A 123,013-nucleotide genomic window follows, 5' to 3' on the forward strand; every position below is an offset into this window, starting at 1 on the left:
CCAGCAACAACAAAAAAGCGATGAAACCATGTTTGCCAACACTTGTTAACGTGCCACGTGCCGTACCCCAGACATCTTCTTCATTCGCATCGATTCAATAAAAAGACCCACAAAAAGCTGCCCTTCTCGGTTTTTGGCTACCGAATAATTTATCTCGAAACCAACCATCCGTCGTCCGTCTGTGTACAAATTCCTTCTGGCTAACTTCTGGTTTTTCTGCACTTCCTTTCGGGGCCCAGTAAGGTGTGGTGGCCGGTGTCCAACTGCCTGCTAACCAGTGTTCAGCAAAACGTCGGTTTTCCCTGTGGCGCTTGCACCTTTTGTTTTTCATACCGTACAAAAACCGAGGCGTATAATTGTGTCCAGCCTACAAAAACCAAAGCTGACCGGGCAGGCGATGTACGCAAATATAAACCAAAAAAAAATCGAGCTCCCTGTGCAGCATACGGTCAGCAGACAAATGCAAATTAGAGCCTCGCGGGAGCCAAATTTTCGCTTGTCTGCACTCGCATCTGCCCCGGCTTTTTTCGTTGTTGTTTCTGAGCCCTTGTGCCCATTGGAAAGGGCACGCGAGCCCGATTTGTGGCATGCAAATTTTGTGCACACGGTTTCAATCGACCGGGTTTTCCTTTTAGGTTGGAGTTTGGCTTTACACAGCGTAAGATTATTTACCGTGCATCCTTAAAGATTAAATACAGCCGAATTTATGGTTTCGGGGCAAACCGGTAATAGTGGTGCAGCTAAAAACACGCCCAACATCAACAGCAAAATGCTACCTCGTTCCAAAGGTGCGATAATAAGATGTTATCAAGCAGTGGAAATTATCGGAAGCTCCTTACAGAACCACAAGGAAATAACAAGAGAAATGTGGTTATTTCTTTCGAGCAGTACATTATATAGAGAGATAGAATATAAGAGGGAAAATCGTTTGATCAGAACAATAAAACTTGAACTAAAAAACTCTCAACCTTTTCTCACCGCTCATTGAAGTCTTTCTCACAACACGCTCGTCATCGCTATTGTTCTTACCGGTACAGCAAAAAAAATGGCAAATAAGTTCCCGACCATTATATTTGTTAGCCTCCCCGCCCCAAACCCGAAACATTGCTCAACGCCATTGAACCGTAAAAGCAGGAAGAGGAAGCTTCTTAGGCTGCCCTTTTTACGGATTACCGAGAGTTGAACCACCATTGTTGTTCCTGGCGAAGAATAATTGCAAGCAGCCGAGGCACGTCCGGGTAATTACATAGTTGCACTTTCCACACACACACACACACCCGTCAGTGTGTCACCGTCGAGTTACAGACACGAAGGAAAAGAGCAATTACATGGTGAGACCAGCCGCACCATTCACGGCAAAAGCAGTCACTTATTTCCTGCTCCGTTGCTGAAATGTTTCCCCGTTTTTTTTTTTTTGCTTTCTGTCCCAGCCACAATAGCACAAACGGTTGAATGACATCCCTTTCGCTATTTCGAGTGTCGTGTCAGCCTTTTTATTTTTCTCCCTCGATTGAAGTTTGCATATTTGCGTTGAAATCGGATAAGAGAGTTCCTTCGTTCAAGTTGGATTAGGAATGGGTTTCATTTGCAGTGTGGAAAGTTTTATGCAACGGTAAAGTTTGGTGGCAGCAAAAAAAGTCCTTCTCTCTTTACAGCACAATTATCGCGTCTCTTTAGCGAAGGATTACTGGGAGCCCATAAAGCACTATTACCGCTGCTCATTTCGAAGGATCGTTTCCACTTAGCCATTAAAAATAAATATGAGTGAAAGGGTTTTCTTCATTGGTCATACATTTCACTTCTTTAATTTTCATTTAATAATAAACTGAAACTGCTTTATTTAAATTTGATAAAAAAATATCAACAATTTACAGTGCGTAACATTGCTATATGTTCACTGTTCTGTTTCAAATCAATCTGATAAAAACTGGATATAAAAACAATTATTCCTCGACTCTTACCCAACCTCCTTATTCTACTGTTTGCCTTCAAGTAGTCAACTTGTGTTATATTCATCATTTCTTTTATTCCCTACAGTGACAATGACTTCAATTCAAACAAAATGCATCACACCTTCTTATCAACGGCAACGGCACCCACGGGCAATCGATGAAAGGTGCACCGGTGCAGCTCACACATACAGCCACCAACTGGAAAGCGCAGGCCACTAAATGCACCGCCATAAATTTTCACCCCTTCCCTGCGATGCGCTTCTTTACCCCGGCAAAAGGGCAACGTATCGATTAGAAATGTGAATTGTTTTCGACACCATTTGAAAGGAAAGGCGATGCGTCTTGCTTTGTTGCTTTCATACCATATGCCTCTGTGACTTAGTGGCATCCGTTTCATATGGACTCTTTGGATTTTTCCACTTTACACTTTACAAAACGATCGATTTTGAAAGGCCGCGACCCAAGCGCAAGCATCGATTTGTACGACAGATGTAGAAATTAATCGGTATCGCTGATGATAAACGCAACCCTGGTACGCCCTCACCAAACGGCCAACATCCACTGGACAACGGTAAGGCGTTCGATGCTCAGGGTGCGATGTGAACATTTCACATGACGGTGGTCACAGCCCCTTTCTAAGCATAGCACCGGGTGCATCTCGCATCACTTCAAAGCGAACCACAGTTACATGGAATCAACACCTTCTTAACACCTTAACTGTGGCCTTTAGCAAACATCGTTTAACATCAAAAGAACCATTTCGAGGGAACTCGATCCCTCGTCGCGCCGGTCGGGACGGTAAGTCTAGTTCAGTTTCTAAACCGTGCCGGTGTACAGCTTCTGATTTCCAGGAACATGAACTACATTAAACGTTTCGGTTTCGTCGACCTAATGGTCCATGACGCATGGTGCTGGTGAGCACGCCGAAACGATGGTGACAAATGTTAACAGATTGTTTTACGACCCAGCCCCGGTCTCAACCAGCCTTCTCAACACTAACGAGCGAACGGTGCAATATTAACCTGACAGACAACTAATTCCTCACACGATTCGGTACCATCGCGCGCAAATGATGTTTGTCTCTATTTGCGTTACGCCGTGGGGGATCCCAGATTTCTGTTGGTTTAAAATTTACGCAAATCTTTCCAGGGAAAAACGTGTCGGAAAACTGCATTTCATCTTCTGGGGGTTGATAAGAGATAACTTTTGTTGTTGTTGTTGTTTCCCCACCCATAAACAGACGGTTTGATGACGGTTTCTTCCACCCCTTTTCCGAGACGAAATTTCATGATAATTGCATGCCACGATGTAAAACGTTCAGCTTCTTTTATGGCGAGAGATGGCCACTGGCAATTCTCCCACAATTAAAGCGCCATCAGTGGCACTGGCCCGCAAACCAATGGAACACTTTCACAGGAGCGGTTCCACTCACTTGTGGACACGCGAAATTCGGGATTCCAATTGCGAGTCCGCAAAAGCTCGAGCCATTCGCGTGATCACCATCGTTTACTGCCAAACTGTTCGCCCGGAACCATTAGGCGTATTAATCCAGCCACAGCTCCACACCACAAACTGGAACAATTAATCGTTAACGCCCCAGTCTCTGTCGTGTGACATTTGACTTCCCATTTGGCGGAGCAACTAAATCAAACGCTTGATGTGCTTCAAACGCTCCTAACTAGACACATCGGAAGGCACGTGGCTATAATGTGATACCATTTCTCGACCACAGACGAAACAGTGCCCCCGGGGGGCGTGGGATCTTAAACCCCCGAAAGGCGCCCGCACCTAGAACAACGATCCACCGATCCGCAGCAAAAACCGTGTTGACTCGCGTAGATCGCGTGACAACGCCAAACCATTAGGGACGATAATTGTTATAATAAAACTGCTATTTAACACTCATAATGACAAGCATGAAACCCGACAACACTCTCGTCCCAACTTTGGTCGCTCTTTTTAAAAAGGTCTCCCCACAAACGTGTCGGGACGATGATGATGGTGGTGACGATAGTGCCACGCATGGGTTTTGGTGCAGGAAAATGAGCTTTAATTATGGGCATGACCACCACCAATGCATGCGTTCCGGTGCGGTCAATTCAACTCTTTCATTGCGGCCGTTTTGTGTTACGGCAAATGTCCGTTTTCCCTTCTATATTAGTGCGCGTTGATGGAGGTGGAGGTGCAACAAACAGCCAACCCCCTTTTTCCTGGCGGGTGGTCTAGAAAAGGGTGTTAAAAACGCCACACAACCACACACGAACAATTTATTCTTGTGACACATCAACTTTTTTCTCATTAATCTGTTCAATGCTGATGTTTCTCTTCGTGGTTTAGTTAGAACTTCAACATATCTGTTCATTATGTGTACTGTATTAAAGAGTAAATTGGGTTCATATTGATAAATAAATGCTTAAAAGCTACAACTTCATAACAAAAGCTTAATTGTTTCATTAAACCCATCAACATCGTCCGAAAGCTCATCAAATTTTCCTGTTTCAACACCCAATTAGCATAATTTACAACACTTTGATCTCCGTACACTACAACCAGATACCGCGATCGATCAAATCAACGGAACGTCTCGCAGGAAGTAAATCATAAAATCCAGACTAACTTCAAATTGAACCACACGCGAAATGCCGCCGAAATCAAACGCTGCTGGTGGATTAATTGAAAACAACGCCGTCCGAAAACAACGCTCCAACATGATCGAAAACAAATTGAGGGAAATTAAGGGAAGGAAATGGAAAACCCATAACATCCATATAACATCAATAAAATAGAGCAAAATGCGCCCCGGCCAAGCAGCCGGGCAAAGGGTGGGAATCAATTTTATGGTAGCTCATTAAAAGCAAACCAAAGCCGCACAAAACCCCGCCGGTTCCGCCGGGCACACTTGATATGCAACGGGAAGTGTTTTTATTACTGCAAAAGCGTCTACCGAGAGCACAATGTACGAGCGCTGATGATCGGTAGTTTATCAAATCATCGCGATCACCCTTGCTGGCGGGGGTAACTGCCCTGCTTTGATACGGTCGAAAACCGCTACCCTCGAGCGTCCAATCGTTCCGGTGCCAATCTGGTTCGTGGTCCGATTGATGAATTCATTAGGCGCCGCTGACACAAATGGGTCTCATCATCTTCGGGCGCTTTTTTTGCTTTTTCGTTTTGCTAAAACCGATCAGGCAGAATTTGATTTAGTGGTATCCCCCTCATTTCGACACGGACTGGACGAAACTCGAACTGCTGCTGGCCGGGTCTCGATCTAGACATCGACATCATCATGACGAGATTGATCGAGATCTGTCCGTCAATAAATTTATCTCAACATGCAACGGTCCGTACCCTCGAGATCACGGTAGCAGATCGCGTGTAAGGACATGCGATCGGTTCACATCCTGAGCAAAGCTCTCAATCTGAAAGTTTTTTGCGAGGAATAAAAGCGCTCAAAAGCATCAAAAAACGGTTAATGCGATTACCGGCGTTGTTTCGTTCCTTCCCCGATGATGAACCCTCACGGATCATTTCAGATCCCATCGGCATCGATAGGTCTAATTTTTTCCCCCTACTTCGAGTTCGGACATTCGGGGAAATCTCAGCGATCACCCGAACTACATGGAAGAGGTTGGCCAGGGAGAAATTAAGATCAAATCACCACTCATAAGCTGTAATTAATTGCTCATTAGAAAACCTTCGCCTGGTAGCTGCGGTTTACCCTTAGCGCCCTTTACATGTGCATCTTCGTGGCTAAAGCTACCCTCTCTCGCACCGCTTTCCAACCCATCTTCTCCATTTAATTTCATTCGCAAGATTTTCCCTCCATGTTCCGGACACCCGGGTAGCCACGGTTAGGGAGGGAACGCCATTCCCTGTGCGAGCGAATGATACGTTCGCGTCCGTACGTTCGGTGATGATGGTATTTAGGAAAACACATCATTTCACAGCACCGAATTTTAACGACTCTCCACGAACAGCCTCTAACGATGCGATCATTTGAAAGGCGGATTGTAGCAGTTAAGAAGCGTTTAGCTTTCGGTTCTTATGCCATAACGTACCACTTTCTGGGAGTTTGGACGCATTTGGCCGAAAATGAAAAGAAATTATCCCGCTGGCGCCCAAAAAAATGGTGAACGGATACTGGATTCTAACACGGTGATTCTCACTGAATCATTGCATCGAAAAGAACGACATCAAAATTTTTTGATCATACTTAATTACCAACAAATTTTGTTTTTTTTAAGCTTTGTATGTATTTCTAATCTTTAATAAAAGTTACCTCAAATTTAATCCTTTCAAACTCTTCAATTTGATCTTTATTTCCCACACAAAATTGCAGCTACATACTTCTTTATGTTAAACACATTTTCATCGAACAACGTAAACAATGAAGTAGAAGATAATTCGATGAAGGAATTATTTTCAATAAAGCGTATTAATATAATAAACACGTTTAGCGTGTTTCACCATTTACCGCCATTGAATACACAAGCAAGGACGAAGGAAAATGATGATGATGATGATGGTGATGCTGAACAGGACGAAGCACACTGGCAAATCTTCGATCAAGCAACGATCAAGAGCTGAAAGAAAAAAATCTCACTGCCCACTTTGGATCGCACAGGAGCGGATAATCTTGGGAATGGTCGGGAACGATACGGGACCCGGACTTTGGTTCGCTTGATGGTGTCCTCCCGCACCGACCGATCAGGAATTCGTAATGGGCGTACGTGGGTTGTACACGAGTTCGCTCTTCAGCCAGTCGCAGTCACCGTAACCTTTAATTAGTGTTAATTTTTTGGGTCATTTTTAGAATTTGGAAATTATAAACAAAAGACGAAGAAGGAAAACCTCACACACAACGGTAGAGATTTGTGCGGGAACTTAGGGAAACCAACCCCTATTCAAGGTGTGGGATTTGGTTTTTTGGGGGCCGAGGAGAGTTAGAAATCATGCATCTACCTTTCCCATATCGTCAATGTCTTTTTTTTCATCTTTTCGTTTGTGTGTGTCTTTGGCAGGAAATCTCGAAAAAACTTCGGAACGGTCATTTTTCATCGTGGACTTCTTCTTCGACGCGAAGTCGCGAAGACCCATTATTGGCCGGCTGGTGCGACCTCGTCCAACGCGCGATTGCTTCGGCAGAGGTCGAATTCCTTGGCATCGCGAGCCCTGTCCTCTACCGGGATTCCTCCCATACCCGCTCCTTCTTCCAAAGAACCAAAGAGGGCGTCAGCAGTTGCCTATAAGCCACCGAGAACCGAGGCGTAATCATGCAGAAGCTGCACTGGGGGTTGGTTTTTTTTCCTCGTTTCGGAACCGACAGAACCTGCAGTACCGGCCACAGGTCCGGAGGCTTTGTTTTTATCTTTCGCCCCGATAATAATACGTTGCGCGATTGCGCTCTCCGCTCTGATTGACTTCTTCGCTACTCTGGGAGTCGACGGCGTCCAACCGAAGTCCAATATGGAAATCATATTCATCGACTGCATCCTTACCGGTTCGCTACACCTACCATGCCCTCCTTCCCCTCCCGCCGTCCACTACATTAGCGTGGGAATTTATGCTGTTCCTTGCCGTTTCTTACGTACGCTACGAGTGGCCGCTCAGGCCGTTTGTTTGCCTGATGAAAGGTGACCGCAAATATGCCTTACACCGGTATGTGCCATGGTTAGTGTGTTCGGATAATGTTATTGGATTTTCGGTGGGAATGTTTTTTTTTTTTTGCTCTACTGCTGCTCGTTTCACGGTAATGTGACCCCACCCATTACATGTCGGACAACCGCTCATAATGGCGGCCCTCTGGAATGTGGCTGAAATGATTGACTGATTCCGTCCATCGGGAGTGTTGAATTGCTGCGCATGAAACTATAAATGGCGTAATTGCGCCACAGTATATGTGACATTAGAGTTTTTCTCTAATAGGTTATCAAAATTTAGATAACCATTTAAAAAAATACAAGATTTTTAAGATATTGCTGATTTTACAAAAAAAAACATCTTCCTTCTTCTTTGCACGCCTTTTTGGCATTGATCGTAACTTTTATTTCACCTCGATCCCAAAACCCATAATTAAAACTAATCAAAATCGCTCGAGGCCTTCTGACGCCGGGAATGGCCGAGTCCGTCCCACTGTGTCTGCCATATCATAATTCATTAAACTTCTGTTGCTGATCATCCTTTATCAAAATAGCCCGTAGCCTGCCTACACACAATCGTTCCCAACTATTCCAGAGCAAACACGCCCTAGTTTTCAATATAATTTGTAGAGCAAAAAAAATAGTTAAAAACTTAAAAAAAATCCCCAATTTAGACTGTTTTTGGATCAGAAAAAAAAACAATGAAGCCCCAAAAACAGTAACAGATTGTGCTAATTTTAATGCAATAGATTAGCAGATACAAAGAAACAACGCCACCCCTTTCAGCACTGGAGTTAACATTTTTCCATCTGTTTCCAAGCAATGGCGAACCCCACGAAATTCAAAACTGACCGCCACTGACACACTGGAAAAGGGTTTTCTCAATGTCAGAAAGTTAATTAAAAAAGCTAAACCACATTTCCTAGGAAATTCCTCCGCAAAAAGGAAGATTGCTCCTCACCCCCGGAAAGATGAATCCATTTGGTCTCGAATCAGCTGGCCCCGTGTTGGTTGTAGGTAAACTTTCACGGAATCAAAAACCATCCGAATTTTGTGGTGCAACAGTATCAGAATGCGATTTTTTTTAACACTCCCAAAATCCTGTGTATCGATTTCACGCTTGTGTGCTGTAAAAACGGTTACTACGTTTTTCTTCTGCGAAATTCTGCACAAAACTTTCCCACCGTAACTAATCACGTAATTAAGGCAAATTGGAATGGTCGGTACCGGTCGGGTTTCGATTTGTACGGAATGGGGCAACGAAATGGGTCTTCTCACAACCGCTTCTTTGCCCAATGGCCGACAGCAATTGAGGGGCTAATTTTCAACCCGTGCCACATTTGGGCATTTGGGTTTGGTCATTTGCTGTTGGCTCACGATTCCCCGTACGATACGGTATTGTTTGAGCGCACACACCTGACAGGATAATCTGCTGATGATGAGAGACTGACTGGAGACGAAAACAAAAATCGTTTGTGATTGTGCGAAAGTGTTTGTGGGTCGTTTGCTTTTTCTTGGGGTTTTTATTGTTTTGTTTTGCCTGTTCAAATCGTCCCGCGATCGTGGGATATGTTGATACAATCGAATTAAATCGGTACTTGAATACGATTTGGACAGGAATTAAATCGTTTTCGAATGGAACTTATCGCAAAATGCAATCCTCGATTATTATCCTTACGATCAATTTACTTCGAAGTAAAAAAACTCCTCCAGTTAGAAGAGAAACTATTTTTAACTTAAATCCATCACACTTCGAATCTACACACAAAATACCATAAAACACACCCATGAAAAGTCGGCTGCTAAATGAACTATTTCATGCTAAACAATGTTAAATCCTCTCGTCCAAAGCTCGTAAACTGCGAGCAATTTTCGTATCGCATAATCACAGCCGATGCTCGGTTGCAAATTATCATTAATTGGCAGGCTAGTCGACCGGGGAGCCGAATTTGCAAAATGCATCAACCGAATCTGAATCATAGTTATCATGTCAGAAAGAAATTCCCGCTTTTGCGGTGAAAGATCGCGTTAAACGCGTGCACATACGCATACCGGAGCGCAGCCAGAAAGTGGATAATAAATTTAATTAGCTAGAATTTAGAACCCAATGAAACGATCAGTCTCGCTTGATCTTGCACCTTTTTTGCACTCCTCGAAAGGCATACCTTCGAACGTTACTTCGATGGATTTGGAATCAAGATCCGTTCACCTGTATACATATCAAACACTTCCTTCCTGCCGGGTCTTTCACATCCCGCCACGAGGATGCCCACCCATCCCGGGAGGGGGAAACTTGATTGATAGCGTCTAGCATCGGAATCAACCCCGTAAGCTCAATCTCGCCACAAAACAGCCAACTTGCAAAAGATTGAAGCATTTCAAATCGTCTCCCCGAAATCCATCGTACCGGACATGCCCCGCTCCAAAAATGCTTGCTCTCTTTAATTCGATCTGTTCCGCTTGAAATTGGTCAGACATTTTCATCCAAAGTTTCTCGGCGATTGTTGCTGCGCATTCAGTGCAATTTCTGGGAAATCAATCAGACAACGTACGGTGTGTATTGGGTTGATCGTTTCATGGCAAACGTTTCCCAAATACTGGCCAATTGTGATTAATGTGATTGAAGTGTCCGTGAGTCGGGAACTCTGGAACTTTGAGGCGAAAATAAATCAGATGCAATCCAGACCAGGGCACAATTAACAGGTGCTTTTTGGGTGAGATACTTTGGACAAGATCGACCATAACGTTTTCCAATAAAATAAGGCCTGTTTTATCTAACACAAACTACAACTATACCTCAGTAGCAATGTTGATGAATGATATTGTAATCTCATACAAAAAGAGGTTCCAGAAGAGCAAAGTAAGGAATCCGGAACCGCGCAACCTTCGAACTGATCAAATCGATCGAACCTTTTTCACTTTTCGATTCGGTTTGGTACGATCGAAATAATTGCAATCACAGCGTACAGCCCGTTTCGTCCCTGGTAGTCGCATCATAATTATAGGCTTCCGATGAGGCATCTTCGTAGGCAAACCTCCGTAACTACCTGTTTTTCGTTAAAAATGCCATTCGGTTCCACAAGCGAAACACTGCTTTCCGTTCCGATCTCACTTCCGCTACTTCAGTTCCCACCGGGCACCGGATTTAGATGGGAAATTATTAAAATCAATATCGCCAGATTGAGGTCTCTGTCACCGGCGTAATAAGCACCTCACATTTATCCGGTGACCCGGTTTGCGCCAGGGTAGGAAGTATCTAAACCCAACTCGACTCACAAAACAAAAAAAGCAACCAGATGATGAACGGTGACTGTCAGCAGGGTTTTTGGGCTAATCATGTGCACCGAACATGTAATTAAAATTTTAAACCGATGCCATTCGAGTGGTCCGATTTGGTGCAGGTAGCCTGAGAACGGAACAAAGAATGGAAGCTACAGAGGATGGAAATGTTTCGCTAACCGTTGGGAAACCGTTCATTTGGCTTTAATAAGGGAACTGAATAGAAAACGGATTTTTAAAGTAATTATTTAACTTCGCTTTTACGGATATAAATAATTCCATTTTGGTATGTTTTAGATTTTTGTTTATTTTTTTTAAATATTTTTTTACAACTCATGTTTACCCACTCGCTCTCAGCAATTGATTCCAATAATTGAATATAATTAATGCTACAAGACAAATATTTACTCACAATTCAATTCGCAAATCCGGTATTGTTTTAATGGTGTACAAAACCACTTCCAACCACGTCGGTTCATCGCGTTCTGCAGGCGATAGTGTGATTGCAAGGGGTCAACGCAATCAGCTGACAAGGATGCAGCTTGAACGCAAAACACCTCAAAATCACACCAAATTGCTTACGCCATTTTCGAGGTTTTATGGTGCGAGAGCTAGTAAAGTGTCCACGGTTCACTTCTATCACACTTCGGGTGCGCATTGCAACAACACCACGAAAAAGAAGAGCAGAATGCCGCGAAGGTTATCATCGGCGAGAGCTGGTAATCGCTAACCGCGACAGTCCACTACCAGTCCACGCGTTTTCCTCCCGTTTTTGATGGCAGTATGGAGCTCTACTGCGCCGGCTACTGTCCGTCGAGGTTCTGTCAACAATTTTACGCCCCTCCGCCCGTAACAACCCTTAACCGATGGTGTACTTTGCTTGCTCTGTGGGGTGTTGAAGCACACATCAAGTCGGGCCCGGAACGTCGGTCGCATTCAATCGGTACGCTTATCAGCTGTCGACACCATTCAGCGGTCGTTCGCGATACAACGGATTGCCCGAATCTGCCATAACAATCTGCCACGGTTCCAGGGTCGGATTTGGTTTATGCTTCCACGAGCCACCGTCTCATGGTGACCTCACGCAAACGTACAGGAAGCGGTTTGGTCGGTCGGCCCCGGGTGCAGTAATTAACAATTTCGCACCCGGCTCTGTCAAACAAAGGGGGCCAGCTATTCGCATCAACTCATCCGTTGCATTATTTACACATGGTTGCATGGTTGCCCTTTTTCCGCTACGCTAAGCAACATTGACAGCTAGCACACATGCAAAACGTTTGACACCACCCCACCAAGGACATGTGTGCTTTTGGTTTTAGGGGCGAAAGCTTTCATGCGTTGAAAGCTTTCCGGTGTTACGGCAATTGAAAAAAAAATGTTTGATGAAGGTCTTTTCTGTCGTCCGTCCGACATCTGGTTCATTTAAAATGAGAATGTTAAACCAAAATTATTTTATAATCGTTCGGTTTTGTGTCCGATACCGGAAAAAAGTATTAGAAAAAAGCTATCTTAATCAAAGAATCAATTAAATATTTCTCAAGGATAGAAAGCATTTACACAATGGTTTATAGTTTTGCGAATTTGTTGAAACATTATCGCTAATATTTTGTTGTTTATTATTTGGATCGGTCTCGGCAATAATTTACGTATCTTAAACACCTAGTTCGTGCTCTAGTGCTACAATGATACAACTATACAGAATAGTAACATAATATACATCAATTGTACTAACTATCTATCGATTAAATGGTCTGTCCCACTGCCCATTTCACTGTCCACATCCCAGACAGTGTTCTTCCTTGCATGAGTTTGGGACATTAATTATCGCTTCTCGCTGTTCTATTCGTTTTACTGTTGGCGTCCTACATGTCGACACCGGGCACCTTAATCGACACCATCACCCGTGGGATGGTGTCCTCTGCTCAGCTTGAGATCAGTAAAAATACTTATCCGGTTTAACGCAACCGTTCGACCCACCACGATCCATTCTTATCGATTGTTTTAGCTATTCTTGAGCCGTACCGTGCGATTTCTGCCAAACCTTCAGGGGACTCGGGTCACACTTTGGTACCTGTGACTGATCAATAAATTTTACACGAAGAAAGAAAAGGGACACCAGCACGCTACGGTGGTAAAAGTGCTGACCTGCCGCTACACTAGCCTAGCGTACTATTATTACCCCTCACTCTTCTGGCTCTAGGGTCTCTTCTAACTCCTACAGGACTTAGGGCAATAATTAGTAAGTAATAAAAACAAATATCAGTCTTTGTAAACATTATCCCAGATTGCCGGCAAACTTGGGTATAAACGCAAATCGTGCGCCATTCGGCGAAGGGACGCGTAATGTCGATCTCGATCGTAAAATAATAGATACCATTTCCCAATGTATGCCCTATCTGTTCCGTTTGGTCTGTGCTGCTATAACCTGTTAAATTGCTCTAACTGTTGCATACACGCCTTGGAATTGAAATTGAATCGGAATGGATTGGAGTAACAACAGCAACAAAAAAAAAGGTTCCTTTAAGCTCTTTCTCTCGCCTTCTCTCTTTTTCCGTCTGTGTACCTTCTTTATCGTGCCCTTTCCCTATCGATCATCATCATAATTCTCGTCTCTTTGGTTATGTGCCCGATTCAGCTTTCCAGTTTTTTCTTCGCCTCCCTTTCGCCTATGTGTCGCTGTCGAGCGCAATTATCGCGCCCTGTTCTTTGGGCGCGCACACAGACTACCCTTTTCAGGCGTACACTGAGGACTGCCACACTGTTGGGATCTTCCGTCTTGTTTGGCTTAACTATGGCGGTATGAGACGATTAATGCGTTAATATCCTACAAATCTGGCTGTTTCGAGAACAGCTTGGAAACCTCTCTCACAATAAAAAAAAACCCTAAACATAACCTTAAAAAACTTTGTGCACCCGGACTACGACGGTAAGGAACATCAACATCTCTCTGTCTCTCTCTCTTTCTTCTCTTTAGCCTCTGTTTGCTTTCCTTTCTCTCGCTCTCCCTCTCTCTCTCTCTCTATCGCTGCATGATCTCGTCGATCGAGAAACCGAGCGATCGCTTTGGGGTCACCGTCGTCGGTCCTGCTGACGTAGTCATCGTGGTGACAGTTGTTGTTTGGTTACGCCTGGGTGTATGCAAAGTCGTGCCGGTACTACTCGCATGCTCTAGTAGCAGCATCCGTCTCACATCGACACCGATCCCTTCACCGTCTCCTTCCAGATCGAGGTGTTCCTCCTCCTCACCTTCCATCTCGCCCTCCTCCACATCTTCCTCCTCTTCGATCTCTTCCTCCTCGTCGTCAAAGTCTTCGTCCACGATGATGTCCTTCTCCTCGGTAGTTGAGGAGGATGACTTTTGGGACAGATCCAATGCTGGACCATTCAACAAGGGTTCGATTGAACCGCCCAGCGAATGGCCGGTCCCAACACTCTGCGGTGTGCTGTGGCTTTGCATGTGCGTCTTCAGGTTTGCCCGCTGATTAAACGTTCGATTGCAGATCGTGCACTTGTGTGGTGCTTCCTCCAGATGTGTCACCTTATGTACGGCGAGAGTGCGCGATTGGCAGAAACCTTTACCACAGTCAGAACACTTGAAGGGTTTCTCCTTCGAGTGGATGTACCGATGATCGCGCAGATGATCCTGCCGCCGGAATGCTTTGCCGCAAATATCACACGAGTAGGGCCGTTCGTCCGTGTGCGTGCGCTCGTGAATTAGCAGGTTGTACGATTTGGTGAACTGGCGATTGCAGTACTTGCAGATGAACTGTTTCTTCGGTCGCGAACTACCACCACCACCACTGCCGGGTCCACCGTGATGATGATGGCCGGGAAGCTTCAAACCGGGCCGACCGCCCGCCAACATCGGGTAGGGATGGTGCGCATGGTGCCCGACGGTGGGTCCGTGCGGGTGGGCATGGGCATGCGGATGCATACGCTGCTGGTACAGGGCGGCATTGCGAATCCAGTGCTGCATAAGCGCAGCATGCGGATGAGCATAGGCACCGGGCAGGGTGGCGGCAGCGGCGGCCGCTGCGGCTGCTGCCGCTGGATGATAACCGGTTTGCTGCAGATGTTGCTGCCACAGACGCTGCTGTTGTTGATGATGTTGTTGCTGTTGCTGTTGTTGCTGTTGCTGCTGCTGCTGTTGTTGGTACAGGAATGCGGCCTCGATCGGGTTTGTCGACGGTGCAGCACTCACGATCGTCTGCGCGGTTGGCTGGGGCACGAAAGCGCCACCCAACAGTTCCTGACCGACGGTTGGGGTGTGTTGCTGCTGTTGTAGAAACTGTTGTTGCTGCTGTTGACGCATGGCGGTCGTCCGCGAACGTTCCATCTCGTACTGATAGGGATGGTAATGGTTCAACGGAATGTGCCGCGGTTGGTGACCCGACGAATGCTGGTGATGCAGATGGTGGTGCGACGTTGGCGACGTCGTGATGATCGTTTGCGATGCGTTCAGCCCACCAATACTGTCCTCCGTGGGTGTGTGTGGTGGTGTCAGTATCGGGGACACGGTGCCGGCACGCGGCTCCTGCTTAATGTTGGCGAGTGTGAATTCCGACGAAAAGTCTAATCGAAAAACGAAAATAAAAATCCAACAAAAACGAAACATTACAAAACAATGTCGTACGGTGTGTGTGTGTGTGTGTTTCGATTTTCTTATCGCTTGCCGCTGACGGCCGAATCAGAACGGGTTTGAATCGAAACCCGGAATTTAAACTTCGCTTTGTTATGAATGATTTTATGCGTTTAAGGTGAGCCACTTGAACGGGCAAAACCACTTCACGCAACGTACCTGGTGACGAACGGGCGTGCAGTTCCTCGATGCTTATCTCACTGCACGACGACAACGAAGACGACGCTGACGATGCTGCTGATGATGGGACCGATTTCACAGACATTTTACACGACGGTGGGCACGGCTGTGTGCGCTATTACTGGTCGCTGGTAAACTAACCGCTTCGGTCTTAATTCTTCACGAGTCAATGCGACCTTCTTTACACTGTGCACTGTGCGGGTCACATTCAGTGCGATTTCGTTTCAATGTTTTTTCCCCGACTGATGTTCAATGTTTTTTTTTGCTGTTCAAATAACTTCACATCAACTGTTCACTGTGACACCAAGTACCAAGTCTTTTCTATTCACCCAACAAACACACACACACGATTTGGTTTAAATAGCTGTGCACTGTTGACTGCACACAGAGGCACGGAAGCACTGTGTTCACTGTTCCGCTGCTATCGCTTAACTGAACTACTGATCTGGCAACCGTACGGTGGTTATCCTTTTTGATCCCCGTAAGGCAAGTCCTGTCCGTTATCCTTCTTTGTTGTACTGATCCTTCTCGCTTATCTCCCTCTCGTTCTACTCTTCTTCTTTATTTACTTCCTCACTCACACACACGCACACGCACACATACAGTAGGCTAGTACGGGAGCAGGTAGAATGTCACGTCAGGAGCTTCCCTACACACGCACACCCACGCACACACACACACGGTACGCTGAACATGCGGAGAGACAACAACAGCGGGAAAAAAAACACTCCCGGCCCGGCGTGGAGCTAGATGTTTAGACAACAAGTTTTCGGTACAAAATGAATTTGCTACTAAACAACCCGATGGACGAAACTTCCATCAAACCCTCGCTTGCGGTGAGCTGAGCGACAGAGAAAGAGAAAGAGCGAGCGTGTGTGTGGAGAATTGAGAGGATTGCAGTGCTTCTCTCTTACTTCCTTAGCACGCACAGCACAAACAAACCGCCCGTCCCACTCTCGCTCTCGGGGTGGTGAGATAAAACACCCGCCTACTTCTACCGCACGCTGGAAAAACGAAACGCAATGCTCCGATTGGTCGCGTCTCGCGTGTGCGCACTTCTATAGCCGGCCATATTTTGCTGTTTGTGTAAGCGAGACTATCACCTCGGTTTGCTGTCTCGCTTTATCCCTTTGGTTAGTCGTTTCGAAACCTTTTTTTCCACCCTTAATAATAGGGACTAGGGCTAAGTAATATGGGGTGTTTTTCACCCTCTAGCACTGTCCCAATGCTTCTTCTCCCTTCCGCTTCGGCAGGGATAACGTTTCAACAAAAAAGTTCTCCGTGCTCGGTACTGCTCCTGCGTGCTTCTGCTGCTGATGCTGCCGTTGCTGCCGATGTTTGCCTTCCGTTCTCCCGTTTTCCCCATTCCGCTTCCTGCCCGTACCGTTCCTTTTGCTCGATTGTCCTTGCACACACATACACATGGACACATACGCGTCTCCCTGGGCCACAGGGAGGAAAACCTGATGCCCATTGTTCTTCCGCTTGTTGACAGTAACATTTGCCAATTGTTTGCCTTTCGTGTGGCTCATGTTATGTTTCATCTTCGTCCAAAAACCCACCTTCCACCATCGCCAATCGTAAGGATGCTGGGTTTTATTGAATTCCCTTCTACCCCCCCAATTGCTTCCCTCCTTCCGCAATTGCTTCCCTTTTCAGCCCGGACCCTGTTCAACTTTCCGAGCACCACACGTCACGCTGCAATTGCAATCACCATAAAATGACACAAAACTTCATACTTGGTTCGGCTTCATTGCCCCGAAGGAATGCTGGAACACTGTCATCGGGTTTGTCAACATAATTAGTATCCCTCTCGTGCCATGGCATGTAGACGTGCGTGACGTTGGCGATGGTGCAGCAACAGCAGCAGCAGCAGCAATATGCGCACAATAGTTGTGCCAGAGGATTGGATCGACCTCCGCAAACCGATGGTGACATTCCCTTTTTTGCTCCCTGGCCATTAATTAATAAAGCTATAAAAACTCGCAAACGACAAAAAGGCTACGATGACTAAAACGACAACGACGACGACGACGAGAGCAAACTGCTGCTTCCACTGAAGGCTTCTTCGGCTGCTGCTGCTTCTATTTCGAACATATAGCGCTCTTTATGTTCGACCGGGCCCTATAAAAGCTGGATACCATATAGACGGTTCACGGGCGTACGCATATTTGGGCCGAACTTTTACGACCCACCCACAAAACCGTTGGTGCTGAAAGCGACCGTTTTTGTTTTCTTTTTGGCAGGATCGTATCCTTTTCATTCACCGCACGGTCGCGAAGGATACTGGGCTGGTGCTTCTGAATATGATGCTATGATGGAGGCCTTGTACTATGGGTGACTTAAGGTGACTTAAAAACCAACAGAATCAAGGGAAGATTTTATTACTTTTAGTCCATGTTTTATAGCAAAAAAGTTCATTTTTAACACTATGAAAACCAGTGTTTTAATTGCGTTTTTATTAAAGATTATTGGTTAAAAGTTTTTTAATATTCCTGAAACAGCTCGTATTTATTTCTCAAAATATTGATGTTGCAAAGGGCGAATCAGAATTTTCCAAAAAGCTGCAAAACAATTCACTTCAAATTTTCCTCACATACTATTCACACAGTTACCAAATGTATACCGAAAGCTTTTATTTTTAATTCATTCCCCTTTGTTTTCTATACAAAATACTGACAAAATTTCACCCAAAAAGATAATTTTGAACACCGCGATAACCGCGAGATTTAAGTATCTTCTTTCAACATTCAAAACCAAGCAAAAGTTACAGAATGTATTCAGTACATATTACAAAAAAAATCATATTACAACACCACAGAACAACATCAACGAAACATATCAAACGAATGTCATCATATGACTTTTTATACTTGCTTCCTGTACAAACTAATAGAACATGCCCAATGATATCATCACTCACAAGTCGCGCAACATTACTCGCTCGCTTCGGATGGTGGTCCCCGCCGAAAGATTGCGGCTTCGATGAAACACGATGAAGGCGGTGCAGCGTTTCATGTCACAAATGCCGACAAACGGCGTTATCAGTTGCGAACCGAATAAGGTAGTCGTAATAGGGATTAATTTGGTCACCTTTCCGCCATCATTCGGTTACGGTCTTATCGCAAACTCCGCAACTTCTTCACCCTATTAGCAGCCATTAACCGAAAATCACGCCTGGGTGGCTTGTTACTGCGCCGCAACAGTGTCTACTCGGTTAGAGGACAGCCCACAACAATGAGAAAAAAAACGCGAAAAAGTCAACCTGGATGGGAATTCCACACACTCACTGTTGAGGTGCATCTGTTTAAACAAAACTTCACCCACTAAGTCTAAGCATAACAGCATCAACCACAATGGTCAATACTTTCACTATTGCCTTGGGTTCGTTCGGATTACGGAAGGCGCTCAGCGAAAAGGTAAAAATCCTTTGCACGTGAGGCGTCAAATGGCCTGGTAAAATTGGAAAGCTGGGCTTTTGGTGTATACCCAATGTTCCGGGCAATGGCCACTTGAATGGTGACTCTAGTGAGTAAATCCTTGCCGTAAGGAGCTACTAAGCTATCACCATTTCTTCTTTCCATTGCTGAACATCAGACAGACTGTGTTGCTTGACCAAAGCAGCTTCAAAACACCTTCAGCTACGATCCGCACTGTTGTCGTTCATCATTATGGTAATGGTATTTCCCAGTGTCTTTCGTCCCACACAGCACCAGAAAAGCGTTCACCGTGACAAAATAGGTGTTTTGCTACCTTACACATCCAACCACACAGATGAGACAGGGAGTTTCCACGGTGGAGTGATTGTTTATGTTTTGCTTTCAACCAACACAGCGCCCACGTTCGCTGGACGTCCCAGCGTTGATCCGATCCTGACTTTACCAGACATTATGGTGTTTTTGAGTGGAATCTCCCAACGCAAAGATAAATAAAAGCTCATCTGTGCAACAATTTTGAAAGAATGTTTGGCTTGTTTTGGCCTGTCAATGTGAATGAATCCGATAAGTTGAAAATGTTTCCAAAATGTTATAACAAAAATTAAATGCAACTTCTTATAACAAACTCAAATGAAAATAGTTATACTACGTATTCCTTTTGGACTTTTTTCTGCAAAAACCCTGAATTCTTTATAGTATAAAACAATGTATTTTGAAGCCTTTTTTAACTCTTCCTATCGCTGGATTGCTACTAGTTAGCCAAACCATATACCATTGAACTAAATAGGTAATAGTCTAATGGAGCAATATCCGGAATAAGCAACGAATATCCGGAGTAAGGTGAGACAGACTTCCTAAGATCCGTGCGCAATTTTGGTGACAAAACCATTTAGTGATGTTATTACCCATTTCCAACAACTCATAATAGATTACAACTTTCTGGTCCCACCGTATGTCCCAAAAATCCTTCTAGGCATGAATTTTCTCTCAAAATGACATAATTGGGAGACGGTGTCCCCATAATTCTTATCACTTCAACGCTCAATATCCCTTAACTTCAATATATTTATATCCTGCAAATATCAGCTAGTTTAATCAATTTTAAAACAGTTCCAGATTAATTCATTTTATTTACATCCAATAGCCATTGCGTCGAAGTGCGTCCCTTCAAATCATGATTAAATAATCATATAAGTCGTGTTGCATCGTCCGATTCTCGACACATTTGCACCAGCAATACAAATCCGTGCTTCCAATGCAGAAAACACAACCTACAGACGATCCTTTAGATTACAGGAAGCTTCAACGTATAATGCTATGATGCCATAAAATTTAGCCGGATATCGTGACTGTACGCGCCAGATCGGACTGATTCCGTTTTGTGAAGGCAACGTTCGGAAGTGAACGTGACTTTAAGCAAGTTATAGAATCGAAGCAAAATCCGATGGCACAATTTAGAAGCCAGAAGTGCAAAGGAATAAAGGGAGGTGAAAGGATATCAATTAAATCATGTCTCTAGCCTCTAGCCCAGATGGACAGTGCAATTGATCAGATCGGAAACGTCGAGTCCGTAGAGCCTACAGTTTCGTACAAAATGTTAGCTACAGTTGAACTACTTATAGAAAATCAAACCAATTTTTTTTTAATTTTATATAATAAATTTTAATAGACCTTACTACATATTATGTTATCTATTCTAAAATAAATATCATTCAAAATAATCCAATCTCTAATAAATATTGCACTGCACTGTATCACCTGGTGGAAGGATCTCATTAGCAAGCAATCAAAATTATGCCTCACCCACTCATCGAACCAATTCCAAAACCAGTACCAAGCGACAAGCGCATTTTGCCTAATTTAATTTCCCGCTTCAATCTGAAACCATTCGGCTAAACTAATCATTGCCTAAGCACGATCAACAAACTAATCGCCAGCTCCACCAGCAAGTTCCTCCTCCCCGGGAGATCATTTTCATCCCAACATTAGCGTTCGACACAGAACCACAGAACCGTAATTAGTTATCCCATTTTAGGCTTCAAAATCAACTTCCTCCTCACACAGCGAGGAATTTGTTCCCTAGCCCACCGCCTCGTCATCATCATCAAAGTGCAAGGGGAATAAAGCAAAACCAATTCGGTGCAAAATACCTCCGTTGCATAGACACCCGCCGTAAAACTGAAATTGGTTCGCATTGTCCCGATAATAGATCAACACACCTTACACGATTCTACACACGCCTTGTCCACAGATTTAGACATCATTTGACACCGTAAATGGTCAGACCGGCAAACAAACGGCTGGTTGGAATTAATTTCGATTTGTTAGCATTAGGAATTAGGGTGGGTTTTCAACTGCGTGAAAACATTTGTTTGTCCCTTTTCGATGGTACACACGTACTACATCGTGACTATATTTGACGGTGGTGCAGATTGCAATTAATTGCAAACCAGACAAAGCACAATCCAATGAACACTTTACATTTGTTCAACGCACATAGGTGCTTCAATTTTATCGTTGGAACAATTTTATTGATCAAACTCCCAGTGTACCGGGGCCACCCTTGAACTCTGTAGCCGCTCGATACCGGCAAGAGAGAAAGGCAACCACACCCGGAAAGTGGCTGAAAAATTTCACACCTAATCATCGTGTAAAGTGTCCTGCCCCGACATATGACTTTCCCCGAAGGGGAAAGTTTACGACATTCAAATGAAGCGTACTGGCGCCAGCGATCCTGACTCGTTCTCGTCTGGCACAATGTAGGGATCAAAACTAAAGGATCTCAACCGAAAGTGAACTTAACACCGTGCAAGTACGCAAAGTGTGTATTTTTTTTTGTAAAGTATTTTTCCTTCTTTTTTTATCTCAGCCAAAGTCAACCAAAATAGTGAACAGAAGAACAACAGCAAAAAAATGTTCCTCCAGCACGTTCGAATCGATCAAGTTGCGTGAAGTGATTTATGCGAACATGCACCAGCAGCTAGGCACCGGTGCAGTGTTGCAGGTCGATTTTTCATACGATCCCGTAGCAAATGTAGAACAAAACGATGGGACAAGGATTGCACAAGCGGCGCTTCAGTAAAGCGGAACCCATCTTTTTGTCCGTTTCATCTTTCGGGGTTTCAACCGTATGCAATTTCTGTAAAGGGAAGGTTGTAAGTGTCCTATTTTTTCCACTCGACAACGTATGACTTTCGTTTTATCTTTTTCCTTTTAGGGAAATGAAGAAAAGTCTTGCTGTTTTAAGTATAAAATTTACCGTAAAGAGAACTGTTAAATATTTCTAAAAATTTATATTTTTTCTCATTCAAGCGTAAGAGAACATTATTAAGTTTTCTGTTGTGAGAAATATTTTTCATTATTTTACTTAATTATTTTAAATTCCTCAGTGTGAATCGCCAAATCGATTAATAATGTTTGCCCACTTTCAAGTGGCTGTAACAGCTTCGTACTGGCACATTGTACCATTTCCGTTCACACTGTCCAAAAACACCCAAAAACGCCACTGTCGAAAGATGAACAAGTGCGGCCTGTTGGTAGTAACCGCATCTCGACAGAAAAAAACAAAATTCCAAAACACAACTCTGATGCCTCGGTGTACATGTGGGAATGGAAAAACAACTTTTCCTCTGTTCTTTTCCTGGTACATGCAACCGATCCCGGCTACCGGACCACGCAGGAAGGACCAGCCTCCAGTTACAGGCAGCTCCGATTTCACATCGCACACATCGAATTTTCGGACTATTTGGCATGGTATGGTATCCAGCATAAGAACTGGGTATTTTACTCTGTTTGAAGTCCTATACATCTTCTTCATATTGTACATTCGAATACTTTTGAAGCAGCAAAAAAGCAGCTCTTTTTATACCATTCCCATGCTGGGAAAATCAATAGTTTTCCACGACCTAACCCACTCGATCTTGCGGCAGTGATTCAACGCTTATCTTTACTGTTATTATACTTCATATCGCACTTTCACTGCATGTTTTCAGTTGCAGTCCCACTTGCAGCCCCCCTTTCGCTTTGCTATCATCGCCCTTTTGCTACCGTAATTATTATCATCGTCATCATCCACACACCAGCAGCAGCAGCAGCAGCATCTCGCGGTGACAGTCTATTTTAAGACTGAACCAAACAAAAAAAAATCCCGTCCCGATCGCATTTAATGTTTATCTTCTGTAAAATAGTTCCCCTACGGATGAGAAAATTGCTGATAAATGCCGGCAGCATTCAGCCCAATATAAAAAAAAAACTCTCCTTTATCACAAAAGAGAGTGCTTCTTTACCACTTTCATGCGATAAACTACCAGAACTGCTCGTCTTATGGGTTCTTGTTGTCAACCAAAAAAAACAGAAGCTGGAATATTTCTTTTACGTCGGTTTTGTCAGTTTGGCTGGGAAAAAATCACTCAATCTATTGACTTCCAACTGTTTGGATTGCTTTAAATAATGAGACATGGGAAATTTTCTTCAATCACGCCACAGCCTTGAAGTAGACTGATAAGACTATCGGAGAATATTCCATGGGAAAGAAATTTGTCGTTACGTTAAGGTACCTTGAAAGAATTATTTTGGACTATTCTTTAGCAAAATAATTTTCATAAAAGAAAGTATAAATTACTCAGAAATTTTAAAACAAAAACAAATAGTTAAGGGTTTTTTGCCGCGAATTTAAAAACTTCCTTTTCTTTTCATTTACATAGTAATTTTACTAAAAAAAACTAAAATGAAAATGATTGAAAACAGTCTCAAATTCATCCCTTCTTAATAACATTATCGCGCATCAAACTACCCTCGTTGCGCTAACCCTAAAATGTGGAAAATTTAAACACATGCAACATGATTCAAACGATATCTTCCCGATAAGAAACACCCCTCGAGAAGCATACCTTTCATACCAAAAAAAACACCAGGAAGTGAATGCAACAAGCAAAAGAAAAAACGAGTTCGATTGTAACTGTGAGACTTCTTGCTTTTTCCGCGCCCCTTTTCATCCAGCGTACACGACACTAGCGCTAAACATAACGTTTCCTTCGCCGCAGGAATCCGATAAAGCGATTGATGGAATTGATAATTACAAAATTCAGTAGGAGATAGTAGATAACTAGTGCGGCACAGGCACGCAAAACAACAAGCACAGAAAGTGAAGAAGTTGCACACGGGTTTTTTTTTTGGAAGTCACACACGAGCTGGGGCTGACGGCAACCATCAAACGGCACTATTATGTTCGAGCTACACCGGGCAAAGGCAAAGGAGACATCGTAGCGTCACACCGTCAGCATGTCACCGGTGATGGACCCCCCAATGTGAGTTGTTTTTGGGGGGGGCTGTGAAATGTTTGCTTCATGTTTTAGTTTGTGAGTTTGAGTATTTTTTTTTCGCAGAAAGCAAGGTGACAAAACAACGCCCAAGGCAAGCGTGCACAAGGGTTTGATGTTTTCCAAAGCTAACCCCATGTTTCCCTCCGCCCCACGGGGAAGACTTTGACACTCATGGACTTGGAAACTATTTGCTAGCGACCGAAGACGTGCACAGCTTTTCATCCTGTGGGTAATGGAGTTGCGTTTAGCCGCTGCCGCTGGTTGTTGTTGTTGTCGCTGTTAGCCTACCGTAGCCGTTTGTGATAAAACATAAAAACACCCCCTTTTCCCAACCGACCCTCTAAAAGGGTAAACTTCCTAAATCCTACTTGTTATCAGTGTGTTCACACTAGCCCTCACCCAAAATGGCTGACACCAAACCAAACCGCGTGTCATCGCCGTGTTCGAATGGCGGCAAACTGTCTTTTGTGTGAGGTACAACCCCTCCCCTCACCGACTCCTATCCTTCCGGTGGGTACTCTCCCCCCTCCAAAAACCCCCATCTCTTCCATATCAGTGTCGAATGTAGATATCGAATGCTACGAAAGTAAAGTTGAGGCGCGCGAGTTGTCGGTTACCTACTACCGGTTCCATGTAATGGATAAGTGACGGTTGTTACTTTTTTTAAACATGCTGAACTCATCACAGACAGCAACCCCCCACACACACTCGAAGCCACCCCACAGTTGTGTGGCACACCAATGATAACGTGGGCTTTTAAGGCCACTTTAAACAAAGTGTAGTACGACAAAACACACCGGTGGCCATTTGATTGAGTGGTGAAGAAATTCCGCGAATCGTTCGCTAGTCTCGATTTTACGGATGTTCCTTCACTCGACTCTGACTCAACCACAAAGAAATGAGTTTTGGATTGTTTATAACGTTTTTATTTTTGCTATTCTTGTTTGGCACTAACATAACCAACCATCAGTCTGATTACTGTCTGCTGCTTCAAACGTGTTACGTACGCGCTTCTGTTTTACGGGTGAACTCATCAGTGATTTCGTACGAAAAACTTGTGATACATTTCCCATTACCTAAATGGAAACGACCGCCGCACACTCATCAACCGGTGGCTGATAGTGAGTTCAATATAACTGTTATCAAACTCAATTGATTCACGCCAGCAATGAGCCATCCATATTAACAGTTGCAGTTGATATTAATATTGAATAAGCGATCAAAATTATATATTTTTTCCATAAAATCATTCTTATGCATAACTTCTCTTATCGGTGTTGAAACATTTATCACCAAAAATAAGCATCTTTGTATCATATCTTAATATCTTCGAACTGTATAAAAATTCATGTTTACACACTTGTTATCACAACGCCGGGAAAGGTAAGAAATGTTCAGGTTAACCTTCACCAGTTGGTCGATCGGTTCCCACTACGGTGATTAGTGACGACAACACCGCCAACAACCTGCCGTTAAATTCACCATTAAAAGTCCCTTCGATATCGACAGCGGGTCTGCCAAAGCTAACAGCACTGGAGAGAGCGGAAAAAACAGCAAGGTAACACAGTTCCCAAAATAAAGCAAAAGCCAAAAACAACCCTGCAACTTGTCACCCACGCCCATATCCTGATAGCGCCGGACGGAGGGTTTTTTTTGCTGTATTCTTTCGTCTTTTTGTTTTGTTTCACTGTCGGCAAAACATCAAAGGGAAACGCTTTTCTCCTTTGTATCTTCTGCTTTTTCCCCCTTTTTGGCGGTATGTACTCTGTGATGTTCGGGGACCGAGAAAAAAAAAACAAATCAATAACTTCATAACGGACGATCGCCCGCGTACCGAGGTTTTGCGGAAACTTTACGAGGACAGCGAACAAAGCCACAGCTAACGATCGATTGACACCTTCTCGGCAATAGATTATCGCAGTTTGGGCTGGCCGTTTCGAACAAACGGTGTAAGGTGATTCGCATTTGAACGAAAAAGCGGATCGTTTCGATCGGTTTGGTTTAGCTACGATCTGATAAGGAGGTTTTTTTAGTTCGAGGATCACGCTTTCAGCCTTTTCTTTTCACTGCATCCTCGCGGGCAAAGGTGCAGCTGTGTTTCTGGGTGGGAGCCTTTCCTTCTTGCTGACCACCGTCATGGAAAATTATAATGGCCTGAAGGCCACCACCTGATAATTGAAAGATTTGTTTTCCTTTCGTACGGCCCACTTTTTTCCCGAATTGGAACGACGATAAAAATATGAAAAAGGTCAATCGGAGTTTTGTTTTTTACCCCTTGGAAGAAGAATAAAAATGACAGGTTGATCTCATAAAAAACTTGGTGCTTCTTTGGAGGTTTGTCTTTTTTTGTATGAAGAGTATACAAACTTGAGAAACAATCAAAATTACGTGATACAAACTGTTAGAGAGATGATACAAGCGAGAGAACAAAATATCGTGCGAAACGAAAGGTAAACATTAACCCAACCGCGAAAAAATAACTAACACACGATCACACGGTGTACTTCACCACAGAAACATCTTGCTTATTGATAATGTTTATGAACCTTCCGGTTGGCGGCTTTTCGATCCTTTGATGTTTTGTTTCGCATGTTACGAGTGGGGTTTGAAGTTACCTGTCTAACGCCTTCCAATCAATAAGTTTCGGGCCATTCCTATACATTAAACAAGTCTTGATGACGACACACATTAGTAGTGTTGGGTCAAGAGCGAAAGAGGTACCTCAATCGCTCCGCTCATCTTAATGTGCGCGCTCCCGCACAGCCCACGCGAAAAAGAGGTAGCTCCGTACGGAGCGCTACACGCAGGAGCGATTGTGCGATGCGCTCCCATTTGAAAATTTCCTAAGGCCTTAGTTGTTTTTTGGGAAATTTAGCAAAATTTATAAATTGATTTATTTTAATGCGAATTTGTTGCAATGTGTTTCTTTTCACTCAAATAATGCTTTAAATTGAAAAAATAATAAAAAATCAGAAAAAAATTTAAAAAAATTTTCCACACGAAAATTTCATAAGGCTTACCCTTTGCCATTTTTTTGAGCAAATTAGCAAAATTTAAAAAATTGTTTTATTTTCATGCGAAATTGTTGCAGTAAGTTTCTTTTCACTCAAATAATGCTTGAAATTAAAAAAAGAATAAAAAATAATAAAAAAATGTAAAAAATCTATAAATTTGTCATCCTACTATAGCTCATTTTTGCACCAAGTTTTGCCTATAAGTCGATCGGTATCCAACGGATCGTCAATCTTTATCCTGTGGTCGATAGATGGCACCAATGGCTACATTTTCTTCTTGGACGGCCATTCCCTCAGATGTCTGTGCAAGAAGTTATTCGAGGAACCAAGTTCCATACCCTGTTTGAGAAAATGTAAAATTTTCCTCATTTTTGAGCAATTAAGCAAAATTTTAAAAAATGATTTATTTTCATGCGAATTTGTTGCAATGTGTTTCTTTTCACTCAAATAATGCTTTAAATTAAAAAAAGAATAAAAAACCAGAAAAAAATTTTTTAAAAATTTTCAACTCGAAAATTTCATAAGGCTTACCCCTTACGTTTTTTTTGAGAAATTTTGCAAAAAAAATGAAATTGATTTTTTTTAACGCCAATTGGTTGCACTAGGTTTCTTTTCACGCAAATAATGCTTTAAGTACAAAAAAAATAATAAAAAATTGTAAAAATATTAAAAAATTACAATATAAAAATTTGAAAATTTCACAAGGCTATAGCTAGTGTGCAGCGCTCCGTGTGGTACTACCTCAAGCGCACCGCACACTGAGAGCCAACACTACACATTAGTAACTTCCATTAGTCTTCGCAAAGGGAAGTAGAAGTAGTAGTGGTCGTGTTTCGCATTGTCGAGATTATAGTGTTCAATAATTTTTATACTTTTAATACAAAAGGAACGCTTAACAACCAACAGGAAGAGATATTCATCTTACATAAATTTCAATATAAGACAGTGACATGACCTATCTATCAAACAAGTTCGATCAGGTCAGAATGCAGGTAAACGTGAAAATTATATACATTTTACAACTCAATGTCCTACAGCTCATATTATTCCTTACCTTATGATCTAGATCAGGATAAAGAAATGAAAAAAACTCATGCCAATTATATATGCTTTTACAAATTTTTTATCATGTCCAATAAACAAAAAATACCGTCCACAGAAACCCAATGAGGCGATTGGATGTGAAGCAAATTTTTCAGATTTAGTTTACTCTCGCCCAAAATATAAACAAATTCACTTTATTTGCTTACCATGGCCTTGAATTGTTGTTGACTGCGTGCAAAAATAGTTTACTTTATGACGGTACGTTCTATATTTTTTGTGCCCATAAAAAAATCAAACTCCACAAGCATTTAGGTCACCGCTCTAGATCTACATTTTTGACAGCATTTCGGTTTTTTGTAGATCAGTTGTTGACATCTTTTTTTTGTGCTATGGCAATTCCGTTTCAAATGGTGAGGATAAATATTTAAAAAATGATGACCGTAGAGAATCAACAAATTGTAAACTAATGGCTTTGTTAAGGAAAAATGTAGCAAAGCATGGCCGTACCTGTTAGGCGGAGCGAATCACTTTCACAATTGACTAATGCACTCAATTTTTATAGTTTGATTTTTTTTTTGGTTCGTTCGTTTGCTGGTAGCTGTAAAAAATGACCTCATTTACAGATCTAGTTCTTTGCGTTTTGCACCTTTTTTTGGCAATATTTTTTTTACAGTGTGTTTCAAAGTCCGTTAGATAAATATGTGTTGCGAAGAGGAATGTGTCGTAAAATAAATAATTTAGCTTTGCCTGCAATTTATTTACTATCGAAGAGGAAAAATGGTCAAAAATGTGCAAACATAACAAAAAAAAGAATGCTCTATTGAATCCAGAAAAGAAAATGTTTGTAATTATTATATTCATGTCGTGGTATGTTTGTCTAAAAAAAGCAATAATTTCTTCTTCTCAATATACTAATTTTCATGAATAATGTAAACTTTCTTCTTACAGATCATACTATAGCATTTTTAGTTTTTCCCCTGAAGTTCAAATTTATTCGTTTTGCATTGAAAAGTGTTACCAACTCTTGTTAGTAGATTGGGAGAAATCTTCCAATTCGATACCTCCAAAAAGGTATTACCTTAAGGTCGCTTCAATTGATCACTTCAATGACCAGTTTTATTGAACACATGAGACAATATTTTAGAAAAACAAACATTCCACACCCATCTTTAATGTTCGCCCAATGGAGTAATGTGAAGCTGTGAGCTACCCTTTCATTTACCCGCAAAAGGGTAGATCTTTAAAAGTGGTCAACATTGAACATTCCGAAACGAGACACGCTTCCTCCAAAGGGAGAGTTTCAGTGTACGACCATTAGGTACATTTTACCGTACAGAAGTAGTTAGATTGACCTGCTCGCAGATAAATTACTCTTCTTTTTGTGAGTGACCGACAGAAGGGAGAAATATGAGGGTGGAACTAACCAGAAGTCAGCAAGAGCTTCTGGTTTTTTAAAAAGTCATCAAGAGTATTTTGGATTTGCTATAAAATTTTTTTTATCATTTTTAACGAAGCAAAAGGAAATATATCCACATAAAAATATTCCAAAATAAACAAATAATAACTGCAAAAAACCCTTTTTAGCGGTACATTTCATTTGCAATCCTTTCGTGCCCCGTTAACCCCTTTTACTGGTGGTGAAGGAATAAACGGGGCTTTTTTTCGGTACAGTTTTAATGCAAAGGTTTTTTTTCGAAACAATCTATCCAGAACCGTACAAAGTTATGTTACCCCAAAAAGGACGCTCTAAAATTTCCAATATGCAAAGAATTATTTCCCGCTAAATATACCGCTGGTCTATTCCGTACTGCGAAAACGGGAGGTGTAATATTTTGTCAATATTAGGTAAAACTTTGTACTCCCTCAGATAATTTGCTCTTTCTGTTTTGGTTCCATCCGTGAAGGTATTGGAAACGGTTCCGTACCCATCGGAATGTCATAAAGCGTTCCCGGCAAGATGTCCGCCTGCGCAAACGCACGTCGTACGAACCTGTGGGTGTTTCGATGCACTGCCCATTGCCAAACCGGCGAAAGAAAGGATTCGTGCGAAAAAAAATAAAGGGTAATTACGTTTACGCTACAATCGCCAGCGCTACAGCCTTTTCCATCTGATTGATGCTGGTTGTTGCTATTTTGTCGACACTCGATAATACCATAATAATAAAACGGTACACACGGGCACGAACGGGACCTTCAAACGAAATTTGTCCACAACAAACGGGGTAAATTTCGGAACTTTTGCAACACAGAAAAGCTCCTTCTCACAAGTGAGTGTGTGTGTTTGTATATTATGTGTTTGTACATTTTTTTTATTATACTCTACACCTCGTTTCCATATTCTGTCAACCCTTCGGTATCCTTTGTCGGTTCATTTTTACCCTTCATTTAATCCTTTTTACAGCCGAAAAAGGATTGCCCCACCACCACCCTCGCAAATAATACACGAAATGGTGGAACCCCCGATAGACATTTTTGATTTTATTGGCAAAATATTGTAAATGGTTAACAATAAAGCTGTTTGCATTTGCAATAATGATAAATCCTTTTTCCCACTCCTTTCGTTCCATTGCCGTGATGCTGCGTCAAAAAAAGGGTAACGAAACGAAACGAGGGGTACACACAATTGGGCAAATTGTTTCACCTTTCATCCTACAGGAACGGAACCCTTTTTAGGGAAATTTTTGGAGGAACCGATGGACAATAAATGAAAACTGCATATTTGCTAAATAAGTTTTGCCAAAATCGCACGATCGCCTTTGCCTGGCATGTAATTGAAATGTACATTTTTGTACGGAAAGGGTTTTTGCAATAAATAAATAAGAAAGAAAAAAGATATTCGCAAACACACATTACTGTTATATGTATGGGAATGGAGATGGGTTTAAATAGTAAATAGCTAGAGAAAAGCACTTAAAATACAATTTGTTGAAATATTGCGACTTTCAACCCGTTTTTACCCGTGTAAATGGATATCTTTGGATGATTTATGCATTCAGAATGATTTTACTATATGCTTGAATTGAGTGAATTGATGTGCCATTTTCTTTATTAACATTCAATATTTATCTTTCCTAGTTTTGTATAGTGAAAATCTTAACAATTCGGCCACTTGCAGAATCAGAATTTAAAACAATTTTGTTTTGTAAACGAACCCAGTGAATCATCGTCAAAGTTCTCCAGCAAATCAAACATTTTATAATCCAGTAGCCCCCTTAATGCAACCGAAATTTTGCTTTATTTGCGCTTCAACTCACCACGTTACTAAAAAATAAAAAAAAGTCTCTTTCATACACCAACAGTTCAACAGAAGTAGCTAGGCAAACGCTATCCCTCAATGGGACCGATTGTTGATAAACAAATGCCAGACATTGGACGACATTCGTCAGCAGTTTGACGAAATCGTCAAAATAGTCTTATTTCAAGCTACGCACTTCAATCATTAGACGCTCCGAATATAAGTTGTTTCACATTTTCCCAAAGAGTAAAAACCATTTCAAAGCGACCAGACACAACAACTTCAGCGTTTGAAGCATAAAGTCATAAATTAGTCAGTTTAATGTTTCACTGGATCTGTTTGTACTTTGACAAACTTTTACCCGGCGCCTACAATGAGTTCGAAAAAGAGAGTTTAATTATTCAAAATTACACAAAAGCGTACAAAACGTTATTCAAGTAACTAACACACGTTCAGTTTCATCAATCAACAGGATGTACATTGGGACATATCTTTCTGGCGTCTAATCCACTTGCTGTGCCCTTATATCCTTGAACTTTCTTTCAAACTCTTTCCATACGTTCTTCACACTTGTTCTTCACACGCCCCGGGCAAAGTGGCCACTTCCACAAAAAAAAAACAACCTGCTTGTGATATGATCCTGAAGCTAATCTTCTCCTCTGCACGAATTATCCTTAAAAAGAGAAGATTTTTTTTTTGTCAAAGGAACGTTCTTCAAGTCTAATTCATCTTTCACACTTTCGAGATGTTTTCTCCCGATCGTGTAAGGGGAAAAAAACAAAAAGCCACAACCTTTTCTTGTCTATCCATTTATCAACCTCAGATAGCGCCTTCTGGGAACTTTCGTGTGACCCAATTATTGTCACAAAATGTCACGCGTACTGTCCCAAACTGATGCGAACGGCAGACGAGCGTAAGTTTTTTTTTACTTCAATGTTTTTTTTAAATATTTATTTAGTTTAGTAACAAACAGCCATGCATGCAGCACGGTAGGAAGTGTAAACGATTTTTCGACAAGTGAATTCTAATTGAGCGTGCTTAATTAGAAGGCCGCCGAAAGGAATGCTAAATGAAGCATATTATTTTTCCTAAACACAAATGGTTTTTATCTTCATTTTTTTCGTGGGAATAAGTCCTCAGTATATTTTTTTTATTTATTTTTTTTTATATTTTAATAACTAGAAAAAATGCATTCATATTCCAGCTCGACAAAATGTCCACCTTGCCCTAACCGGTAAGTCACAGCAAAACTGTTAGCTCCCCGGAGGCCGAACAAACAAAACGAAGCAGATAGAGAAAAAAACACGTCACGCGACACCATTGCCCTGGACCTGGTAGTATGATTTATTGTACAGTTGCATGTGCAATGTCACTAAATATTCTGCACCGTGTCATGTACCGGTCAGCGTACGTGCACACGCAAAAAAGCTCCTCGTGTCCTCCTCCACGCGGTGGTGCGTATGGAATTGTCAAAATATTTGCACAAAATACACCCCTAATTTTCCCCCGTGGTGAGCGGATAGAACGCAGGGCACCAAAGTGGTCGATAATGATAATCGGCACGCGATTTCGTGCCGCTTCTATCGTGAGCAAAACCACGGCCACTTGGTAGCCCGCAGGGTGAAATGCCGCCTGTCGGCCGTTGTCCGGTTACGAGGAGCCGACTGCACATTCTATGACCAGTTGCCACCGTACGTTGCACACGGACTCCTGCCTGCCAGCATCTTGCCGCACGGTCACCAACCGCTGTGATTGAATTAATGTTCGATTTAATAAGCCAAAGCACGGCATGCGCTGTCACGGATCACGGATGATGCACCGACGACCCGTCCGATCGGCGAGCGTACTTTTGCACCGTACCGCACCGTTTTCGATTTCGGCGATCGAATTCAATCAAATATGTTGGGGACCATGTTTAACATCGATACCAACCCAACTCTGTCCGCCTCCCCAACATCGGGGACACGGAAAGTGATTCAAATCAGATCTGTACGATCGGTAGTTTCTTCTACGTTTTTTCTCTCAGTTTTGTTTCACTTTTCTCTCTCTCCCTGGCGCACAATCGACGATTCTGCAAGCGCCACATGAAGCGTTGTAAGATGCGCGATAATGGAACACATGTTACTACCGTCATTCGGCTACACAGTGGCCAATTTGTTAATGCAAACCCCTCACCGGTGCGCGATCGGTGTGAAAAATGTACTCAACATACCTACACCAAATTGCACTACCCTTAGGAAATGGTAATGAGCCTTTCGATTTGCTTGAGGTGGGGTGGAAAAAAAAGGAAAGTGAAATAATTACCGTATGAGTGTTTGTGTGTGTGTGTGTGTTTTGCTTTTTTTTTCTTTTGTTCTTTATATTTGTTTTGATGTCACATTGCTGCCGGATCTAATTATTCTTCAATTACTCGTGATACAACATTTGACCGTAGCGATACCGTGCGGCTACTGGAAACGCCGATGATAAATTACTGAGAATTATGATACATCGATAGAGTGAAATAAATTGATTGGAATGTTATAGATTGACCGATTGAAGCTGCCTTTTATCTACCGCCAAATATCATATTCGTTTGAATCATATTTTAATTAAATTTGTGTGAAGAAATCTGATTCCATTTAGGATCTGTTTATTGTAAAACTATTTTTTTTTTCTTTTATTTTCTGACAATTAATTATAACTGTTTTAAGTTACTTAATTTCAATTTCCCATATTAAAAATATAATACAAAAATATTTGTCAATCAATAAAGTCTCAGCATTTTATGTTAAAGATAAAGGAATAGAAGGAAAGCTACTCAACAATGGCTAGCTCCCGTTCCGGAAGAATGCTAGCTTCCAGTTTTTTATTCACCATTCGTCCCATTCGTCCCATCCATTGGCAAAACGCGTGTTACGCGCATGAGTCTGAAAAAATCAATATGGCAGCTATGTCATGATCCACCCACAGGACGGTGTTTACACATAAAACGTCGCCCTTTATTTGGGGCAGCACCAGCACACGGGGGGTCGACTTCCGTCAGCACGTACGCAGAAGCACGCAGTAGAATTACTGATGGATTTTGGAGGGTGGAATAAAAAATTATTCGTTATTCAACGATAAGCAAGAAGAACTATAAAATGAGCGTTATATGTTCCGAGAGAACAAAACTTCTTCCATACAAATCATCTTCATAGCTCGCTAATATACATCAGTTGATCAGAGTTCCAAAGGATAAAAGGAACGTCTAAGCAAATCTTTTGTTCTTTCTCTCTCGTCCAAAGCGTTTCAAAACCTACCAGAGACACAGAGAGACACATTCAATATTGATCGTAAAGTTTTACGAGCCGATTGCCAATAGAAACAGCATCGAGTCTTTCACCAGCAGAGAATGTTCCGCACGTTCATGAATAGTACTTCGCTTCAGCTTTTGCAAAACTCATCCAAAATTAGCCTACATCACCAACCATACCATGACAAACCATCCAAGCAAAACCGTACCGGGGAAAGAACGGAGAAAGAAAGTTGTAATGATATAAACAATTTTACGATCCCCGGATAGTTAAACGTCTTTTACGATCCACCCCGGTGTAAAGATGCAGACGTACGGGCAGAAACAGTCCCAATAGCAATGACTGGGCCAAGGCCGAGCGGCCAACCGTCGAGAATGATTATTAGCATTCGACAGCATTTCCCTGCTAAATGACGTTCACTCTTCGACGTGCCCTCCACAGCCGACACTCCAGGGACGCTTTAGAACGGCAGTCATTATAGGTCGCATTGAGAGGATGCAAAATAGAAATTAAAAGCCCGGTAGGTGGCAGGCAGCCGGCACAATGCCGTTTTACACACGGGACACGGTCACACGTCCTGCGCCGAGGCCGTTCGATGCCGATCGTTCGACTAACCTCCGGATCGAAGAACGTTAGGGTTTGCCGAACCGAACCGAAGACATATTAAGCAGGTTCATTAAATCACAGGTGGAAACTCATTCTCCCACGTCCAGCATGCTTTCGCTGGCCAACGTTTTGTAACACTTCGCACCGGGAATATAACCAAAATAAAGAGAATGGACCCGTACCTTCTTCGGCCCCGGTGGGACGATTAGTGATTGTGGGATTGCACTTCGATTAGTGGATGGTTTTGCCAATCTGCTCAACATGGGCTCCCACCACGGGAGAACATTGTTTTTTTTGGAGGCTAAGGTTCTGATGGATCTTTTGAAGCGGCTTTGTGGCGTGGTTTACCAAAGCGCCGAAACGGAGTTGCAAGCGAAGGTGAGCCTGTAATTACCAGCAAAAGCTTAAGGAAATTAAGGGTTGACATACTGAACTTTTTTGGTGCAAAAGGCAAGTTTCCAAGCTTCTAAATTTTGCACACAGCGGTAAAGAAGAAAAAAAACCTTTTTTCTACATCCACTTCAAACATGCTTTGCTTGACGAGTGTACGCCTATCTGATCCGCGATGACAACAGCCTTGTCAACCGTAAGCCGATAAGTACACACAGGAAGCAAACTGTTTGTGCAAACAATTCTGACAGCTACGATTCTGTAATATTTACCCTAATGCCGGCGGTTTCGTTAGCTTTGAGCTTACCGGCGTGTGCGTTTGACACCTTCCCGGTGTGCTTGTATCGTTCTTCTTCCCCCCAAACAGCCCCTTTCCCACCCCTCACCTCGCCCGGGGTCCCAACTAAGCAGAAGAAGAAAAAAACTAAATTGGGTGCACGGTACACAAAAAAGCCCGCGGTAATCGATAAGCCGATCGCACGTTCAGCTTCTTCGCAAACCAATCAAACCTACCCAATTGCTCCAATGTTTACCGAATGTCTAAAGCACGGAGCATCATAAATTCCATTCTCACCCTTATCGAAAAAAAACGGCAATTGAATGAAGGCAGCGGGATCACAATTGACAGAAGAGCCCCCTCCGATCGGTACGGAACGTAATCGTGGCTTCCCGATCGAACCCCTATTGCGCTATCCATAAATTCTAAGGGCGAATTGCAATATGCTCGTTGGATGCCGGTTTCATACTTGGCCCGTTTTTTTTTTTGGATCACTTTTTGATGTTCCGCAGTATTCCGCCGTGCAGTGGCCATGAATACGGTAGCCTGGTGACAAATATTTCCCCAAACCGGCGTCCCCAGTCCATTGAACCAACCTCATTGCCTCAATGCCTCGGTCTCGTGAGATCGAACATGGTTCGCCGATTGATTAGAGGTGGCGGGTATCTGCGTTCAGCGGTACTTCAGTTTATTTGATTTCCATTATCAAGCAGCCGTGTCCATGTAGGATGTCGAGCGGTACCCAACCCAACTCTCAAATAGTACAACAACGACTATCGATCAATCCGTATACCGTGCCAAGGGGTGTTGTGAGACTTGGGAGAGAGAGAAAAAAAAGAAGCTTAATTTAAGAAGGTACAAGTAGCGAGCCACATGTCCGGCTACTGTTACGACGACCGTGATAAGCTGGGTCGGGCCGTGCGGTGGTTGCAACAGACAGACGGAAGTCAGTCGCTGCTTCAACTGGAGAGGCTGGAATGGTTAAAGCTAGTTGGTTGTAATCCACGCGATTACGAAAAACGATGCTTAACAGAATGATTGCAATTGTGGAACAGATTCGATAAGGAAAATTATCGTTACCATTAATCCTATTAAACTCGATATTGTTTTCCGTGCGATGCGAAACCCCTTTGAAGGACGATCTTATCAACCATGGCCAAAACAAATACCTCAACCGGTAGCCGCATCAAAATGCATCACTTACTGGGGCACACTTGTGTATGGTAAGTGGTCTTGCGTAATGAAGTTGTCTTCGATAAGGTCGTGTTATCTACGTGCGGCTACTATGGTGACTAGCTTTGTCAGACAATACAATAAACCGTTCTATTATATTTATAACCTATCGTAACTTTAACATTGAAATAGAATAACATACTTAACTGTAATAGTGTTCGTAACGATATTTTTGAATTTTCAAATAATTACGAAATGGCGATTTTTAAAGATGAAAAGGCGATTTTTGACGATTTCTCCAGTATTTTGACTACAAAAACTTTAATTATTGAAGTAAATACGCCAATTACTAGAAAATATTGTAAAGAATATTAGAAATTTGATATTAAAAATTTGAAGACTGTACGTTCTACTGTTTCCGAGATATTCGGGATATCGATTTGAGACTAATCTTTGGTCTGTGCCATTTTTATCCTTTAGCTATATTATGTGCAATAAATTGTATCTATTTCCTGGATAGGATACAATTCACCTTGGATGGTTGACATTTCCTTCTCCGAGCCATAAAAGGCTTTCGCGAATATCTTTTCTCGAGTGTACTCGACTGGTATTCATTATACCATCAAACTCACAATAAAAAAAACGTCACAATAATTACCAAGTGAGAGCTCATTTAAAATTTTAACCACATTTGGCACTGTCTGTAAATTCACCCCCAAAAAAACCCCCAGCGCTGTTCTTCCCATCGAGAATAGTGTACCGTTTCGGGTTTGATTTAAAGCTTCATCATAGAAGATTTATTTCATTCATACGTCCCATCCAAAAACCTTACCATTGCCCGAAAAGAGTGAATCGGAAGGAAGTGGAAAGCAGGAAGGGGATCTCTCTGAGCTTTTTTTTTCATATCATGTCTTTTTTATACCACCACCACCAATCTGGCTACGGAAAAAACTCAACCAACCGTACAAACCGGGTGATGAATGGGCATTCCGATCGGATCGGAAAAGATCGATGTGAGGTCCGAACGAGCACTGTCCAAAGTGCACTAACCAGCTCACAATCGTCACCGCAGGTGAAGAAGCAAAGAAGCCCACAAAACAGGCCCCGAAGTTGTTCCAACCCACCTTACCGTTTTCCCCGCGTGGCAAGGCGCACACCCCATACTCGAATCTGGCGAAATATGTTCGTGCGCGCGCGGGATAATCAATATATCAATCAATCAACTAAGCCCTCCCTAAATGGGGCTGATTTATGTCAGGTATCGGACCTCGATCGCGTGTTGTTCCCGAAAACAAAACAAAAAAAAATCCTACACGATTTTTTCGTCTCCTTCCCAGAAGGAGAAGAAGTGAGGAAAGGGGAAGAATGAGCGATCGCGGAAAGATTTGCAAAAATCAAAACACACACACACAAGAAAACAGTGAAGGGAAGCAAAAAGGGGGCGACGGTTTGATGTGGATTTAGATAAATTCAATTACTAAACCATAATCGATTGATCAACGCGCCATGTCGTCGAGCGTATTGAATGGGGAATCAACCAAGACCCACTCGATGTTTATGACGGGTATGGTCGGAAAGGATTCGAACCCAATTGACGAGCGAAACAAGACAGATCCGTACGTCTCGAGATGTCTACTTCTCAGCATAAGCTGCCCCCCTCCCCACCCTTCCTGCGCTATTCTTCCTTCCTGGACATTAGGGCAAAACACACACAAACACCAGTCAATGAGATCATCCGCGGGTGATCGTGTGGAGATTTGGAATAGTGATGAATTAAATTTGAAAAAAACACCCTCCATAAACACACGCAAGTATTCTTTTTCCATTCATAAAACTCTCCTTTCCCATTCAAGCTGCAGGGGTGAAGACTGTTAAGTCCCGAAACTTCTGCCCAAGATAAGCCAGGGGCCCTCCGCACCGGGGCATAGTTGTTGCTAATTCGAATGAGAATGGAAATTTATGTCCCTGTCCGATTGGGGCTGTTGAAAGCCCGCCTGTAGCTTGATATGCCTTCAATCGGGCACGGTCCGAATAACAGTCCTCCAACCCCACCCCCAAAACAGACAATCGACGACAGGCATCGAGTGTGGCATTAGTGTGAGAAAATTGAAAAACGAAATCCATCCGCTTGTTAGTGTGACGCTTGTCCCGTCTGCGTGTTATGTTGAATAAGAGGTTATTTCTTTCTTTTTTTTGTTTAATTCCATTGCCAGTTCCGATGGGTTTTTTTCTCGCGTCGAAGTTCCAATCCAATAGATTTAGATGATCCGATCCGCGCCAATCCGCTCGAATCCGCCCACGCCCGATGTCGAACCGCTCAAAGACGTCCCATTTCCGCCTGAAGAAGATGAAGGATTTATATCCCCGAAACGAAGGATTTATCGCTCATCCGTCCATTCCGTTCATTCTATGGCTAATGAAGAAAATATTTTATTATTTTGTTTAATGTCAAAAGCTTTGATGGACCACCGGAGGATCGTACAGGGATCTTCTTACCCGTACAAGATCATTCCACCGTGACACGTCCCTGAGCACTATCGGTGTAAGGTTACGAGGGGAGAGATTTTGCTCATTTGCGTTACTTACCACCCACGCGCGCCCATTTATTTCCTTCCAAAAACGTTTCAACGAAAGCACGAAAAATTCCGAGGCCTTCGGTATGGCACATCAACACATCGGCTGAGAATGTGCCCCCATGGCGTGCGACCAAAGGACATTCCCCAGCGTGCTTCTGAGTGTGCTCTCACCGAGTGCAAAAGATTGGCCTCGTCCTTGAGGTTAAACCATCATCCGCATCTAGATATAAGAAGTACTTACTCTTTCCCACCGCTAGAATTCATGTTCGGTGAGGACACTCTCCCACACAAGGACGCGTACATATCGTTCGATAACCGTGAAGTCATGGCTTGTGGAAGAGGAAAACCACTCACAAAATGTGCAGAAAACGTGTGTGTATTTTCCAGCCTGGCAAGAAGGGAACTTCACAAAACAACACGTGATCAAATAGGTCCCTGTGAAAGTACCGAGTGAGAGACAGTCAGAAGCGAAAGGCCACACTACGCACGACACGTAAATTGTATGCAGATTGTTTTATGTTTTGATGATTATGATGTTTTCGTATTGAACACCCCAAGCGTGCAATGGATCAGTGCGTACGACGACGGTCGCAACAAGGAGAAGGACCGAACTGGCAAGCCGCTTTACGGTGCGGCAATTTAGGCATCATCGGGCCCAACAGGGCATTCCGTGCCGGCGAAAACACGCACCGGATTAGGTGCCTTGCTCTCGGCGAAAGCAATTAGCTTTAATTATACAAATTTTCTCCGGTCGTGTGACCTATGGCCTTGATGTTTAACTATTGCAGCTTTAAGTTTTTCCCTTCGAAATGGACGGTCGATGGTAAAATTATTAAACCGCTCAATATCCAGCAAAAGGCATAGGATTCTATATTCCATCTCAAATACGCCCGTTACGATCGTAAACTTTTACTAAAAACTACCGAACAGATTCACGCCAATAGGGACAGCTAATGCAATAGAATAAATTCTAGTGAAGAGACAAGACGTCCAATTTCTGTTGACAAAACATAATTAACTGAGTAACAATTCTACTGACTTCTCAACATTCAAAATATGGCGTTTAACGCTAACTCAAGAGAAAAAAAAAACAAAAATGCTGAAGAGAAAAGTTGCTTCAGAACGTTTACGCGGGAGAAGATTAACGCTGTCCGATCTCCCCAAGAAGGCACTGCCGGTCAACTTAACCACATTTGGTCCGGATTTTCCAGGAACTCCCAAAACGATCACGCACCAACGAAAGATTCCGACAAATTAAGACTTTTATTGTGTGTGTCGGTAGTTCCGCCGACCTACAGCGTAGCCTTTCATCAATGTCAGCCTCCGGGAGAGGGTGGGATGATGCAAATTTGATGTTCCGTGTTAAGAAAAAGGTGTTGACGAAACACAATAAAAACCCGTACGACCACCGTCAACGGGTAAAATGGGGAAACGTGAAGACACCCGAGACGCCGGTACCGACGATCGGTAAGTGTCAGTGTTTTGGTTGTGCGGGAATTTATGTTCGTTTTTAGATCCGTTTTTTTTTTGGGGAGGGTTTCGGAAACGACCGAAACTGACCAAGTCCAAGCGGTACACCAATCCCTGGGGAAAGGATTTAGTTTTATGACTACATTAAATTAAAATGTTTCCCTTCCCTGCTCATTTTGTTTCGTTTTCCCCGTTTGCTGGGTCCTGTTTAAGGGTGACCTCTGCCCAATGCGCGTTAAGTACCATTTAGCACGGTTGGTATCTTTATCAACTACCAGCAAACATTCCGAAGATGCCTTCAGCAAGCGAAGCTTCAAAATGCACAAAAGTGTTTGCCACATTAGCACAATGACAAAACTGTCTGTTCGTGTCCAATGTCCCACAAACAGCGGGGAAAAAAAACCAACGATCATCATTGACCAAGGTCACGAAACAGCTTGATCAACTTCAGGATGTTTGTGGCCTCGAAACCGAGCTGACTCAGACAACGCAAAACTTCGGAATAGTTTCTGTGTGGTCTTGACCTTCTTTCTAATGGATGTGTGGAAGCGCGATCAAGACAATTACAAATTCATTGATAAAGATACCAGCGACCGAAACATGTCGATCACTTTTTCTGCCTAATGTTGGAAAATCACTTTCAAATCACTGTTGCAAACAACCGGCCCTGGTTGTCTAATGGTAAGAAATAAAGGACAGTGGACGAATCTCGTTTCACGGACCACTACTCGGACGAAACCCGTCTCGGTAACAGCAGCCCAGCAGTGAAAAAAACACCGTGACGCCATTGTTGTGACAGTTTAGCTATCGCAAACCAGAAGACTTGACCCCTGATAAGGTACGATATCCTGGAACGCATTGCCAACCAATCGTCCCGGTGGTCGTCACACTCTATTCCTGCTGTACGGAACATCCCGCTGATCAGTTCTTGCTGTTCCATCTTACAGGCCTGTCTGTTCGCAATGTGTTATGCCTATTCCGTTTTGTTCACCCCGGTTGGAACGTTTTCCGGGCTTTTTTAGGGTAATTTCGAAGAATCCTAGCGGGAGCTTTCGTAGCCTGGTAGCCTGATCTGTGACGTGTTTTTCGACTACTTATGTGTGCACCCATGCAGTGAGCATCGCCGAGGAAAAAGCAAACCATGCAGACACCGAGCAAATGTCTACGCCTGTGGTCTCCACCGTACCAAATCTCAGATAGGCGACTTCTTATGGTTTACCTCAGCATTGATCGGAAAACGGAGAACTGGCCAGAAAATTACCCAGTGGTTTAGCATTGTTTCAATCTAACTTCCAACGTTTTTTTTTTTTTGTTTTCTACCTAGGGTGTTCTATTATGCCACAAGAATTGCAAATCAGCATCCTTCCTAGAGATCTGTTTTTTTTGGCCAGAGTTAAAACGACAGGTAGATTGTGCGATAGTTCCCACCCGGGCTCAGTTGGACACGTGAACTGTAGCGTTCGGAGAAATCAATTTCTCTCACAATTAGCTTTCCCCATTCGATGCCAAGCAGCGATCTACCTTCCAGAGATGCCAATTACGGGGAGGTGGTTGTGGTTTAAAAGTCCTCTTATTGTCTTAATGAGGTTATGTGGTGTAAATAAGTGAATGATTTCATTCATATTACGTTCGTTCGATCGTTTCTTAGAAGATCTTGCATTTCCATCAGACCTGCTTGGTTCTGACAAGTTCTTCTCCAACAAGTTGTGGTCTGCCATAATTAAAATAAAGTCATATCAATCTTCAAATCAATTGTAGCAAATGTATCTTTTCTATTCTAACCTTCTTTGTTTTTTTTTGTATTCTCTTCTCCTTCAACATCAGCATCAATCAAAAGAGTTAAACAACACATCGAACTCTGTGTACAGCACATATCTCAATATAGGCGTATCGGAATGCCTTTTTCCAGTAGCTCCAATAAAAAAACAGAATTCTAAACATTTATTACTGACCTGCAGCACGAAGAAACACGGGGAACATACGATCCAATATCGGAGGTTTTATGAGACCAATTCACTTGCCAAGTAACTACCAATTAAATCCCAAAAGCCCGACAAACCCCGCAATCCCAAATCGGTCATAGGGAATGCGAAAAGTGCCACCAGAACCGGGTAAAAAGGTGGAATGTTTCATACGGAACAACAACAAAAAATCACACACCGATTGAAATGATGGTGTGATCGCTCGGGAGCTAAACTAAACAACGAAGTCACCGGTTTATGCATTGAAACATACGAACCCGATGGGATAGGATCCATTTCGCATTTCCATCGGTACTGCTCAATTACCCAAAACCTTGATGGTGGATATATGTATATACGTGTGCAACCTATCCCATAAAGCTATTCCACGGCCGATCGGCAAAAGCTCAAATTGTGGCGAAAGGATCCGTGAGGAAATTTTATCGTTTTAGAGTCCAGAAAACTACCGTCGGACCGTCCGACCGTCGGAAAGGAATGTACAAAAAAATCAAAAACATTCATACGATGCACTCCACTCAGTTCATGCAGGCATTTAAAAATGCAGAAGTTCATGCTAGATTCGTGTTTTATTGGCCTGTCGTACGCCAGCTCGTAGTAAACCCCGGTCCCGATTAAGGGTCGTAGGGTCTTCCCGTGGAAAGTCATTATTGTGCCGGAATGGGAAGAATATGCACGGCTAGAAGGTGGAATTCTTCGAACGGCAATAGCATACGATGCTATAAATTGGGTTTTACAATTGTTTACTGTCGAACGGCCAACAATAAACCGTCCTCCTCGCTTCCAATAAAATGCTCCTCGTTCCAGCTCCTAACAGGACGTTGCTTACACTCACTCACGCTTCCTCACATAATTTTAAAGGTATGTTAAAATGCAAATGTCCTCGTGTAAGTTTCCCATTGTCTTAGCTCCACATCCCATTCCCCGGAACAGGAATCCGTATTGGCAGCGCACGCATCTACAGCACACGTTCTCCAAGGAACTCACGCGACATCATTTCCAGGAGGAAGGATCAAACACATCACTTGGTAGCCTTTCTTTGTCATCTCACGGATACCGATCATGGCCACTCCCGTTACAACAGTATTTGCCCTAAAGCAAGCGAGAGAAGAAAAAAAACACACAATCTTAAAACCTTACTCAATTGACTGTCGTCCTGCCCTGATGGTACGCGTACGATATCTGCCGATCTCGGAGGTGTAGTTCCACCCAATGGGATATTACACATTACCTTCAGCAGCAATTCCGGGCGCTTTATAAACGATGCCTATCGTCAGACAACCCGCTTTGAAGTCAACCGTATCCCGCTAAATGAGTTGCAAATTTCCGTAAATCAAAGCACTAGCACCCTCCGGCCATTACCGCTGCTATTGGACTCGGTTCCCCGAGCGCGGTACGGTGCGCGAATGTTGGGAAAATTCTATTACGCCCAATATGCAAATTCAATTGTCCCAAAAAAAACCCACCCAAAACGGAACTGAAATCGGTAACATTATATACTGGTCTTCGCCACCAAAGTTTTTTCCCATATTTACTTTATTAATTTTTTATATTAAAAAAAGTTGTCTGTAGGGACCAAAAAAAGTTATTGGAGAGTTCCTAACACTGCAACGTTAATTTTTTAAATTGCTGTTTATAACTCTGACATTAAAAAAATATGAAAAATCGTAACTGAAAAAAGTTCTACCATTTACAAATCCTTATAAAAGCACAGTACATAACACGCTTATTCTGTTACATGCAAAAAGGGGTAAACAAACGAAAATTTCCCCCGGTTTTTCCCATTATTATGCAAAATCGCTTCCAGCATCAGTTAACTTCTCAATCTTGACGGGATATTTATGGCAATTTATGCTAACTGGCTCGATCACCGTTACGATAAGGTCTTCCCCGTTTCTTGACGGACCAACCAATCGCGTAACGATGGTGATAAAGCTGAAAATTGGCTCGTTGATTATATTGCAGCACGTGGTAAGGAGTTGCCTCGTTTGCCCAAAAAAACAAATGGCTAAATCAATTACTCTTTGCCCTCCGCTAAACCGTCCGGACAGGGAATTAATTTAGAACAATTTGATGTTTTATTACAGTTTTTTAAAGTGTGGTAAAGAAACGCTGAAAAAGGACACTCATCAGGGCTAGAAGTGTATAAATTGCGGATCGAGCAGGTGAAATCACTTCTCATCGTGACCTCGCGAAGGTTGGTGTTTTTTTTCCGGGATCTTAACAAAGGTCAAACAATACGACAAACGAGCGTTCTGGTTTTTTTTTTTGGGAAGGTTGATTAGCAGCTTGTAAAACAAATGCCAGCTAGAATACAACTGCCATGGATGGATACGAATTCCTTCCCAAAAAACCTTCTACCGCATGGTGTGAAAGCAATAAAACACTCACCACGCGCTTACGCCTGTTAATGCGCGTGGGTTTTCACCTTTTGATCCCTCCAAAGGCTCCCATCAGCAGACGCTTTGTTCGGCGCGAAGACATTCCCTGATCGGCAAAGACGTTCTTTGTTGCTCCCGTGTCTACTCTTGACACACTTGATCGGAGTGTCATAAATTTCGCTTCTTTATTCGTGCGTCCAGCGCGCATTCGGGACGAGTTCCGGGAAGATGAGTTCCCGCTGCACCTGAGCCGATCGGGGCAAGGATGTGCGTCCTTAAAGCTGGGCCGACTTGTTCCAAAAACCCCAGCTACACCCAAAAGCCATGTATTTGTTCGGCCAAATATGCCTCTGGAAGCTTTTGTTGTCTTTTCTGGACAGTTGCAGCATCTGTTTCGGTTGCCCGCTGCTGGCCGGGTTTGATCTAATTTTTCTTCACCCTCGCGGTAACCGCGGACATTGCTTTTGTTGTTTGACGAGTCGTAAACCCGGGGGGACTGAAAATTAACCGCCCTACAACAAATTAATTTCCAGCTTTTGTTCATCATCGCCTTTGCTCGTTTCGGGATTATATTTCGTTCCATATTTAACTTGCCTTCATCACCTTCTGGCCATTGTTTTTAGTTTTAGATTTTTATGTTATCCTGAACCACGTTTTGTGAAGAATATTCAATGCTTTAGTTTTAGCGAGAAATTACAATAAAAATTCAAAAACTCTTGTAACCATAAGAAAGAGAGAGAAAGCTTTCCTGAAGCCCTGTTTGTCAATACAAAACTTAAACTATTCTTTCTAACCTCAACAATAGGAACTGTAAAAGGTTCCATAAATTGATTCCAAAACCGTTGTACGATCACTGTCGATCGAAAAGGCGATAAAACAAAATTATTGATCAATAACAACAGTGTAAGTAGCATTCCATTTTCCAAATTGATTGCATTCTGATCATGGTTTGTAACTTTTCTCCCCTATTACACTCTATTATGTCTCACAGGACACCCAAGACTGATACACATCCAGGTGATTTTGGGTGACGTCCTTAGAGTCCAATATGGTACAGGAGTTGTTACCACCTGCGGTGAAACTGGCAGAAACCACACAGGGAGAAAATCAAAATAAATAACAAAACATAATCGAACAAACCCATAGACAACGGGGACCTCTTGCCAGTAGCGTCCGTGCGAGATCATTCCAAGAAAGTGACGATTCTATCGCACTCATCTTGGGTGCAGCATTCTCGCCTTTTTGCAGTCTCTTATAAACCCATCAATCTTAATTACCCTTCCATATCTCCATTCGAGACACTGCGACGTACGAAACACTATTGTCCAACCGAAAGGTCCTTTTGTGGGTCTCTTTCTCTTTAAAGCAAAGCAAGTACAACAATAAAGCTGAGGAGGAAGGAATAGTTGAGGTTTTTGCGTGCAACATCAGACAAAGCACAATGGTCAATACGAAAATGCTTGTAGAAACGATAGAATTAGAAGGAAAATCGTCCTTTTATGTCAAATTTTGCAAAAGTATACCATTCTTAACAAAAACCATTCACTATAGATTGCGTGAAAAGATGTTTATCTCGTATTAATTTGAAGATCGAGTCAGTTTGATAGAGTTTTTTCTTGAACTGTTTGAGTTTTGGGACTTCTGTTTACAATTTCGTTTACAAAGTTCTTTACACACACAAAAAATACTCATTCAAAGTTGCACCCGTATTTAAAGCCGCTGAACTTGCGGTCGTTCCGACCTCGTACCACCTGGAAGCTAGCTTATGTACGTAAAGATCGGATTAAAAGATCGAATTTTACGATCCATAAATGTCCGCAGCTTTTTTGCAGGGTCTTTGTAAAGGCAGTTCGTAAGCAAAAGAGTTCTATTGAAAAAAAGTTTCACTTTCGTGGTTTGAACTAAATTGTATTGTAAATTAATAATTCGCTCAGATGATGAAACATTGAGTTCACATTTGAACATATTAATCATCCACGTGCCATTTCTATTGAGCGTCTTTTCTTTCTCTTTTCCAGGTATATTATCTGGAATTGGCAGGCGTCCAAACTCCAATATTTTATTCCTATTTTTATTGTTTAACGAGAAAAGCTGGCCAGTCTCAGCTGCATGTACACGTGCATCATGAAAACAACCAAACTCTCCTAGCACATGTCCATCTTTGATTCATTTTAAAATGGGTTTCCTCTTGTTTCTCAGATAAAAGATAAAAGGATGCATGTAGCCGTCTGTGGTAATTGAAGGTAATAATCAAAAGCGCATCTGCCCGATCGAGAATCTTCCGCAACAAGGGGTAAAAAAGGAAACGAAGCTCAAAGATCTCGTTTATGGTTGGTGTAATTGTTTCACTTCTAATGTTTACACATTCGTGCCTCGATCATCCCCATTAAGGCCAACAAACAACGGATGGCAAAATCATTACTCAAGTCTTGCCTTCATTTTGCAAAAGATGTCTTCACAAGCGGAAAGAAAAAGGACATTTCTCGGAATGAAGTTATCGTTGCAAATCGCCCAAGAACCGAAAACTGAACCACCACCACCACCAGCGAAGCTCAGCTCGGGCAGGTTGTTGTGTGACGAGACAAACAAACGCAGCACGAGCCCAAACACGTCCTGCAGGATACGAACGCCCACAGCCCACGGGGTACGGCCAGGGGTCATTTCAGCGTTGAGGTGGCGCATAAATTAAACCATCTGTTCCGGAAGGTTCTGTCACCGCAAGGGGCCAACATCTTGTCATCCGTGCTTCATCCGTGGAGCATCTCCGATCTGGGTAATGCAGACACTGAATGAAGGCAAGACAGGGAAGCAAAAGCTTTGATTCGAAGATTGCTTAATCAGCATGGTGCATCCCCTGACGTCCCGCACCTTGGCAGGCATGGGTCAGTGGGTGTACGTGTGTATGTTGCTTGTTCAATAGGGGTACGGGTGTAAAATAACGACCGCAAAACCTCACAAGAATTACGAAGACTGTGACACAGAATATGCGGGTGTCAGCTTAACTGTCTTATGGTCACTAATGAATCTTCCGAGATTGGAATCAAATCAAGACGAATACCCGAAAACTGTGCGAGGATTTTGAGAAAGCGTGCTGTCACGAGCTAGAGGCAGCTGCAGTCCTTAACAAAGAATAGATGCTACAACCACCATTCTTTCTTAAATGGCGTTACTAGGTGGATGGCCTGCCTTACAAGCGCAAGGAGGTGTAAAGGATGTATCCTGGAAGATGTTTATCAAGTAACGGAATAGGTCTGTCAACAAAACTGCGGCTCAGGACCGAACCAGCTCTAGGCAGCCATAACTAGCTTAGTAGACTTATCTCCATACCAGAATAAGTTATAGAACATTAAACCATAGTAAAAAGACTTTTCCCCTTAATTTTCCTCTTACTAACGCTAATCAAATCCTTATTCTATTTTTATGTACCTTTCCGCTCTCTCATGGAGCATCCTTATTCTGGTTAAAACTGCTATTTTGTTTGTCGTTTTGTCAATTCAGACTAGCTTTTACGTTAGGCAGGATAATTAGTTATTAATCTTATATTTGTGTAGCTGTGAGATAGGCGAATTGTAATAAAAGAGTATTTCAATATAAAAATCAATAAACGATACCTAACCAACGGAAACCAACTGAAACTTTTGTTTTTCATCCACCACCCCTGCATTTTCGAAATTTAGATCTGATTCCGGTTGACGTTCGTTTGTTGTTTGTTTTTAACTGCATTTGAAACTAATCTAAAGCGCTCCTGTCATTCGTCCAGTGCGTGAATGAAAACAATACAATCTTCGATCGCTCAGATTTATCATTAGCAGAAAATGCCGCAATAATCGGAAAAAGCTGAAAACGTGCATTATTTTAAACGTCGAAATACATATATAAAAATGCGACAAAACGCTCTGTGTCGTGTTTGTGCTTCCACTGACGCTGCACTTGATCTGGTGGATATTTTCGATGGCTACGAAAACGAAGAGTGTGTTGCTGATATTCTGCTCGAGCTAGCCGGAATAAAGGTACGTACCATCTGTAGCAGCATTTCTCATTGCTAAAGCTAAATATTTTCCCCATCAGGCGACTGTAAATGATGGTTTTCCTCGAAATTGTTGCACACAATGCCATGCCGACCTTACCAGCGCTGTAGCCGTACGGAGGAAGTGTATTGAATCCGAGAAACTTATCCAAGCAACTCTGGACGGCAGTTGTCCGTAAGTATTCAGTTTGGGAGAACGATACATTTGTAAATCCAATTATATGATTGCTTTCGTTTATTTCAGTTTTATGGATGATCAATCAGAAAATGTATCCATGGTATCTTCTAAACAGGAGCAGATTCCTACTTATCATTGCTCCGAGTGTTCCATCGATTTCTTCACCTCGGAAACACTTCAGGAACATTATCATTCAAAGCATGCCAACGTTATTCATGGATGGAAAAGTTTCGGGGTCAGTGAAATTTCCTTATTTGATACGACTGATGAAGAAGAGGATGAAAAAGTAGCTTCCGATTCCGAGACAACGCACGTTAATTCACCAATTCGCTTTCATCGTTGCTGTGGATGCTTATTGACATTTCATACTGATATGGAACTGAAACAACATTCCGATACGGTGCATGCTTCAAACGTTCAGATTGACGAAAGTCATGCATTACAATGTAACGTATGCCGTAAGTTGTTCACAAATGCGATCGCGCTGGAAAATCACCAAAATGTGGAATATTTGCATCGTTTCCAATGTGCAAGGTGCGGAATCCTGTTCGGATTCCAATCGCAACTGGCCAGGCATGAATTTAAGCACATGCGTAGACCAATCACCTGTCACATATGTAATAAGATTTTCTCTCATCCGGAATACATGAATACCCACATGAAAAGGATTCACTTAAATTATAAAGTGCCTAAATCGATACAAAAGCATGTTTGCAATCAATGTGGCAAAACTGTTAGCTCGGCCGCGTACCTGAGAACACACTTGCGGCTACATTCTAACGACGAACCATTCTCCTGCACCCTATGTGGAGCCCGCTTCAAACTGCACACATATTTAAAATGGCACATGGCATTGCACACCGGTGTGCACAAATGCAAGGAGTGTGACGCATCCTACAAAAGTCCATCGGAACTTCAGGATCACATGAATACCCATATCGGAACAAGGGAGTTTAGTTGTGCCGTTTGCGGTAGCAATTTTTATACAAGGAAATCCCTTTTGAAACACATGAGACAGGTACATTCTCACTACCAAAAAAAACGATAATTCAACAAAAAATCTTTATCGGTTATCGTTCAAGATCATGTTAGGTAGGAAAATAAATTTAAAAAATCTTGTAAATTCCATACTATGAAATATTTCATTTGCTCCGAATTACAACGTACAAATAAAAACATTACAACTGGCTGTTTTAGATGCGTTTCAAACGCTTCGAAAAGTTGCTTTGATGTAAACATCAGAAGTAAACATACCCTGACAGCCAAAGCTATACATTTGGTTTGCTATCCGCACGGAAGAAATAACGTTTTGATTCGGTTATTATGAAGCTGCTAAGCGTGTAATAATATCCTAAAAGTGAAACGAAATTCAACTTATCACTTTAACATAATCCTACGTAGATAGACAGCCGTTTAACCATGAATCAAAACATCCGCTGTCGTGTTTGTGCCTCTACTGACGCTGCACTTGATCTGGTGTATATTTTCGATGACTACGAAACCGAGGAGTGCGTTGCTGATATTCTGCTCGAGCTAGCCGGAATAAAGGTAAATACTGAGTATTGCAGCAATGCTAATCCTAATGCTAATGATTTTCTTTCCTTCAGGCAACTGTGGATGATGGTTTTCCACGAAATTGCTGCACACAATGCCATGCCGACCTTACCAGTGCTGTAGCCATGCGGAGGAAATGTATTGAATCCGACAAACTTATCCAAGCAACTCTGGATAGCAGTTGTCCGTAAGCATTGCAAGCTGGGAGAGCTACACTAAAGCGAATACATTCTACTGATGGGTTTCATTTGTTTCAGCTTTTACGATGATCAAACAGATGATGTGTCTATGGCTTCTTCCAAACAGGAACAAACTCCAATGTATCATTGCTCCGAGTGTTCTATCGATTTCTACAATCCACAATCGCTAGAGGAACACTTTCAATCAAAGCATGAAAACGCTATTTATGGCTGGAAAAGTTTCGGGATCACTGAAATTTCCTTATTTGATACTAGCGATGATGAAATGGTAGAAACTGAGGACACAATTCCAAAAAACAAATCCGTGGAAGTATCTCACCGCTGCTGCGGATGTTTACTATTGTTCGATACTATTTTGGAACTGAAACAACACTGCAAAACGGTGCATGAACCGAACGCAGTTGAGGTAAACGAACATAAACCCTACCGATGCGAAATCTGCTATCGCACGTTCACAGCCAAACAGGGGGTAATTGCGCATAAACTGAAAAGGTGTAATATGTCCTACCAATGTACGTTTTGTGGAGTATTATACGGTTCAAGGTTTGAATTGCAGTATCATGAAGATAGGCATAAGAATCATACAATACCTTGCGATGTTTGTGGAAGGAAATTTTATAAGGTAAGCCATCTAAACAGACACAAGGAGAGTCTGCATGTTGCACCGGAACTACAGAAGAAACACATTTGCAATATATGTGGAGCAAGTGTTAGATCAGCTACCTATTTAAAAGTCCACATTCAACTACATTCCGAAGAGCAACCATTTTCGTGCAAGGTATGTGGAGCTCGTTTCAAACTGTACCGATATTTAAAATGGCATATGGTAATCCATAAAGGATTGCACAAGTGTGAGGAGTGCAATGCAGCTTTTAAGAGTCCATCCGAGCTTGAGGATCATATGAACTGCCATATCAAATCAATGGAGTTTAATTGCAATTTGTGTGGTGGTACTTACTATTCGAAGCAAAATCATCGGAAACACATGAGGAAGGTGCATGGCCAGTTCAAAAGAAGAAAGCTTACTATTAAAAGTAAGCCACAAAGAACATGTAACTACGAAACTTTTCGTCGGTAAATCTGTCACGGTAGGTCTCCGCTAACGGGAACGGTCCGCCATCGATCGGTTAGTGCGATCCTCCGAGAGGTCAGCGTACTTACCGACAGCATCACACATTCACGTGAAGCCATGGAAATAGCCGAAAATATTTAAAATAAACGAATAAAAACCTCTTCATCTAATCTATGAGAACGCTTCTTTCAGAACTTGCTTTCAAAATGTACTGCACAACACATATTAAGTCGAGTGTTATTTTTATGTTTCTTTTTGTTTTGTTTTGTTTCTGTTTAATTATCTTATATTTGTTGAATTTTTTTGTATTCATTTTTAAATGTTTGTTTGTTTTTTTGTTTGTATTTTGTATGTTTTTCACTTCACAGAACATTTTTCGTGTTTTACAATTATCTGCTACTGTTTTTTGTATGATTTTCTTTTTGTCGTTTCATTTCTATTAGTAGAGCGCAAGTGGTGCACAAAGATGTCTACTACGGGTGTGTGTCCGACAGGGTATTCCGTTTTGTTTTGCTGTAATGTTTAGTTTGGTACCGCTCCTACATAAAATATACGACCAGACACATATGTTATACTTTGCTTGACTTCTCTTTAACAAACACCTTTTTTTGTTTCTCTCCTGCTTCAAGCGGTTCCAGCTGTCGAACAATCGTCCCGTAGTTTCAGTTGCCATTAGTTTACTCTCTAATGCAACTAAATCAAACATTGTGCATTATTGTTTGGGTGCATGCGTGTGTGTGTGTGATTGATTTTGTTAGATATATAAACAGAAAAAGATGTACAAATAATTTTTTTTGTTGTTGAAAATATCGCAAAGACGATAATTCCGAAACAATTGCATGTTGCGCTGAACAACGCGGTTTTTTTATATCAGAGTTCAATACTTTTCGAAAGTAACATAAAACTACATATGTATTACCAAACATTAGTAAGAGTGCAAAATTAAGCGCATAATTAATTAACAGACAAATCAAATGTACGTGGCGTAGTGCTTGTAATAGAAGAAAAGAAAGGTAAACGCGGTGAATGTATGTAAACGTGTATGTACAGCTATAACTCCATCATCGAATAATATTGCCACAAACTGGCACGGTAATGATGGGATTGTTTAATAAATTAAAAAAAACAAAAGCCTTTCCACCCTCGATCAAACGGTATTGATGATCTGCTTTGTCACTTTCCTGATCTACCACCATACAAGTTTTGTTTTCCACTGTGCAGTAAAAACCTTTTGTGGTATCCACCAAAAACTGGGTACTTTTGGTGTAAGGAGGATCCTTTTGTTTTCTATAGAAACTTAAAATGCTAACTTAACGGTGAGTATTTTTTTACGTTTTTACGCTTTTTACATTGTTTTTTTTTATTGTTTTTGGTATCATGCAGAAGTTTGTTCTTTTTTTTACATTTTATTCTTCGTACTTTATCCAAGATAGATGAAACATTGTTGATCAATCAAATTTTATGATCTCAGGTTTGATGTTTGTTTTTTTTTTGCATCTTTATCATTCATTTTAAGTGTTTTTTTTTGTATGATCTCTTTCCCGTATTTTCGTGAAGCTCCCTCGATCGTTTCGCCTAGATTTGGGTGTGTATGTTAAAGATGTACCGATCTTTAAGAATAAACGATCAACGTATGTAACGGAGCAACGAGCTTATTAAATATAGACACAATCATTAATCTAACATCTTCATGCTGCCGCTGCTACTTCTACGTCTGGTTTTGTAGGGTTTCGCATTCAATCGAGAACTATTTCTGCCTCTGTTCACCTTTACAACGACAAGGCGAACGAACGAGCGATACAAAATCGATAGAAAGTACTACACAGATCCTTAAGGGAATCGTCATAATGGTAAAGTTACTTTGTGAAATTGAACTTGCTTTTGTTGCTGTATTGCTTATTACTGACCTAAAGAAAATCAACGTCCACAACTAGTGCTAGTTGCGCTGGGATATCTCGCTTCCTCCTGTTGCCTTTAACGTTATCCCCTACCCGCAACAGCGTTGCCGACGTTACAGTTCTATGAATATTAACATTGCACGTAGCTTCATTTACGACTGATTTGAACTTTTCCTCCACGTCATTAGTATACGCGCTTTGTCAGAAAACCATCTAAATAAAACATCCTGGCAGAGCAGCAATAAAATGATTTCTCGCAGATTTGGACGTTTTCTGATGTAAAGAACATTTCTAGCAGCAACACATGTATGTATTTTATGCAAAAAAAAGTCATCAAACAATTGCACAGAGTGAAAGCGTAAATTTAACACATGCGCAACCCCCAACACTTTCTCCAAGTGTGCACGTGCCTTCGCACTCTGCTGTGTTGCGTTTAGTTCTACCTACTACTGCCTTAAGAAGAGTTGGTGTAAAAATAAATTAAAGAAAATAAAAACATCAACGGTACACACACGCATTATTTGCAGTTTTAGACATAGTCAAACCCTTACACGCTCATTTCATCAACTACCCATCATCATCTTCGCCACCATCCGCTAACGACAAGGGCATCGCGGCATCCAAGCCATTCCTATTCTTCGATTGACCTCCCAAAAAAAGCTCTTGAATCTACACTGATTCTACGCTTTAGCCCTTGCATCCAACACCTCCTTTGGAGGAGAACGATTTGCCGGTGGTCCGCATCTTCGTTGGCGGATGGTCAACCTCACGGGAGCGCACCGTATCCTTGGCTAGTCATTCGACGGTGATCGGCGTAACCGGGGGGAACTGCATCTCATCGTAGATCGGCACTGTCACCTTTACCGGATACTCAACCGCTTCACGCAGATCATGACACCAGTCGGAGTCTGCTGAAATGAAACGGTGACAGGAAAGGAACGAACGGAAACGCATGGAACCAACAGTTGTGCAAAATAAAATAAAAACGGTATGCGCATAAAAATGTAAAACATAAAACCAAAAGCCGGAACCGGAATCGGTGCGAGGTGGGATTGAAGGCAGATTGATTAGAAATCGGGTAGAAGGTGATATCGGGATCAAACAGGACAGTTAAAGGAACAATTGCAATTGCAGGAAAACAAAGGAGAACCGTGGCCAAAGAACAAATGTGTGTAACAAAATAAAAAAAATAAAACGAATAAAGCAAACGGTTATCATTGGGGACGAAAAGAGAAAAGAAAGAAAGAGATTCACTTTAGAAACGGTTTCATTTGCGAAGGACGGACGGTGGATATAATGAGACTCTCTCTCTCTCTCATCATGGAAGCTAGGTTTATGGCTAGACTAATATACACTAACCTGACATCCGGTCGGCCGGACGTCCCTTCAGAACGCCCGCATATGTGCCCGGCGCGGGCAGCATCGATTTCGTCATGTTCACGTTCAGGCTGTTTGTATTTTCATCGTTTTCATTGCCAACGATATCAACCTCTGCAAAAAAAACACGTCGTCAGGATTCGGAGAAGGAGAAGAACAAGAAGAAGGAAGAAGTTAACATTCCGATTCCAGTCCGTTTCTTACGGTCGTTCGATTGTTGGGAATTGTTGACACTTACCGGTAATGCCGTGCAATGGCGTACGGAGATCATGCGCACGAATGAGCTTACATTCGCCACCCTTCGAATCCTCGAAGCTGTAAATGTACAAGAACCCGTCCTCGCACGCCAGCAGGAGACGCGTCTCCTTCTCCAGCTTCGCCATCACACACTCGTACCGAAGTCCTGCCTCCGCCAGCTGTATCGTGGCGTACGCCCGGTCCTGCGTAAACACATCCGTTACGACGTTCGTCGGCAGGTAGCTGGTGACGGCTTTCGCCAGAAAACCCATACCCCAGCCGCCAGCAGCACCAGCAGCGTTGACCGACGGATCGCTTCCGTTCGATTCGTCGTCGTCGCTCGAGCTGCTGGCGTTGCCGACGCTAGCGGCCGCATCGACGGCAATGCTCTGGCGCCGTTCCGCCTGCTCGATCGCTTTCGGATCGATCCGGAAGATATGTACGGTTTCGGTGTTCGAGCTGGCCACGACAAAGCTCGCACAGGTGCTAAAGTTCAGCGAACCAATGCTGACATGGCGCTTGACGCCGCGCCGAAATTCGTGCACCTTCTGGCCATTCTTCACGCAGAACACCCGAATCACGGTGCCCTTCTCCGAGGCCGTCGCCAGCAGGACGCCATTGTAGGAGAAGTTCAGCGCCGACAGCGGTGAATCGTGCGCCTTCAGCTTCAACCGGCGCAGCTGATTCGCCGCGTCAAAGATCTGCAGCTCGCCGCACTCGGTCGACACCGGGTAGGCAAGGTGCGACAGCAGCGAGAGCGTACACAGACCGCTCGGATTCGGCGCCATGTTCTTGATGGAATGTAGCAGTCTCATATCACGGATGTTGTGAATGTAAATACTGTCCACGAGGCATACCACTAGCCGGGATCGGTTCAGTTTCACCGACAGGATCTCCGACGGGTAGCCATAGTTGCAGATCTCCGCCCCCTTCTTGAAGTGACACACCTAAAATAATGATCAAACTCAATTACATCTTGCCCATCATCAACAGCATCAACTCTCTCGGTGAGGATCATTTAGTATCCTTTTGCTTCAACTTACCTTAAGCTTGTTCGGTTCACTTGCGGTAACAACCGCAACGAGGCTGCTACTAAACAGCCGCTCGGCAATCTTTGTATCCTCGTCATGACTGCAGAATATTTCATCGACACGATCAACGGATGCTAACGAAAACAATCGATATCCCGTCCTGGATACCACGGAGAGCGATCTGTAAAAGTGTAAAGAAAAAAACATGGTTTAGTAAGTCTGTAAACAATCGGGTTGACAGTGAAATTAATGATCTTCTCTGCTGTAGATCATAAACAAACGATCTCAACTGCCTCCTACACGTTTATAGCAAGCCACCATATACACAGTGGAACGACCTGTTGCACAATGGATCTTGAGCGGGGAAAAATAGCTGCTCAACAACCTCCCTTTACGCCGTGTAATGTCAACTCACGTTCGAAACAAAGCAAACAGATGGAATTTTCAGCTTGCACTTGCTGCATTTAACCATAATTGCAATGTCATACCCTCAGAGGCATCAGCTATAAAATTCCCAATTATATAAAACCCCAATCCAACCATATATAGGAAGAGAAAGAGGAATATTAATACAATAAGCTTCAATTTGTAATCATTTTTATAGTTAAAAAAATTATCGCTATTGATGTAAAAGATTGTAACTACGCAATATCACCGCATCGAACAAACTTTGTAACAAACCGTCACCTGCCGTCCCGTTTTGTACGTTAATTTTCTGCTCTTTGTCCCACCAAAAACACGCATGTCCAAAAGCAGAAAATGCATACGAAGCGTGCAACGCAACGGTAAATCATGCAGTGGCGTGTTTTTCAAATTAAACATGACCTGCTTCTTCGCCACTACACATTGCTGCTGCTGCTGTGTTGCAGCCAAGAACAAAGCAGTAATTCACATTCAACTGTCTTACCGCGAAGGGGGTAATTGTAAATAAAGTGCCTAAAAATATGCCTCACATACACGAATCGAAATCACACACGATCGTTTACAAACAAATGCTCAGTGATCTCGTGCGATTTTCAATCAGTGTTGCCATTTTTACTGGCGTTGCCATTCCTGGTGTTTCATCCCCCAAACGTAGCATCCCCACCGGCCAACCAGCACATGATGGATGGCACTTGTGCGTGGAAATAAAACCCCCCCAAAAACCACCCTACAACGAAAGTTTCTTTTCAGTGGTGGAGCTATTTTTAAGCTAACACAGTTCCATCCAACTCACGGAATAATTTTCATCCCACTTTTACTGGTCAACCCCAACCCCGCCCCATTTGAATTGGAGCGCGTGCCGGAACGGGAAGAAGTAACAACACAAACACACATCACATTCCCAGTGCAAGGTCATGACCGCGGGTATGAAGGCGAAAGATCAGCAAAAGATCAGATGATCGCAAAACCTACTGTTCTAATTATAACAGGGCGTTGTGACGCAATTAGAAAAAAACACACAGGTTGGTTATTTTCCACTGGTAAAATGACTCCACCCACACGACGTTGGTTGATACAGAAGCTTGAACAAGAGTTGTTCAATATGCTCTCTTTTTTCGACCGAACAACATATGAAGTTCGTTAGCATCTTCTAACCATTACCTTGGAACTGCTACATCATTAAGAGCCATGACACAATCGGCGACGACTTTTTTTCCATTTTCTACAAGGGAAATAAACACCTAGCGACACCTTGAACCCTTCGGACACGCTGGACCGAACCCTGCAAACACGAAGGGCATTCAAATTCGTCTCGCATCATCGCACCCCATGATTGGAGATCAGTTATGAACAGGTTTTAAGCTGAACCACCGACTCATCCACCAAGGGCTCGGGTTAACTTCGCTTTGTTCTGTGGATACTATCGACGGCGAGTATATTTCCCAGACCCCCCATCAGAGTGAGATATCTACGATACCGAGAGCTTATCGAGTTTGTATCAGCGACAGAAGCAATCGTAAATCAAAACAAATGTTGCCACTAGGTCTAGACGTGTACGAAAATCTTTTTACCATGATAAATGTGCAAAAAACATTACACTTCAAGGAATGACCGAGATCTTCCACGTTGCCTTCACCACTACACAACACCAGTGCATCATCTTCGTAAGCATTCTACTAGCTACTAAGGGGTTTGTTCATTAAAATTCCAATGCGTCACGACGTGTAACTGGTGACCCGAAGCCCTACCATTAGTCAACAATTAGCACTGCTAGCGGAACGTCAACCATTCAGTTCATTACTTTTTACTATCTGCTCGTTTTCCATTTCCGTCTCCGGTGCTACACTTTTCGTTCGGCGCAACTTTCCCCTTTTGCTACGGGTACGCACGCACTTCCATCCAAAGTGATCGCTTCTTCACAACACTTGTCACAACTTATCATACGCGGCGATCGAAAAGCGACGATCGAGACGGGAAAAACAACTCCTAGAGCAAAAGGATGTATCATCAGTTTTATTGATCATCTTATTTGCAACTGCAGCGTTGTATCGCTGTACTCTAGATATAGGATTTTCAAACGTTTCTCCATTTTAATTATCCTTCAGCCAATAGTTCCAGCTACTCACTCGGAACAGAATAATTGACTTAAACCGGCGGTTCACCTGCAGGCTATTCAAGCATTAGTGGAAATGTAGGAAAAGAACTGAACTGGCAAGTGGAAAAACAGCTCCAGCTGACATATGGGACGCTGAAAGAGCTCCATCAGACATCCCATCCTATCAACCCTTTAGCTAATCCGGATCGTCATTCGTCCAATAGTTTAGACCACGGAGTTCCTTTCCCAAAGGCTAGGCGAATCTAACCTGAAACCACCTTTCATTCCAGTCGCGATTAAGTACACCCGGGAGGGATGTGCACCCCGATCATTGCTTGGCATTACACACATTTACATCAATTGCCAGCTCAATTACTGGGGAAATCTAACGGACCCAGCAACAAGATTGAAACGGGTGCAATTCCATCAATTCGTTGCGAAACACACCGACCTGCTAGGGGGACAAACAGACAAACGATCGCATCTGCCTCGTTGGTCCAGCAGTTGCATTGCATTCGAAACATTAGCTAATTGCAAACACTTCTGATCGTTGCTATAATGATTGAAGTCTACTCCTCCCGAACCGGAGGCAGGAACACACAAAAAAATGCTACAGGCAAGTAAAAAATGTTGTAAAACTGCTGTAACTATTAAGATTTTTTTTCGCGGAAACATCTCCCGCATACGATAACGGTGGGAAACGAGCTTGAAATGGCCTTGATCTTTCGTCTACAAGGTGTGTGAGGGAACGAAACAAACAAGTGGAACAATAGCTCCAACTGGTTCATCTGCCGTTCGTAGCTTGAGGCTTTTGTGCACAAATTTTAATTTTAATGCTGCTACTGTAAATATATCTTTTATATGAGGCTGTGCTCAAATTTTGACTTCCATATCCAGAAATCCCAAAAGATCCAAAGAACTATCAAACGCATGAGGTAAGCTTGAGAGAAAAATTGCAAAAGTTGTTTTGTGATCATCGTAAATTATCGTTTTACGACACCTGGTTTGATGCATCATCGTATTAGTACTGGACAACAGCCACACCGTTGCACTCGTATCAAAGCGAAACAAAGAACTCGGAGCATCCAACAAAACCTCCGTTGGGAGGGGTGTAGGACCAGCATCTCATGCAGTTATTGTGTAGCGAACCTGTGTTGCATCATGCTTGGCGATCATCGTCATCATCGACGCTCCCACCCTCGGGTTCTCTCGGGTGCAGTAGTTCCACTCACGCGCCACCCTCCACGTACCGGGTGTGATCTTCTGGGGCGATCAACTAAAAACGATCACTACTAGCCAATCATCATTCCGCCACTGAAACAATCCGATCATCGCCGTGGAGTAGTAGTCGGAGCCCACCTCGAGGAGACTCACACAAGCAGCAAACGTCACAATCTCCTGCCAATCGTCACAACGCGTGCGTGAGGGAAAATGGATGAACGGTTGGAGGGATGTGGCCCTGACCGACCGTGTGCGACCTCGACCTTGGTAGTGAACTTCCCCGTTTTGATTCTACCATGGTCCAACGGAAGAAGCTTCCAAGAACAAAAGACACCTTTACTTGTGTGTCTATTTTTCCCCCCCTGAAAGATGACTAGAGAATGCAAGACGAGTTCTACCCGGGAGGTGCCCGTAGTGCTTCAGAAGTCATTGTGTTGAGTGTGGTGGCCGTCGCTTATGTAGAAGTGCGAGTACTACCGATGCCATGGACATGGACGACATGGAGCCCTTTTGGGGCGAATGGACGTGACCGAAGTGAACCAATGAACAGCGATATCAAACAAGCTCCGTAGATTAGTGCTGTGGGTTTTGAGCACGGCGAAGCACACGAAGGGACACAGAACCTACCAAATCAACAACAACAAATAAATACACGCAACAAAACCACAACCAGCGCTAGAGGGAGCCAGGTACGGCTCGACTTGTCGTCCGTGAAGCGATTTAACCTTGAACAGCCGTGGAGATGGAGTCAGTCAAGAGGGACGGGGACCGGTGGACTGGTGGAGACAAAGCTCGCTGAGCACGGTTGGAAGGTGCGAGAACACCAACGTAAAACCGTGGCCCCCGCGACCTATCCATCATTCTACTTCCTACCGCTTCTCCTACTATTAATCTGGCCAGCTGCTCATTTTCACCATCGATAACACTGAACGCACTTGGGTAGTGACGGATGCGAACTTCTCAAACTTCTTTTTTTCCCCGAAAGAATGATAATAATAGACATTGACGTAAGAAATATTGCAAGTTTAGTACAACAACACACCTTCTAAATTAAATTTGTTTTACCTTTAAAAAAACAGCTCACAGAAAACTGTTCTCCCACCCAGAAAACCCGCTAAGCTAAAGCGCAGCAGGTGGATGCAAAGCCGAGCAATAAAACCGTAACTGCAATTCAAAACAATCGTGGCAGTGTCCTTGACCATCGGGCCAAAAACTGTACGGTGCACAAAAATCTTCCAAACAAAACAAAAAATCCTACCCTGGCGTTCGTTTGGCACACTTTAAAAGCAGTGTGTTTTTCGTTGCTATCGATTTTTAGTTTCAATGTCAATGCCAATAGCCGTGGAACTAAAAGCGCGGCAGGGAACGACATCTTGTAACGTGGGGGTTGCACCCCTTAAATATCAACAAACGAATGAAGGGAAGGGTGGTCCATGGATCAAAGCTGATCGATCGCTGCTGCTTCACATCAAATTGTGTTTGCACACACGAAAAAAGCAGCAAAACCTTATTAAACATTCCGTGATGTACACACTTTCGGAAAATGCCGTCATGCTTGCAAACGGTGACCGTTACAGCGAGCGGTGAGGCATCGAAATTGGCCTCATAAATAGTGATAACACCATCATACCTTGCAGTGTCCTTTGTAAGCTCCAGAAGGCTATAGAGAAGAAAACCGAGGCGGTTTGAAGCTACCAAACGCACATAAAATCATTAACAAACGAACACCTTTAAAACAACTTCCTTCAGAGTTGGTTTGCTAACGTTGCAAGTCGTGTTGTGCGCATCTGCAAGATTTTACATGAAACATTTTAAATTCGCTGTTCAACACATGGACACCACCAACACACACACACGAACTGTGCGCTTTGGTGAAGTGCAGTGCAGACGGTGCAATTAACTTCCCCAATATGGAAAGTAACCATATCCTTGGGATAAAAGGATAACGACATTCTCCAGCTAGAAAGGCATCCGTTCGTTGCAAAAGTGCGCTGTACTATGCATCCATTCTTCGATGGCTGCAACACACAGAACAACCCAGAACCGTTTTCGCCTTGCCAGTGCCAGTGCACCGATTATCGATCTGCCGTTCGGAACGACACAACCGAGAGCACAAATCCAATGGGCCAACATAAATGCATCGATGTGCATTTTTCATTTTGTTTTTTTTCTCACTCTGATTTTTGCTTCTTTGTTTGCAGTTCCATTACCAATTGGTTTGTTTGCATTCCCGTAGGTAAAACTGCATTCGTCATATTCTTTGTTGACGATTCACTTTTTTCTCTCTCTCTCTCTATTTCTTAGTTACTTATGACTTCCGTTCTCGAACTGGTTTTCCTATCTGTAACAGTATTAAGGGTGTAGTACACTTTGCCATGTTTCAATTTATTGTCAAATTTGCCTTAAGTTCATGAGACCCAGAACTTATTTTTAAACGTTTTAATGATTGGTGTTGTTCCACATGATACGTCAACAAAATCCTACATAGAATGACAGAAAATTTATCCTAGATTAAGTAAAAAAATTTCGACATTATTCTAGCTTCAATCATGCTGCCTATATGATTATCATCGATCTTCAGGTTGGAGTCAGGAGTGTGACGCTACAGCTGGTGTAGTGATCAAAGAAGTTTTATTTTAAATTTCAGCCGAAAAACTACAGAATAAATGTGTTTTTCATTTTTGTCTTTTATAAAAAAATATCCCAAAAATTACCTTTCTTTCAGATCGCCATAGTGTACAACCCCCTTAACATCCGTAGCACCGTAGAAATGATTATGCGTTCTGATGTATCTTTAAAAAAATGGTTCGTACGTGACTGGTGTTCGAACGGGCATAAAGTAACTTCGAACAGAGCAGAGAATGCGTCGTGTACGGGTGGTTCCTTTATGATGATCGGTATGTTTGTAATTGTTTGAAGCGCATCGATCATTATATTAGATTTAGCTGTAATCCACCTCCACCCAATTGCATCATGCATCTACAATCACAATCGATAGTAAATGGTTGCTTTCTAAACCTAAACAACAGTCCTGCACATGCACAACTATCACACAAAACAAACCTCACGGGGATGGTATGTCTTTTCGACCTATTTTCTAACCGATACCGCAATCACGATGGACTGTTGTTGTGTATTCTTTTATTTTTCAAACACGAAACCAACCTCCACAGCCCTCTTCATCCAATTCCATCAAGCATTTTTGTGGCCCAAACTTTGTTTTGTTTGTTTCACATTTTTATGTGTGCTCAATCCATTTCCTCGTACCGTAAACATCGAAGAGCGTAACATACATTTACTTTGCCGACAGCTAACAGCTAAAAAAACAACACATCAGCTGATACTTTACAACATCCTGCACTTGCACTTGCACAATGCAATGAGATTTGTCGACGACCCATGGTTCGTCGCTTGATGCACTTCGCTTTTCGCTTCCCGAGCAAGTAAAAAAACACGAAACACAGCGGTGCATTATTATTGTGCATCGCTATCGGTACGTAAGGTTTCTTATCAATATCGCACAGTGGAAGAATCGTTACGGTGGAATTTCATCTACCTGTCATGTTTTGCACTATGATGCATTTATTATCGACCAGAAAGAGTAAATTGATAAACACATTGCTTGCGTTTTTATCAAAAGCATGTCAATTTCTTGGGACAACAGCAGTACAGTCTTCCACTTCCAAGATTTTGAAGCAAAATATTGAAACCTTTGCTTCTTCAACTTCAAGTTCAACGTACTCTGTCACGCATTTGGTGCAACCGAGGTGTGATAAGATAACCGCAGTTTTGTGTTCGCTACAAATGCTTCAGGAAGATTGTGAAACAAAAAAATTGCTTAGGTCATGGTTTTGCCAAACACCAATTGATGCCAATAACCTCCAGGTTTCACGGAGAGAACTCATAAATGATCTACTCTTGGGCAAAGCGTTCAATAACATTCTTACTACTAACTCCCGCAATCCACCGGAATGCGATTACCGTGAAGAACGTGCACTTGAACGTGCAAAATCCGTCAAAACAAGCTGCGATCAGGGAGGTTGGTGTATGTATGTGCTGAGCCATTTGCCTGATAAGCTTCCTGCCTGCCTGTACACTCGCCATGGAATAGTGTCGCATGTTAGTCGCGTGATTAAATACGAGCGATTTTATGCCCTCACGCCATTCACACGCCATCCATTACCATGAAGTTGCTTCCGTTTTGTGTAGCCTAGCTTACTGACTCGTTTGTGCCACCATCATTGTTGCTTATTATCGCTAAACGAAAGGCAACGTACAACACCCACTCTAATTCACCCAACAGAGGGTTGGTAACAGTTTTGAGGCCCTTCGTTTATATTGGAATATGCTTAATATTGAACACTAACGAGTCAGTAAACATCATTTCTGGTCAGCAGCAACAGCTGTGATCAGTAATAATGACTAAGCACAAAAGGGGGTTTTTTCCCCACTTTCCAACAAGACCACGCATTCAACAAACAAAAATCCCAAGTGTCACGATTCGAACAAAACTGTCCGACCGACAATGCACCTTTAATTAGCTCCACAAAACCAACTCTACGGCGTACGACGTTGTAAATAATATTGTCCTGCATAAAGAGGGGTCTCCTCGCCCCTCGTACACAGCTGGCCAACCACCACTAGCACAACCCAGTCAGTGACCTTATCGTGGTAGCAGCGCCAGTGCTTTTCTTTCCCTCTTTTGCGTCACTTACCAACTGCGGGGAAGGGAAAGCAAAACAACCTATCAACAGCAAATCAATAGTCCGCCACTTTACCGCTTGTTCTGAACTGTAACTCTGGCACGAGTAGAAGGGAGAGACGCCCCATCCCCTTGTTCAGATTTGGCTTATCGTGACTTCACCGACCGCTTATGTTTCCGGGGCCACATAAAACTAGGCCATCGGCAGTCGGTGAGGGCTTGACGGTCGTACCATTTCTTTGTCCTCAACCGAAGGGCGCAATATCACTAAACCGTGCTCGGAGCGGGACGAAGCAGGAACAGCTCCACTCAGACTCAGACAATCGGCAAATGGCTGACACAGGGAACAAAAACAGGAACCACTGACTGGTTGATAGTGGCTCGGCACGGTCGAAAGCTACCGAAAGCAACACTCCATGGCCAGTGGTACTTTGTGTACGTACCCGTACTGTCGAAAGGTCGCTAGTGTTGCTCAGAAAGTATGCAGCAAATGAGCAACAGATAGGCCATCACACAAAACAAGTCACTGGCATACCTTCAGGCACACATTCTGACTTAAAAAGCTTAAAAAACTGTTTTGCTGTCTCTTTAAGGGTGTACCCAAGATTTGCTTAGCAATATATAGAAGTCCGCTTAATGTCCGCTGTAAGTTCGCTTAAAGATCTAGTTAATTGAGGTGCTTAAAGACTCGAAAGGCTCTATAAACCATTGTCTGGAGTTAGCTACTTAAAGCGATCAGATGAAAGATCAGATATTCACTTTTGGAGGAGGGATATTCACTTCTGACTACTGAGTATTCAAAAATTGGAAGTACTTCACGAACAAGCAAAGCCTTTTGTTTCCCATTCAACGTATCCATCTTTGACACATGTTCCAATCAGCTGACTGCAACCTTTATGCACTTTATACCCACACGGACACACATTACTTGTTATCTAAAGCGCATCAGCTGGAATCTACTGGTCAGTATGGTGCATTACGCGATGACGCGCGCACACATTCGTTATGTAAATCTTTGCGACGAAGTTGCTGCTATTCTCCCCCCGATGTCCCCCCGAAGTCCCCCCGATGGGTGTATACAAGGTGATCCACCCAGCTCAACGTCGCACGGTCTCTGACGACAAGCTTCAATTAGGAAGAAGGGGGAGAGGGTTCGTTCCTGCAATCTTCGTCTGTACAAACAGCTGCACACACTTCCATGCGTCTAGAATTCCCCACGAACGGAACCAGAATGTACCAGACGATCGCCAAGCATAGTGCTCTGTTCACAGGGCCTGTCCTGTCCTGCCGTGTGGCGAAAACCTTGTACTTCATAAATTATTAGTATCTGCATCGTATTGACGATTTAAATCCCACCCAGAGCCCTCCTTCACATGTCCTTCTTTCATATCCTACCACGAATTTCGCTCCCCCCATAGCAATGCATCGATCGAGACCTGCAGCTCTTTGTCTGTATCTGGCAATCGTGCCCTCACCACCATATGGTAGGTAGGTGGTGGTGATGTGCCATTTAAAAACCTGTTCCCAGTTTACTGCCGCCTCAATCTCATCAGCTGGCCGTCCAAAGCGAAAGCCAACGGAAAGCCGAGAGGATCGAGATCCGTTTGTAGCGCTGCATACGGATGGCAGACAAGCGCAATACACGTTCATCTCCTCGGGATTCTACCTCATGCAGTGTGAGCAAGTGGAGGCAAAGTACAAACTGCAAAATCCGTACTTATTCTTAGATTCCTGTGGAGCGCAAACGGTTAAAACAGCTGAGCTTCGGGGCACGTCCACCGCAATAGCACGACGACCCCCCTATGTGAACGGTTGCAAGTGTTCATCATCGGCACGAGTTTACTCTGCTTGAAGTGATGATGAAATGCCACCCCTCCCAAGCACGCACACACACACACATTCGGGGTGGACATGCAATTGACTCGCGTGATGTAACTCACATGAAACCAAATGGGATGGACGTGGCACTTGTTAGAGCACTAGTTTTCGGGCCAGAATACCCAATACAGAGATGTCTCTCTTCTCCCTTGGTGATCAGAAATTAAGCCAATTCCGTTTGCACGAGCATTTTGAATGCCCTTCAAAAATGTAACCGCAACGGAACCCGGGGAAGCATGGCAGCAGGGATAGGGGACATTCGGATGAACAGTCTTTTGCACACGCCAAGAACTTATCCCTAATGCAAGTGCCGCACCAACTCGGTTACTTCGGTAGCTTAGAGAATCTAGAATTACCTTCCCCATTTATCTTCGCTGTCAGCGAAACGAAGCAAACGACCGCCCTTATGACCGGTCGGTCCAATTTAAATTCTAGCTCATCATGATTTCATAATCAACTGCTGCTGCTGCTGCTGCTGCAACAACGGACACGGACACGCTCTCGTGCACCGAGTATTGTGATCCCGTGGAGGCGAATCCAATTTCCCTCCTGCAGTTAGATGGGATTTTTCTTTTACTATTTGTTGCAGTTGTTGCTCCTACGATAATAGAAGGAAGAACGTGCTAAGTTGATTAAAGACGAACTGCTTGATTCAATGGCAAGTCACACCAAGTCGTTTGTTGAATTGCGAATCGGAAACCATAAAGGGAGAATATTGAGGATCGATACCATACGCGTCCACAAATGTTATGTCCCAGCCATAATTTGTAGCTCCTTCTTTGTTACATCGTGACTCAAATCAATTGTCTCCTCGCGCAGGTAAAATGCATTCAAAATTAGAACCATTCCTTCATCGACCAATCAAACTTTAAATGAAGAAATCACGAAATGATATTAACATTTCTGAGCACCGTTTCTCTTCGATTTAACAGACCAACTGCATCAAACCAACGTTAAATAAACAACCTAAAACACAACCGCTCATTCCACAATTTACCCCAATCGCTTTGAGTTGGAAAGGTACAAACAGATCGATATTTAAAATAAACCAACTGGCCACGAAATTTGTGTGTACTTTTCGACCGGTCCATGTGTTCTTGGGTGTGAAAAGCGGGTGCGTTGTAATGTTTCAACCAAGTGCTGCCACTCTCAGTAGCATCAAAGGTGGTGGTGATTGCTAACTACCAACAAAATGATTTTTTTCTTCCGATTTTACGATCGTGACTTCGTATATACGGAGTGTAGTAGTGTATGACGCACCCCTTAAGGTCTCAATACTGATTTGTACGAGTTGAGCAATACGCAAGAACTGCATACTTTTGAACAAAAATTGCCCAAAATGTACACGACAAACATACTTCTTCCGAATGATGATCACGTGTTTGGATCGGATCTCTTCTTTGTCTATCTCTTCATGCGCATAAAGATGATCGCGACGCACCAAAAAAACAACGTCATTTTGATTATGTTTTCAATTTTAGAGATCGCATCGATTGTGCGTGTGTGTTTGTCTGTGTGTGGGGGGGTGACTTTAATTTCGCAACATTCAAACACAGACGCAAGCGCGAGAGGTTCGTCTCTTGATTTATTCTCTTTTACGTATTACTTTCTACACAATCATGGCGGAGTGTTTTGGTCAGCGTCAAGACCATAGACACCCTACCGCTTTCCAGCCCCACAATCATCATCATCATCATCATCATCATTCAGCAAATAACATCGAACTTCGCCGTTTTTATGTTGTATGCTTTGTTTTGTTTAGATGCGCACGTCCGCTTTTCCTTCAATACAACACACCAGCCCCAGTAATGGTGGTGGTAGTTGTGGGTTGATGGTTACGGGATTGTTTTTTGCGCTTTTACTTCCTTTTCACCTTCTGCATGTATTTTTTTTTCTCTCGTACGCAGGCCGCGAGAGAGGGCCGCTGCTTGCTGCAGGGCTATGACGCAGAGTTCAACGATTTTTGTTGCGCTTTGTTAGGTCTAGGGTAGAGTGGTCATGTTTCCGATACGATTTCACGTTACAAAACTGCCCCGTGCATCGGGGGTCTAGCGGATTCCTAGCAGCTTCGTTTTTTTTTTTTATTTCGTTTCTTCCCTCCTAACTGTGCACCGGGGTTTCTAGAGAACTGAAGAAACACAACACACGCAAGAGTACCTAGCAGAACCGTTTCTTAGAACAGTGTGAGGCCATCCCCGTTAACGGCGATGTCTAGTGTTTCTTCAATTATCGATGTACCTTTAATTGCCTCCCTTTCGGCACGATAGCGGGCGCTTTGTCTCGGTGGAAATAAACAGTCTGTGGCATGTGTAAAGGTGGGGGGTTGGGGGGAATTACATTACATGAAACAAACACGCGTAAAGTGACATCAGATCAAACGCTCTAAAGGAGATTACAGAAATAACTTTGAATGTCTATTAAATTCTTCATCCAGTTTGAGTTAACATTGAAGCTCGCGTGAAAACATACCAATAACAAACCGTAGTATAGAGTTGTGCTCGATAAGTCTTTCTAGAAGATTCATTTAATCAAATCTTCAGTGAAGAATTGAATCGTGAATTGGTTCTCAAAAGATTCAACTCTTCAAATCAATCTCCCATTTTCCTCAAGAATTATTCCATTTCCCAAGTTCCTCAATAAATTTAGCAAACTAAACATTTAGAGACTTCATGAAACCTTCTCCTTAGCGACTCAGAATTCATTCAGATTTATGATTTTGGATGAAAATCACACAACACTAGTCTTTGTAGGTACATGTGGCATTTGCATGTATTAATCCCTTCCTTTTCTCTATGAGCGAAATCACAAATGACTCCTTTGTAATAAGAAAACGACCACTGACGACTTGGGGGCTGACGAAGGCAGCCAACAATGCAGTCACAACTGCACAACTGAACAAAACCAAATTAATGCAAATGTTCGTACAATCGTCACGGTGTTGGAAAGGGAATGGACTACGATAGGGAGAGAGAGAGAAAAAAGGCCTCCCCACATTATTAGCATTCATTTCCGAACTATGTCACGGGAAATCGGCGTGCAGAGATATTGCCATGAAACCCTATAATTAATTCTTGGTAGGAAGAGTTGCTGCTCCGTAAGTGCGCATATAATGTTTATTTTCAGTTGTTGTAAACCAAAAATCCGTTTCTATAAATCATCTTTTCGGATCATTCTTTTTCTTTTTTTTTAACTGTTCATCTTTTCTCTCCAAAAATACATTAAATTAAATCACAGCAAGGCTTTAGCTCCGGGCACTTATCAATCATTGGCGCAAAGAACACATTGCCGCAAACAACATTAGCAGCATGAGCAGAGGTCTTTTGCCTATGTGCGCCATTAATGTATTCATGGCACTATGCGGACCAATGATGTGTGTGTGTGTGTGTTTCTGTATGTGTTCCACATCTATTTGTATGTGGTTCGGTCAGCATTGCCACCATTTTCCACATACACACACACACACCCAACAAGTTTCTTCTAAAAGTGCAGTCTCTAACTAAAAACGCTTCAACAAACTGAATTCTCCACGCAAAAAAAAACCTATCTGCTTCATCACCCCTGCCCATAACAGTGGCGCGCACAAAACGTGCCCAGCTTTGACGCAGCTGATTTCGCTTCGCTTGCGTACCCCAAACTCCCCACCCCCCCCCCGGGGCGCATCGAAGCAAACCACTCGAAACCAAAGCAAACAAAGGCCTTGAAGCATACACACCACACACACACACCGTACACGGTACGATGACGCGCAAATGTATGTCATCACCATCATCATCCTTTTCTCAATCGTCTGCCATTTGAATCGTACCTAATGTTGGGGGCTAAGTTTTGACTACGATTTTTGTGCTCCATTCGACGGGTAGGCCCTTCGTACCGTTTGGAGTTTAAAGCACCAAACAAACTAAAAAACACTGTGCTGTGTTGTGACGACGCATAAAGAAAGATGATATTTTGTCACCAGCACGGTTTGGTTTATCAAAACAAAACAAAACAAAATAAGCTGCGTGGGTCGTCGTATTGCGTATGGTTAGCGTACTACACAAAACTCTGTGTGCAAGCGCAATGCGTAGTAAATGTTGCATTACGCATGTTTACTTAAATTCTGTTACTCAACTAAGTAAACGTCCCATCGGTACAAAAGCAAGTAGTTTTAAGCATTGTTTTGTAACTTTATGATTCCAATAGATTGGTTGGTATTGCATTATTTAAAATGTAAGAAAACTCTATACATTTTTGTAAATAAATTCATATTAATCCTCAAAAAATTGGTATTTTACTGAAAGAAACATAAAGCAATCAAAACATTTGAAAATTGAAATAAATTTCAACTACAATTAACAAATGGAAGCAAACCAACTTGAAAGGAAACAAAATATTCAATGTTGTTAACATGTTCGATCTTTGAAGTACGGTTTGTTTAGATTTATGTGTCCAGAAGCGATCTACATGTGTATATGATCTGATGTATGTTTCACCAAATTGAAGAGCCAGCGAAGAAGCCAATGGGCAAGCAATTCGATTGCAACATAAAGAAAACGACCTATGCTGCTTCAGAGTTCATGTTGAAAAGAAGAAAAAAACACACACACATGTATATTTTTGCCTTTTTCCTGCTTCCACTGACAGCAAACGGAACAGCACAGCACCGAAAAAGGAGGCCAACCACAAATTGGCCCCGCTCAGCTGATGACACATACAACATAACGCGCGGGCACACACACAGCGTGCACTCTTCCGATGGGGCCATTCCGTACCCCGCAGCTTCCGTTTGCATACCCTCAAAACATCCCCTTAGTAATGCTGCTAAACAACCCCCCCCAAACCGTCAGCGTTAGTCAAATGTAAACAAAGAGAAAATGTTGTTTATGCTACTCGCGCGATACGCGCTCACTCACACTAATGCACGGCTGACGATGATGATGATGATGATGATGTTTTGTGTACAGACACTCTTGTTGTGTAGGTTGTGTTAGTGCAAGGTTGACTAACAATTACTTCCCCTTTTTATTTCTTGAATCTTCATGGTGCAAAGCTCCACATTACCACCCTCAATCTCATCATAATAGCTTAAGTATTTACTTCTAAGCTTCTACTAGCAGCCATACATATGCAAAAACACACAAATACAGAAGCATAATCCCAGGGGTGTGGGGGTATATATTGTTAACCATTTGTACCATAACAAAACAGGATGATCTCAGTAACACCCTTAGCCCCTAATGGAAATAGTAGGCAACACTTTTCAACCAACCAAAACCAGTCAAAGCGGATTTTATTTCAAGCATCGCGAGGAATATTTCCCTGCAATAGTTCAAACAAAAAAAGCGAAATGACTAATTAGATAACTGACGCACACACTACACCACGTAACGCATTATTGACTCATTATTAATTAACCTGCACACAAAAGAATGTTTCTATTCAACATGCACAGTGTGTACAATAACAATAAGCGGAATAAAATATTCAACTCACGCTTCGTTTCGATTTCTTATGACGATGCATTTCGTTCTTCAAGTAGGTCAAGATTTTAAAAGGAAGTTTCGATTGCAAACAACGAAAGTTATCGGTGCAATTTTTATTACCCATTATAAACAAGAAACATGTTCCGAGACGCTCGCGATAATAAATTCTCAACCGCTGTGAAACTCAATAAAAATATATGGCTTTGAAGATCGTTTCTAAATTTGTTTCCATTAGGCATCTATTAAAAAGTTTAATATTTTCAATATACAAAAATAAAAGAATAAAAAAATAATACACTATATAAGGGGTACATCTCGGTCATCTGACAGCATATGATTGTGGTTGGTGTTTTCGCATTGTCTCTCGCAGGCCGCGCTCATGCACAACAATTACTCATGTCTACCCTCGCCCCGTTTGTCTCGTGATACCGTGATCGTTTCGCCAGAACGCGCGTTCCGTGATAAACACAGCGAAACAATTGCAAGGGCACGAGAAGGTCACTGTGAACTTGAGGAGATTCGAACATCAACTTAACAGACAAAAAACAAGCATCACATATTAGTATAAGGCCCACTTCATAGTTTGCCATGAAATCTTGTATCATTTCAGTTGCCCAGGGCAACGAACCCAAAAAGCGTACTTGATTAAAAAATCAATCACCAGCAGATCAATGCATTAGATTTCTTCCTTTGCTTACTTTACATCACACAAAATGCAAAATGAAAATTAACCCCTCATAACACTGGTGTGACATTTCGTCAATATTTCATCATCCAATTTAAAAATGCTCATCGCTTATTATGGACCACCAATACCACTTTGCTTTGCCATCCCCTACCACCCCCAAACATCCTACCAAACATATCATCCCCACCCCCTTTTGCACCAATGCCAAAAATATCACGCAAAAAAAGAAACAACACAAAGGCTTCACAGTGCAATGTTCATTGGCTAGTGTTTCACTGTGTGTGATGCTTGTGCTTATAGTGTCCCTTCAAGGGAATTTGCCCCGACTGCATTCATTAGCATGTTGAGGATGCTTCCCGTAAAAAAAGAAATTAGTACACAAATCAACTAATAGTTTTTCCAAACTTAGGGGTTGTTTTTCCTTTCTTAATCACCAAAAAATTCAACCCCCACCCCCCACACATACACACACGCACACTATTTACCCTGGCACAGCACACACAAAAACAAACGCACACGACGACAACAGGTAGCTGTAGTTTAAGGAAAGAGAAGGCGTTGGAATCCTCCATTACAAAGGAAGCTACAGCTGCACACATACGTGCACGCACACATTCCTACTTCTTCTATTGTTGTGTGGTGTGTGCAGAAACCATTAAACGATGTATGTATGAATTCACCAAACAATCCAAAATTATCTTCACCAGGGTCAAGAGACACATTCAGGAAAATTCGTGCCTTTCGAATCGACTACAACACCATCAATTTGAAGCGTAAAGGGCAGCCACTCGATAACAAAAAAAAAACAACAGATCACCCTCACACAAAACAAGTATGACGTCACAGTAACTAGCTAGGGAAGGTCGTTTGATAAAAAAAAGCAAAACAATTTGCTACTTACGTATAGTCTTGATTAAAGCTTATAGAAAATCCACCATTTTTGCCGAAACATTTCTGACTTATATCACTCATTTAAACGATTTGGCGCGGAGTTTTCACGGGCGCAAAGATCGCGTAGAGGATTCACCACAAACCAAAATGCACAATAAAATTAATGTCCTTTTCGCTTATCGCTTCTGCTGGTGTTTGTGTGTTCGCGCGCGCGTGTGTACTTTTCTGCTTTCTTTCACTATGTGCACGCACGCAACGTACGCAGCAGGGATCCTTTTTTTTTAAATGAAACTGTGCGCAAGAAAACGGCGAGAACGCACGAAGAGAGCAAGCAACAAACGTTTGCTTCTGGCAAAGGACGACGAGTCAAAGCGACTGAGGGTGGTTTCCGTTTGGGTCGCTCTGCTGCAGCTGCTGGTGGGACGTGATGCGTACGCTTGCCTTCACTGTTGTACGCGCGCGCTCGTTTCGTTTCGTTTGCACTGCTGACTGCGCTGGCTTGTTTTCTCACTGACTGAATCGACCTGTTTGTTGTTGGTTTGTTTATAATCGAGTCGTTCCTTCTCGATGTTTTTGTTTTCACGCCACTCGCTCGCTCGCGTTTCGTACGCTGGTTCGCTCTCGTTCACCCGCTTTTCCTATTGCGTTTGAGCGAAAACACTCACTAACACACTGAGGCGCTGGGGCAAACACACGCACACGTATACGAACACGATTTCGATTTTTATTTTCTTGTCAATCGCAACAACACGAACCTTTTTCAAACAATAGCACCAACAGATTAGGTTTTTTTCCCTTAATGTGTTCTGTACAGAAAAATCTGCTTTTAAAATATTTTCCAAGCGTCGTTTGAAGGAATGTCTTTTCCCTTCTGATTTAGCTGTGATTGCACTGTAGTTTTTAAGGGCAGAAAACTGTATTGCTTTAGAATATTTGCACACAAAACAAAAACAATTTCAGTTGCAGGATAGAAACTGTTTGTACTTTCAGGGATTCCGATTTGAAATGTCAGCACTAACGAACTTTTTATCAGCAACGCTTGCTAAGTTCTCTAAACAATGTGCAAGTTCGGTTCGGGGATTAGCGTTTCGTTTTTTTTTATAAACGTTCCAGAATGGTGTTGAGTCTGAAGGAAAAATGTTCCACAAAATCGTCGAATGCACACGGCTCGATCGATCGCAAACTAGACGGTGGCCTGTAGCAAAAGGGGTTCGTTTAAACACGATTTGCGCGGATATTTATTTTCCACACTGGTGCAGCAGCTCTGTACGCAGAAGTCTTGCAAGATTAAAAGTTCTCGAGCTTAAGCTGCAAACAAAACACTCGTTCCTTTTCGGGACAAAGACCAGTACCAGCAACAAATCGGAAGTGAATATCCCGAAACAGTTACAACCGTCGTGGATAGTGTATCTGCCTTGATGCTGTGCAGCAGTGCCTCTGGTGACAGATCTTTTACTCTATTGCACAACTATTGTACAAACAAAAACCCAAAGTTCCTCCCGGGCAGACCAATGTAACGAGTCGTCGATGAGGGCGCGGATGCGAAGATTCCGTTCGAAACCAATTTTCCTTTCAGACTGGAGGAGCTTTTCTTTTCGAAGAACCTACAAGGGATGAAGCGCGCGCGCGCACATAAACAAGAGAGCCTTTGTGGTATCGATTTCACCAACACTAACGCTGTGTGAGCATACACCACTGTGTGTGTGAATAGTGTTGTTTACTTCCCCTCCCTTCGATTTTAACCACATTCTGCTAATACCCTGCCTAATTCCTTTTTCAAACCGTTTTTTTGTGCGCGAGATCTGTTTAATATGATGAAATTCTACAATATTGGCAATCCCTTAAAACCCCAAACATGCATCGAGCATAGATAATACGTCACACGCTATTCCAGAGCCGTTTTGCGTCGTGCCCAATTTCATGACGCTGTATGTTTTTTGGATACGCCAAGCATAACAAAGAAACCCATAAACGGGTCATCTGGAAAAAATCGATAGGAAAGATATGTGTGTTTTTTACCAAGAGCTGGAGCAGAAGAGCAAAATACATGTCGAGCAATTAATTAGGTGTTTGAGTTTGGTTGGTAGCTGTTAGTTTGCATGTAATAAATCTTAAATATGTGCCTCAACAATGTCATGAAACGATAAAAATAGCAGCACCACCATCACCATGCTGATGCGTCGTAAAAATTTGACCATACTAAATCATTTTTCGTAAGTTTGGCAACAATCTTATCATAATGTAATATTTGTTCAATGATAAAGAATTGACCAAGCATAAACTAAAAACAATTTCTGATCAAAAGAAGAAGATGCATGAATTTGAATTGGAAATTTGCAAACCATTTGCAACGCTTTTGTGCAATCCCGAGTCGATCGCAAAACCCGCGGCTGTAAACATAAGCCCACCACAAAATCAAGCGGCCAGAGGCGTCAAACTCACTGCAGTTCAAAAAAACTCCATATTGTGCACGTGTCGGAAGTTAAATACACAACATCTGGCGAATATCTTGAATAGTAGAATTACTACAAATGATCGCCCAACGTTTGCTCCGTACTGTTCCGAACCATTTCCGTGCAGTCCATTTACACGCTGTTGTACACTCCTGTTGATAGATTTTATCGTTTCATAGGTGAAAACGGACGTGTGGTGGCGCGCGGAATGCGAATCATTCCCAAAGAGTGTAATGTGACGAGAGAGAGCAAACGTGAAACAGCAGAAAAGCCGGCTGGGTGGAAAAACTAGTTCCTCAATTTGCAGGAAAATCCTTTGAACATTTGAACGCGACGCAATGGTGACACATGGTGCTCCAAAGATTTTCACCCCAACAGCAACAGTAGGCTGCACGTTCCAGGTGGAAGAAAAGTGTTTGCTTTGGCTATGAAACCAGCGCAAAGTGTGAGTTTTTCACGAAAACCAATACGGGGGCGTGTGGTTAGCAGTTGGCTGTGGTCAACGTTGACATAGGCGTTGGAACGACAGTGTCAGTCGATAGCACACACGAAACAGGGTAGAAAATTTGCTTTTCCATTTGTGTGCCCCACACGGTACAAATTGTTTTCATCGTCGGTTGTGCTGCTTGGGTGCTTCTGCGGACACTGGGTGAGATAAAACAGGTATGCGAAAACAGTATGAAACCAGCTCAGTGTCGCCATTCATCCGCAGGGCGTTAAATACGATTGTGTGTGACCATTAGTTTTAGGGCAGTTGCTGTTCTATACCATGACATAAGCAAAATCATCAGAATAATATGAAAAAGGGCTATTTCTGCAAAGATCCTTGGTGCATTTCCGTCGATAAGAACCGCGGTATTCTTCTTCCCGTCAGCCCTATGTGTCAACCGCGCTGCTGAAGGGAGCGAGAAAGACCATTTGAGCGAGTGTGTGTGCGTGTGTGAGAGAGAGTTTGTGTGCAAAGTGCGAACGAACAAACACAGTAACAGCAGCAGCTGCAGTGGTAGTGTTTTGCCAGCAACATCCGAAACCACGGCACCAGGCATCATCGTTCAAAACATCAACAATGACAACGGCAAGTGATGAGCCAGATCCAAAGATGTCACGGCTGCTGAAGCTTGCACAAAAGTTCAACTGTTTCTATCTGAACGGTAAGTGCAAACGTTGTGTGATTATTAGCATCTGTTTATTGTAGGTCCACTGGCGTTGATGGGTTAACTTTGGCCCGTAGCAGGAAAAGTGTTTTTTTTCCACGGCGTTGAGCACGGCCGTAGCAAGTCGGCAGTGGCTTATGTCGTCGCCGTAATAATCCGCAAAGTTCTGATCAACCGATTGCATAAAACTAACACCAACGGAATGACGATTTGCGGAGGGAATATGTGATCGAAACGGGCCTGACTAAGCCACCGTACGTTGTGTAAGCGTTTTGGTGGTTCTGCTGTATTCCATTTTCCGCTCGGCATACAAATCAGCAAGGAATCGAAAGTGAACAAATATGACATGGCGTTGGTAGGGCTCGCGATCAATATAATGGGTCGGAGAGATAAGCAACAAAAAAGCATGTGAAAACCCTTACTGTACACAAACACAAAATTGCAACTGAACAGTACCATGCAGGCGGTGGTCTGCATCATTCTCATACAGCACACATCGCTCCCCGTCCATCGTCCGCTGCGTACGCGAATTGATGAAGAAATTTTAAAATAAACTTTTGCTCAAACAAATATGCCACGGTCGGCCGTACAGAGTGTGAAAACAAGCTCATTAAAAATCGTCACGTCACTGCCACGACATTTTCGTTCCGAAAAGTTGTTTGTGCATTCGTCCAATAGTCCAATCCAATCCTGCTTTACACGCGCGTTATGTGTTATGTCGTGTAACCTGGTGTATGGGGGGTTATTAGAACGGCGCCTCGTACACATCCAAACCATAGTCAAAGTTTAGACAACCGTTCATCAATCGATTCTTTGCCTCAAAGCAACGCAGCAGCTCCCGTCGCCGTTGTTGCGGGTTTGTGTCTATCAGCTGTTTGACCAAAACGATAAACAACTGTTTACATTTCGGCTTGGCGGCATGCCTAGAGCATGGTTCCAACGTGGCGTTTACAACACGCAACACAATTGCTAATCACATCGCCATCTGTTTTGTACTATTCTACTAATGATCTTCTCTCCGTTTCAATCTCTATTGCTTCATTTTAGGTTTCATGAAAGGCGACTGCCGCCCGTTCGTTGTTGATGGCCACCAAGTGGGACTGGTCAGCCAGAATGTGATCGAGCAGCTGCTCAAATATCCTGAAGTATTTCACATCCGAGCTCCGGAACATGGCAAGCAGGTACTTACGAATGGTCATCGACTGCATAATTATTAACTTTGGGAAGCGATAACTAACCAAAAAATAGAGAGCTGTTTCAAGAGTATTGGCAACTTTGTGTGATAAGTTTAATCGCTAGAGTTTGCTCAGCTCAGCATGATAAAGATGATTGTTGACCGATAAACCTTTGAAGATTGTAACAAAGAAGCAGCAGCTTCGTTAACGAACAGTTAAGAAACTAATATCATGAATGAACTTGCTTTTAATGCTACTTTCTCTCCTTTTTTAGAAAATTGTCGAACTGAATCCGGCCTTTCGGGATTACAATACACGCTCGCAGCAGGTCGACCGGATACTGCGCGAATTCCGCAAGCAAGGCATGTTTGTTGCATTGAAAGGTTGGCGTGATGAATGTTACGATGTCAAGTCGTCCACTGGCTCTCTGCTCAAGATGGACCGCTCGGCAACGTGTTTGTTCGGTGTGCGCAACTACGGCGTCGAGATAAACGGGTACGTACGTCACCCAACGAAGGGTCTCTGCATTTGGCTGCAGCAACGTTCCGATACGAAGCAGACGTGGCCCGGCAAATGGGACAACATGGTGAGCGGTGGGCTGGCGGTCGGTTATGGTGTGCTGGAAACGGCCATCAAGGAAGCGGCCGAGGAGGCCTCGATACCAGGGCACTTGATAAAAAATCTCGTGTCAGCCGGTTGCGTGTCGTTCTTCTTCGAAAGTGAACGTGGTCTCTTTCCTAACACGGAGTTCGTGTACGATCTCGAACTGCCCGAAGACTTTGTGCCTGATAATTCGGATGGTGAGGTGCAGAACTTTCAACTTCTACCGGCCCACGAATGTCTCGAGCGGGTGTTTATGCCCGACTTCAAAACCACCAGCTGTCCGGTGGTGATCGATTTTCTCATCCGCCATGGTATTATTACGCCGGAAAATGGTATGCCATTGGTGGTGACGCTTACAATACAGTACGCATGAGTTAACGGATTGTTTCACTTCCATTTTAGAGTCAAATTTCACGCAGGTCATCGAGTTGCTGCACGTTCCGCTGCAGAGCTTGTACACCTATCGTACGACGCCAAACGATGGAGCGGCCAATAATGCCTATGTGACTACAGCGGCAACAACAACAACAACAAACCAACGAGATCTCAGTAGCAGCAACAATAAAAACAGTATCGAAAATGGTAAGCTCTAATCAACTTACGACGACCTCGGGAACCTATTAGTAAGCCGTGAGATAAAATGTGCTAGGACGTAACCATAATGCATCAACGAGAATGAAGACATGCGCTTCAAGCGCATACGTGTTTTTAACACCAGAAGTAGCAAGTGTTGCATATATATATACATTCGTCGGGTGGGGAAAGGAATATGTATAACAACAAAAAAAGGAAAAGGAAAACATGTTTTGCAACATGAAGAAGCGCATGAAAACGCAACATGAAAAATGGAAAATTCGGAAAAGCAAAGTTAGCAATGTCGCTCACATGCGTTTTATGTTACAGCAAAAGTAAGACAGCACAGTCTAAGTTTAGCTTAGCTGCGTGCGTTATAGCGTTGTTCTTAAAACAACATTAATAATCGTATAAAATCAAGCAAAGGCTGATGATGAAAAGGGCAAAGGAGTTTTAACAATTAATAATCTAGATGAGGCGTATAAAGGCAGAAAAGCTAAACGTATGGGGAGAGTCGCCTTTTGATGTTTTCATTTGTATTTTATTTGCCTGTTTTCAGTTTAATGATTATGTCAGAAGTAATTGTTTTTTTGTTTAATTATTGCAGCATACAATGCTTATCGATGAATAGTGACTAAAACAATCGTAATAAACACATTCATAGGTTAATTAATAGTAGTGCGGACAGCAATTAAAAAAGAAACAAATATACCAAAATTCAACATGTTCAAATACTTCCAGACTAACACAAATCACATTCTAAAAGCAAGTTTATGTACCATAAAAAACAGCAACCTTTAGTTGAAAATTAGACATCACATGGAAAGGGAACTATAATGTCCTTTCGTTCAAACTAACATATTGACAATGTGTTCCATTGCTGATTAAGTTAAGAATTTGCCACACAAAGGTAACCCAACGCAAGATATGAACAGAAGAATCATAAAGTTAACTGATTACTGAACACATTTAGAGAAGTACAGCAAACTTTTAATAATTACATCTGCCAAAACCCCAACAACAAGCAATCAACTAGCTGGATTAATACACATGAACACAATCGTACGAACAGTCTCTTCTACCAAATTCTTCGGTATTAAGCCCTCCCTGACAAAACACGCACCACAATAACAACTCTTGCATAATGCACCGCGTGTTTTGATTGTACATTTACCGTATTTATCTGTTTTTTGTTTGTTTAGAAAAACGAGTGTGTGCTGCATTAGAACTGGTGTCCATGTATTACCGTTAATGAACATTTCTAATTGTTTATGACAACGATTCGAACGCATATCTGTGACGTATTGGTTAGCTTAAACTACGTAGCGTTTACACGAATGCTTAGCAGGAATCGTAGAACAGGGAAGTAGGTAAAACGAACGATAGGAGCGATAAGATTCGAATGAACAAGTTAAGTAGATAGGTAAAATGGAGCTCCGCGTATTATGAATCAGTTCAAGCTTCTGTCACCACTTCTCCGCAACCGAAGCGTTTATTTTGTTAGGTTCTGGACTGGATTTTCACCGTGCCATCAATTGCTGTACAACGACAAGACTATTTATCGCTTCAATGCAATACACCACAAACATGACACGAACTACATGATGATGCATCACATTCACTCCACATTGCTGCTAGGGTCAGCTGGAGCGTGCCGTGTTTGGTGTTTGACGTGCGTGTTGTGTCCCTCTTATAAGCATCTCATTTATAGTTAGATACCGATAGATCGTATCACGTTCTTAACTTGTTCAGACTCGTCTTTTGAAATTGTCAAAACATTCGTCCTTTATTGTCTTAAGCTTAAGGACTATTTGTCGTTTTGCTGTGTATCCTATTTTTCGTTGCGCTATTATTAATGTTATTCTTAGTCTTTCGATAAACCATCATACCGAGGATCGAAGTTACGGTAACACCACTCTCTACGGGATGGGGGAATTGTGAGTGGTTGGATAAGCGGAGTAAATATTTATTGTATTAAACCTAGAATCTGTTCTTTCTTGTATACCTATAAAACGATATTGAAATCAAAAACGACAGTAAACGAGTTTTTCAATGTTATTCCTACTCCGCATTCTTCACCATCAATTGTCTAGATACGATACAAATTTGGTTTATTTTTTGCGATGCAATTGCATTTACTAATTCCACCATTTATAAGTTAAGTTGATCACATTGTCACGATACTGCTTTGGTGCTTAATCTTCCTGCTACAGTTCATCGTTTTGCGTAGTATCGGATGATCGTTCATTGTTGGAATCATCAACGGATTCGTTCGAGGCAGAAGTAGAACTGGTCGAATCAAACTCTCCTAATGCGTCCAATATATGTGGTGAGGCTATAGTTAGTTGAAAAAAATACACATTGAAAACACGGTTCCAAATGGTAAGGGTTTCCTTAGAAGTTTAGTACTTTTCCTTTGTCAAGTTTATTTTAATTTGTTTTACGTTAAATGCCCCTTCCCTCCGTACATGTTGCATTTTGTTTCAGACTGTTTGAGTTGATGCTACCTTTTTCTGATAAGCTAGCACAAACGTATTACACTACACATGGAAGATTAATGTTCGGCTGTATTTTTGGCGCATCATTAGACCATACACCAACGCAGCTGTCCTAGGACAACTCCAAAAATAATCACCATCCATATGTGTCGGTAGTTCTACGCACAACACTTCATAATATTGCTGCAGTTAAAATTGAGCCGATGGACGAATCCCCCGCATCACAACCCTCGTTCAGCGCTTTCCCAACGGACCCAGGCAATTATGATACCGACGGGAGTTCTATTTTTAATGCTGTTGAAGAATCTCGTCTAAAATCCGTGGCGACGGTGCCGCCGGTTGCTGTGGGGCAGTGTTGAGCCAATACTCCGAAACGGAAATGTATACGGCGACGGCTAATCCAACCAGTGCCGCGAGCCAGGTCGAGTTCTGTAGCACGATGCAAGTAGCAATGCACAGACCGAGGTAGGTTAGGTAACGCGTAAAGGTGGCGTACTGGTTACGCTTCTCGTTGGACGTATCTGTAGTGCGGACGAACGAAATTGTTAGTCACGCGCCGGGGAAAAGGCTATTACTACAATGAATACACATTCCAGCAAAAATTCTACGCACACAAAATAAACGGTAACGAACTTTTATGCAGCACATAAAACAATACTTTAAATGTGATTAAAATTGAACATTGAAGCAAAGCAAAACAAGTCTGGCAAGCGTTATATCAGGCACGCAGGAAAAATAACATGCTTTAAAACCTTACCTGTGCACATTCCATCTCTTAGTTCGTATCCTGCGGCACATTTTTCACATAAATCGGGACCATCACCATGGCAGCCATCGCATGATTTATCACACTCTGGTAAGATAATTAATCGTTAGATAAAAGGAAAATATTCTTGTAGATTCCAACTCACCTAAACAACTGTACGATCCTTCGTTGTTTACGCAAAACTGTTGCTTTGTACATGGCGCTTCTTTAATGCATTCGTCCACATCAACACAGCCTCCGCGGGTACCGTCCATTACCCATCCGCCACGACACACCCGGCATGCATTCGGTCCCGCGCCGGTACAGCCACCGGAAGCACACGCAATATGACATCGGCTGCAGAGCAGTTTCGTTTCGTCCCGGAAGGCCTGATAGTATTCTTCGGTGCAGCTATCACAGTTATCGCCGGTGTATCCCTCGTCGCAGGCACATTTTCCGTTGCCCTTGCGTGTGCCGTTTCCTTTACACTTGCCATTGCCGAAGCATGTCGGGCAAGCGTCACAGTTCGGTCCGTAGAATCCATCCGGACAGCAGACGGTCGCCTGTTCCACGCACAACCATCGGTGCAAGTCTGGATGTGTAGTTTGATGGTTTTTCCACCATTCCTCTATCTGCGATTCATATTCTTCCGCCAGCTGATGGCACTGGTCCTCACCACGGACGACATCCGTGCAAAGGCGCTCCTGTATCTCTACCAACCGCAATTCGCTCGTTTTGTAGCTGCCCAACCGTTCCTCCTCCCAGGCCGCGTCACCACCGTCGTGCTTCGCACGTTCCGTACGCTTGATGCCATCGCGAAACGAATTCACAAACACTGTGCACGCCTTGCATGGTGGTAGCTTTTCAGTCTTTAGTTTATCCTTTTTGGTGCCTCCTCCAGCCGAATACGATGGTGGCTTCGATATGTCTCCGAGTGACAGGAATGGCAGCAAGGCCAGGACCAGAAAACAGGCTATAATTCCACCGGTTTGTCTCATCACAGCGACACGTGTATCCTTCGCAACGTTATGGTACGTATGCCAACTTGCTGCTGGTCAGGTCAGATAGGTGATAACGCAGCACTGCCAACCTAGCACACCCTGCCCGGGTCGTTTCTATGTGGAACTGAGATCTGTATTAAGGAAAAATCGATAACCAATTGTCCTATTGAATACAGTAACGATACAGCGCCGGTTGATGTATGAAAATTAGCTTTTTGTACTGGAAAGGTGATTGTTTTGCATAGCCCTTCTATTTGTTGAGGTGTGCAGATTAGAGAATCCCAAAACTATGCAACGTTTAATACTTTGAACGGGAGGTTCTCCGCACTTACCAGCAGCTTCGTTGAGACTCGCGAAAACACCAATCCTTTTTGCTGTTGACCGGGGTAGGCGGAACGAGCAAGGCCGGGGTTTTGTTTTGTTAAACTGACGTGTACCAAACTTTGAACATTGTTCCAAAGGTTCTTCTACACCGATGGGGACCGTTGAAGAATATATTGTTTATATTCGCCATACTTGAGGCCATCTGTAGACAATTACCCAGTTTTTTGATCGATCTTAAATTATTATAAAAATTTTCACGTTAACAAAGCTTTAAACAATATCCAAATCGCCAGAATCACAACGAAATAGAAGACGGAAAATAATTTTTAAAAACGCTCATGTCATCAGAAGAATGGACTTGTATAGACCACCACCTTATTGCACTACAGCATATCTTGCAAAGGCCAAAAGAACCAGGAACAATAGGGCAAACACAAAAATTTTTGTAAATAATAAAAAATAACGATTATCTGGCATAATTAATTTGATAATTTTTCTAGCATTTAAACTCTTGCAAAAAGATTTCTTTTCGATTCTATCGATATCGTAATTGGAAATTCACGCTACAGCAATAAACCAGCGCTAATAAACTCTTGGATGATGCTCCCACTGTGCGCTTCGCAAGGTTAACCAAACGAAGCTTCTAGATTACTTCTTTCTCTCTCTCTTTCACGCCTACCATCACAGTTCTTCGCCAGTGCGCGTGCATTTTACATCTTTTGCTCTTGCAAACTTCAGCAACAATAATAGGTATTAACCTAAAAATTAGCCCGAGGAACTTTTGTGTCCACTCATTACGTCTCCGGCAGGGTCCGTAAAGCGGGTTATTGTTATCACATAAAATTTGTGATAAACCTTTCGCAAAGCAAAAAGTGGTACAGTTGGCAGCAAGTCCAACAGTGTTGCTGTGTTGAGCGCGTGAAAATCTTCGCAGTAGGCGACGCCACCGCTTCGCTACCTCTGTCAACGCTTCCAGACGAACCGGCTATCGACGGCATACGTCCAGTTGCATTCAAACGAACACCTTCAGCACGGAAACACTCTATTGCCGGTGAGTAGGGCGCGCTACGTGCAACTGCGGTTGGAAGATTATTGTGTAAACCATACTTTTATGTGGGTAATTGCAGATTTCTTGTGTGAAACGCGGCTTAAACGCTAGCAAACATGGGCGATTATCAACAAGATCCGATGGTCCATCTGGAGCTGACTGGGAATACGGGCCTGGTGCTTCGTAGACCGTTCGATCCGACTGCACACGATCTTGATGCATCATTCCGCTTAACCCGATTTGCCGACCTGAAGGGTCGCTGTTGCAAAGTGCCGAAGGAGGTTCTGGAAAAGTTGGTATCGTCGTTGCAACAGGATTACATGCAGGATCCGGAACAGCCCTTTATGCCGGTTAGTTCACCCCGCATAGGCATTGGGCTGGATTGTTCGGTCATCCCGCTAAGACACGGTGGCCTCTGTATGGTGCAGACAACGGACTTCTTTTATCCGATCGTAGACGATCCGTACATGATGGGCAAGATTGCGTGCGCCAACGTGCTGAGCGATTTGTACGCGATGGGTGTCACGGACTGTGACAACATGCTGATGCTGCTTGCCGTAAGCACGAAGATGATCGAAAAAGAGCGTGACGTTGTCATTCCATTGATAATGCGCGGATTTAAGGTATGCTTTATTTGGAGGATCGCTTTTGTTTTACCGGCGTTGGTAACCGGTTTTCATCGTTGTAGGATTCTGCCTTGGAAGCGGGAACGAGTGTGACTGGCGGTCATAGTGTGGTGAATCCGTGGTGCACCATCGGTGGGGTAGCCACAACGATCTGCCAGCAGAACGAATTCATCGTGCCAGATAATGCCGTTGTAGGTGACGTACTGGTTCTGACGAAAGCACTCGGAACTCAGGTTGCGGTAAATGCGCACCAATGGTTGGATCAATCAGAAAGGTGGAACCGCATTAAGCTTGTCGTCTCGGAAGAAGACGTACGGAAGGCTTATCACCGCGCAATGGATTCGATGTCTAGACTGAACCGTGTGGCTGCGCGCCTAATGCACAAGTATAACGCGCACGGTGCCACCGACGTGACCGGGTTTGGGCTGCTGGGTCATGCCCAAACTTTGGCATCCCATCAAAAGAATGAGGTGTCGTTCGTAATTCACAATCTGCCCGTGATCGCCAAGATGGCGGCCGTTGCCAAGGCCTGCGGCAATATGTTCCAGCTCCTACAAGGCCATTCGGCGGAAACATCCGGTGGGCTGCTGATTTGTTTGCCCCGTGAACAAGCCGCAGCATACTGCAAGGACATCGAAAAGCAGGAAGGATGTCAAGCCTGGATCATTGGTATCGTCGAGAAGGGTAGCCGCACGGCACGAATCATCGACAAACCGCGAGTGATTGAAGTTCCGGCGAAGGATTAAGGCCTTGAAATTCCCTCTATATATGCGTTTAGTTTATTATTTCATTCATTTGCTTGTTAAACCTTCTAAACACACCACATACGTTCAACGGATTTCTTCTATGAAATACACATTCAATTGAGATGCTCATTACTAGAGCGTGCAACCTACGATAACAACCAGCGGAAGATTGCTTTTGTCGAGTGTTTTTTAATGTTACATTTACAGCAAAACTAGAATCGGAAGAAATGATACGGACGCACGTCACAAGGGCGGCTGGAGAAGGAAAATATGACAATGAAAGGCAAGCGATGTATGCGATGGATCTGTATAGCGAGCGAACGTACATGTTTGTCTGTTTTATAAATATTATTGTGCACAAAACGATGTGAACAATTCGGTAAGCGAAAAGAAGGAGGATGAAAGAATTAATTTGAGGAAATGAAGAGAAGACTACATTAATAATTAGCATTGTCCTTAGATTTAATCCAATGAAAGCCACATAAAATAAAACGAAAAATAGAACTAATCTGCCTTTTTCTCGTTGGTGTTGTATACCATTACGGCTCGGATCTAATCCTGTTTACTGGCTTGTGTGATATATGGCACACATTCGCCGACCAAAACAGGAAATAACTTAATTTTAAACAAGAAATTAATACATAAACATTTAACAGTATGGCAAGAGTATTTCTTATTTTCGAATGCACATCACCAGATAAACAGAACAGAGTTTTTTCAGGATTTTGTTTACTTTTATAGTACTATTTCTTTTCTGCTTGCATTCGTGTAGAGATAATGTTTTCCGAAAGCACCACAAACGTAAATCGTCGCTTCGCACGAAAATTCTTTCTTGATGTTTGCTCGAACAAGACGATCTGCCGGTACAGCCGTTAAAAGGGGAATCGGTACGCTAGTAGTAACCGGCCAGCACGCAATAAACAATTCGTGCCCAGTTGCAGGCATTTAATCCTTGCTCTCCAGAGCTGAAGCACCGGAAATAATTTCAATCAGCTCACGGGTAATCACCGCCTGTCTGGTACGGTTGAAAGTCAGCGTCAGCTTGTCAATCATCTCGCCGGCGTTCTTCGATGCGTTGTCCATGGCCGTCATACGCGATGACTGTTCGGAACAGGCGCCTTCCTTCATCGTGTAGAACAACAGCGAAGCCAACGAGAACTCCAGATAGCTCTGAATCACTTCCGAATCCAACGAATCGTACACCGGCAGCTTTTCGGCCGATTCTACCGACTTGAGGGAGAAAATCGGAATGTCCGCCACCTGGTACGATACGACCGACTTGAACTTGTTGTAGATAATCTTGCCATCGGTGTACTCGTAACCGAGGTTCAGGACGGCATTGCACAGCTTGGCAGCATCCAGGAAGGTCGGTGGCAGGCGACCAATCTCGTTAGCGACCATCTCAATGTTCTTGCCGTACAGACGCGACAGGATAGCGCGCGACTTGTCACCGACGCAGATCACCTTAATGTTCGGATCCTTGGCCAATTCACCGCGAATGAAACGGGCGACGCCGGTATGCACCGCACCGCACAGACCACGATCCGAAGTGATGGCAAGGTACAGCTTCTTGGCATCTTCCTCCTTCGGCGCAACTTCAGCCTTCTCGTAGAACTGCTGGGCACCGACACCGTACGGTCTCGCTTGCTTCAGATCACGCTCAGCACGGGCATACCTACGGTAACAACAACAAAAAACACACACACATATATGACAACACGGAGATTCGCTCGGATGTCCTGTTACACACGGATCTTTATACGCACTTGGCGGCAGACACCATCTTCATGGATTGGGTGATCTTTTGGATGTTCTTAACCGACTTCAATCGGATCGAAATGGCCTTTAGTGTGGCCATGCCACGGTTTTGCTGGCCGAGACATAGCTCAGCTGGCACCTGCGACAACACGGGCACGACGGACTTGAACATGGTTCCTGAAATGGAAACGTTTATATGAATATCTATACAGCCGAGGATTCGATTACACAACAGTCCAGCTCGTTACGACGAAGCCAACACTGCTTTAGTATGCGATTGCAAGTATTCCTACACGCCGCTCAGTAGTGTTCTTGAGCACCATCATCGGTTCGATAGTACGGTGTTATGTAAGATTTTTAACATGTAAAAACACACTCCAACGTATCTATTTCCATCGATTGTCGCTGCCGGTGATTATGCCTACCTGCACTTGAGGCGATTTCAACAGGATAGGGCGGCGGATAAAGTTATCCTTTTTCGATCGTTCGGTGCGAAAACGGATCAGAATTTTCTCATCCGATCTACGGGTGTCAAAAGATGTCGTACAATCCGCGGATTGTCAGCAGTGCTGCCAGTAGTGTCAGAAACTAAATTGCATTTGCGTAAGTGTGTGTTTGGTGTTTACGCTTCCGTGTGCAATACTTGTAGATGTGCGATTTTACATTTGCATGCCGTTCAGAATTTAGGATATTTTTCTTATTCCCTATTTATCAACCGATTTATAATATTATGCAAGCTTTGTAAAATTTAATGGCACCATCCTTACCATCCTCATAAATGTTATTCCAAAGGAAGAAAGAAAAAGTACCGCTATGGCATGGTTGCCAGTAAAATAACAAAATTGTCATTCAGCAGTCATTGTGCATTTTGCGATGTAAACAAATATTCCATCAAGAGCCGTGGCCGGCAAACACGTTCTAAGGACATTTTATCTTTTAAGTATTTCTTCCAATTTTAGCACTAAAATACCGGTGATTTTTAAGGTAATGTATAGCAATATTCAACTCCGGTTGTTGAGTATAGGAGAACATTTAAATTGATTCTTGTACTTTCGTAGTATTTCAAGTGTTTCGCCGACACTGCAGCCAAACAATGGACGAATTGAAAACAATGATTCGAGCATTAGCCATATCCAACGCCGCTAACGGCATTACTGTTGCACAATTGAGCAAGGATTTTAAAAATCTCGAGGGGTGTGCTATCCCCTACAGCAGTTTGGGCTTCCAATCGCTTGATGGAATGCTGAGGAGCATGACTGATGCTATCCGAGTGAGTAAATTAATCCACATAGCGTATACCTCAGTTTAAGAAAGGTAACCTGATTTTATGTTGATGTTGCATATTTCTTACTACAGGTGAGCGGATATGGACCAACGGCTGTAGTACAACCACTGAGCAATGAAAAATCTCAACACGTACGCGAAATGGTTAAAATGAGCAAACCGGTTAAGAAAAAGCCTTCACTACATAATCGTACACCTTATGCTAATTTTGATAACAACTTTTATTATGATCGCTATTCATCCCATATTGATGATTCGTTCGAAAACGGCTACAATGACGAAACAGCTAATTCGAACGCTTTTTATACCAAGGAAACAAACAACAATACGCTTCCGCAACATTTGCACAATGACAAGCGGGTTATCCGGAATGATATCGATAAAGAAAAACTTCCGAAATCTACCGAAATTCCGGCACATAAAAGTGTGGAAATATCCCCTGACACCAAAAATCAACGCGAGAAGACACCTGATGAAACTACAAACCCTTTGGCCGAGGAATACAAACAGACTAATCGCGCGATATCCACGGCAATCATTGAACAGCATGTTAAGAAGATGAATGGGAGTTTGCCGTTGAGTAATGTTACCGTACCTGTAGAAGCAATGACGATAAAGGAAAAAATTATGGAAGAAGCACTTACCACACACATGAAACCAAAAGAGTCCATCCAAGTGGTGGTTACGTCGGTCCTCAATCCGAGGCACATATTTGTACATTTGTTCAAACACACAGAAAAGCTACTGCGACTAGCGCCATACATTGATAATCTGTACAGTGCAAAGATGACCGAATACCATTGGCTTATACCGGAAGGGATGGTAGAGGTTGGATTATACTGTGCTGCCAAATACCATGGCCGATGGTATCGAGCGCAGGTGATGGGTCCCGTAAACTATCAACGTGCCCTGCTGATGTACATCGATTACGGCTATCTGAGATATGTGCCTTTACAGGAAGTAAGATTTTTGACAAGAGAATTAGCGGCCATCCCTCGCCAAGCCATACGTGTAGGGTTAAAATATTTAAAACCATCGAATGGTACTTGGAGCAAGGAATGCTGTGAACAGCTTGCCCATATGGTACATCGCAAAACGTTTCAAATGCATGATATCGATATGGATGTAAAGGTAAATAGATCTGCAACAGTGAAATCAGTTGTACTCATATTATTAATATTTTGCACCTTGCAGGAAAATATGTTGAATGTTGTTCTTACCGATTCCGCAACTAGTTCTGTTGGCTCACATGTGCACGATACTGACGAAGGTAACGTGAACAGGCAACTGGCATTGAGAGATGATATTGCATGGTCAACAGATTGATTAAACACTATGGACAACCACCACGCGCTCCAACAGGAAGACATTTATTGTGCCTCAATAAGCAATTCAAACATGAACGAATTTTAATTGTTGAATTTGTGTTAAGCAAACAAAAGTTTATAAATCAGTTAGCAGTATGTTTCTATTACAAAACATAAGAAAATAAAACAAAACAACCGACTTGTATGACATAGTTTTACTAGTCCACACCGCAATCGTACACACCGTTTTGTTTCTGAACGTTGTTGAAATCTCATTAATACCGACCAATTGGAATACTGCCGTTTTCCACAGGGGATGAACAGCTACGTGATGGCACTAAATTTCATCTGTCTTCCGACAAAAGCTAGTACCGCCACTAGGTTAAGCTGTATTTATAAATTAAGATGGAGTGACCAAATTAAAGGACTCTTTACAAAACGCCACGTTCGCGAGGAAGATGTTCAGCAGGATGCTTGGTCCCGTAAAGTTTAAGACATATAAGGAATTCACATGAAACCGATATCTTTTCACGTTTGAAATAATGTATTTCTATTCAACAGTAAGATGTTCAACTCAATCAAAACAGAACGTACGCACTTTTACCTAATAGAGGTGGTAACAGTTTATTTGTTCTACATTTTTTTCATGAATACAACATGTTTTTAACGATGTACGCTTTTCGATACGATTTACATTCTGCCGCTTTGACCTTGCATTTGATTATATCAAATGTGCAAGCGAATTGATGAATGTTTTTAGTAGATGATTTTCTAAAAGGAAACCTAATATAAGTCATAGGTATCCATAGAAAAGTTCGCCCAAATGCGTTACAAATGCCACATCGCCATTTAAAACGTACGTACGGGTATTAGAACGGTCAGCACATCTCGGGAAGGTTGTTATTCCGCAGTAAAACAAAAGGACAGAAAACATTTGTTGGGGCTAATGTTCGATTAGTGGCCGATAAAACTAACGATGCAGCAGCGCAGAAGATTTTAAACGTACGATTACCGTTGAATTGAGTAAGTTAATGCTTTCTAAAAGCATGTTTTGATGTTTGTGACTGGATAAAATGTGTAAATCACCTCACCTATCCTTTTTTCCAATGACGATTCTTAGCAATTGAGATTTTCATAAATGATTCTCTTTATATGTAGCACTAATCTGTCGGCAGGTTTCATCCCTTGGATGCTAACGTTAAAGAAATTCGTTCGTATTTTGTACATCCACACTAAGCTCATCTTTTTGCATAAATAATAATTAAAACTATACACAACTTCCTATTCGGGCCCATATTCTGCGGATTTCTTACTTCCATTCACTGGGAATAGTACGGCGCGTAGGCGTTGTTCCACATTGATAAATCATAATTATTCGAATTGTTATTGTATCCGTTCTGCGGGTAGTTGTTATTATAGCCAACATTCATGTTGTTCGCCATTCCGCAATTGTATTGATTCGGATATCCTCCACCATTATTAGTGTATCCCATCGAATTGTTGAAGAACATATTATTGTTTCCTACCCAGTTTGAGCGATGATGTCCGTTCCAACTCCCGTTAACAGGGGGGTAGTTGTTCATATGGCGCTGTTGGGGAGCCGCTTGGTTGTAGTTCCAGCCTGCATTGTTGTAATTCCATGCATTGAAAGAATACCGCATATAGTTTTCGTAGTACTGTTGATTATTGTGATACGGCATGTTCGGTGTTGGATAGTAACAGTTATTAGGTGTCCCACCGTTCCAATTATGTTGACCATTCTGTGGAGCTGTTCCTGTCAGCATGTCGCGTAATGTGTTCATAAATTGGTGGAAGTAATAGTCATCACCAGAATAATCGTTTTGCGCGCACGGTCGATTGCGCGCACTTGTGCGCCACGCATTTGGATTTACGTTTGTTCCGTTGCGATTATTACGCTGTGACCAATTAGAAGATTTGCTATTATGTTGTTGTGTGCCCGTCGACGGTTTACTGTTATAACATTGTTTCGCATTAGTAGACGCTTTGCGTTCTGGCTCGTGCGACGAAGACATTGGCGGACTGTACACACTTGTTTTCTTCTTTTTGCTTTTCTTACTTTTTTCCACCATCGAACGGATATGTTGATTTTTTTCGGTGGCAACTGGATGAATGGTGCTTTGCTGATCGTTTCCCTTTATCTACAAAAGATGTAAGGTAAAGGTAAAGGTAATGCCGCAAAAGGACACATGCTCTTTGCCATTTTGCTATACTCACCTGTACGACATCAGTCAGCGTTCGTAGCATCGAAAGCAGAGATTTAAATCCATGATTCTTGTAAGGAATGCTGTACCCTTCGAGACTTTTGAAGTCGTGATCCAGCTGCGACAAAGTTATTCCACTAGCACTAGATATGGCCAGGGAACGTATGATAGCCTTTAACTCATCCATGATAATAGTAGGTCGCCGTAGATTTAGGCTTTTTGTGCACTTAACACCGATTGCACCGGATGCACCGAAATTGTATTGCCTTTTTCACAACACAGGTCACTGGTAGTAGCAACTAAATATATTTTACAGAACGCGCGGGACCGAGTGCGTGAAAACGCGTTGAAAACGGTCCTTTTCTTAGTATGGTGAAGTAACTTTGACAGATTGGGGAGCTGCACACTAGTTTCAGCCAATTTTCAATTGCACCAATTGGTGAATTTTAGTTTCATTGCTTACATCGTTCGGAAGGGAAATGGGCAGCATTGAAATGATTTATAAAACTATCAAAATAATCACTATGTCCCATGCAAATTGATCTAGATCACTTTTATCCAATTAATAAACAAAAACAGGCGGAACAAAACATTGCAAATTAATGCTAACGTGTGTATACGGACCAAAAAGTTTGGTGTTGTTCCTAGAAGTCAATCCCTTCTCTTCTAGCAAAATCAACATGCTTTCTCGCTTTGCCAGGTTTGATTGTTGATGAGACAGACGGAGAAAGCATATCGATATGCTGTTGCAACAATTTGTTAGTTGGGTCATAAGGATACAAAGGAATCGCCCCATCTTGTTACTGTAGGCGAATAATAAAAACAGTATTCATCAATCCTGTGAAATTTTGAACGAAACGCTCTGTCCACTGTCGTGCAGAATGGGTTCTAACTATGATTTAAAGCAGCTTAAACCACTAATTCGAAGCATGGTGTTGTCGCATCGAAACAAAACCGTATCTATACAAGAATTGGAGCGCGATTTTAAAGATATAGAAGGTTTCCCGATTCCCTATACAATGCTAGGATACGCGAGCGTGTTTGACCTTTTGCATGCTATGCCGGATATAGTGCGTGTAAGTATAGTGCGGTTGTGCTCTAAACCCGTAACGATTCCATACGAACGTACCGTTTACCTTTATTGCAGATGAACACTGAAAACGGAATCCCCGTAGTTACTTACGTTTCTTCACCAGCGACTGAACACGTGGAACATTTGATACAACGAAACGCCAATCGTCGAAGAGGAAATGGGGGACGTAACATGCAAGCAAAATATCCGCCAAACGAATACCACTTTCGAACGAAAGTACTAAAAAGTCCACGTCATGGGCTGAATTTTAATACCAAAATGAAAGTTCTTCCTCCAAGGTTCTCGAATGCCGGAAAAGCGACGTTTGCGACAGTGACAAAAAATGAAACCACTACTAAGCACAACGAGGAGAAAATCCGTTCGCCACCACGTAGACAGCCTACTACGGAAGATAGTAGTGGAAATTTGGTCGAAACGTGTGAACACTCAGATGGAAACGCAATGTCTTGGAAGCCGTATTGCGACATGTGGGATTCAGTAAACATGATCGATCTGCCACCCAACGTAATGACCCTATCGCATACCATTCCAAAGGTGGACGTTTCACATTACTTTGCAGAGAAGGCAGACACAATTGTACGCGTGCTTCACGTACTCAATCCCAACCGCATCTGGTTGCGCAGTGTCCTGCAGGACCAGACAATGGAGCAGTTGCACACGGAGATACAAGATTGTTACCAACTAATACAAAGAAACGAGTGGTGTTTAGAGGCAAATAAGGTGCAGTATGGTTTGTACTGTGCTGCCCAGATCGATCATATCTGGCATCGGGTGAAAATCGTGGGACCGCTTATGGGAAACCACGTGAAGATATTCTTTATCGATATGGGTTTAATTGAGCTCGTCGATTACAAATGCATGAAGTTATTGTTCAATGCGTTCAGCGTTATTCCGGCGCAGGCGATTCGTGCCTCCTTGGCCTGTCTCATCCCACGGGACAACGCATGGACCAGGGCTGAGTCGGAAAGCTTATCCGCAATGATAACACCTGGTAAACAAGTTCTCACGGCTTACACGTTGAATGTAAATCACAAGGTAAGCTTTGAAGTATTCTCCACAAGTAAGCAACCAACAATTTATCGTTAATTTCTTCTGCTCAGCTCGGTATTTTGGATATTGTTCTGAAGGATGTCAATATGAACAGGACCTCCATAAATGAGTATTTTGCTACGGTAACGAAGGCTCGCTGGACGGGCGAAATTTATTTGTCACAAGATGTAGGTATCTGCTGTGGTAATAATCGATAAATCATGTATTTATTCTTCTAACATAACATGTACATTTGTGTTTCTTTTTTCAGCCAAATGTTTATCGTAACAAGCGACGAAGCTTTAATGAAAAGTATCCCAGGTAAGGGCTCTATATACCTTCTGCTGGAATGGACTGATTTTAGCGATTTCTCATACGAATTCACTGCCGTGTAACGTTAGCTGTTAATTTGAATAATTTGAAGACACTTGGGCCACGCCATATTAAGGCTTATTTTTACCAACTTTATTCAATCATCTTTATTGATTTTTGTAATCGCCATTCAAAATCAGTCCACTTTGTATATGCGCACAATATATGCACGTACTGATAGCAGCAACTTGATCGTTCACAGCTTCTACTGCATAGAGGAGGGTCACTTTCCAACAATTGGCGAGCTGCGCCATTTTGTAGCTCGTAATTTCGATTACGAAGAACTGTACACCCGATTGCCACACTTTGAGAAGAACGGTGTTGTGGAGAAAATTTCCCAAGCCACAAACGAACAAATGGTTAAGTTATATGGCATCGTAAGCGCTACGGATCAGGAGGAACTGGAATGTATCTTGCAGGGACGAGATACGTAGAAGAATAAGGCCCCATCGTGCCGTACAGGTGAGTACGGATGCTTTGAAAGTTGTTTGTCGATTGTTTCTTTCTTTTGTCTAGTTCTCATGCATTCAAACCACCGGCAGTTTCCATTACTTACCTTTCCCTTCAATTGCCTTAGGAAAAATGCTTATTTAAATTATCGTTTTGTGTGCCGAACATGAGCAAATGCGCGTCTGGCCTCTGACGAGAGTAGATGCAAACAAAGGGGGATTTTTGTTGTTTTGAATTCGACTTCTGTAAGCAAACGAATCCCCAACAATCGAGGCGCGCATACTCATTGCGCATTGCATCATAGTGTTACCTTGAGCGATCAGTTTAGCAACGTAGTTAGTTAGTGTGTTGTGTCTCTTATCGATGGAACTTTTTTCGTGATTGCTTAATCATTACATTGTAGCCCGATCCTCGTCCTCCTTCTTTGAATTTCCAACTGAACTTCATTTGCATCCACTCTTTTCGAGGGGTTTTTGCCTTTTTGTGCATGTTTATGTATATACTATATCGTCCATTTTACCGTTATATGATTGGTAAAGAAAAAAAAGTATTTCAGCAGGTTTTTCCATTTTTTTGGTTTCAGTTATTTCATATTTTCTTCTAACATGTTCTACCTTTCGTTGCATCTTTAAAGCTCTGGCATTAATTGGACGATTGTTTTCTCAAAGTTAACGACTTGTGCTGTTTGTATGTGTAGTACTAAAGCATTGATAGATGAATTATTTTCCTTATATGACCCATCAGCCAATCATGATGTAAAATGATATGCCGATAGTTAAACGGAACCGTTCCCAGGCGCAAGCACACCTCGCGGTTCGGGTGAGTTGTGTCGGCGCAATCCACGTTGTTGCAATGTGAAACTAAAGTAGGTTTCTTTCGCTTTTTTATCTTTTCGCGCAATTTGTGTGCGTGGGCATCGTATAGATTGTTCATTTTTGTTGTAAAGCAAACTAAATTATCAACGTGGAATTAATAATCGATAATTGGGCCGAAAATTGCAATAGAAAGTACACACAAACAACATAATCAGGTTCAGATGTTTTTGGTTAACATCTATAAAGGCATAACGTAAAAAGGTTTTTGTGTGGTTCGGTTTATGCTTGTTCTGTGTTTCTTCTTATGATGCATTAACAAATGGGTTGTTTGTCGAAGGATTCTCTGCGAGCCTTTTTGCATGAACACGGTTCTATTACACCGGAAGGATTTTCGTATCGTTATTTGAACACTGCGGCACAAAGAGAGAGTGCTTGTTGAGTTTTCCGTTATCAGCTGTTTATTTACGGATTGTTTCTGGGGGCTTTTGCATTTCCAATCGCGACTTTGCAGTTAGTTAGTAGTAATGGTGTTAAAGTTAACCCGATTGATAAACGGGAGCTTTTCAGTTGTTTCTTTTTTTTCCTATTTGTTGCGCTATCTCTGCTCTTGGATCTGCTTTTGCTCTCTTTCTGTCTCTGACTCTCAATCTACATTCCTAACTCGATGTACTTTTACGCTACAGATGTTAAAGGTAAAAGCATGGTATTATTATGTTTTTTTTTAATTCGAATATTCTTCCTGCTGTCGTTGATGTTGATTTTTTTTTTGCTGTTTTGCTATTCTTTTCCTCAAAGATGGTATAATTGAATGGTATTACAAACGAACATTATGACATAACCTCATAAAAAAGATGTTTCTTGATTCTCGATGGTTGTGAGATACGGTTGATGGTGTTTGGCCATTAGTTTCCCTGGTGTTGCAACGGTACACGGCCCTTTTACTGTTTCATAGTTGTCAAACTTTCAAAGAAGGAGGCGAGAAATATTTCTTAAAGGCGAAAAAAACGTATCATCTATAACAGTTTTCTAACACACTAGTATGCAAACACTTAGATTATAGTATAATATGTTTTTTTCTGTTTGTTACAACCTAACGTTGTGAATAGTAACAATAGTAATAATATGTAAGAGTAGAAAAAACGAGTAATATTGAAGAAAAGTTTAATTAAACGTTAATGAGTAAAAACGATATCGTTAAAAGTATGTTTTGGGGTTTTTTTTTGTTTTGTTTTCATTTGTTTCGTTTTTGTGTGTGCGTGTGTTTTTGTGTTTCATTTTTTTTGTTTGCTTTTTACCTGGGTTATATTATGATTCACATTCCCGTAAATTTGTTTTGGGTTTGTTTGAACGTGAACATAGGAGTACAACTGAAAAAAAAAACACTGTAAACACTAGAAACCATCTACGAGCTAAGGAGGTTAGTAGCAGATCTACATTAAGAAGTAAACAGTGTTAAACAGAAAAGTACAACGTAACAAGCTTTTCTTATGCAGAATTTCTCGTTGGACAAACGAAGTTTTGTTGTTGTTGTTGGTTAATATAGTTTATGCAAAGAGAAAGATAAGCATAGAGCATAGCCAGCAAAATGGTTGCATCGGTATGAATGTTTTCTTCTTGTCCACTACAAGCTACCGGCTCCAGAAGAAACCGGAGCACACACAGGGAAAAAAATGTGTGCCACCAATTTTCCGGTAGCTTGCAAGCGGACCTGAAAAGCAATGCACTGTTTGTTTTTTTTTTGAATGGCCACACACTGCTGCTATGCGGTAAGGAAAGTTGGCTGTACTATGTACACAAACGTGATGATCTCTTGAACGGGTACCATTCAATGCGCACGATCACACTTCAAAGCCAAAACGAAATGAAAGTGAACACTAATAGAAAATAAAAATAATAGCTCTCATTTTGGCTCTGTTGGACGGTGTGTGTGTGTGTGTCCAACAGAGTTTCCCAGGGCGAGGTGTCGTAGGGAATATTGGTACAAAAAAAGTCCTTCCATTTGTAGCATCCGGTGGAATGGAGTTGTGGAAGGTACTTGGTTGGAAAGTATTTCCATCCCACTAACGGCTAAAGAAGATCTTAATTTTGGATGCTTATCGCTTACTCTACTACAGGCTGACAGATTTTAATGTATGCCGCATTTACGTAGCAAAGAACGGAACTGTAATGCAATGATGATCGTTAAGTTCTGCTTCGTAGAATGCGGGTTCGGGTGTGCAAGCATTAATTCCTTGATCGATCGATTATGCTCTAGCGATCAACTTGAAGCACAAAGACAGCACTCGTGGCCAGCAGAAGAATCGAAAGGTTAAAGACGAAAACGCGAAATTGGGCAGAAGGAAGAGATTAGATGGGGTTTTAAAATTCGTCCCTCTGTCCTTATCGTCCTAACCTCACGAAGAACAACGTGCAACGGCACGATTTGTCTGTCGTTAGATCGAGGATTATTGCGTTCTATTCTGTCGTATGTTATCAGTTTGAGGGACTGCCTGTTGTAGTTGGTAGCTGCTATATACTGTTATATGCTTGTTTTGTTTCTTAAATCGCTGGTAGCTGTAATTGTTAGGCGCTCATTGTTTTGTGTTTGTTTGTGTTTCTTTTTTTGCTCCTCTCGTTTTTGTAAGGTTTTGTTGATAAATCGTTACCAAATCGTTACGTATGGTGTTGGGCTCATCGAATCTGGAGACTAGAGTAGTTTCTTTTTATAAGAATTTAGTTCAGGCTTCATATCCTCGTGATCTTGGTTGGTAGATGAATTGTTTTATTATGAAAAATCCATTCCGTTTTTGTTTCTTTACCATGTAAACGGGGGGGAAAAGCTGGTTCTGATCTCTACCTTGTCAGTGGTTGTTTTTCCTTTGTCTATATGCATTTACCGTCATATATAACTTGAAGTCTTCACATGCCTAACCTTCCAGCAAAACGACGACGTTCGATGGATCGTGCAAGGAACGCGTGTTCGGCTGGGGATTTTTAGTTTTCTGATCTGCTTCATTCATCTATGCTTAAACAAACCATGAGCACACTTCCAAATTAAGACAAACAGAAAAAAAACTATGTCGCGTATCTAAACCGCTAGTCCATTGGTGAGATGTTTTAGTTTTCGAATCTACAGATGGGACGTAGATGGATAGAAGTTGATTTAGAACACGGCGTTTGTTTTTGGATTTTTTTTCGTTCTCTTTCTCTCTCTCAAAATGGTCGGTGCTTTCGCTGTTGTTTGTGTGGTGATGCGTGTACCTGCGCTACCATTTTCCGTTGCTATTCCTGGTTGTGTTTTAGTTGTTCAATTTTTGCCGTTCAATGTTGTATCATCAGTGTTTGGTTATCGTTCAGGATGCGCTGCCTCACCCAGCACGCGCTGTTGAAAGTTTAAGCTGCAGATCGGTTTTCGTTACGAAAACTTCATGGCGCTTGTGCGCGCGCGCGTGTGTGTGTGTGCTTGGTTGTCCCTCACGAGCAGCTTTTTCCTGTGGTACAATGTTTTAGCTTATCTAAGCATAAATGGCTAATGGTGGTGGTTGGTCTCTTGCCTCTACTCTATGGGTGGATGTGCCGAAGATGTTGATGTTGATCTTTTGAGCTTGATGATGAGTTTTGTTGATGGAACACATTTATTCCGGAATTGGGCCATACAGGTAGACGGCCGGGCACTTGGGGTTCTCGTTGCCAAGGAAGTGCGAGTACAGCTCCTGGTATCTCTCCAGGGTGATGCCACCGCGCTTGTTGTCCTCCTCCTGTCGATTAACCATGAGACATTGAGCAAAAGCAAAGAAACAAGCATATTAGCAAATGAATAGATCGGAAATATGACTCTCAATGCCTTTCACGTTCTATCATACATTGCAGATGTTTATTACATCAATTATGGTCAAACCACAAGGATACTTACGCTGACCAGGCTGTTGTAGGAATCATCGACCACCTTGATGTCATCAACGGCGATTCTGGTGATGCAGTTGTAACGGTACTCCTCTATGCTGACCAGACCGTCGTTGTTGATGTCCATCATCTTGTAGTGAGCATCGATGAAGGCCTTCATCGCCTGCAGAAAGATCAACAACAAGAGGGATGGAAGAATAAGCAAATGGTGTATATGAAAAGTGTTATTAGCGTATGTTTTTTTTTATTAATTTTTGTTTGTGAACTTTTACATGACGAATTCTGAGCAAACGCTGTGCATATCCATTTCGATGACGGACAACATTCCATAGTAAGGATTGAAATGGGTAACAAAAGTTTAACCCTTAAATTTAGTTCACATTTCCCACGACAATGATACGGACTTTTTTCTCCTTTTTTTTACCTTACTTTTTTTTTATTATCCTAACGGTTATTCTGTTTATGAATTATTTTTTCTTACAAATGATAAAAATCAATTTGTATTTTGTGATTTCGAAGCACAGAATTATTTGCTTTTCTACTACTGTTTTGTTCTTGATGAACTGTATACAACTAACTGTGTATTAATAAACGAATAAATGATTCTGTTACAAAACTACTAGGTGCTCCTAGTATGGTTTAAATGTATTGTGCATTCTTAAAAAGGCAAATAGAAGAAATCTCTTGTATTAAAATTAAATTAGCAAGAAATTTATTTTCTACTTTTACGGCATTCAAATTACGTCCATGCGCTTACTTTGCTTCTATCGATTGCTGTGCTGTCGCAGCCACTTTTAATTATGTGCCAACGAAAAGAGCTTGTTCGCCACAACGCGTCACGGTTTGAAGCCTTAGGCATTAGCGTTTATGGTCGAACCAATTTGAGTGAGTGGTTTGTCCACACACAAACCAACACACTGCGGCGTGACAGTTGCGAGAGTGGATCGTGGCGTCGTTGGTCCTGGTACTAACCGATAAGCGGCCACAAAATCATCCCCTCCCGGATTGATGGGCTCAGATATCCACCGTTGATTGCAGCTGGAAGTGTGAATAAATCCCATCCCAGGCGGCGACAGGCGAATGGAGATTATTGAATAAATGCCCTTTCCGGTCACAGTTCACAGTCACAATGCGGGCTCCACAATGGACCACTTAATAGCTTAATACCACAACTAGTAGTAATGGCTAACCTATATTGCTACTTTTGTCCTTAAGACAAATTGTTTTCTAAAAGACTTTTTCATCTTAAACGAGCGTCGTTGCTGCACCAGTCCACTCTGGCATGCAAATAAACGGTGACACATAAATTTTACGACCAAAATGTCATATTAGCCTGGCCACATGGAGAGCACGAGAATCGAACAAACAAAGCTCCACGCTTTGTTTATGGCATACTTTCGCAAAACGAAGGAAAAAGCAAAATCCTTGAAGGACGAAATAAAACGGTTATCGATGTGTTCGAAATACGCTATCGAATTGTGGAAAGCATAAAAAGTGGGCAGAAATAACTAAAGTTAATTTGATTCTGTATCTTGTATCGATTTGCAAGTTTATGATGAATTATAAAAAACCTGTACATTAGGAAGTTGGTTAGTTTACATGTTATTAATATTGATTTTATGTAGAACTAAAATCGATATCCATTTCAATTGAACGCCTAAGAGATAGTTCGCTCAAATTAAACTGCTCACAGTACATTAACGTTCGACGATTCACACTACACTGCAGGCTTGATTGAGCTGTTTAATTGTGTAGTCACAAGCAGGGAAAGTTTCCTGCCAAAATAATGATAAATGCGTGAAATGTAAGCATCGCTCGAAAGTGCAAGCTGGCAATGATTTTCAGTGCGAGGCGGGGGAAGTTCAACATATTTTAACATACTTTCAATTCCAACTTGTGCGTGACAGCATTCCACGATTTTTGCGGCTGTGTTTGAATTCCGCGAGCGAGTGGAACAATAAAATGCTACCATTCTATATTTACTTTACATTTAATATCACCCCGACCCAGCAGCCCCGAGGGCGCGCCCAGCAGCCGTCTCCCGAGGGCGCCAAGTATAATGAAGGATAGAATTTGTACGAAGATGTTTCATGGTGTTCTCACACTCGAACGAAACCGATGCTGCTCGATGTCCGTACATTTATAAAATAAACCCCAAAACGTGTGCACCATCGTACAGAAGGGGCCCCGCGAAAAAAAAAGTCCAATTCGTCACCTTACCTACGGTGAAATTTATACTCTTTTTAGCGTTCGCTCTCGGGTGTCATGTTACGAACGTGTTGTTTTGAATAAAGCGAACTTACCTGAAAATGAAAAAGAGAAAAAGAAAATTAATAACTTGAAAAACTTTAACGAATGAACGAAACTCTGCTTGAACCGAATAGAGAAGTTGTTTGATAACCGTAACAATCTTACGCTCTTAATGTGATGAGGTGTAAAAATGACAAATTACTATTCAATCGAAGCGTATCTTTAAAAATTCTACAGAAAACATATTAATGATATACTTGAGCAGTTTGGTAAATGTGTTCCACATTTATGTGGCATAAATTGGCTTATGTTTGCTACACGAAACTCCTTCAGAGATATGTTTCCCAGTGCCAGTCTTTTCTTGAACATTTGCGGCAAGGTTGCCAACAAACACGTTTTGCTACCTTCAATGCGGATTTATACATTTGCACATTAAAAATAAACCCATCTCAATTGCTGGGTTTCTATCATCCAATATCCCCCGTGCACATCGTCACAGATGAAAGTAGTAGAAATAACAAGACGCATTGTTAGTTTTGCGCGCACACAAATCCTTGCAGCATATTTTCTTTGCCTGAGAAGAAACATTCCAACTGTATGCAATCAATTTAAACCATTCATACGATGCTTCCGCATTGCGTTCGTTCTTCGGCCAGGAAAGGAATTTTGCACCATTTAATGTCCCATGGCGGTGGAGAAGCGCATGACATCGTCCTCCATGCCGTTGAGAGAATATTGTACGTTCTGCTAGCTGCCGTTCTGTCCTGCTCGGTGTGGAATGTGGCATGGATTATAAGAAACCTCTGGCTAATGGGGCTTGTTTTAGGTTTATAGACAAAATGCGATCGCTTCCGTTTAGGCTTGTAGGCGTCCCGAGTCCGTACAATGTCTCGCCTAATGTCGGGTGAAGGTTCTCGCTATTCAACACTCATCGAGGATTGGGGCCGACTCTTGTGTTTGACATCATTCATTGTCCATTGAATTTATAGTTGAATGCCAAGTTTGCAGCCAAACACTTTATGGTTATGGAGGTGGACATTCAGGAGCCCTCGAGCATGCATTGATTTTGAAGTTTTTTGCCACTTTTATGCAGCTCCAAAGAATATCTCCAATAACAAGGTACAACCCCACCGGTAGTGTGGGACAAATTAAAATACTATTCCACTAAGTTTCCTACTTGTGTTGAGAACCTTTGCTAACAACTGAAGCAACGTGTTCATGGTGGAACTGTTTTCACTAAACAACAGAACCCGAGGAGGTCTGCTGTGTGTAAGTCCCGCTGATTTATGACCCATCGTCATCTCAACTGTGGTCACTGTGTAAGCATCGACCGGCCGTTTTGTATTAGTAGTGTTGGTGTGGTTATTTATACGTCTCTCAGCAGTGACCCATTGGAGCAGTGTGTTGTGTGGGTTTTAGCGTGCCGAAGTAGTTCGCGCGTGATTCGTAATGGTCAGGGTTGAGCGATTAATTTAGCCGACCTTGCAAGAAATCAACCATGCTGCATAGTATCGATAAGAAATAATTACATTTTCAGGTACGAAAAAGTCTCGTTTATTTTTGCGAACAATTCGATACCGTGGCTGTGTGCGGGAGTTGAAGAAAATCAATTTTATGAAATATGTGGATAAAGTGTGGTTTTCACGCACAAAGATTACCGTGTTGTTGTGTTTGGTGATGCCGTTTTCCATCATTTCTGGCACGGGTACAAGACATCATAAATTTTAATTTATATACTGACGCCGCCTCGAATGTTGCGGTTTTTGGGTAAGACGCCCTTTCTCATCCTGCTTGTTGTCCTCCCCATAGTTAACATGGGAATAATGCATACCACTTTCGCTTTCGTTTGGGGGTTTATTTTTTGCTTCTTCTTTTCTTCCCATTTTCTACGATACCTTGAGTGATGAACTTAATACGGTGACATTCTATTCTGTGTGTAAGCCTGTGTCGTTGTTTCCCTGTGCGAGAGGGGAATAGGAACCGGGAGCTGTCGTTTGTGTTTAAATTTAAAAAGGCTCGCAACTCAAATCAAACGACAGAACAAGCACCTGATGCGGCGATGAGCATCAAAACTCCCTTTTTTTGTTCATTCTCCCCGGGGGGGCTCATATTTGTTTCCCTGTTACTGTTGTTTTGAGACACGGAAGAATTTATCAACATTTCCGAGTATCGCCGAATAATGAGAAGAAACGTGGGACATATTTTTAGCTCACCTTCACATCAACACGGGGCACGTTACAACTGGCGGCCCTCCTTCGAATTCTTTTGGCAGGGAGTGAGATGTAATAATATATGCTCTTCCCGCGCTACGATCATCGTTTGATCGTTAATTAGTCGAAGCATAAAACGTTGACACAAACCCTCGTGAGTGAGTGTATAGCGTATACCTCCAGACACGGTGCCCGCAAGATGATTGATTAAAAGCTTTACAACCATGCAATGTGGTGTTTATACCGTGGCCTAATGTAAACATGTTATGCTCCTACACGAAAAAAAATAAATAAAAACGTTGGCTGCTTGAAAGTAGGTTGAAAATTTTGAATTCCCCTATTCCAGACACCGAGGCAATGGTACTTAAGAATCAATTCTTTTGCATTAAATACACGTGTTGCTTCTCAGTTTCGGTTCGTTTCATTGTTCAATTTTTTACCCAATTAACTCCATGTCTGAGAAACAATCAAATCATTAAATCCAATACAAAAGACCATGCGTCTCCATCTGGTGCGTCCCACACGTACCAATTCCTAGAGTGTGAAGAACAAACAACAAAAAATCGTTTGAAAAAAAATGACACAATTACTGGAGGCTAGTCCCCTGCAAGATGGGGACCCTAACCGACCGGTACCGTAAAGTGGATTATATAAACAGTTTAATAAAATATCAAATTTTACGGTGCCTTTGCTTTTGGGGCCGGTTTAACCCCGACCGGTGACCATACTGTCCGTTGATGCTGCTTTTCTTCTTCCGTCCCCCTTTTAGATGTCGAAGGTCGGTTCGCGTGACGAACGGTTATGGCTTTCGATGGTTGTCTGCTGGTGGGTAAACAATCCGATCGGAAACCGTGAAACCGAATATCGCACCGAATAACAGTTTTTCCAATGGGGTAAGAATTCTATTGCCAGTAAATTCAACTCGGGAACTGAGTGCGCGAGAACGGTAAGAGTTTAACCGTAAATAATGTCACAATCGAATCATCACACAGAACACAACAACTGGAACAACTGGTGGCTTACGATTGTAGCAAGCATTCATCAAACTGTTCCCCCCTTTGGGTGTGGGTGAACTGACAAAATTATGGCTTAAAATATTGTCCATCATCAGAGCAATGTAATCATCTGACAATCAAAATGCGAATGCATTTGCATAAAACAACAAATCTATTCCACCGTGCCCACCACACACGCCGTCCATCTTCCAAATGGCGCGTTATCGGTGGAGAATTAATCCCCATCTGCATAACACACGGCGGCGCTCGCTGGATCGATACGGGGGACAGCTAAATGCCACGGTGTTGATTTACAAGTCCACCTCCATATCGATAACGCAATCTTGGAACAAACCATGCTTCATGATGTCAGCTTTTGTGCGGCAGACTTCCGGCAACTACGGAAGCGAAACTTTCCACCAAAGAAGCATGCGTCGGGCTAAAAGGGTGTAAAACTTTCGGGCCGAAATGTGTTCGAAAAAGGCCCAGACCGGCGAACGTTGGTGGTAAGGTAAACGTGAGTTTTATGGTGTTATTGGAAGCGTGTTGTTTTAAACTTTCACTGTGTGGTTTTTTGAGCAGACTTTGAGCGAGTTGTTTGCCTTGTTTTTTTTTGCCCGCTGCACTCTCGATACATTGTATTCATCGGAGGTGGACTTTCGCTGCGGTTAGGCGCAATTTATCCAATTTCTAACACGGAAGGAAACAACTCACCGAAGAGTTGTTCAATTTGTTCCCTTCCCTGGCAATATTGTTCCACCGGACAGAATCCAAACGGAATGTGGATTAGGAAGGTTGGAAAATTGACGTGCGTGTGTACTGGATACATGGTCTATAATTTCTGCAATTGTCAAGCGTTGTTTCGTTCGTCGGTACGCAGTGAAACTTATCTCAATTAGTTTGAAATGTCAAATTGACGGATGGGTACGTCGATTCGATCTGATGGTGCCGATGTAGCTATTAGCAGCCCGGTATGATACCGATGTTAGTTTGAATTGTGCACAGGAAGTAACTAACAGCACAACAGCTGGGGTTTTCGGTGGAATTACAACTAAGTTCATGTCGAGTTCATCGCTAGTTGATATACTGGGGAGAATGTGTTTTGTGTGCACAATATCTTCTCCAAGAATATTTGTCTGAAGTTTTACCTTCGTCCAAACTTTGTTAGGTTCTGCTAAATGAATCTCTTCAGATGAAGATCTCAGACCTTTCTTGTTGAGTTGTTTTAGCTGCAATTCTGTTTGAAAACTCGAAGTTATTGCTTAATCACAGAACATTTTGTACATTTATTTAGTTCATGCACTTGATCTTCGTGTAAAATGATTTGTTAAAACTAAAAAAACCGGATTGTTTGAAGAATCTTCATTACTCTTCAGAATCCTGAATCTTTGAAGATTCAAAAATTGTAGTAACCAAGATTTAGAATAATTAATCTTCGACTTTAAGATAATTTCTAACTCATAGATCTGACTCAAACTCACCCAAAAACTAGTACAAGTTATTTCTACACGATAAAGCAACAAATCGTATACACTCCAACGTTGTGGTATTGTTTAATCAAACTACTTCCAGCTATCAAGTTGGAAAAGTAAAAACAATACCCGTGTAGACTGAACCAGTCCCCAGCAAAAGGTCGAATCAAATGTATATCTACGTGTTAGTTTTCACTGCTCGAATGAAACTGCTCGTCTGTAAAATGAAACCCATTCCCAGCGATCCGTATTGCTATATTATATGATCAGAGCAGCGTTCCTGGGCACCTATCGCCAGGAGCGGTGGGAAACTTTAATGCGGGCAAGGCCCCGAGGTCGTCGACTAAAAGCTTCGAACCTATTCATTAAAATTGAAGCGAGGTAACGTGGGGTCTAGAAGCGACGAAACGGATGTGCCTTTCCCCTTGGATCAGACATTTGACATCGAAGTCAAGTCGATCAAATATTTATGGCATTTCTGCTACGCTTCGGGTTTTGTGAGAAAAATATGAGCGGCCCCGATGACAAACAAACCGTTTGGAAGAGCAGCAGCATCCCAGGTGTTTGTTGAAATGGTTGGTGCGATGTTAAACTCCGGCACACACACACACACACGCCATATTTGTTGCGAGAGTAGCAAATTAAACCCAAAACATTCTGTCAACGGGAAAGGTCGGGAAAATGGAACCTGAGATGGAAGTTTAAGTGCATTCAGTTGTGTTTGGGTTTTTCTTTGTGAACCACACAAAAAAAAAGAGAAACAAAAATAAAGTTGGTGTTTCAAACATTCATCCGGGATGAGAATATACGGCCGAAAGGGAAACTATGGGGTCGTTGGAGAGTTTTGTGCTATTTTCCCGGTGATCAGTTACGGTTATCAAACATTCATCCATCTTTTATTTCACGAGTTTGAAGGTTTGCAGGATATTTCTTTTCCGTCCGTTTCGTTCAATTTGGATCGTTTGAAGTTTACGTACCTTCGGGAATTCGGAGTAGGGCTTGCCGACGCAGGTCTGCTTGACGGCCTGTTTGAATTCCTCGGTGGTGATTTTGCCATCCTGTGCGAAAGAGAGAGGAACAGTGGTATTAATATTATACGGCGATACAAACGTACCCGGGCCAATGACAAGTTATCGGGGATTGATAGACCGATTGGTTATTGGTAGCGGAAAGTGTTGTTTATTGGGATAGTGTCCGGTGGACAGTGAGTTGGTGGTTTTCAACGTGGTCTTGTGGTACAGTGGTCATGTCATAGCGTGTACCATTACACGGAAGGATGTAGTCATCTGCAAACAACTTCGGTCACTGCATCTTCCCCCAAAAACTTGTTTGGTGAGCTGTGTGGTAATGTCCAGAAGGTAAACTGGATGCATTTCGCCGTGGTGCAGTCATGTCAGATACACCGTGATGAGTGGTTTTGCTAGGTTTCTACCAACCAAACCAACCTGGCCATCAGTGCATCTTACCATTTGAAAGGGGAGAACCACTATAAATGTTTGCCCTCTAGTCATCCAGTCAAAAGCAGGCTCAACAAACACAAAGGGAGAGAGAGAGAGAAAGCGAGCGAAACTTTCTCTAACAGTGAGACAATTAAGTTCGTCGAATGTAAATAAGCGTTTCTGGGGGCGAATCTTGTGCTCGCCGTGGATGGAATTCCGTGCAAAGTCTCGGATTTACTACCCAGATTTAGGTTTTGATGGGTAATTCCATTTTATTTTGTGTACTCATGTAATGAGCGAAATAAATAAACACTGTTCAGAATAATTACCGTGCGTGTTGTTGTTGGGAAGGAAATTGGATAGAAATAGATACTTTGGAATTGTGCTATGTGAGAAACGTCACAACGAACCTCCCGGATGGAATTAAATTTAGTCGAGTTGAAATCTATCTTTATCTGTCCCAGAGCAACAACAAAATTGTAAGTCATTCTGTATTTATAAAAAAAAACTAAGTACAAAAAGTAGTATTTAAAGATAGTAAGAGCAATTGATTTGCATCTGTGGACTGTGTGTCCGCAATAGCAATTAATAAATGGCAAACCTCAAAACTGAGGCCACAATTAGGAGGCCGGCCTTTTGCGCTTGTTGTTCGAGTTACCAGCAAAGTTGTTGGTTTGATTGGGAAGCAAACAAGAATAGCATCGGGTCTCCGTTTTTCTTTGAACACAGAGACCCGTGCCTGCGGGGCCCCCCGGGCGCGGGCAAGAAACTTCAAGTGAGGGAAAAAGAATGAGAAAGGCAAAAACGGAACGATCGCAATGCGCAAACCCGGCACAACGGTCCAAACACGCGAAACATCGATACAACGGTGCTGCGGTTGCCATCGAAGCGATGGGAAAAGGTATTTGCCAATGGTTCGATAATTATTTCTCGTACACGTAAAACATTCGCCAAGATCAATTACCATTCGGTGCGCCGGGTACAGGCGTTGTTTTTGCACCGAAACAGGTACATATAGCCATATGGTTCGGGAGACGGCGCGTGTAAAGGAGGTCGACGGGAGGGGTTGAGAGGTTATTTAGAGTATTTGCGAGTGAACAATCTACGCAAAAAGATGGTGGAGGGTTAAACTACAGCTTAAATAAACACTGTAGCACAGGCAGAAAGAAAAGAACACGGCTTACAAGCGAAGAGCACACACAATCGCATGGAAAATTCGTCGGGGTTATCGGGGAGTTCCCGCTTTGGGTTTATGAGTTAAGGGAAAGTTTAAGACGACTTTTGCACTCCCGAGGGTGTACACTTCACCATTGCACAAATACAATGAGAACCACGCGAAAGCAGTAGGACTGGAAACAATAGACACTGAGGATCAGATATCCTGTATAGGTAATTCCCTTGGGGTACTACAGCAAACTAGTTTTCTCTGGCTGTTGTAAGGTTCTCCTAAGTAAAGGTGAATTCCAGCAAACCACCAAAGCACGTACATGTTTCACGAGAAAACACGTTTTGCATGACAAACTTTCTATTAAGATGTATGTCCTTCTTTTTGTTTTGTTCCATAGTTTTAACCCTCTCTCTCTCTCTCTCTGTGTCGGGTAATTCGGGTTTCCATTCCCGGATGGTGTGCGTGCAGTGGAACAGAAATAAAACTAAAGGGGGAAAAAATACAGCACGCCCTAGTCCAGCGCAACAGGTTGCCGGACGGGAATGATATAATGAGCTGCGAATTGTTTCTGCGTGCACAACGGTGGAACGGTGCACGAGGTGCGAACCGAACGATGCAGCTCGATGAAAGTGGTTTGTTTACTGTGCTGAGTTGGTTTCGTGTGAGTTTTTTTTTGTTGTTTCTTTTTTTTGCCTTACCTTATCGAAATCGGCAAGGGCGGAGATCTCATCCCAGAGCGACTTCATGATGAACTTGTATTCGTTCAGACGGGCCGGGTTGATTTCGCCCTTGCCTTCAATGACGGAGGCACGGAGGGCCATGCACTGGAAATCGTTGTTGTCCAGGAAGCCATTGTTGTCAATGTCTGCGAAGTAGAGAGGTATTGGATTTTGAGTATGCATGTGAACACGATCATTATGGGCTTATCAAAAATCGTTCGATTAAGAAACCATTTTATCATTTTATCATTTTTTTTCACTCTCCATAATTCCTAGTGTTCTTCGAATGGGGATAAAATCATTGTGAAATTTGACTCAGCTTTTTGCGGACAATTTTTCTACGAACTCTTAACGAGCCTGTAATAAAATGACGGATAGCTGTGAGAAAAGTGTGTCCATTTTTCTTTTTCGTTGAGAACACACCATTCCGATAACATCCCTTCCGATGTTTCTAAACGCGCATCGTCCTTCCGGTAATAAGACCTCACCGAGGCACACCGACTAGATATTGTCACAGTGGCACCACCAGTTTCGGTACGTAAACAAACAGATTTTTAACGAGTTTCTGATGCCTGCCCATTATTGGTTGGGACGGAACAATATTTGAGTGTGATCAAATACTCGACGAGGCGCATCAAATACTTTCACACGGGGCCCGCGTACCCCCCATCAAAGTGGGTATCTTTACGCATCGAAAGACGAAGAAAATGATGGAGCCATTACGAAACGGTTCGTGTCCTCGTTCCTTAGCACGTGATGGTGAAGTGATAATTTGATTCATTTTATTCAAATTTTTCCCAAAAACTGAGCGAGAGTGGCTGTTATCGAGGGGCCTTTTGAAGTCCATTAAGCGCGCAAGTCGTATCATTTACGCGACCGTCTCGTCTCGAAGTGTGTAGCAGCAGCGGCAAGATATCGTATCGGTTTTCGCGAGACATTTTCGTAGCGGTTTTTGTTTCTTTTGGTGGAGTTCTGAATTGTGATTAGAATTTCGAGAATCTCCTTTTTTGATATTAAGAGTGACAAGTGTTTGAAGAATTCATTCCCAAAAAACACAGGAAAAATGGCTTCTGTATCAATTATTGACCATTTTTACAACTCCATGCTGAGGTTTTACATTAAATTACGAATCCCAATCTACTAAAGACACCGAAATGGAAACTTACACGGCAAGCTGTCGTTCACGAATTTGCTGGTTACGCTTCCAGCACGGAACTGACCACAAGGACTAGGGGGTAAAACTTTTTTAATTGAATTTTGTGCAAAAATTTCGTACTGCACTCTTTCTGGACGTCAGTGGCGAAAATGGCCCCAAGAACTATCTGAATATTCAGCATTGATTTTTTTCTTGTTTTAATTATCAGTACTAAACCGATAAATGGTGCTTCCCATTTTCCATGTTATCACTGTTCACTGTTCGAAGTGAAAAAAAATAAAGTGCAAAAAAAATCCCTTTCGACATCTTCTCACATCATTGGTCTGGGGGAGGAGGAAAAGTTTCACCAGCGTTTTGTTCTGCCAGTGTTTGAAACCATTTTATGCTTTGCCAGAATTTAATTACCCGTACTTTGCCAACCTGCTGACAGATGGACCTGCTCCAACACTGTGCATATATATTGCTACCGTTGGTTGATTATGACGAGGTTTGTCTTTGCTTCTTTGCATCACTTTTTTTTGGCTCGACAGAAAGAACAAACCCCGCCCCGGTCTGTACAGCCTGATGCTACGCACGTATTTAATTAGTTGGATTAAAACCCAACTCCAGCTGCGGTGCACGTAAACTTCGCGTGTGGTAGGAAATTGCTGTCGGAAGTTGTACGTAAACCGCGATTAATCCACGCATTAGTCACGGCACTTTCTTATCTTGTCGCGTGACGTGATTGAGCGGAAAATGGTGCTGCATGGGGAATTAAATCAAGAAGCTTCTGTCCAGGTTCGCGTTACGGCCGGGTAGGTTTCAGATATCAAAGAAGGCAAGGCGTGGGAGCGTGTAAAGGTTGCGAGGATTTCTCTTGTTTTCGCAAGAAATTGTATTACAGCCCGTAAATAAATCTAAAGGAGCTGTTTTCCCGTGAAGGAACAAAGTTCTGGTACTTGGTGGAAGTTTCTGACCGGTGGTCGGCGCGCGTTGTGCTGCGTTTGTTGCTAAATCGGGTAAGTTAATTGGTATCGCTATGGTACCCATTCCCATCGTCGAGTGGCGGTAAATTGAAGATTATTGTACAATCTCTTGCCATAATATGGTTCAATGCAGCATTGCTGTGGTTACAAGGCGAAGAATTGCGTCTTCTATTCCTTGGGAGCGAAAATGGGAGCGTACAAATCCCCAGCTTTCTAGCAGGACTAGTTCTCCTGGTTTTTACCTAGATGTCCAACAGAAATCCTTCAAAATGAAGTTATCTTCAGCAAGACATTTTCAATAACATGTTTCATGATTTTCTTCAAGTGGGCAAAAATTTCCGCTCGCACTGTCGGAACAGTAAAGCACCTACCATCGGATACGTTTGTCATCTACCTTTTTGCGCCCACCGGACTGTTCTGACGATTCTGACGATGATGAGTGATTTATCCTAAAACAACCTTCGCCCATTGCGGCACGCTGCAACAGCGCCTGGCAGCGGTGTCATAGAGGCGGAAAATTCTTCGTACAAACCATCGTATCTTAAGACGGGTTGTTGCCTTCGCGGTAGTCGAGCAGCAGCAAAAACACCGAACCTTGCCACGAGGGCTAAACATGGCTCCGGATCCAAAGAAACAGAAATAGCAAAACTTCATGAAGGCTTCACAGCAGTGGAACGAATCCTGCGGCGGGGCGGCTTTTTTCATTCTCATGCTGGGCAAAAGTGGAAGGGTGAGTGGAAATGGTGCGGTAGGCAAACAGTGTTTTCTCCCAACCCCTCCTTCCTCTTTTCCTCCTGGAGGTGGGAGAAGGCTAGGTAGAGTAGAGCTCTCGGAATCGGTTAAAAGTCAAAGGTCGAAAGACGAGGACGACCGAGCGTGTCTTCGCAAAAGCGCAAGGGATTCGGGGCATCCAACCGGCAAACTAGCAGGGAGGGCCCCAATAATCAACAGTCACTCAAACCATGTTCGACCGGATATGCGGCGTGGTGGCGTTTACCTTGTCAGTTTGAGTTTCGCTGTTGACCGCACCGCCGTACCGTGGTTAATATCCGGGGCTGGGTCGACATGCGAATCATATCGGGAAAGCATGTACTTTGTGCCAATTTACCTTAAGAAATGAAGAGTGCCTTTCGATTGGTACCGAAGATTATTTTGAGTGATGTCTTGCTTTCTGCTCTGCTGCAAGTGAAGCTGTATTGTACACTCCTACAGGAGACACTGGCGTGTTACAAAAAACAAAAACAAAAAAAAAACCCTGCCCAATCCAAATGCCATTAGAAAGATTAAGGCAACAATTGTGGATCTGCTTTCATTTTGGCAGCCTTACGATTCCGGAGCACTTGAGCAAATTCACACGTACTGCTACGTACGTGCCTGTAAATGCCGAAGGTCGTCCAGTAGTAAATACGACGACCTCTTTTTTCGTTTTTTGGTTTTTGGCGTGCAACATAAGACCCGATCCCGAACATGTGTCTCGTATACAATGAATGTTGGCTACTTTTGTGGTGTAACAAAAAACGAAATCCTCAACAAAGCGAACACTCAACAGGTGTTCAACCGAATTCAGTTCGCTTGTAACGAGCGGGCGTGTATGTGTTTTGCAACATTTTTGTGTCTTAAACGGCGGTCATTGAAGTGTGCCACTTTAATTGTATGGCCCGTGTGCTGGGGATAGTTTGAATTAATATAAAACATATATTTTTTTGGTTCAAAACGAGGGAAAAAATGAATTAATATTATTTGTTGCACAAAAGTATGCTAATTAATAGCAAATTGATTAGATTCGCCTGTACGAAACGATATGATGGAGACGCCTGGTCCATCATACCTTCGACAGCGTGGTTGATGGAGGCGCCTGGTACTTGATGATTTGTTTGCGTGCTTCTGGAAGGTTGGTATAAATTTGCATGCAATAAGCTATCGGGTGTGTGCTGAAGCAATTGACCGTTTGAATTGTGACGAAAGTTATAGAAATTAGGCTCACTCTCTCTCTGCACAAGCCAAATTATCCCTGTGCGGGGGTGTAGAAATAATCTGTTCGTGTAACAGCACAATTACGGTGGGGAAGAAAATGCGCCAAAAAATGCAACACCAAAAGCTTAAGAAAAAGGTGCAATATTTCTGCTACAGTAATGAATAATGTTGAACCCATGATGACCGTGTAGATTAGGTTAGATTGATTGTGCAAGATTGTAAGCATTGCCTCAAAATACAATACTTAAATTTTCAGTACGAAAAAGCAAAATGATTTTACTGAAATAAAAATGCCATTAAAAAAGGTCTACTTGTTTGTGAACTCGTGCAGTCTAAATGTCACGCAGTAAACTTTTATCGAAGCAGGAGGGTGTGTGGAAATAAAAATACAACTTAAAATGTTTCCCCCGCTCCTTCTAGTGGTAATTCACAGTCCAACGCATCACGACAATTGTGAGTGGCCTTGCCATAAAGACTAGAATTAAGATGCTACTATAAATAGCCCGTACGACATGAAGCTCATTGCGTTTGTAATTCCTGTTCGGTTGGCAAAAAAGAAAACAAAGAGCAAAAAAAAAAGTCCGAATGATTTAACGTGCAAAAAGGAGGAAGAATGTGCCCTGTGTGGCGGGACCCCATCGATGTGCGCGGTATTAAATGGTGAGCCTTACCGCGATTGCTGCACGCGTGTCAACACACCGCGGAAGTCACGCGCACCCATACCAAGGGACAGCAGCATTACGCGCTTGTGTCCGCCACGGAATGGTATCCGCAAACAGAGAGAGAAAGCTCTTCCGAACGTTTTTGGATGACAGTTTGTGGCCCGCGGTATTGTACCGCGCCCAAGGGGCTCAATACCCAGGCCAGGTATGTATGCTGTGGTTTGCGATTATAAAAATAATTGGGTGCCGGGGAAAATTAAAATTAGCAACATTTTGTTCACTTTCCAACCCAGCGACACGACGTGATGTGGCCGCTTTTGTGTTGGCTGGCTGGCTGGCTGGGGTCCCGGTCCCGGCAGAGGGTGGTTTGAAAAATGTACTTCGCTGTATGTTGCCGTTGTTCGCTTTCCTCATTGTATTAAATTAATCTTGCTCTAATCTTCTTGCTTCTCTGCACGGCGAAATGCTTATTTGCGTTCTAGAGTAGAAAATTACACCACCGGGCGTTTCGAAATGTACACAATTTAATATTTTAATTTTAGAACAAATCCTTGGACCTATTAAAAGGGGGGGGGGAGTGAGCGAAACGTCCCATTTGTTTCATACGATGATAGAGGGCAGGAGGGTGGATGCTTTTTTTTCGCAGAACGGTCACAATAGCGAAAGATATGTATTTTTGTTGTTGTTGAAGTACTATCGTGACAATAAAATAAAAAAAAAATAAAGCCACCCCTTTTATCTTTCTCGCGCCCGCGGCGTGAGTTATTCATCGTGCGATGGCTTCGAGTCGCTGTTATGTTCCTAATTATATCGCACATTGTACCGGGCGACTAGCTTAATGTTGAGAGAATAATTAATAATCCGCCGGCAGAATCCTCCAAACCGAAGCGGCGGGGATCGGTTCGGTGTGTCCTGTTGCGGCAAAAGGGACACTCGAACGCAGAACATTACCATCCCGGAAGGAAAGGTTGCGTACCATTTTCATCCGGAAATGATACATTAGCAAATTGATACTAAAGCAGACATTTCAACATTATGAAATCTTTGTCAAATGAAGATTGGTTTCTTTATCGTATGATGTGTGTGTTTCTTTTTTTTATTTTAGAAATCACTTACCGTACATGTGACGGACGATGAATTCGACACGCTGATCCCACGAGTAGCTCATTTTGGTTTTGGTTTTGTGTTTGGAATTTAGATCCTAATCTGAAACTAACTGCAATCAGACAATACGCGACCGAGTAGGGACCGAGTAAGGGTGGACAAAATGGTGGAAAAAGAGAAGAAAAAAAATCAAAAATTTGTTAGATTTCGTGACAGAAAATTCTAGTATCTAGTTGGGGAGAATTTTAATTAGCTACCAGGTAGAAAACATTTAAATTACGAATGTTAGTTAAACGTAGGTGGGTTAAATATAGATGCATACATTTAGACAAACACACGTACAGAAAATGAGAAGAGAAACTACTATTTTTGCATCACAATCATGCACATCATCATGCTCACTTTTTTTTCCCTTGGTGTAATTTTAAGGACTATTTTGAGTTAGAAATTACAAAATTGATTCTTTTTTTTCTTCTTTGATCGTTCTGCATGCGATAAAGGAAGTATTACTTTGAATTCTGTGCAAAACTTTTAGGTGAAACTTTTGCGAACCATTTCTGCTAGAGAGAGAGAAAAAAAACGCTACTAAGAACGTAGGTTGGATCATTAATTATCCCTTTACACCGATAACAATATGCAAGAAAAAAAAACAACTCAGCTGTAAGACACATAAAGTGTGCCGGGGTTCACGCTCATCATCTAATGTGTATCTCTTTTTATCTTTTTGTTTTTGTGATACTTTTTTCTTTGTGTTTTATACACATTATAAGATAATTAGCACTTTGGGGGTTGAATAATTGATATCCAGTCCGCCTATTTCGGGTTTCTATTGTTTTCTGTATGTGGCCTGTAAGAGAATGTGATAGTACTGGCAAGGCGATGCCGACCGTGCTTCACAGTGAAAAGGAATAAGCAAGAAAGGGCCGGAATTTTCCACTGTTTTGATTTTTTTGTTTGCCTGTGTGCGTGCTGTTCCATTCCGAGCGCACCGCGAAGCCCCGAATAAAACCAAAAGTTCGATAGAAATTGTGAAACACCAACGAACAAAACCACACATACAAGCACACACATACACCCACACACACATATACATATTCACAAAAAGACAAACACAGAAACGCTTTTGGGGTTGAGGGCCAGGTTTTGTGGTCTTAAAACTTGAGCCGTTCCCGTTTTTTTGGGGGTTTTCCGGTGCGTGCAAACCGCGCGCGCCCCGTTAACGTGAGCGAAATACGACAGTTGCAATGCTTTTATTCGATCGCTTTCGGGGGTTGCGCTTTTATTCCCTTTTTCTTTGTTTCTTTTCGGTGCACACTGGTTTGTTTTCCGAAGGGGGCACACACCAACGGTTCGGACACTACGTTCGCTATGATATTCAAACCGCACGCAAAAGCACCGCAAAATCACTTTGCTGTTAGAAACACCCCAAAAAAACGCCACACCACGAAACGTTAGCGAAGGTTTCGGTCTAGGATGATGAAATAGTGAGCTTATTACTTGTCTAAACCAACTTCCGTCGAAGACTAAAACGATCTTAACCGGTACCGTGAGGTGGTCCCCTTTATTAAAAACTCCCGGCCCCATGTTGCACGCTGATAAAGGTTTGTTGCGCGACAACTTTGCCCGGATGCTGCCGAGTCTGCGCACTGGTGGACCACCGGAGCTGTCGGGGCTCGCCTGTCCATACGCGGTTCGGTACGTGGTCGGCCCGCGTTCGGTACGTTTGGCGCCAAAAGCAACTGATTTTTGTTTGCAATAATTTATTGTCGAGTCACAATGATTAATTCGTCGATTTTATGATAATATTAGTTGTAGTTTTGTTTTAAATTTCTTTACACATTTTAATATTGTTTCAATGTTTTTAGAAGATTATGTGTAGGGAATTTTCCTTTTGCTTTGCTGTTAGCGAATGAGCTTATTTCACAGCAATATTAGTATGTATGGACATTTGGATTTTTCTTGTTAAATTGTTATAGATTATTTATACAACATTGGTTTTCTTTTCTTTGTTCTTATCAAATAATTTTATACATTTTTTGTCTGCCAAAATACTGTTTGTTTCGGATAACATATTACAGTTCTTGCATCTTTCATATTATATTGTCTTATTTGTTTAGCAACTTAACCAAATTTTCATGTCCATTTTTTATCATTAAACATGATATTGTGTAAAATAATATTTGCTATCCATTGATCCCCCATATTAGTTGTCAATTTCATTTCATTTCGATCGTTTTTAAAACATTTTTCCTATAGTTTGCGTTTTCTTATAGAAAGATCACTTGTTCGGTGCAATGTTCGGCTTTCAAACAATAGCTTTGCGCTTGCGCAATCGCGCTAAAACCCTGCTGGGATTTTAGCTCCTCGTGCAACGTGGAACATACGTGTTGCGAGACATGCTACAACGCTTTGCAACACGATCGCCTGATCCTGGGGATCGGATGCCGCCACCCAGGCCTTGGGCAAGCCGTTTCTGCCCAGCTGAGCTGAGTCGGAAAGGGAAAGCGAGCGTTTTGTTTTGCCCAGCGCTAAAGGCAGCGACAGCAGCGACAACAAATGGATCACATACTAACAAATGATGATCGTGGGGGGGGGGGGGGGGGCTCGGACGAAACCGTTGGCGGGTTGAAATCGAGTGAACACAAATTTGCAACCAAGCACCGATTGAGCAAGCGAACACAATCGTTGACAAAAAACGGAAAAGGAAAAACACAACAACGTGAAGCCGCGTACCACAATGCGGGAAAGTGTAATATTTGTGCTCAAAGGGAAATATAATGAGCCTGAGGATTTAATAATAAAAAACAAGGATGTGCAGTTAACCGTGAATTAAATAATTAAGTGCGAATTGGCACGGGCACAATTTTATCCCTGACGACGGGTGGTAGCATAGTTTGCAAGAAGGCAAACTTCAGTGCTGCAGGTTGTTTTCCCCGCCCCGTGGCGTGGGGAATTCGAAACGGACGGCCATTGCTGGCACGATCGCATAGATGATCGTGCTTCACTGGCGACCAAAACGCGTGCAAAAGTATTTATTCGTATCAATTCAAATCGTTTACTTTGTTTTTTTTTGGCCAATGACCACGTGCCAGAGGTCGTGTTGCAAATGATGAGTATGTATCGTCGTACGATCACTTGCGTTTGTTAGAAACCTTATAGAAAATTGAAGAAAAAAAAACCGTACGATCCACATGCGTTTGCTAGTAACCTTTTCTATCTATTCACGCTTCATCTCATCCATCGTTCAACGGCGTAGCGTAACATAAAACAAAAGAAAGGTTTCATTTTCCACACGCAAAGGTGTAAATAAATTGTGATAGTTTGAGTTCCGTAGCAGCAAACAAACCCCGCACCTAAGCAATGTTCCACCATTTTCCTTCACATTTTATTTTCCACACTGAACAGGGTTTTGGGAGGGGGGGGGGAGAGACGCGGGGTTGAACTCCCCCACACCGAGTATGTGTGATCAATCCTGTCCCGCACACATGTGGGCGGATGTGTGTGAAGGTATATGTCACGAAACAAGACAAAACACGCATGTTAGGTGCGTTGTCGTAGGGATGAAGTGTCACAGTTTATCACAATCAGTGATGATCGTGTGATAATCACTGTTATGATATGTGACGTTTGTGTTTTGTGCAGGCTTAAGAAAAACTGCTAAAATTACTTATTCTTTTGGAGAGAATTTTTATTTTCTATATATGTACTAAATAATGATTTTTTTTTAAATTAATACAACTTCTTTTCTTTACTTCGAAAATCATCAAACTTCAGTAGCTATTTTCCAACATGAAAACCAGGAAATACCATTGCATGCCTTTGTTCTGCATTCGCAGCTTCGCTTGCTAATTGTCTAGGTTCTGATAGCAGCATTCCCGGGAAGCAACATTTCTTCGGGTTCTTCCTGTTCCCGGTCGGGTCATGCTGGGCCCGCGGCTTAGCACTAGAACAACGCTAGGCAACACACGGTGTGACGGTATGAAGCCAACAGTAGAGCAAAAAAAAAAAGATTTCATTACAGGAAGCATACACCGAAATAAATATATCATTGGTGTGTGACCGTGCGGGGAAAGAACTCGCCCCGGGGGGAGGGAAATCGGGATGCGAAGAACATTGCGTAAATTAATCTCTTTTCAACAAGACAAAGAGAGTACGGTGTGAGCGAAATTACCTTCAGCAGTGCTGATTTTTCAGCACTGATGGCGCTTCTACCGGTGCTTCATGTTAAGGCACAGGCGGCCACAAAGCCCTGATGAGTGCGGGGACAATACGCGGCTGAGATGGATAGTATCGGGACCTCGAGATCCATCCGGCGATCTCCCAGCCGGTCGATGCGGTGTATGGTATGTTCCGTCTGATGAACTGAACCAGTCTAATTTTACTCCCAGGGGTGGAAATTTACCGTTCGCACTAAATTTTGACCCGTTGCTCGTTGGTGCTACTGTTGCGAATTAAAACTCGGGGGCAGACAGGTAGACAGACAGGCAGGCAGGCAGGCAGTCATTGCACCTAGAGGTCATGGATTTTTATTTCAAAGGGATACCGATGATAGGAGACAGATACTTTCTCTGCGATAGTCACGTCCGCAAATGTAGTTCTAATAATTTATGTCCAAATGATGCTTATGCTACGAGTAACTCTTCCTGGTTGAATCGGATGATCTCTTTAAAGACATTACTAAGAGCACGTGTTAGTATTTATAGTGTTAAAACAGTATCTTAATTTTAATTTGACTTTATTATGTAAATAAACTCTAATAGGCCTATGAAACGCTTAATCATGTACAAATTTTGATTTTGCAATCCTTACTTCATATCGCCGCTTTATTGTCGTCAGTGCTATAAAACTATCTTAGTTTGATCATCTCTAACCAAGGACAATGTCTCTGCCCTTGTAGAGGTTTTAAAAGTACTTTAAAGGCTAGAGATAATTACTAACAG

The 123,013-nt window shown here is 42.5% G+C and overlaps 11 protein-coding genes across 16 annotated transcripts; 5 read left to right on the top strand and 6 right to left on the bottom strand.

Annotated features, from left to right (window-relative positions):
- Positions 1–13,525: 13,525 nt before the first annotated feature.
- LOC125766237 (protein odd-skipped) lies at positions 13,526–16,862 on the bottom strand. The gene is made up of 2 exons (XM_049432013.1): positions 15,669–16,862; positions 13,526–15,442 (listed from the first exon to the last, which is right to left on the bottom strand). The coding sequence occupies exons 1-2, from the start codon at positions 15,772–15,774 to the stop codon at positions 13,890–13,892; spliced, it is 1,659 nt and encodes a 552-aa protein (XP_049287970.1). The 5' UTR covers positions 15,775–16,862; the 3' UTR covers positions 13,526–13,889.
- A 32,271-nt stretch (positions 16,863–49,133) lies between these two features.
- Positions 49,134–53,067, top strand: LOC125766250 (zinc finger protein 160-like). 3 transcript variants are annotated; one of them, XM_049432043.1, is made up of 3 exons: positions 49,134–49,877; positions 49,936–50,069; positions 50,139–51,491. In XM_049432043.1, exons 1-3 carry the CDS (start codon positions 49,749–49,751, stop codon positions 51,118–51,120), a joined length of 1,245 nt encoding a protein of 414 aa, XP_049288000.1. In that variant the 5' UTR covers positions 49,134–49,748; the 3' UTR covers positions 51,121–51,491. The 3 variants fall into 3 exon arrangements, with proteins under 3 accessions (XP_049288000.1, XP_049287999.1, XP_049287997.1); XM_049432042.1 differs by lacking the exons at positions 49,936–50,069; positions 50,139–51,491 and adding exons at positions 51,680–51,813; positions 51,884–53,067 and having other exon boundaries at positions 49,136–49,877; XM_049432040.1 differs by lacking the exons at positions 49,134–49,877; positions 49,936–50,069 and adding exons at positions 51,680–51,813; positions 51,884–53,067 and having other exon boundaries at positions 51,189–51,620.
- A 56-nt stretch (positions 53,068–53,123) lies between these two features.
- On the bottom strand, positions 53,124–76,403 carry LOC125766243 (WD repeat domain phosphoinositide-interacting protein 2-like). 2 transcript variants are annotated; one of them, XM_049432029.1, is made up of 5 exons: positions 74,812–76,403; positions 57,454–57,622; positions 56,412–57,357; positions 56,156–56,287; positions 53,124–55,707 (listed from the first exon to the last, which is right to left on the bottom strand). In XM_049432029.1, the coding sequence occupies exons 1-5, from the start codon at positions 74,880–74,882 to the stop codon at positions 55,592–55,594; spliced, it is 1,434 nt and encodes a 477-aa protein (XP_049287986.1). In that variant the 5' UTR covers positions 74,883–76,403; the 3' UTR covers positions 53,124–55,591. The 2 variants fall into 2 exon arrangements, with proteins under 2 accessions (XP_049287986.1, XP_049287987.1); XM_049432030.1 differs by having other exon boundaries at positions 53,124–55,704; positions 74,812–76,402.
- A 945-nt stretch (positions 76,404–77,348) lies between these two features.
- LOC125766259 (uncharacterized) lies at positions 77,349–81,966 on the top strand. Of its 2 annotated transcripts, XM_049432054.1 has the most exons (5): positions 77,349–77,917; positions 77,998–78,405; positions 79,456–79,589; positions 79,858–80,518; positions 80,589–81,966. In XM_049432054.1, exons 2-5 carry the CDS (start codon positions 78,321–78,323, stop codon positions 80,777–80,779), a joined length of 1,071 nt encoding a protein of 356 aa, XP_049288011.1. In that variant the 5' UTR covers positions 77,349–77,917; positions 77,998–78,320; the 3' UTR covers positions 80,780–81,966. The 2 variants fall into 2 exon arrangements, with proteins under 2 accessions (XP_049288011.1, XP_049288009.1); XM_049432052.1 differs by having other exon boundaries at positions 77,349–78,405.
- Positions 81,967–82,813: 847 nt separating this feature from the next.
- On the bottom strand, positions 82,814–85,457 carry LOC125766253 (cysteine-rich with EGF-like domain protein 2). 2 transcript variants are annotated; one of them, XM_049432047.1, is made up of 4 exons: positions 85,336–85,457; positions 84,169–85,134; positions 84,015–84,110; positions 82,814–83,094 (listed from the first exon to the last, which is right to left on the bottom strand). In XM_049432047.1, the coding sequence occupies exons 2-4, from the start codon at positions 84,998–85,000 to the stop codon at positions 82,967–82,969; spliced, it is 1,056 nt and encodes a 351-aa protein (XP_049288004.1). In that variant the 5' UTR covers positions 85,001–85,134; positions 85,336–85,457; the 3' UTR covers positions 82,814–82,966. The 2 variants fall into 2 exon arrangements, with proteins under 2 accessions (XP_049288004.1, XP_049288003.1); XM_049432046.1 differs by lacking the exon at positions 82,814–83,094 and adding an exon at positions 83,149–83,778.
- A 519-nt stretch (positions 85,458–85,976) lies between these two features.
- LOC125766251 (inactive selenide, water dikinase-like protein) lies at positions 85,977–88,255 on the top strand. Its single transcript, XM_049432044.1, has 3 exons — positions 85,977–86,378; positions 86,455–86,998; positions 87,064–88,255. Exons 2-3 carry the CDS (start codon positions 86,492–86,494, stop codon positions 87,745–87,747), a joined length of 1,191 nt encoding a protein of 396 aa, XP_049288001.1. The 5' UTR covers positions 85,977–86,378; positions 86,455–86,491; the 3' UTR covers positions 87,748–88,255.
- Positions 88,256–88,395: 140 nt separating this feature from the next.
- LOC125766267 (ATP synthase subunit gamma, mitochondrial) lies at positions 88,396–90,075 on the bottom strand. Its single transcript, XM_049432063.1, has 3 exons — positions 89,931–90,075; positions 89,514–89,682; positions 88,396–89,422 (listed from the first exon to the last, which is right to left on the bottom strand). The coding sequence occupies exons 2-3, from the start codon at positions 89,675–89,677 to the stop codon at positions 88,693–88,695; spliced, it is 894 nt and encodes a 297-aa protein (XP_049288020.1). The 5' UTR covers positions 89,678–89,682; positions 89,931–90,075; the 3' UTR covers positions 88,396–88,692.
- A 288-nt stretch (positions 90,076–90,363) lies between these two features.
- On the top strand, positions 90,364–92,330 carry LOC125766246 (uncharacterized). The gene is made up of 4 exons (XM_049432033.1): positions 90,364–90,489; positions 90,564–90,775; positions 90,862–91,920; positions 91,984–92,330. Exons 2-4 carry the CDS (start codon positions 90,599–90,601, stop codon positions 92,113–92,115), a joined length of 1,368 nt encoding a protein of 455 aa, XP_049287990.1. The 5' UTR covers positions 90,364–90,489; positions 90,564–90,598; the 3' UTR covers positions 92,116–92,330.
- Positions 92,331–92,701: 371 nt separating this feature from the next.
- LOC125766266 (putative uncharacterized protein DDB_G0286901) lies at positions 92,702–94,820 on the bottom strand. Its single transcript, XM_049432062.1, has 2 exons — positions 94,332–94,820; positions 92,702–94,255 (listed from the first exon to the last, which is right to left on the bottom strand). The coding sequence occupies exons 1-2, from the start codon at positions 94,503–94,505 to the stop codon at positions 93,416–93,418; spliced, it is 1,014 nt and encodes a 337-aa protein (XP_049288019.1). The 5' UTR covers positions 94,506–94,820; the 3' UTR covers positions 92,702–93,415.
- A 264-nt stretch (positions 94,821–95,084) lies between these two features.
- On the top strand, positions 95,085–102,062 carry LOC125766239 (uncharacterized). The gene is made up of 6 exons (XM_049432023.1): positions 95,085–95,394; positions 95,466–96,446; positions 96,512–96,628; positions 96,712–96,761; positions 97,015–97,274; positions 101,927–102,062. The coding sequence occupies exons 1-5, from the start codon at positions 95,200–95,202 to the stop codon at positions 97,244–97,246; spliced, it is 1,575 nt and encodes a 524-aa protein (XP_049287980.1). The 5' UTR covers positions 95,085–95,199; the 3' UTR covers positions 97,247–97,274; positions 101,927–102,062.
- On the bottom strand, positions 98,510–119,674 carry LOC125766277 (sarcoplasmic calcium-binding protein 1). Its single transcript, XM_049432076.1, has 6 exons — positions 119,571–119,674; positions 118,086–118,185; positions 112,192–112,358; positions 109,864–109,944; positions 101,970–102,122; positions 98,510–101,814 (listed from the first exon to the last, which is right to left on the bottom strand). Exons 2-6 carry the CDS (start codon positions 118,135–118,137, stop codon positions 101,692–101,694), a joined length of 576 nt encoding a protein of 191 aa, XP_049288033.1. The 5' UTR covers positions 118,138–118,185; positions 119,571–119,674; the 3' UTR covers positions 98,510–101,691.
- Positions 119,675–123,013: the final 3,339 nt, after the last annotated feature.

This window comes from Anopheles funestus, chromosome 2RL (assembly GCF_943734845.2).
Source record: "Anopheles funestus chromosome 2RL, idAnoFuneDA-416_04, whole genome shotgun sequence".
Lineage (NCBI taxonomy): Eukaryota > Metazoa > Arthropoda > Insecta > Diptera > Culicidae > Anopheles > Anopheles funestus.

Excerpts from the sequence above, each read along its gene's own strand:
- LOC125766251 (XM_049432044.1), top strand. The coding sequence starts at position 86,492 with ATGGGCGATTATCAACAAGATCCGATGGTCCATCTGGAGCTGACTGGG. Across the intron at positions 86,999-87,063 it reads TGATAATGCGCGGATTTAAG|GATTCTGCCTTGGAAGCGGG; the intron begins GTATGCTTTATT and ends TCATCGTTGTAG.
- LOC125766267 (XM_049432063.1), bottom strand. The coding sequence starts at position 89,677 with ATGTTCAAGTCCGTCGTGCCCGTGTTGTCGCAGGTGCCAGCTGAGCTA. Across the intron at positions 89,423-89,513 it reads AAGATGGTGTCTGCCGCCAA|GTATGCCCGTGCTGAGCGTG; the intron begins GTGCGTATAAAG and ends TTGTTACCGTAG.
- LOC125766250 (XM_049432042.1), top strand. The coding sequence starts at position 49,749 with ATGCGACAAAACGCTCTGTGTCGTGTTTGTGCTTCCACTGACGCTGCA. Across the intron at positions 49,878-51,679 it reads TCGAGCTAGCCGGAATAAAG|GCAACTGTGGATGATGGTTT; the intron begins GTACGTACCATC and ends TCTTTCCTTCAG. Across the intron at positions 51,814-51,883 it reads ACTCTGGATAGCAGTTGTCC|CTTTTACGATGATCAAACAG; the intron begins GTAAGCATTGCA and ends CATTTGTTTCAG.
- LOC125766239 (XM_049432023.1), top strand. The coding sequence starts at position 95,200 with ATGGGTTCTAACTATGATTTAAAGCAGCTTAAACCACTAATTCGAAGC. Across the intron at positions 95,395-95,465 it reads CTATGCCGGATATAGTGCGT|ATGAACACTGAAAACGGAAT; the intron begins GTAAGTATAGTG and ends CCTTTATTGCAG. Across the intron at positions 96,762-97,014 it reads TTTAATGAAAAGTATCCCAG|CTTCTACTGCATAGAGGAGG; the intron begins GTAAGGGCTCTA and ends GATCGTTCACAG.
- LOC125766253 (XM_049432046.1), bottom strand. The coding sequence starts at position 85,000 with ATGAGACAAACCGGTGGAATTATAGCCTGTTTTCTGGTCCTGGCCTTG. Across the intron at positions 84,111-84,168 it reads AGGATCGTACAGTTGTTTAG|AGTGTGATAAATCATGCGAT; the intron begins GTGAGTTGGAAT and ends TTATCTTACCAG. Across the intron at positions 83,779-84,014 it reads AAGAGATGGAATGTGCACAG|ATACGTCCAACGAGAAGCGT; the intron begins GTAAGGTTTTAA and ends TCCGCACTACAG.
- LOC125766237 (XM_049432013.1), bottom strand. The coding sequence starts at position 15,774 with ATGTCTGTGAAATCGGTCCCATCATCAGCAGCATCGTCAGCGTCGTCT. Across the intron at positions 15,443-15,668 it reads GCACGCCCGTTCGTCACCAG|ACTTTTCGTCGGAATTCACA; the intron begins GTACGTTGCGTG and ends TTTTTCGATTAG.
- LOC125766259 (XM_049432052.1), top strand. The coding sequence starts at position 78,321 with ATGACAACGGCAAGTGATGAGCCAGATCCAAAGATGTCACGGCTGCTG. Across the intron at positions 79,590-79,857 it reads CTCCGGAACATGGCAAGCAG|AAAATTGTCGAACTGAATCC; the intron begins GTACTTACGAAT and ends CTCCTTTTTTAG. Across the intron at positions 80,519-80,588 it reads TATTATTACGCCGGAAAATG|AGTCAAATTTCACGCAGGTC; the intron begins GTATGCCATTGG and ends CTTCCATTTTAG.
- LOC125766266 (XM_049432062.1), bottom strand. The coding sequence starts at position 94,505 with ATGGATGAGTTAAAGGCTATCATACGTTCCCTGGCCATATCTAGTGCT. Across the intron at positions 94,256-94,331 it reads CGCTGACTGATGTCGTACAG|ATAAAGGGAAACGATCAGCA; the intron begins GTGAGTATAGCA and ends CATCTTTTGTAG.
- LOC125766243 (XM_049432029.1), bottom strand. The coding sequence starts at position 74,882 with ATGAGTGATATAAGTCAGAAATGTTTCGGCAAAAATGGTGGATTTTCT. Across the intron at positions 57,623-74,811 it reads AGCTTTAATCAAGACTATAC|ATCGCTCTCCGTGGTATCCA; the intron begins GTAAGTAGCAAA and ends ACACTTTTACAG. Across the intron at positions 56,288-56,411 it reads GCCATTGCACGGCATTACCG|AGGTTGATATCGTTGGCAAT; the intron begins GTAAGTGTCAAC and ends TTTTTTTTGCAG.
- LOC125766246 (XM_049432033.1), top strand. The coding sequence starts at position 90,599 with ATGGACGAATTGAAAACAATGATTCGAGCATTAGCCATATCCAACGCC. Across the intron at positions 90,776-90,861 it reads GCATGACTGATGCTATCCGA|GTGAGCGGATATGGACCAAC; the intron begins GTGAGTAAATTA and ends TTCTTACTACAG. Across the intron at positions 91,921-91,983 it reads ATATCGATATGGATGTAAAG|GAAAATATGTTGAATGTTGT; the intron begins GTAAATAGATCT and ends TGCACCTTGCAG.
- LOC125766277 (XM_049432076.1), bottom strand. The coding sequence starts at position 118,137 with ATGAGCTACTCGTGGGATCAGCGTGTCGAATTCATCGTCCGTCACATG. Across the intron at positions 109,945-112,191 it reads CCCTTGCCGATTTCGATAAG|GATGGCAAAATCACCACCGA; the intron begins GTAAGGCAAAAA and ends TCTTTCGCACAG. Across the intron at positions 101,815-101,969 it reads CCTACAACAGCCTGGTCAGC|GAGGAGGACAACAAGCGCGG; the intron begins GTAAGTATCCTT and ends GTTAATCGACAG.